Raw genomic sequence first — 143,461 nt, 5'->3', positions numbered from 1 at the left:
CTGTTGCAGAAGAAAACATTCTTTTGCACTTATGCAAATTATATTGTCATAAGTTAAGAATACTCACAAATAGATTCTAAATTCTGGAGAAAACAGGTAGGGAAACAAATATGCTCTTAATTTTGTTTACTCAATTGGAGAATGTTTTACTCAATTGCTAAAAGCTGTAAATAGCTCAAAATAAGTTTCCTGAACTCTGAAAAACAAAACAAAGGATCAGTAATATTTTAAGCAAAGTCAAAAAGATGACTTCAGTCTCATATTAGTTCACTCCATGCAGTTATCTTCTGTTCTGCTTGATATTCCTGAACATTTCAGGTCTCCACAAGAGTCCTGAAAGTTTTTTCTTTATGCTAATGACAAAATTTCCAAAGTTATCAGAAACCTGCATTTAAGAGCACCTGTCAATATCCTATAGCAGATTATAAATCACCTTTCAAAGAGGATTTAAACAAGACAACAAATGTCTGTGGATGACCAAGAAGTCTTAGAATAACATATTCATGCAAATACAGCCCAAGGAAAATGAAACACCATTTCACATTTGGCAATGCTTTCTCTTTTTTCCTGAGATAGAGTTTTGTTCTTGTTGCCCAGACTGGAGTGCAATGCTGCAATCTCTGCTCACCGAAACCTTCACCTCCTGGGTTCAAGTGATTCTCCAGCCTCAGCCTCCTGAGTAGCTGGGATTACAGGTGCTTGCCACAACACCTGGCTATTTTTTTTGTATTTTTAGTAGAGACGGGGTTTTACCATATTGGCCAAGCTGATCTCTAACTCCTGACATCAGGTGATCCACCCTCCTTGGCCTCCCAAAATGCTGGGATTACAGATGGGAGCCACTGCATCTGACCTGACAATGCTTTCTGACAATTCTTCCTGTATGGTTTTTATACCAAGTAAGCCAAATGTCATTTATGTACTTTAGGGGATGTAGTATCTAAAAGACATGTATGTAAGAAAAATACATAATTTATAATTTAATTTTTACAAGTTTGTCAGATATCAAATCCCAGGTTATCATAAGTCACTCATTAACCAAAGTGATAACTCAAAAATTGTAAAAAGGCAAAAACTTTTACTCATTAATAGAGGGATGACTTCACTTTCCAAATAATATATTTTTTCCCTTTCCTGTTGCTCCAGTTTATTCAAAAGGGAAGACAAAAATCTTTCATTTTTAAAATAATACATGAAAATCTTGTTCACAGGGAAAAGCTAAATCTCACCTTCACATTAGCGCATTATTTATATCAAACCTAATTCTTTTTTTTTTTTTTTAAGACAGAGTCTTGCTCTGTTGCCCAGGCTGGAGTACAGTGGCACAATCTTGGCTCACTGCAACCTCTGCCTCCCGTGTTCAAGCAATTCCCTGCCTCAGCCTCCTGAGTAGCTGAGGTTACAGGCACACACCACCATGCCCAGATGAATTTTGTATTTTTAGTAGAGACGGGGTTTCACCATCTTGGCCAGGCTGGTCTTGAACTCCTGACCTCGTGATCCACCTGCCTCGGCCTCCCAAAGTGCTAGGATTATAGGCATGAACCACTGTGCCTGGCCTATCAAACCTAATTCTTAATAAAAACTTATTGAACCTCTTTCATGACAAGAAACTGAAGCACTACAAAGAGGTGTTGAAACTTGGAGTGAATGACAGTATGTTTGAGTAATGCTTCATCTACTCAAAGGTAAACGATCAAATCTCTTCCAGACTATTATCTAGAGGGGGATCCAAGATGGCTGATTAGGAGCAGCTCAGGATGGCAGCTCTCAGCAAAAACATAGAGGGTGAGTGGACGCTGCATTTCCAGACGGATTTTTATTGCCCACAGACCAGGAGATTCCCAGGCAGAGGAACCCCACGGGTCACCAGCATGGCTGGTTTGGCCCCCACAGCTGTTTTGGCCTGTGTGGCTGTTTTCACCAGCGCAAATGTTTTCCCAGTGCCCCAGCGTGGGGGTTCTCCTTACTAAATACATGAGTCTGGGCACCATTTTAGCTGGTGATTGGAGCTCTGGGAAGGCAAAGTTGCCCATTCATCTGATTAAAAATGGGACTGGAATAGGGAGCCAGGCCAGGAGATTTCCAGGCAGAAAAGTACCATGAATCTCAGCGCCGCTGTTTCAGCCAGCGCAGTGGGTTACCACATGGGAAATCACACAGATCCCAGCACCTTTTCAACAGGCAACTGGAACACCTGGGAGACAGTCAACCATTAACTAAAAATATATATATATATTTTTTAAGGGGCTCTGAGGCAGGGAGCCAGGTGATCAGGCTCGGCTAATCCCACCCCCACAAAAAAGAAAGCAATTGGAAATGCTCTGGATTGTCTCACAGCAAGCACAGTTGAACACGGGAAGGTCCAGCTCTGTGGTGGAGGGGCGTCCGCCATTACTGAGGCAGTTCACCACTATGGAGGTAGTTTGCCATTCCTGAGGCAGTCCACCTTTGCTAAGGCAGTCCGCCATTATAGAGAGAGTCCACCATTATAGAGGCAGTTCTAACTATACCCATATAAACAGGACCCATATAAGCAGGGAAGTTCACATGGCAGCTGAGTGGAGCCCACAGCAGCTCAGCAAAGCCTCTGCAGGCAGACAGTGGCGAGGCTACCTCCTCGCTGGGTAGGGAAGCCCTGAAAAAAGCCAGCAGCACAACAGAAACTCATAAATAAAGCCCTAAATCCTTGGGACAGAGCACCAGGGGAAAAAAAAGCAGGGGGGTTTATGAGTAATGCTGCAGCAGACTTAAATATACCTGCTCAGCAGCTCTGAATGAACAGTGGCGCTCACAGCTCAGCACTTGAGCTCCTATAAAGAACAGACTGTCTCCTCAAGCAGCTCCCTGACCCCTGTATATCCAAAGAGTCACCTCATAAAAAAGAGCTCAGACTGACATCTGGCAAGTATCCTTCTGGGACAAAGATAGCAGAAAAAGAAACTGGCAGCAATCCTTACTGTTCTGCAGCCACTGCAGGTGACCCCCAGGCAAGCATGTCCTGGAGTGGACCTCAGCAGTTCTCCAGCAGAGGGGCCAGATTGTTAGAAGGAAAACTAAGAAACAGAAAGAAATAACGTCATTATCAACAAATGGGACGTCCACTTAGAGACCCAATCAGAACGTCAACAACTACAAAGATGACAGATGGATAAATCCACAAATATGGAAAGAAACCAGCACAAAAAGGAAAAAACACCCAAAACCAGAATGCCTCTCCTCCTACAAAGGATCACAACTCCTCACCAGCAAGGGAACAAGGCTGGATGAGGAGAATGCGTATGATGAATTGACAGAATCAGGCTTCAGAAGGTGGGTAATAAGAAAGTTCTGTGAGCTAAAAGAACATGTTCTAACCCAATGCAAAGAAACTAAGAACCTTGAAAAAAGATTTGACAAAATGCTAATGAGAATAAACAACTTAGAGAGGAATATAAGTCAATTGATGGAGCTGAAAAACACCACAAGAGAACTTCATGAAGCATACACAAGTTTCAACAGCTGAATTGACCAAGCAGAAAAAGGATATATGAGGTTGAAGATCAACTCAATGAAATAGAATGAGAAGGCAAGATTAGAGAAAAAAGGGTAAAAAGGAATGAACAAAGTCTCCAAGAAATATGGGACTATGTGAAGAGACCTAATCTATGTTTGATAGGTGTACCTGAATGTGACAGAGAGAATGAATCCAAGCTGGAAAATACTCTTCAGGATATTGTCCAGGAAAACTTCCCCAACCTAGCAAGGCAGGCCAATATTCAAGTCCAGGAAATACAGAGAACACCACAAAGATACTCCTCAAGAAGAGCAATCGCAAGGTACATAATTGTCAGATTCACCAGGGTTGAAATGAACGAGAAAATGCTAAAGACAGCCAGAGAGAAAGGTGGGGTATCCCACAAAGGGAAGCCCATCAGACTCACAGCATATCTCTCAGCAGAAACCCTACAAGCCAGAAGAGAGTGGGGTCCAATATTCAACATCCTTAAAGAAAAGAACTTTCGACCCAGAATTTCATATCCAGCCAAACTAAGCTTCATAAGTGAAGGAAAAATAAAATCCTTTGTGAACAATAAAGTACTCAGAGATTTCATCACCACCAGGCCTGCTTTACAAGAGCTCCTGAAAGAGGCACTAAACATAGAAAAGCACAACTAGTACCAACCACTCCAATAACATACCAAAGGGTAAAGAGCATGAACACAATGAAGAAACTACATCACTAACGGGCAAAACAGCCAGCTAGCATCAAAATGGCAGGATCAAATTCACATATAACAATATTAACCCTAAATGTAAATGGGCTAAATGCCCCAATCAAAAGACACAGACTGGCAAATTGGATAAAAAGCCAAAACCCATTTGTGTGTTGTATCCAGGAAACCCATCTCACATGCAAGGATACACAAAGGCTCAAAATAAAGGGATGGAGGAAGATTTACCAAGCAAATGGAGAGAAAAAAAAAAGCAGGAGTTGCAATTCTCGTCTCTGATAAAATAGACTTTAAACCAACAAAGATCAAAAGAGACAAAGAAGGACATTACATAATGGTAAAAGGATCAATGCAACAAGAAGAGCTAATGATCCTAAATATACATGCATCCAATACAGTGGCACCCAGATACTTAAGGCAAGTTCTTTTTTTGTTTGTTTGTTTGTTTGTTTTTGAGACAGAGTTTTGCTCTTGTTACCCAGGCTGGAGTGCAATGGCGTGATCTTGGCTCACCACAACCTCCGCCTCCTGGGTTCAGGCAATTCTCCTGCCTCAGCCTCCTGAGTAGCTGGGATTACAGGCACATGCCACCATGCCCAGCTAATTTTTTGTATTTTTAGTAGAGATGGGGTTTCACCATGTTGACCAGGATGGTCTCGATCTCTTGACCTCGTGATCCACCTGCCTTGGCCTCCCAAAGGGCTGGGATTACAGGCTTGAGCCACTGTGCCCGGCCCCAGGTTCTGAATGACTTACAAAGAGACTTAGACCCCCACACAATAATAGTGGGAGACTTTAACACCCCATTGTCAATATTAGACAGATCAACAAGGATATTCAGGACTTGAACTCAGACCTGGACCAAGCAAACCTAATAGACATTTACAGAACACTCCACCCCAAATCCACAGAACATACATTCTTCTCAGCACCACATCACACCTATTCTAAAATTGATCACATAATTGGAAGTAAATTACTCCTCAGCAAATGCAAAAGAAGAGAAATCCTAACAAACAGTCTCTCTGATTACAGTGCAATCAAGTTAGAACTCAGAATTCAGAATTTTTTTTTTTTTGAGACGGAGTTTCACTGTTGTTACCCAGACTGGAGTGTAATGGCACAATCTCGGCTCACTGCAACCTCCAGCTCCTGGGTTCAAGCAATTCTCCCGCCTCAGCCTCCCGAGTAGCTGGGACTACAGGCGTGCACCACCATGCCCAGCAAATTTTTGTATTTTTAGTACTGACAGGGTTTCGCCTTGTCGACCAAGATGGTCTTGATCTCTTGACCTCATGAACCACGCGCCTCAGCCTCCCAAAATGCTGGGATTATAGGCGTGAGCCACCACGCCCAGCCAGAATTCGGAAATCAACTCAGAATGGCACAGCTTCATGGAAACTGAACAACTGGCTCTTGAATGTTGACTGGATAAACAATGAAATGAAGGCAGAAATGAAGATGTTCTTTAAAACCAATGAGAATGAAAACACAACATACCAGAATCTCTGGGACACATTAAAAGCAGTCTCTAGAGGAAAATATATAGCAATAAATGCCCACATGAGATGCAAGTAGAGATCTAAAATCGACACTGTATTGTCAAAATTGAAAGAGCTAGAGGAGCAAGATAAAAAAAAAAAAAAAACTCAAAACCTAGCAGAAGACAAGAAATAACCAAGATCAGAGCAGAACTGAAGGAGATAGAGACACAAAAAAACCCTTCAAAAAATCAATAAATGCAGGAGTTGGTTTTTCAAAAACATCAACAAAATAGACAGACCACTAGCCAGATTAATAAAAAAAGGAAAGAGAGTAATCAAATAGATGCAATAAAAAACGATAAAGGGGAAATCACCACAGATTCCACAGAAATACAAAACATCATCAGAGATTATTACAAACAACTCTATGCACATAAACTAGTAAACCTGGAAGAAATGGATAAATTTCTGGACACTTGCATCCTCTCAAGCCGAAGCCAAAAGGAAGTCAAAACCCTGAAGAGACCAATAACAAGGTCTGAAGTTGAGGCAGCAATTAAGAGCCTACCACACAAAAAATGTCCAGGTCCAGATGGATTCACAGCTGAATTCTACCAGACATACAAAGAGGAGCTGGTACCATTCCTTCTGAAACTATTCCAAACTATTCAAAAAGAGGGAATCCTTCTCAAATCATTTTATGAGACCAACATCATCCTGATACCAAAACCTGGCAGAGACTCACCAAGAAAAGAAAACTTCAGGCCAATATCCATGATGAACATAGATGCAAAAATCTTCAATAAAATACTGGCAAAATGATTGTAACAGCACATAAAAAGCTTATCTACCGTGATCCAGTAGGATTCATCCCAGGGATGCAAGGCTGGTTCAACATATGCAAGTCTATAAACGTAATTCACCACATAAACAGAACCAAAGACAAAAACCACATGATTATCTCAATTGATGCAGAGAAGGCCTTTGACAAAATTCAATAGCCCTTTATGCTAAAACCCTCAAGAAACACCACTCCTATTCAATATAGTACTGGAAGTTCTAGCCAGAGCAATCAGGCAAGAAAAAGAAATAAAGGGTATTCAAATAGGAAAGGTGGAAGCCAAATTGTCTCTATTTGCAGACGACATGATAGTATACCTACAAGACCCCATCGCCTCAGCCCAAAAACTCCTGAAACTGATAAGCAACTTCAGCAAAGTCTCAGGATATAAAATCAATGTGCAAAAATCACAAGCATTCCTCTACACCAATAACAGACTTAAAGAAAGCCAAATCAAGAACGAACTGCCATTCACAACTGCTACAAAAAGAATAAAATACCTAGGAATACAACTTACAAGGATCGTAAGGGACCTCCTCAAGGAAAACTATAAAACACTGCTCAACGAAATAAGAGAGGACACAAACAGATGGAGAAACATTCCATGTTTATGGTTAGGAAGAATTAATATCGTGAAAATGGCTATATTGCCCAAAGTAATTTACAGAATCAATGCTATCCCCATCAAGCTACCATTGACTTTCTTCACAGAACTGGAAAAAACCACCATGAACTTCATATGGAACCAAAAGAGAGCCCGCATAGCCAAGTCAATTCTAAGCAAAAAGAACACAGCGGGGGGCATCACACTACCGGATTTCAAACTATACTACAAGGCTACAGTATTCAAAACAGCATGGTACTGATACCAAAACAGAGATATAGACCAATGGAACAGAACAGAGGCATCGGAGGCAACACAGCATATCTACAACCATACAATCTTTGATAAACCTGACAAAAACAAGCAATGGGGAAAGGATTTCCTGTTTAATAAATGGTGTTGGGAAAACTGGCTAGCCATGTGCAGAAAGCAGAAACTGGACCCCTTCCTGACACCTTACACTAAAATTAACTCCAGATGGATTAAAGACTTAAACATAAGACCTGGCACCATAAAAATCCTAGAAGAAAATCTAGGCAAAACCATCCAGGACATAGGAGTAGGCAAGGACTTCATGACCAAAACGCCAAAAGCATTGGCAACAAAAGCCAAAATAGACAAATGGGACCTAATGAAACTCCACAGCTTCTGCACAGCAAAAGAAACAGTCACTAGAGTGAATCAGCAACCAAAAGAATGGGAAAAAATTTTTGCAGTTTACCCATCTGACAAAGGGCTGATACCCAGAATTTACAAAGAACTCAAACAGATTTACAGGAAGAAAACAAACAAGCCCATTCAAAAATGGGCAAAGGATATGAACAGACACTTTACAAAAGACACATATGAGGCCAACAATCATATGAAAAAATGCTCATCATCACTGGTCATTAGAGAGATGCAAATCAAAACCACATTGAGATACAATCTCACGCCAGTTAGAATGGCGATCATTAAAAAATCTGGAGACAACAGATGCTGGAGAGGATGTGGAGAAAAAGGAACACTTTTACACTGTTGGTGGGAGTGTAAATTAGTTCAACCATTGTGGAAGACAGTGTGGCGATTCCTCAAGGCCTTAGAAATAGAAATTCCATTTGACCCAGCAATCCCATTACTGGGTATATATCCAAAGGACTATAAATCATTCTACTATAATGACACATGCACACAAATGTTCATTGCAGCACTGTTTACGATAGCAAAGACCTGGAACCAACCCAAATGCCTATCAATGATAGACTGGATTGGGAAAATGTGGCACATATACACCATGGAATATTATGCAGCAATCAGAAATGATGAGTTTGTGTCGTTTGTAGGGATATGGATGAATCTGGAGAACATCATTCTCAGCAAACTGACACAAGAACAGAAAATGAAATACCACATATTCTCACTCATAGGAGGGTGATGAAAAATGAGAACACATGGACACAGGGAGGGGAGTACTAAACACTGGGGTCTATTGGGGGGAAAAGGGGAGGGCCAGCGGGGGGGGGAACTGGGGAGGGATAGCCTGGGGAAAATGACAAATGTGGGTGAAGGGGAGAAAGGAAGCAAAACACACTGCCATGTGTGTACCTATGCAACTGTCTTGCACGTTCTGCACATGTACCCCAAAACCTAAAATGCAATAAAAAATTTTAAAAAAAGAAAAAAAAAGAAACTAGCTATTGATGGACCATATCTCAAAATAATAAAAGCTATTTATGACAAACCAGCAGCCAATATCATACTAAATGGGCAAAAACTGGAAGCATTCTCTTTGAAATCTGGCACTAGACAAGGATGCCCTCTCTCACCATTCCTATTCAATATAGTATTGGAAGTTCTAGCCAGAGCAATCAGGCAACAACAACAACAAAAAAAGAAATAAAGTGTATTTAAACAGGAAAAGAGGAAGTCTCTATTTGCAGATTACATGATTATATATCTAGAAGACCCCACTGTCTCAGCCCAAAATCTCCTGAAACTGATGAGCAACTTCAGCAAAGTCTCAGGACACAAAATCAATGCGCAAAAATCACAAGCATTCCTATACACCAATAACAGACTGAAAGAGAGCCAAATCAAGAACGAACTGCCATTCACAATTGCTAAAAAGAAAATAAAATACCTAGGAATACAACTAACAAGGAACGTAAAGGACCTCTTCAAGGAGAACTACAAACTACTGCTCAATGAAATAAGAGAGGACACAAACAGATGGAGAAACATTCCATGTTTATGGTTAGGAAGAATCAATATCGTGAAAATGGCCATACTGCCCAAAGTAATTTACAGATTCAATGCTATCCCCATCAAACTACCAGTGACCTTCCTCACAGAACTGGAAAAAACTGCCTTAAACTTCATATGGAAGCAAAAGAGAGCTCTCATAGCCAAGTCAATTCTAAGCAATAAGAACAAAGCGAGAGGCATCACACTACCATACTTCAAACTATACTACAAGGCTACAGTAATCAAAACAGCATGGTACTGGTACTAAAACAGAGACATAGACCAATGGAGCAGAACAGAGGCATCGGAGGCTACACAACATACCTACTACCATACAATCTTTGATAAACCTGACAAAAACAAGCAATGGGAAAAGGAGTCCCTGTTTAGTAAATGGTGTTGGGAAAACTGGCATGTGCAGAAAGCAGAAACTGGATCCCCTTCCTGACACTTTACACTGAAATTAACTCCAGATGGATTAAAGACTTAAACATAACACCTAACACCATAAAAACCCTAGAAGAAAATCTAGGAAAGCCATTCAGGACATAGGCGTAGGCAAGGACTTCATGACTAAAACACCAAAAGCACTGGCAACAATGGCCAAAATAGACAAATGGGACCTAATCAAACTTCACAGCTTCTGCACAGCAAAAGAAACAGTCATTAGAGTGAATCAGCAACCAACAGAGTGGGAAAAAACTTTTGCAGTCTACCCATCTGCCAAAGGGCTGATATCCAAAATCTACAAAGAACTAAAACAGATTTACAAGAGAGAAACAAGCAAGCCCATTCAAAAGTGGGCAAAGGATATGAACAGACACTTTACAAAAGAAGACATATATGAGGCCAACAAACATATGAAAAAGTCCTCATCATCACTGGTCATTAGAGAAATGCAAATCAAAACCACATTGAGATACCATCTCACGCCAGTTAGAATGGCGATCATTAAAAAATCTGGAGACAACAGATGCTGGAGAGGATGTGGTGAAATAGGAACACTTTTACACTGTTGGTGGGAATGTCAATTAGTTCAACCATTGTGGAAGACAGTGTGGCGATTCCTCAAGGACCTAGAAATAGAAATTCCATTTGACCCAGCAACCCCATTACCAGATATATATCCAAAGGATTATAAATCGTTCTACTATAAGGACACATGCACAAGAATATTCACTGCAGCACTGTTTACAATAGCCAAGACCTGGAACCAACCCAAATGCCCATCAATGATAGACTAGACAAAGAAAATGTGGCACATATACACCATGGAATACTATGCGGTCATAAAAAACGATGAGTTTGTGTCCTTTGCAGGGACATGGATGAACCTGGAAAACATAATCCTCAGCAAACTGACACAAGAACAAAGAATTACACACCGTATGTTCTCACTCATAAGCGGGTGTTGAACAATGAGAACAAATGGACACAGGGAGGGGAGCATCACACACTGGGGTCTGTTAGGGCAAATAGAGGAGGGACAGAGAGGGGTGGGCAGTTGGGGAGGGATAGCATGGGGGATAAATGCCAGATATAGGTGATGGGGAGGAAGGCAGCAAATCACACCGCCATGTTGTACCAATGCAACAATCTTGCATGTTTTTCACATGTACCCCAAAACCTAAACTTCAATAAAAGAAAAGGAAAAAAAATTTTCTCTAAAAGTTCTACTACTAATAATGTCTAGTTTGTGGAGTTTATCAAAAATGAAGAGTAAAGCATTACATTCTCATCCACCTTAGAACAGAAGAGAACTTCTTCAACCTAATAAAGGGCATCTCAAAAAACCCTACATCGAACATCATATCTAATGATAAAAAAATCAAATGTTTTTCTCTTAATGTCAGAAACAAGACAGGCATTTCCACTGTCACCAGAATTTATAATTATATCGAAGAACTGAAGGTTCCATCTTGTAAAATGAGGTCAATCATTCAATAAATAATCTTGGAAATGAAGAAATAAAACATTCTCTTCATAGATGACATGATTTGTACTTGGAAAATACCAAAGACTCTTCAAAAAACTAATGAAACTGGTGAGTTAGCAAAGTTTTAGGATGCAAGGTCAATATACAAAAATTAATTATAGTTCTCTATACTATACTATAAAATTCTGTTCTATAAAATTAATTTTAGCTTTATATACTATAAAATTTTATTTCCAATGGTTCATAATTAGTATGTTCATAATTAGTATGAACAATTGGAAATCAAATTTTAACATGAAGCACTATTTACAATAGCACCAAAATATGAAATGCTTAAGTATAAATCTACCAAAACATGTACAAAATCTGTATGCTGAAAACTGCAAAACATTATCAGAAAATATCACAGATAACAGATAGATATACTTGTTCATGGATTGGTAAACTCAATATTGTTAAGATGTCAGTTCTCGCCAATCAATATCTGAGCAAAATTTTTGTAGAAATTTATCAGCTGATTCCAAAATTAGATGGAAAGACAATACATTAAGACTAGCCAAAAGAATTTTGAGAAAGAAGAATAATAATAGCAATGTTGAAGAATTCACAATACCCAATTTCAATAGTACAGTAATTAAGATGGTGTACTGCTGATAAAATCAGAGACAGTCCAGATGTAGACCTGAAAATTTTAATATAATGAAATGGAGAAAGAATAGTTTTTTTTTTACAAATACTGCTGGGATAATTGTAAATCCATATTTTTAAAAAGCTAATCTTAATTCATATATCACACCATATAGAAAGTAATTTGACACTGTCTCATAGACATATACTTACAATACAGCACAGCAATCTAGGTAATTACCCAAACAAATGGAAGATTGTGAAACACAAAAGACTATATACTGTATTATTTCACTAATACTAAATTCTGGAATAGGTAAAACCATAGTGACTGAAACTAGATAGATGGTTGCCTAGAACTGGGAATTGGAGGAAGACACTCACTGCAAAGGGCCATGAGGAACTTTTGGCAATGATCTATATCTTGATCATGGTCATGGATACATGACTGTGTGTAAATTCCAAAGCTTACTAAACGTTACACTTAAAATAGGTAAACTTTATTTCATGTAAATTATTCCTCAATCAAACTAGGGAAAAGTGAATTGGCTAAATTATTCCTCAACCTTCCTTGAATTAAGTTTGACTTACTTGAGTCATTTTTTGACTGAGTCATCCATGTCCACCCTTCTTCGTACAGTACTGTTTCCTGTATCATCAGTTGTTGTTCAGCCTTTATTAAGAGTGCACCACTATTTTCTCCAGAATTTTCTTCCATGCCTCTAACACCCATTCTACAAGTTTTGATGTAAATGTTCAAGCAATGATGATCATATTACTTTTGCTGCTTACCTGAGTATAAGATGCTTTCTCACTTCAGATATATTAAAATGTGAAAAAAAAATGTACATCTTAGAATGGAAATGTGATAGAAGAAAACAAGGTTTAAATACTGGTGAAATGAACCTTTTAATTATTATGTAATAATCTTTTTATCTTCAGTAATGCTTTTTGGTTGTCAGTGTTACCTGATATAAATATAACTAACATGACATTCTTTTAATTTTGCTGGTATATCTTTTCCCCACCTTTTTACTTTGAGAGATCAACCTTCCCTTTACAATTAAGGGGCTCTAGAGAGCTAGTGCTGGTGTTGAGCAGTGTCTATGATGTCTGGTGGAGGTGATATTTGACAGAGCAGTAATAGTACCTTTAAGATAAGACTTGTTTATGAGTAAACAAGATACACCTCCGGGGATCCCCAGAAATACTTGAGAAACATTGCAGGAGTGGCTGATGTCATCTGCAAGCATATGGAGCAAAAGCCACTGACATCTGACTATTAATGTAATAATGATTCCTGTCTCTGTCCTCAGTTGACTTTATTTAGAATACATATACAACATATAAAATGTACTTCAAAGCCAGAAAAAATTCTATTAATACCTTAGCCTGGATTATCACAAATCATCAAATCTGTATGTTCTACTTCACTGCAAATAACACATATTACCTTTGGAATATTTATAACACTAAACGTTACACTTAAAATAGGTAACTGTTTCCTGTATCACTCAACAGGAAGGATATCCTGTATCCTTATAACACTAAAAGTAAAATGAGAGAAATGTAAGATAACCCTTCTAAAATATAATTAAATGATTGGGCAATAGGCAGACTGAAAAAAAAAAGGTCTCTAAATTTGGCAAGAAAGAAGTCACTGATGGGCCCAGGAAAGACAGTTATAGTAAAGTACAAGGACTAGGAGCCATATTAAAGGGAACTGAGTGAAAATCAATTACTCTCAATAGTATGTTTGAGGAATTTGGGGTCAAAAGGTAGTTGCATGTTTCTTTTGAATCAGTCCATATCCAAAAATCTAAGGCTTAGGCCTTCCCAACTAAATTGCCTCATGCTGATTTCTTTCTGTATATCACTTTAAATTTTTACCTTGTCATCTCTTTTTAGATTGTTTTCACAATCTGATAAAAGGTCAAGAGAGTCCTCTGGCACAACATGGTCCAGATACTCACTTTCACACCCACTGACCATGTGGCCTTAACTGCTCTGACCATCCATTTTCCCTGTCCTGCCTCCTGCCACGTCTCCAGCAACCTCAACACCCCACTCTGAGTTCTTCCAGGAACATCATTCAGGCTATTCACTCACTCATTCATTTTTTCAATCAGTGAATATAATTGAGTACCTGCCGTGAACTTGAGGTTGGAAAAACAGCAGTGAACACTGTATAACATTATCTCTGTTTCTCCTGACAGCCTTGCTCAAGCAGTTCCTTGTGTCTGGAGTGCTCTTTTCTGGCTAACTCCCCCCAACCCTCAGGTACCATCTCTCCCAGGAAGGACACCTGCCCACCACAATCCCCAGGATACGGCCAGTAACCAAAGGCAGAGCTATAGAAGCTTAACCACAGGCCTGTAAGCAAGAAATAACTGCTAGTTTAAGCTGCTGAGAGTTGGGGGCTATTTGTCAGCAAAAGCTGACCAATACAAACAGGCAAGTTCTAGCTTCAAGCTTCAGGACTGGGACATTGTAAATCAACACTTAGTGTTTTTAGCCAGCGGCCAATGCTAAGCAGATGTTCTCAGAAGAGACGACATCTGAGATTGAGAGAGACCTGGGTGTGACTCTGCTTTGTCATGCAGGGGTAGTAAAAAGCCTAGTGATTAAAAAACACATTCTCTGGAATCAAGTTGCTTGGGTGCAAATCCCAGTGCTGCCACTTATAAGCCATGTAACCTGGTACTAGTTTCTTAACTTTTGGGCCTCAGTTTCCTCATCTGTGAAATGGAAATGATTCAAGTACCAGCCTCACGGGGGCATTAAGTTGATTCAGTGAGCTAATATATGTGATGTGCTATGAGTTGCTACTTTTCAGTCATTGTGGGTGAGCTTGGCTTGACAACTTTACTTCCAGAACCTTGTCATGTATCCAGCGCACTTTGTGTTCTTTGGATTATTAGAAACTCTAGCTGGCATGTTGTAGCTTTCTAGCACCAAAATCTTCTTGTGCTGTCTCCATAGCAACTGCAAGCATAGACTCTGGAGTTGGACACACTCAAGTTCTAATCTGGTGACCTTGGGCAACTGATTTAACTCTCTTTGTTCATCTGTAAAATGATAGCAGTAATTTCACATGCCTCTGAGGGTATGGTGAAAATCAAATGAAAATAGTGTGTTTTTTACAGAAGCACTTATCACAGCCCCTGGCTCACAGATGGTGTTATTGGCTCTTCTTGGAAAGAGGTGACCTATTGGAGAGCCGTCTGCTTTTGGGCATAAGCTTGCAGGGAGGGTGTGACCAGAGCAATCCACTCTTGCCAGTAGGACCCTTTGAGTCTTTTCCCCCAAGGTTGGCAAGAGCCAGGCACAGAGAATCAGCAGAGCCCACCTAGTAGTACCTCCTTCTCCTCTACCTCCTAGCTGTCTGGCTTGATTCAGAAAACTTATGAGGGCCCCCTTCTTGTGAAGAAGCTCCTACTTGGAACCCATCTCTACAATGGCCCCATCTGCCAGCACCATGATCCAATCAGCCTGGGGCAGGATGTGGAGTGAGTGGGTCACAAGAGTCTGTGTCTGGGCAGGGAAGGGTTAGAAGTTAATACACATGTGGCCACGTTCCATGGCTCATGCCTGTAATCCCAGCACTTTGGGAGGCCAAGGCAGGTGGATCACTTGAGGCCAGGAGTTCAAGACCAGCTAGGTCACCATGGCTAAACCCTGTATCTACTAAAAATACTAAAATAAGCTTGATATGGTGGCACACACCTGTAGTCACAGCTACTTGGGAAACTGAGGCCTGAGAATCACTTGAAACTGGGAGGTGGAGATTGCAGTGAGCTGAAATTGTATTTCATCCTAGATGATGGAGCCAGACTCCATCAAAAAGAAAGGAAGGAAGGGAGGGAGGGAGGGAGGAGACAGGGAGAGAGAGAAAGAGGGAGAGAGAGAGGAAGGGAAAGAGGAATGAAGGGAAGGGGAAGGAAAGTAAGAAAAGAAAAGTTATACACCATGTGCTTGGCCAGCCTCCTGGAGCAGGGGGTAGGGGTGGGAGTATTGTCCCTGGACTCAGAGTGGGGAGAGCTCCTCTTCTTGTGCTCCTGCTACCTTTCTTGAAAATAGCATTTCCAAATAGAGAAGCAGAAGGGACTCCTTCAGCCTACCTCAAGAAGACAAGGAGTCCATCTGACCCAGGCCAGTCAGCCAAGGCAGAGCTGTAGTAGTTAAACCACAGATGCATAAGCAAGAAACAGCTGTTGTTGTAAGCTGATGAAATCTGAGGGGTTGTTTGTTATGTAGCATCATCACAGCAAAAGCTGACCAATAAAGAGAAAAAAATTGGACTCAAGTGGAAGGGGGCAGTGAGAGAAACTTGGGTTAGGACTGGATGCTAAGAGCATCCTCTGCCTTTGCCCTGTGCCCTCTGACACGTGTTCCCAAACATATTGTTTCCTGGAGTAGCCCACCAGGCCCAATGACCTGGTTAAAGATGTGCTGAGTGATGTGGGCATCCACACCCACCAGGGGGTCATCCAGCAGGTACACAGCTGCCTTTCTGTACACAGCCCGGGTGAGGCTCAGCTGCTGCTTCGGGCCCCTGAGAGATTCATGGCCTGTGGCCACAAAAGGAACAGTGTCCTGAGTCTGCATCTACAGGGTGAAAATGGGGAGCCCAGGCAGGAGCAGGTTGGGGCACATCTGCCCATCAGGGTGAGGTGTCGCTCCCCATGTCTGTCCCCTGGGCACATGCCCAGCTTCAAAGGCACTCACTCCCAAGCCAGCATCCCCTCCATCCTTACCAGCCTCACTTCTCCCCTTCCCAGAATGCTTCCTGGAGGAATTACCTGCACTTCCCAAGCTACTCTGTCCCCTACTCGCTCTCTGTATCCATTTGAGTCCAACTTCTGTTCCCTTTCTCCACTGAGACCACCTTTAATGAGGACACCATTCATTTCCTTATTTGATGATCCAGTGGTAACTTTTCAGTCCTACTTATTTTTATTTTAAATTTTAATTGATTTATTTTAGTTTTTATTGATATGTAATAGTTGTATATTTTGAGATCTGTAGAGCAGTGATCCCCAATCTTTTTGGCACCAGGGATTCATTTTGTAGAAGACAATTTCTCCATGGACCTGGGGGCAGGGGCTTGGTTTCAGGATGATTCAAGCACATTACATTTATTGTGCACTTCACTTCTATTATTATTATTATTATTTATTGAGATGGAGTTTTGCTCTTGTCACTCAGACTGGAGTGGAATGGCATAATCTTGGCTTACTGAAACCTCTGCCTGCTGGGTTCAAGCAATTCTCCTGCCTCAGCCTCCCGAGTAGCTGGGATGACAGGTACCTGCCACCACACCTGGCTGATATTTTGTATTTTCAGTAGAGATCGTGTTTCACCACGTTGGCCAGGCTGGTCTCAAACTCCTGACCTCAGGTTATCTGCCCACCTCAACCTCTCAAAGTGCTGGGATGATAGGCATGAGCCATTGTGTCTGGCCTGCTTCTATTAGTATTACATTGTAAAATATAATGAAATAAATGTGGAATCAGTGAGAGCGTCAACTAGTTTTGCTGAAACTAGACGGTCCCTTTAGGGACAATGGGAGACTGTGATAGATCATCGGGCATTAGATTTTCATCAGAAGCATGCAGCTGCAGGGCATGGTGGCTCATGCCTGTAATCCCAGCACTTTGGGAGGCCAAAATGGGGGGATCACGAGGTCAGGAGTTTGATACCAGCCTGGCCAACGTGGTGAAACCCTGTCTCTACTAAAATAATACAAAACTTAGCCATGCATGGTGGTATGTGTCTGTAATCCCAGCCACTCAGGAGACTGAGGCAGGAGAATGGCTTCAACCTGAAAAGTGGAGATTGCAGTGAGCCAAAAATGCACCACTCTACTCCAGTCTGGGAAAGAGTGAGACTGCACCTCAAAATGAAGAAGAAGAAGAAGAAGAAGAAGAAGAAGAAGAAGAAGAAGAAGAAGAAGAAGAAGAAGAAGAAGAAGAAGAGAAGAAGAAGAAGAAGAAGAAGAAGAAGAAGAAGAAGAAGAAGAAGAAGAAGAAGAAGAAGAAGAAGAAGAAGGAGCCTGCAGCCGAGATCCCTTGCATGTGCTTTTTACAGTAGGGTTTGCACTCCTATGAGACTAACACTGCCACTGAACTAGAGGTGGAGCTTAAGTGGTGATGCAAACAATAAGGAGTGGCTGTAAACACAGATGAAGCCTCACACGCCTGCCTGCTGCTCGCCTGCTGTGCTGCCTGTACAGTTCCTAACAGGCCTCAGACTAGTACTGATTTGTGGCTGGGGGTGGGGGGACCCCTGATGTAGACAGTATGTAATGATCATATCAGGGTAACTGAGATAGTCATTACCTCAAATACCTATCTTTTGTATTGAGTACACAACAATCCTTGTCTTCTAGCTATCTTGAAATTTACAAATAGATGCTCATTCACTATGGTTTCCCTTGTGTACTATTGATTACTATCACTTATTCTTTCTATCTAGGCCTTCTTGTCTTTCATGTATTCTTTTTTTAAATTATTTTTATTTATTTTTGAGACAGTCTCGCTCTTTCATCCATGCTGGAGTGCAGTCGCATGATCTCGACTCACCACAATCTCAACTTCCTGGGTTCAATCTCCTGCCTCAGCCTCCCGTGTAGCTGGGATTACTGATGCGCTACCATGCCTGGCTAATTTTTGTATTCTTAGTAGAGATGGAGTTTCACCATGTTGGCCAGGCTGGTCTCGAACTCCTGACTTCAAGCAATCTACCTGCCTCAGCCTCCAAAAGTGCTGGGACTACAGGCATGAGCCACCACACCTGGCCATTCATTTATTCTTTTTTTTTTCTTTGTAATCTAGACTCAGATGACACATTCATTCATTCTTACATTAATTCATTCCACTAATAACTACTGCCTGGTTATCACATCCCCGTCAGAGTTCTAGGCTTTGGGGAAACAGTAATGCCTAGAAATAGAAATAAACAAAGAATAAACAGCAATGCCTAGAAATAGAAAGAAACAAAGTTTCTGCTATCTGAATGGATCCATCATTCTAATGAAGGGGAGAAAGACAGGCAATCCACAAACAAATCAGTAACACAGACAGCACATCAGGTGGAAAGCACTATGAAGAATAAAATCTAAAGCAGGTGCAGCCAGGTGCGGTGGCTCACGCCTGTAATCTCAGCATCTTGGGAGGCTGAGGTGAGTGGATCACTTGAGGTTAGGAGTTCGAGATCAGCCTGGCCAACATGGTGAAACCCCATTTTTACTAAAAGTACAAAAATGGTGGCACCTTCCTGTAATCCTAGCTACTCAGAAGGCTGAGGTGGGAGGATTGCTTGAACTTGGGAGGCAGAGGTTGCAGTGAGCTGAGATTGTGCAACTGCACTCCAGCCTGGGGAACACAGCAAGACTCTGTCTCAAGAAAAAAAGAAAAGGAAAAATAAAAGGAGAGGAAAGGAAAGGAAAGAAGAAAGAAAATGAAATGAAAGGAAAGGAAAGCAAAATCAGATGTGGGTGTAAGGCGCACTAGCATGAGCAGGGTTGAGGTGGTGGTGGTGGATAAGGTAATCAGGGAAGGCTTCTCTGTGAATGTTATAGAAGTGAGGGATGAGCCCTGGGAACTCCTGGGGAGAGATTTCCAACAGTGGGAACAGCAGGTGCAAAGGTCCTGGGGACAGAGTGTGCTGCGGGGGATCAGGAATCATCACAGAGACTCTGGAGGCTGGAGTGAAGCCAGGAGATGATGATGAGAGATGGGGATGATGGGTACCAGAGCAAGGTGACAGAGACCCTGCCAGAAATCATCACGACTTGGGCTTTGACTCTGAGGGAAATGGGGAGATGGCCTGAGGTCAGGAGTTCGAGATGAGCCTGGCCAACATGGTGAAACACTGTCTCTACTAAAAATATAAAAATTAGCCATTTGTGGTGGCATGCACCTGTAATCCCAGCTACTCAGGAGGCTGAGGTGGGAGAATTTCTTGAATGTGGGAGGGGGAGGTTGCAGTGAACCAAGATTGCACCACTGCACTCCAGCCTGTGCAACAGTGAGACTCCATCTCAAACACACACACACACACACAACTGCACAAGTGGAGGGCTGGATTTGGCCTGGGAGTCACAGTTTGTGAGCTACTGCCCAAACCATAGCTCCAGATGCATATATCCTGTGTCTTGGACATCTCTGTCCAGACCCTTTGGTGAGGCCCAGAGAGTGGAAGCAATTAGATCAAAGTCACCCAGCAAGGCAGGGCAGAGTAAGACAGGAGTCTAGTCATCTCACTCTCAGTTGTCAGAGAGACCCTCACAGCCAATTCCTACCACAACTCCTTGCCCCTCTCTTTGTGTCCATTTCTATTTATTGATTAATGATTATTTATTGAGCACCTAGTATGTGCTTGACCCTAAGCTAAGCACTTCTTCTCCTCCACTTCCCTGACTGCTTCCTGCATTTCTCCATCATACCATCCATGATGAGTCAGGGACCAAAATGACCCCCAACTGCAGTGCCTCCCTGACCCAAAGACCCCGAGACTTTCACCTGCTCCCCAATTGAAGTGTGGACTCCCGCAGGAAAGCTGTCCACATCTGGCCACAGGGCACAGGTCTCTAGGACTCTCTCCACCCAGGCTGGGTCCAACTACTGCCTGAGGCACACTTTCTCCACCACAGAGATGTTCTGCACCCAGGCCTCCTGGAGCATGTAGGCCACCGAACACTAAAACACAACTTACTTTGGTCACAGAAGGATGATGGGGACAGAGGTATGATAGGTTTTGAGGAGCAGTGGGAGCTGGGCTCTCAGTGGGTGGGTGGTGGAGAGAATGAATGAAAGTGAGCTTGGCTGGGATGGAGAGAGGTGGAAAGGCAGTGAGGAAGGGGGACTGTCAGCATGATGGGGACATCCCAGCAGACAGGCAGGGGGTGGCCTTACTTTAATGCTCATAAACCCCTCCACCTTTGACAGCTCCCCAAAGAGGACGAACAGCAGGGAGGACTTGTGTGTTCCCACTGGACCAACTACAGCCAGGAAACAGCCCTGGGGCATGGTGAGGTTTATTCTTTCAATACAAGAAAGAAGACAGGACCTTGGTTAGGGCCCAGCATCCATCTTTGAGGAAGGGTGAGCCTCAGATGGAGCCGAGCTTTCCTGCTCTGGGAGTCTAAGAGCACCTGTGGGGCTGTTCTTTTCCCAGTCCTTGTCTGGCTATCTGAGCAACCATCCTGTGCACATTTGTGCATGTGCACACTCATGCACACACACAAAGCGTGCACACATGCATGCACATTCGCATACTCATACAAGCATGCTAGCATGCACAGCAACACAAAGTGGGCACACATCCACTCAAAAAAGCGCACGTGCATACCCAAGCAATCCATGCTCACACGCATACCTCTGTGCACACACTCACACCATGCACACACATGCATGCACGTCCACCCACATACACACAGAGTTGGCTGCCGTGTGAGGGTTTCACCAGCCTGGCCTCCTACCTTGGCTCTGCAATAAGTAGGCTCTTTCCTACCCTGCCTGCCCCTGCTCTTGGTCCTGCCCCACTCCTGTCCATGTCCCACAGCCCATCCTCTACCCCGTGACCAGAGGGATTTGTTAAAACCCAAGTCGGCAGTGGCTCACGCCTGTAACCCCAGTACTTTGGTAGGCTGTGGTGGGCGGATCACCTGAGGTTGGGGGTGCAGGACCAGCCTGATCAATATGGAGAAACTTCGTCTCTACTATAAATACAAAAATTAGTTGGGTGTGGTGGCGGATGCCTGTAGTCCCAGCTACTTGGAAGGCTGAAGCAGGAGAATTGCTTGAACCGGGAGGTGGAGGTTCCAGTGAGCTGAGATCACACCACTTCACTCCAGCCTGGCAACAGAGCAAGACTCCATCTCAAAAAACAAACAAACAAACAAAAAACCCAAGTCAGCTCTTAACACTTCCCAGCTAAACACGTCAGCACTCCCATTTCACTCAGGGTCAAAGGTAAAGCCCTGATGATCATGAACGATGTCCCGGCTCCTTCCGCTCTGTGCCTCAGCTGCTCTTTCTTGGCCACGCTGACCTCCTTGCTGTTTCTTGAACACAAAAGGTCAGTGGTTCTCAACTGGGGATGACTGCATCCCCCAAGAGTCATTTGGCAAGATCTAGAGATATTTTTGGGTGTCACAACTGGTAGGGGGTGCTGCTGGCATCTAGTGGGTAGAGACTGGGGGTCCACTAAATATCCCACAATGCACAGGACAGAACCCAACGATGACGTTTCAGCCCAAAATATCAACCATGCTGAGGTTGGAAAACCCAAGTCCAGGCATACTCCTGACCCAGGACCTTTGCATATGCCATTCCCACTGCCTAGAAGGCTCTTCTCCCATGCCAGGCATGGTGGCTCATGCCTGTAATCCCAACACTTTGGGAGATGAGGCAGGTGGATCACTTGAGATTGGGAGTTGGAGACGAGCACAGCCAACATAGTGAAACCCCGTCTCTACTAAAAATACAAAAGTGAGCTGGGTGTGGTGGTGTGCACCTGTAATCCCAGCTACTCAGGAGGCTGAGGCAAGAGAATCGCTTGAAACCAGGAGGTGGAAGTTGCAGTGAGCCGAGATCGTGCCATTGCACTCCAGCCTGGGAGACAGAGCAAGACTGTTTTCAAAAAAGAACTCTTCTCCCAGACACCTGCACAGCTCACTGTCTTTCCTTATGATCTCAGCTTGAATGCCAAGCCTTCCCTCACTAGGCATGCCATCGTGCTCTGTCCCCCTGCCCTAGATTCCTGTTTAGGCCTCACCTCTATTAGCATATCACCCCAAGAGAGCTGGGCCCTTGTCTGTTTCTTTCACCCAATCCCCCGTACCTAGAACAGAGCATGGCCCCATAGCTAGTGCTCCATCAATGAAGTGAGTGAATGACAACGAATACAAATACTGCCCAGGACATTTTCTCTCCCTTCTTGTGGAGTTTCAGGGCTGGCTGAGATTTTAGGCCACAAAGACCAAGCCACGGAGTTGGGGGCTATAGATAATAATGATCTGGGACTGATATATGTCCAACAGAATTTAGCAAAGCTGACGAGGCTGAACCATGGAGCTCCTCAGCCAGCCTCACCCTGGCAACATCTTGGCCAGCCTGGGAGCAGAGGGGTGTCTCCTCCTGATGTGGGACACTCAGATGCCTTTGTCCCCATCTGCAGGAGGTGCAGGTCTATGTTGTACAGGTCCCCACCTGCAGGAGGTACAGGAGCATCCTGGGAACCTTCCTGGCAGAGCCCTGGCCCAACCTAACCCACCCTCACAACCCAGGCTGGAAACCTGCACCAACCCTCAGGTGGAAGTCGGCAGGAGCCCCATGCAGCTTCTCCCTAAAAACATGAGGCTGGTTTCCATGGGTGTCATTCTGCACCTGTGGAAGCAGGGAGGGCTTTCCTGGAACCAGGCAAAGGTGGCACCGTGTATCATGATGCTATCATTCCTGGCAGCTGTGGGGCACAAGAGGCCAGTTACAGGAGACTCCTGACCTGGCCAGCCTCTGCATTGGAGAGGCCAGAGGCAGAAGCTGCAGCAGGAAATCTCTCCCACTGAACAAACCGTCCTGCTACTCGCTGGGGTCTTGTTCTTTCCATGTCCGATGGCTAACAATCCAGCGGAAGGCAAACCATGGCCCAGAGACCAAATCCTGCATACTGCCTACTCTTATCAATAAAGTTTTATTGGAACACAGCCAAATCCATTCGTTTCTATATTTCATGTTTTGAGCAGTTGTGACAGAAACTGTCTGGCCCACTAGCCAAAAATATACACAACCCGGTCATTTATGAAAAGGTTAATGAATTTCTGATATAAATTATCCTCTAATCCCAGTCTTCCCAGAGAGTGAAGGGGGCGTTATTAATTTCACTGTGGCCGGGCGCAGTGTCTCATGCCTGTAATCCCAGCACTTTGGGAAGCCGAGGTGGGTGGATCACATGAGGTCAGGAGTTTCAGACCAGTCTGGCCAACATGGCAAAACCCCATCTCTACCAAAAAGTATGAAAAGTAGCATGGGAGCAATAGGCTATACCATATAACTTATGTGTGGAGTGGGCTACACTATATAGGATTTAAAAGGACACTCTACGGTGTTCGGACAAGAATGAAATCACCAAGGACAAATTTCTCAGCAAGAATTCATATCATTAGGAGATGCTTGAGTGTATTTTAAATGGTTAAAGCCTAGGCGGAAAAAAAAAAGAAAAAAGAAACTCAACTCCTGTTATGGTTTAATAACAAAGCTTAATAGAGTTAACATATTTCATCTAATCTAAGAGGCTAATGATTAACAGACATTATTTTATGCACCATCACAAATAGGTTGCCAATTAAACTGACTTTCTGAATAACAACAAAAATATGAATTTACTTCTATTAATGCCAGTAAAGTAAAATGAAAATGAATTATGGTTTTGACATGTTAAAGCAAAACAGGAGGAAGCCGTTAGCCTGAGGTCTTGCAAAGCACACGGAAACCGAATTGGAGGCATTAAAACTGACTTCAAAACATTAGCAAACTGACCAGTCAATGACAATAAGCCCAGCCGCCAGTTGGCTGTATGACTAGGGACGCTGAGGGAACCATCCCCACACAGGCGGTCGCCTAGCTGGAGCCAAGGAGAAGCCTCACTTAGCTGCCATCACTAAGAGCTCGAAGCCCCAAGCCCTGTTTTCCATTCTGGTGCTTCAGGTGTGATTCATGAATCATTCGTTTGCTTAAATAAACTATTTTGCCTAAAATTCTTTTTTTAAAAAATATATTTAACATGTTTGATATTTTATACTAGAATATCACAGCAAATAAATGTTTAACATACACCAAAAGCACTTAAATGAGTTTCCTTTGGATATCCACTTTTAAAAACACGAACAACTTTTTAAAAGACAGAATTTACAAAGAGATAACTGTACTGAATCGAATTAAGAATTTACTAATTGCTGGGGATACTTCAGTGAGTTTGCACATGTGTATTCTTAATACATCTTACGCTAAACCATACTGCAGATAACAAAAAAAAAAAAAAAAAAAATACGTACACTTCTCTTCCAGAGTAATTCCAAAATCTGCAGGTAAGACAAAATGGGATGCGCATATAATACTGATATACAGTTCTTCAGAAAAGGCTGGTTTCAGCTGTTTCCAGGTTGACATAGATGATGGAGACAGTCTCTAAAATGTTAATCAAAAAAATATATGCAGTTGCCAGCTACTACATATACCTACAGAAAATAAAGATGGTGAGTCAAACAAAACATACAAAGTCGGTAACTTCTCACCCTCCAGATATTTTGAACATATGAAAAAAATTTAAACAGATAGGATATCACTGTGATCTTAAAAAAAGAACTCTCTAGTAACATGGTATTACGGAATAGTAAAACTGATTTGCTAAAAACCAAAGTGATAAACAGTTTTCTTGATATCCTCAGACTCGTAACTAAAATCCAAATAATTCTACCAGCTACATTTAATCCAAGTGCTGACTTTTTAAATGTCAATACTGTCAAACCTCTTTTAATAGTATTTTAAAATATACATAACTTTTTTACATTACTTAAGAGTTAATCTCATTTCTTGAAATGTGGGCTTTGGGCTAACTTGCAGAACACTGAGGAAACATAAAAAACAATAAGTCGGCAATTTTCTTATTTATTTATTTTTTTTAGTTTTTAAAATTTTTTCTTCAATTTTCTTATTTTCTAAGTACTTATACTATTAAATAAAATGACTTGAGACCAGGCACAGGATTATTGGCTCACACCTATAATCCCAGCACTTTAGAAGGCTGAGGTGGGTGGATCAACTGAGTGAGATCAGGAGTTCGAGACCAGCCTGGTCAACATGGTAAAACCCTGTCTCTACTAAAAATAGAAAAATTAGCCAGGCGTGGTGGTGTGTGCCTGTAATCCCTGCTACCTGGGAGGCTGAGGCAGGAGAATCGCTTGAGCCTGGGAGGAAGAAGTTGAAGTGAGCTGAGATCATGCCACTGCATTCCAGTCTGGACAACAGAGACCCTGTCTCAAAAAAAGAAAAAGAGAAAAAAAAAAAAGACTGAAAAATGTTTTTTGGGGTGGAAGAATCAAGTAGATGATTCTCATTTGGGGGTTATAATGAAAAAAGGACTAAAAATCTATTTCATTAAGGGGTATCACACTGTTTTGAGTCAATAAATATCTGACGGGTTGCAGTTTTGTAGTCAACTGAAATTCCTGAAAAAGATAAAAAATTAAAGGTAATGTCTCTTGATATAGAAACTACATGACATATTTTTAAAATGACATTTCATAATAGCTACATTTTTCATTAATTTCAAGACCCTGTAACGTACAGAAGAGAGGCAGTGACTCAGAGATGTTTAGTTTCAACTTCTGGTTCAGTGAAATAAAAATCCAAATGCCTGGAATTAAATATATGACTTGCTACTCGCCAAAGATCCACAATATATTCACGCCAGAATGACCAAGATTAACTCTCCCAAGCATTCCTAACTCTTTGGTTTTTATGATGTAGAGAAACATCAACAATGTAAGAAACATATTATTTCTGCCCTTTGGCAGGTTGTATACGTGACGCTGGTAGATCAGCTCATAATGGGGAGGGTTGATGGCACTCTGGTAAATGCAAAAAACATTCTCATTCGTGACATCTGGCTTATTTGGTGTCTGAACAAAGTACTGAGAAGTAAAAGTTTTTCCGTCGGGATACTTAGGATGTGGAGGTAATCTGGAATCAAGGTAGGTGCAAAATACATGCATGATGATAGCAGAATCCCTGGGCAGGTCTGTATCCCATTTTCGTCCTTTGAAGTCGCCATCTCTGTTCCATCGAAATGAACTCATACAACCTCCCTGAGAAAGTTCTTTGTTCCTTTCAAACAAGTATTCCTGATTAGGTGTAAGGTCTATTGCCTAAAATTCTTCTAACCCCTAAATCCTAACGCCTAACCGGTAACTCCCACCTCTAACCCTAACCCCTAGCCCTAATCCTCACCGTAAGCCGTAAACATACGTTAGTTTCAGCGTTTGCACTGATATGTCAGTGTTGACGATTCAAACTGCTGTATCAGCCTGGCCGCATGAGCAGTGCGGATTTTATAGTAACATTGTGGACTGAGGCCTTGCATTAGCATCACAGCTGTTTTCTACATGAGCACTGCGGGTGTTGTATTCGCATTTCGGATGTCATATCTGCCTTAGGAACACTCTATTTGTGTTCTGAGGCTGCGGTGTGAACCTTGCACTGCAGCCGCGTGGCCGTGGCTTGGGAGAACCTCGGCACACAGGATTCAGAGGGGCTTTTGGTGTCCAGGTTTCCACACCATCTTCCTACTAGTCTCTGACCCTAAGCAGTCAGGCTGCAAACAAGAAGTATTTTACTCACTGTGGACACGGCCCAGAGTTGTCCCAAAGTGAGGCTGTGCCCGCTAGGTTCCTCGCAGTGCCCCCCAGGTCTGCAATGAGGACAATAAAACACTGCAGACCCGCCATCTGAAAAGGCGGGTTCGGGCGCCCCCTGCTGGCGGCCGGGGGCCCTCTTGCTCCCGGTGATGTGCCCCTGCCCTCTTCTGGCGACTAGGGCCACTGCGAGGCCCTCTCACAGTAAGACCCAAGTCCCAGGTTCTGTGCTGAAAAGGACGCAGTTCCACCCTCGAAGTGACCCCAGGTCTATACGAAGGAGAAGGCAACTCTGCAGACCGCTGTGACGCGACAAAGGGCGGCGCTGTGACGCGATGCATAGTTTCTTAAAACAAAAATAGGTATCTGAAAAGGCGGGCTTGGGTGCCCCCTCCTGGTGGCAGACCACTGCAGGGGCCTCTTGCTCAAATTGTAGTGGCAACATGCCCCCTGCTGGCATCAAGGGCAATGCAGCGTCCATTTGCTCACTGGTGAAGAGACTGTGCAGATGTACATAATGTGCACCTATATGTACATGCGTATGTATTGTACATTTGTACATAATGTGCACCTATATGTACACGTGTACATACTGTCCATATGTAAACATAATGTAAACATTATGTAAACGTGTACATATTGTACATCTCTACATAATGTGCACATTATGTACACGTGTATATACAGTACACATGTACATAATGTGTACATTATGTATACGTGAACATATTGTACATCCATATATAATGTACATAATGTGCACACATATGTACACGTGTATATATAGTACACATGTACATAATGTGTACATTATGTACACGTTTACATATTGCAATACCAAAATAAATTACATGTACATAAGGTGCACAATTTTTACATTTACTGTGATATTATGTATTATATATATTATTGTGATTACATATATATCATTGTGATATCATAATAAATGTACATATCATACACATTATGTACATACAAATGTACATATTGTACAGACTATGTACATTTACTGTACATATGTATTGTGTACACATATGTGCATCACAGTAAATGTACATATGGTACATATTATATACATTTATTGTAATATCCAAATAAATGTACACATTATGAGTATATTCTAGGATATTATTTTTAGTATATTAGATAAAAATTACTTCTAATATTAAAGTGGGTATACAGCCATGTGTGCATATTTTGTGATATTATTCATCATGTCCTAAGGAGGTATTACTCTCATTGTGAAAGCAAGTGTACACTCTGTGATTGTTCCATATCACAGGCAGTGTACAACGCTTCTGTGATGTAGTTGCTAATATCCTGGGGAGAGACGATGATTATACCCTGAATATCGCAGGAAGTGTACACCACCACTGTAATATTGTTTCTAATATCCAAAAACCAAGAGGGTATTACTCCAAATATCTCAGGAAGCACACAAACCCGCCGTGATATTGTTCCTAATAACTAGGGGATTACAGATGATATTACTCACGATATGACTGGGGGTGTACACCCGTCCTGTGATATTATTGTTCCCAATATCAAGGGAAGGAGAGGATAATGTTACTGCCCATATAGAAATACTCTCAAAATGGCAAGAGCTGTACACCACGCTCTGATATGGTCACTAATGTCCACACAAAAACAATTGTATTGAATTAAACATTGCAAGGGGTAAAACCCCTGTGTGATTTCAATTCTAATGTCAAGTGGTGTGAGGATGACATTTTTGTCAATATCGCAGAGGTGTAAGTAGAAGTAGTGTTATTGTGCCCAATAAAAAAAAAAAAAGACAGAATAACATTATTATCTCCCTATGATATGGTTCCCAGTATCATATTCCACCACATTTTCAAAATAGCCAGTCCCTAGCAGCCAGGGTGGGCCGGGGGGCTGCTACGGGCCCTCTGGTGGGGGCTGCGGGCAAGGGTGCTTTGCATATGTACATAGTTTTCAAAGATTTCTACATGTATACATAATTTACATAATGTGCACATATATGAATACATTTACATATAGTACAAATGTACATCGTGTGTACATTATGTACATGTGTACATATAGTGTTATCACAATAAATGTATATGTACATAATATGTCCACAATACATATGTACATAATGTGTACAATATGTACATTTTTATGATATTGTGTATTACATATATTATGATTATATATGTTATTATGATTATATATATATCACTGATATTTCAATAAATGTACATAGTGTACACATTATGTACCTATGCATTGTGTACACATTATATAAATATAATGGTACATCTTTTACAGATTATGTACATTTATTCTACATATGAATTGTGTACACATATGTGCATCATCGTAAATGTACATATTGTACATGTTATATACATTTATTGCAATATACCAATACATGTACACATTATGAGTACATTCTGGGATATTATTTTTAGTATATTAGATAAAAATTACTCCTATTATCAAAGTGGGTATACACCCATGGGTGTACATATTGTACTTATTATGTACACATGTACAGATGGTACATATCTACATGTGTACATATATGTACACGTGTACTTATTGTACATATCTACATACTGTGCACATATATGGTACATCTCTACATAATCACATTATGAACATGTGTACATATTGTACATTATGTACATAAAGTGCACACATATGTATTCGTGTAGATATTGTACATCTGTACCTAATGTGTACATTATGGTACATGTGCACATATTGTAATATCACAATACATGTATATGTACATGATGTGTACAACAGGTACATTTATTGTGATATATATTACATATATATTGTGATAATATATGTTATTGTGATTGTATATATATTGTGATTTACAATAAATGTACCTACTGTACACATTCTGTACATATAAATGTACATATTGTACAGATTATGTACATTCATTGTACATGTGTATTATGTACACATATGTACATCACAGTAAATGTATATATGGTACATATTATATACATTTATTGTAATATCCCAATAAATGTACAAATTATGAGTATATTCTGGGATATTGTTTTTAGTATATTAGATAAAAATTACTTCTAATATCAAAGTGGGTGTACACCCATGTGTGTACAGTTTGTAATATTATCCATTATGTCCTAAGTAGATATTACTCTCATTGTGAAAGCAAGTGTACACTCTGTGGTTGTTCCATATCACAGGCAGTGTACAACGCTTCTGTGATGTAGTTCCTAATATCCTGGGGAGAGACGATGATTATACCCTGAATATCGCAGGAAGTGTACCCCACCACTGTAATATTGTTTCTAATATCCAAAAACGGAGAGGATATTACTCCAAATATCTCAGGAAGCACACAAACCCGCAGTGATATTGTTCCTTATATCTAGGGAATGAGAGATGATATTATGGTGTGGCTGGGGCTGTACACCTATCCTGTGATATTCTTACTAATATCCAGGGAAAGAGAGGATGATGTTACTGCCCATATGGTAATACTCTCAATATGGCAAGAGGTGTACATCAAGCTCTCATATGGTAACTAATGTCCACAGAAAAAAATAATTATATTGAATTAAATATTGCAAGGGGTGAAACCCCCCTGTGATTGCAATTCTAATGTGTATAGGGTTGAGGATAATATTTTTGTCAATATCGCAGAGGTGTAAGTAGAACTAGTGTTATTGTATATGTACATGATGTACAAATTAAAAAAAAAAAAAAAAAAAAACAGGCCGGGCGCTGTGGCTCAAGCGTGTAATCCCAGCACTTTGGGAGGCCGAGGCGGGTGGATCACAAGGTCAAGAGATCGAGACCATCCTGGTCAACACGGTGAAACCCTGTCTCTACTAAAAATAAAAAAACATTAGCTGGGCATGGTGGCGCGTGCCTGTAATTCTCCTGCTACTCGGGAGGCTGAGGCAGGAGAATTGTCTGAACCCAGGAGATGGAGGTTGCGGTGGGCCGAGGTCGCGCCATTGCACTCCAGCCCTGGTAACAAGAGCGAAACTCCGTCTCAAAAACAAAAACAAAAACCAGAATAACATTATCTTCTTCCTATGATATGGTTCCCAGTAACATATTACTCCAATTTTTCTAAATAGCTGATTCGTAGCAGCCGGGGCGGGGGGAAGGGGCCGGGGTGCTGCTACTTGCCCTGCAGCGGGGGCTGTAGGGGGCTGTAGACATAGCCCCCTAGCCAGAAATTTCGTAGTATACTTCTAATATACAGTGGGGGCCGCGGGGATATTACTCGCCCTCTGGTGGGGGCTGTGTGTACAGCCCCCCTAGTTTCATAATATCCAGGGGGGTCCGGGTGGATACCCTCTCTGACAGGGTTGTGGGCACAGTCCCTTAGCCAGAGGGTTCGTAATATCCACAGGGGGCTGGAGGGATATTACTCACCCTCTGGCAGCAGCTTCCTCTGCGTGTATACTTTAAAGAGATATGTCGCCTAATATCTAATGTTGCGTGGGTGTGGTTGTATATTTTAAAGAGATATTACTCCTAATACCTTAGTTATTGTAGAGTATGTTTCAACACTTATCTTGTTTGTGATATTCAGCACATGTCATTACTCGTAATATCAAAGTATGTGTAAAGTATTTGTGTACACCCTGTGATATTATTCATAGTATCTTAGGGAGAGCTACTACGAGTCACAGGTATGGCCACTCCTCTGTGATATGGTTCATAATATTCAGGTGGAACCCGGGTGATGTTACTCACCCTATGGCGGGTGATTGATGTGGGTGTACATTTTAAGGATATTACTCCGAATATTACCGTCGGGTTGATATGGGTGTATATTTTAAAGAGATACTACTCTGAATGTTGTAGCCAGTGTAGAGTATGTTTGAACACTTTGTGATATTATTTGTAATATCTTAGGGAGATATATTACTTGTAATATCAAAGAGGGAGAAACAAGGCTGCTCCTGAGGCCCCTTCACCCATGCGCTCATCCCAGTCTCCTACCTCTCATCTTTAGGGTGCACCCAGGCTCCTCAGGGAACTTCAGGTGAGTAGAGGGGCCAGGCCCGAGGATTTCTCAGTCAAGCAAAGCAGATGAGTAAATGAATCATTGTAATTTTGTATTGAAAATCTGTAATAGGTACACACAATGTGTCCATGAAGTGCCAGAGAGGAAAAGACAAACCCTGCCTGGAGAAGCGGGGGATGCTGAGCAGGGAGTTGACATTTAAGTAAGTTTTGATGAATGCTCAGGGTAGAAAAGAAAACAAGAATTCTAGGGTAAAGAAATCACGTTAAACACACAAGGACACATGGGAGAACATCATTTTTGAGAAATCTGTGAGTGGGTGGCTATTCAAGGGTCCTGAATGTAGGTTAGGAGGAAACAGAAGATGAAGAGGGAAAATGAATTCTGATGGCAAATGTCTCTGTAGGAAGGCCTGTGGGGTTTGGTCTTCTCTTGCAGACAATGTGGAGACCTTGGACATTTTTCATGATCAGAGCTGTTTTGGAATGACCTTCCTCAGAATACTCTGACAAGCATTGTCTGTATCAAGACCGTCTGTGCACATGTATTTCTTCCTAATTTGTAAAATCTTGCAAGTCAAGGCTGCATCTATCTTAGTTTTCCTTTCCTGTAACTTTTCAATATATTTTTTATAGTTACATTAGGTTGGACTGAATTGAAACCACAAAATACTATCAAATGATAGAACATAATATATTTATATTAAAGACATATTTAAGACAAATAAAATATTACTTTACATATTCTACTATGGAAATTAAACAAGGATGTATTCATTCTAATACCTCATAGAACATCATACTTAGGCATTCAAAAATGACCTGAATCTGAAGGTGTGTTTTTATGTGATAATTTTATGTGTCAACTTAACTGGGCCATGAGACGCTCAGATGGCTGTTAAAGCATGATTTCTGGGTGTGTCTATGAGGATGTTTCTGGAGGAGATGAGCGTTTGAATCAGTGGACTGAGTGAAGATCATGGGCTGGCCTCGTCCAATCCTCCGCAGGCCAGAAGAGAGCAAAAGGTGGAGGAAGATTGAATTCCCTCTCTGCCCGAAAATGGGGCTGGAACACCAGTTTTCTCTTGCCCTTGACTTTCCGGCTTTCGGGCTTTTTCGAATGAAGCCATGGGCTTTCCTGGATCTTCACCTTGCAGATGCCAGGCTGTGGGACTTTACAGCTTTCACAGTTACTTGAACCAGTACCTCACAGTAAATCTCACTGGAGCTCTTTCTCCAGTCTTCAGAAAGAAGGCTCTCTGTTAGGCACAAGAGCAAGCTGTCTGCGCCTTGCTGTTTGAGCTGGAAAGGGCCTTATGAGAGACAGTCTGTGTTACAGAGTTCACATTCTATGTTCGAGAACAGGCCATGTGTCTTCTTCCCTGTTACCCTAACCCCCCCAACCTCCAATTCAAGTCTGAGGTTGTGGGAGTCTGGGTGGGGTCACACTGGTGTTGGGGAGGGGTGTGAGATCACTGCACTCTCCTCGGGTAATCGATGCCAGCCAGCCAGGGCCACAGCAGCTGCAGAGGAAGCGCCTTGCCTGAGGAGCCATGCTTTTCATCATCTGGTTTCTAGGGATCTCCAAACTCTGCACCTTCCAAATGGGCTGCGTTATCAGGCATTTTTCAACTTTCGTTGTCCAGTAATCTTCATTTCATCTCAGACTTCACAGCAGAAAATGGTCTGCAGAGATTGTCCTGTGAATCTCAATTCTTGGGTCAAACCTAACGTAAGATCCAATTTCTAATCAGTCTGGCAACTGATCACTTTCTCCCAAGACTAACCTGCCTCCTACATTCCTCTGTTCTGGCCAACTCTCTGCCACCAGGAACTCTGGTTATGTCTCCTGCAGAACCACAGAGCAAGAAAGAGCTGAAAGCTGGATCTACAGCAGAAGACAATTGAAAGGCAGTGTGGTCACAGTGTTCTTTATATGGATGGCATGTGGTTGGGGCATGCATTTATACAGTGAGTCAGCTGATTTTGGAAGACTCTTCCATGGGAAAAGACTGCTGGAGAAGCAGCAACAGGACTAACCAGTACAACTTTTTATATGGCAATCATATCTTAAAAAGACTGAGATTTGTGACAAAAATAGAGAAAGAAAGCAAAAAAGAAAGATAAAAGAAAAGAACACACCCCTGAGGTGAATTCCGGGCACCAGCAGTGGCTGTGGTGGATGGGCTCAGACCAATCCTCAACAGGAGGTGCTGCGGCAGACCCCATAGCTGCCCCGATAGGTAATGGCTGTGGGAAGCTGGCCTGATCCTAGAGTTTCCAGTGCCCTCACAGTTTGTTTACACAGGACACCCCTAACACACCAGTCTCATCAAAAGAGGGAGGTTCTTGAAGAGCACCCAGGTCCCTCAAGGCCACCCAGGCCCAGGAGTCAGTCTGGACCTGTCGTTTCCTGTTTGTTCCCCCCAGCTCCTCCGGGGCCTGCCTCCAACACCAGCTGCATGCGACCTTTGAGGTCTCAGGGCTTCCACATCCTCAGCTGTGAAGTTGTCTCTTGTCTTTCTTTCCCTTGGTGTTGGACACTTTCAAATACTGTTGCATTCAGAACTCAACTTGCAACTCTCCTGTAGGGACACCTTCAGGGATACTGGCTGGTAGCTGCACCCCTGAGCCTTCTTGCTGGGATGCTTCTTCTAGTCCTTTCTTGGGATTTTTACCCTTGACCTCTGTTTTTTGTTCACTAAATGGTTCACTGAAGTGCAGTCCTGGAGAGATTTTTCAGCTTTCACTTACATCTCAGTTGCCTTTTAGAAGAAATATCTGGAAATGATCAAGAAAGCACACTTGTCATAAATCAGCAACTTTTTGAATAGATTTTTTTTCTTTTAAATAGACTTTTTTAGAACAGTAAAATTGTGGGGCCAGGCGCGGTGGCTCACGCCTGTAATCCCAGCACTTTGGGAGGCCAAGGTGGGTGGATCACAAGGTCAATAGATCGAGACCATCACTGTCAACATGGTGAAACCCCGTCTCTACTAAAAATACAAAAAATTAGCTGGGCACGGTGGCGCATGCCTATAATCCCAGCTACTCAGGAGGCTGAGGCAGGAGAATTGCCTGAACCAAGGAGGCGGAGGTTGTGGTGAGCTGAGATCACGTCATTGCACTCCAGCCTGGGTAACAAGAGCGAAACTCCATCTCAAAAAAAAAAAAAAGTAAAATTAAGTGGAGAGTTGAAATTAATTGAGCTCCTGTTACCTCCTCCCCTCACACAGCTTCCCCACCATCCACGTCCCCCACAAAGCACAGCATTTATGACAATCGATGAGGCCTGGCAGACATCCTTGTCACCCAGAGCCCATCATTTACATTGGGGTTCACTTTGCGTGTTAATTCTATAGGTTTGAACAAGTATAATGATGTCTATCCACCATTACAGCATCATGTAGAGTGGCTTCACGGCCCTAAAAATCCTCTGTGTTCCACCTGTTCATCTCTCCCTCCCAGCTAACCCCTGACAACCACTGGTCCTTTTACTGATTCCATAATTTAGCCTGTTCCAGAATCACACAAGTAAGTACGCTTTTCAGGTTTACTTCTTTCCCTTAAGAACATGCGTTTAAGCTTCCTTCATGCCTTGTCATGACTTCACAGCTCATCTCTGCTCAGCTGTGAATAATATTCCACCGTCTGATGCATCAGTTTATCCTTTCAGCTACTGAAGGGTGTCTTGGTTGTTTTCAAGTTTTGGCAGTTACAAATAAAGCTGCTATAAACATCTGTGTGCAGATTTTTGTAGGGATGTATGTCTTCTGTTTATTTGGGTACATACCAGGGAGCGTGATTGCTGGACTTTATGGTAAAATGTTTAGTTTTATAAGAAACTGCCAAATTGTCTTCCAAAGTGGCTACACTGTTTTGCATTCCCACTTTGAAATGGATGAGAGTTCCTGTTGCTCCATATCCTTGTCAGCATTTGGTACTGTCAGGGTCTGGATTTCAGCCCCTCTAATAAGGGTGTGGCAGTGTCTTGCTGACATTTTAATTTGCATTTCCCTGGTAACATATCATGTTTTTTATATGCTTATTTATCATCTTTATGAATTTTAATTCAGTTTCCAACATTCTTAGAGAAAAACAGATGATTTTCAGCCAAAGTTTTCTGGCAAATTAAAGATATAACATACATCTGTTCCTATGGAAAGTGATATCACCTCTGAAACATTGATAATACCCAAGGAGAAGGAGTTTCCATGAAGGACATAGCTCAGCAAGCTCTAAGTATTCTAGCTTTGGCCAATGGTAAGAGGCTCCTTTAGGTTAAAGGCAGAATATGGTTATTAAAATCATAGGGAAAAGGAATATTTTCCAGTCTCTTCATAGATAAATTAGAATCTATAATAAAAAGTGTTCCATTTTAACAAAATATTATCTCACAAGTAGAAATACATGAAATATGTATGTATAGATTATATATACATCACACACACACACACACACACACACGGGGGGGGAGAGAGAGAGAAAGAGAGAGAGAGAGAGAGAGCAAAGAAAATACAGTTCCAAATTCATTCAAACAGGTTCCGTACTGTCCTTCAATTCTCGTGTTAGATTCTGGGTTGGAAGGATTTTGCGTATTGTCTAATCTGAAGCCTAATGATCCAAACAGATTGAATGTTAAGCCAGTAAGAATTTCCTATTGCTTTTTATAGGATGTTTACTGATTTGAAAACAATGTTTATTAAGAGAAAGAAGTTAAGTGCCACCATGTCAACTTCAAATATGAAATGAAGTATATTTTCTTGCCAATAGACACAAAAACATGTAGCTTTTTTCTTTTTCCACAGACTTTATAGAGCAGATCTATTATTTCTGTGGAAACCCCTGGTGTGCCTGTTGATGGAATAAATGGTGAGCTTGGAGTACCTGGCTGCAGGCCATCCACAGCTTCCCGGGGCTCTGGGTGCACTCAGGTCCTGTAACCCCCAACAGACGCCTTCTGCTCCTCAGGCTCTGCTTGGCACACTGTGTTCCAACTCGCGTCCTATAAAGCTCGCCTTTTCTTTTCTTTTTTTTTTTTTGAGACAGAGTTTCGCTCTTGTTACCCAGGTGCAATGGCGCAATTGTGCAATGGCACAATCTCGGCTCACCGCAACCTCTGCCTCCTGGGTTCAGGCAATTCTCCTGCCTCAGCCTCCTGAGTAGCTGGGATTATGCACCACCATGCCCAGCTAATTTTTTGTATTTTTAGTAGAGACAGGGTTTCACCATGTTGACCAGGATAGTCTCGATCTCTTGATCTCATGATCCACCCGCCTCAGCCTCCCAAAGTGCTGGGATTACAAGCATGAGCCACCGTGCCTGTCCAAAGCTCACCTTTTCTTAATTCCTCTGGTGCCTTCTGTCCCTTTCCTCTTCACATGTGTTGATAGTTCCTTGCACATGAGTGTTAGCTTTTATTTCTCCAACAGTTAAAAGACGGCCCAGGTTTCCCAGCCGTCCTGCGTGAGGCAGGTGTTGCATCTATGCTGCCTTGGAATCAGATGACCTGGGCTCAAATTCAGCCACTCACAAGAACTGTGGAAGCACTTACATTTTTCCAGCTCTTCAGGCTTCAATATACCCAGTAGTGGAGTGGCCATAATTTAGGAGATGACATGGCCTTGGTTCCTGCTCCATGCTGGACATGGTCTTGGCTGCAGGGATGGCAGAGAGGAAGGTGGAGGTCACCTGAAAGGCCAGGCCATGCAGGTCCTGTGGACCACATTAGGAGCAGGGGCTTTTGTATGATGGTGACAGGATTTAATTGCTGGGCTTTGAGCAAGGAAATACTGTGATGGTATTTATCTCTCACAGAGGGCTCAGGCTGCAGTGTGGAGAGTGAGGTGGGGAGGCAGTGGGAGCCAGGTAGCATGGGGCTGCCATGCTCCAGTGTAAGGGACAATAATGCTTGGGCCCAGTGTAGTGACGGGGTGACCCACACCTGTTGGGTTTGGAATGTGTGTTGAGTGTAGAGGCAGCGAGGCTCGTCGGATGCAGAGGTGTGGGTTTAAAGAAAATTCCTAAGTCTGGGCCATGAGCAGCCCAGTAAATGCAGCATCGCTTTCTACAGTCACAGATAGAGCAGGGAGAGAAGTCAAAAGTTCTGTTTTGAACCAGACTTCCACGTGGAGATGTCCTACAAGAAGTTGGATATGTAAGCCCAGAGAACGGGGCTGAGTATATAAATCTGTGAATCCACCATCATCATGACTCCTGGGACAGCATGACATGGCCTGGGGAGGGAGAAAGGAGAGGCAGGACTGTACACCGGAGCTTCCCAAAACATACAGGCCAGAAGAGAAGGGCCCAGCTGTGCAGCAAGGAGACAGAAGAAAAGTCAGACAGGCTGCGCGTTGGAAGCCAACTGAAAACTGTTCACAGACACGTATTTCAAACGTTGGTTACTAAAAGATTAGCAAAAGTGTCCAAGTGAGACCTCATCTCTACAAAAAAAAAAAAGCCAAGCAAGGTAGTGCATGCCTGTAGTCCCAGCTACTCAGAAGGCCAAGATGGGAGGACTGCTCGAGCCCGGAAGATTGAGGCTGCAGTGAGCTATGATTATACCACCGCACTGCAGCCCGGGTAACAGAGCAAGACCCTGTCTCAAAATAAAAAAAGACAATGCAAGGACAAAGCCTTCTTAATCTGCTATTTCATCTACTGCTAAGCAAAGAAGAAGATAGTTCAGTGCAAGAGAAACTTTGAAGCCAGAAAATAGGAGGAAAATTGGAGAATAAGAGGAGGGCCAGGTAATTTAGAATATATTTTAAGTTTTACAGCAGAAACAGATAAAAACCTGAGAAAGGCAAGTACGAGTTTAAATGACAAAATCGAAAGCACATTGTTTTCAAGATACCTAAGATAATGACACAAGAATGCAAATGACTTCATTTCTACAATTACATGAAGCAACCCAATGGGTGTGAATGTCTGCATATTATACATCTGTCCCCTCTGAAGTTCTGTCCTCATTTCTCCACCCTCCTCCAGAGTCTCTATTTATTTTCCTCTAGAGATTGGCATTCAAGGCCCACAGTTCTGAATCAGAAAAGTTGCTGTAATTAGGGTGTATGTGTATTCACGGTAATAATAGTGAGTACTAATATTAATCTCTCCTTCATCCCTCTTCCTTTCATTTTCTGACTTCTGCCCCCAGGGCCCCCATCCCACTCATGTGTGCATATGCATGTGCATGTGCACGTGCACACACACACACACACACACACACACAGACACGTACACACAAGCACTCTTAGGACATCCACAAGAGGATGGGCACTCATGCAGAGCAGCCTTGCCGCCCCCAGAGCAGATGGCCAGCCACACATCAACACCGGAAAAGCTCTTATCCTTCTGAAATGGAGACTCCCTGTTGTGGACTTAACAGAATATCGACATGTGAACACCACAGTTCACACAAATTCTCTCAAAAGTGTCTCTACAGATGGAGGTCCACAACGCCACACTCATCTGTAGAACCCTGAGGTATTTGGACTGTATGATCAGCTGAACTGTGTCCTGCTAAAGTCCTACGTTGAAGCTGTGACCCTCAATATGGCTGTCTTTGGAGACAGGGCCTTCAAAGAGTTGATGAAGATTGGGTGAGACAGAAGGGAAGGTCCTGATTCAATGAAACTGGTGTCACCAGGAGAAGGTGAAGGGATGTCAGGAAATTATGTGCAGAGGGATGACCACGTGAGGGCATGGGAGGACGTCAGGGATGTGAGCTCAGATGGAGGACCACATGAGGGCTCAGGAGGACATCAAGAATGTGAGTACAGAGGGAGGACCCCATGAGGGCTCGGGAGGATGTCAGAAATGTGAGTGCAAAGGGAGGACCACGTGAGGGCTCAGGAAGACGTCAGGGATGTGAGTACAGAGGGAGGACAATGTGAGAGCTTGGGAGGACATCAGGAATGAAAGTGCAGAAGGAGGACCATGTGAGGGCTCAGGAGGAAATCAGGGATGTGAGTGCAGAGGGAGGACCATGTGAGGGCTCAGGAGGAAATCAGGGATGTGAGTGTAGAGGGAGGATCATGTGAGGGCTCGGGAAGAAATCAGGGATGGGAGTACAGATGGAGGACAATGTGAGAGCTCGGGAGGACGTCAGGGATGTGAGTACAGAGAAAGAACCATGTGAGGGCTTGGGAGGACATCAGGGATGTGAGTGCAGAGGGGGAACCACGTGAGAGTTTGGAAAAATGTCAGGGATATGAGTACAGAGGGGAGACAATGTGAGGGCCTGGGAGGATGTCAGGAATTTGAGTGCAGAGGGAGGACCATGTGAGGACCTGGGAGGATGTCAGGGATGTGAGTGCAGAGGGAGGACCATGTGAGGGCTTGGGAGGATGTCAGGGATGTGAGTGCAGAGGGGGGACCATGTGAGGGCCTGGGTGGACGTCAGGGTTGTGAGTGCAGAGCGGGGACCACGTGGGGGCCTGGGAGGACATCAGGAATATGAGCACAGAGGGAGGATAATGTGAGGGCCTGGGAGGATGTCAGGGATGTGAGTAAAGAGGGGGAACCACGTGAGAGCTCGGGAGGATGTCAGAAATGTGAGTACAGAGGGGGGACCACATGAGGGCCTGGGAGGACTTCAGGGATGTGAGTACAGAGAAGAGACCATGTAAGGACTCGGGAGGACGTCAGGGATGTGAGTGCAGAGGGGGTACCACGGGAGGGCTCGGGAGGGTGTCAGGGATGTGAGTGCAGAGCGGGGACCACGTGAGGGCTCGGGAGGACATCAGGAATGTGAGCACAGAGGGAGGATAATGTGAGGGCCTGGGAGGACGTCAGGGATGTGAGTGCAGAGTGGGGATCACATGAGGGCCTGGGAGGACATCAGGGATGTGAGTAGAGAGAGGGGACCATGTGAGGGCTCAAGAGGATGTCAGGGATATGAGTGCAGAGGGAGGACCACGTGAGGACCTGGGAGGATGTCAGGGATGTGAGTGCAGAGGGGGGACCACGTGAGGACCTGGGAGGACGTCAGGGATGTGACTGCAGAGCAGGGACCACGTGAGGGCTCGGGAGGACATCAGGAATGTGAGTGCAGAAGGAGGACCATGTGAGGACCTGGGAGGACGTCAGGGATGTGAGTACAGAAGGAGGACCCTGTGAGGGCTCGGGAGGACATGTGAGTGCAGAGAGGGGACCAGATGAGAGCTCTGGAGGACGTCAGGGATGTGAGTACAGAGAGGGGATGATGTGATGGCCTGGGAAGATGTCAGGGATGTGAGTGCAGAGGGGCGACCATGTGAGGGCCTGGGAGGACATCAGGGACGTGAGTACAGAGCGGGGACCACATGAGGGCCTGGGACGATGTCAGTAAAGTGAATACAGTCAGGGAATACAGGGGGGACTGTGTGAGGGCTCGGGAGGACCTCAAGGATGTGAGTACAGAGGGAGGACCACATGAGAGCTCGGGAGGACCCCAGGGATGTGAGTACAGAAGGCACCATGTGAGGGCCAGGGAGGACATCAGGGATGTGAGTGCAGAGAGAGGACCATGTGAGGGCCTTGGAGGACGTCAAGGATGTGAGTGCAGAGGGAAGACCACGTGAGAGCTCGGGAGGACATCAGGGATATGAGCGCAGAGGGAGGACCACGTCAGGGATGTGAGTACAGAGGGAGGACCACGTGAGGGCCTGGGAGGAGGTCAGGGATGAAAGTGCAGAAGGGGGACCATGTGAGGGCCTGGGAGGACATCAGGGATGTGAGTACAGAGGGAGGACCATGTGAAGGCCTGGGAGGACATCAGGGATGTGAGTACAGAGGGGGGACCACGTGAGGGCCTGGGAGGACTTCAGGGATGTGAGTACAGAGGGAAGACCATGTAAGGGCTCGGGAGGACGTCAGGGATGTGAGTGCAGAGGGGGGACCACATGAGTGCCTGGGAGGACATAAGGGATGTGAGTACAGACGGTTGACCATGTGAGGGCTCGGGAGAAAGTCAGGGATGTGAGTGCAGAGAGGGGACCACGAGAGGGCTTGGGGGGACCACGAGAGGGCTCGAGTGGACATCACAGATGTGAATGCAGAGGGAGGATCATGTGAGGGCCTGGGAGGACATCAGGGATGTGAGTGCAGAGGGAGGACTACGTGAGGGCCTGGGGGGGATCTCAGGGATGTGAGTGCAGAGGGAGGCCCATGTGAGGGCTCGGGAGGACGTCAGGGATATGAGTGCAGAGGGAGGCCCATGTGAGAGCCTGGGAGGACGTCAGGGATGAAAGTGCAGAGGGAGGACTATGCGAGGGCTTGGGAGGATGTCAGGGATGTGAGTGCAGAGTGGGGACCGTGTGAGGGCCTGGGAGGACGTCAGGGATATGAGTGCAGAGGGAGGACAATGTGAGGGCTCAGGAGGACATCAGGGATGTGAGTGCAAGGGGGATCACGTGAGGGCTCAGAAGGACGTCAGGGATGTGAGTACAGAGGGGGGCCACATGAGGGCCTGGGAGGACGTTAGGGATGTGAGTGCAGAGGGAGAACCACGTGAGGGCTCTGGAGGATGTCAGGGATGGAAGTGCAGAGGGAGGACAATGTGAGGGCCTGGGAGGATGTCAGGGATGTGAGTGCAGAGGGAGGACCATGTGAGGGCACGAGAAAGATGTCTGCAAGCCAGGGAGAGTCCTCAGGAGGACCAGGGCTGCCACAACTTGCTCTGGCACTGCCACCCTCCAGGACACTGTGAGGCACATTCCTGTTGGTGGAGCTGCCCAGGCCATGGTGCAGCATTAGGGGCCTCTGGGTGACAGGCTGCAGAGCAGCAATGCCTATGGTAGTCTCCACGTAAACTCTCTAAAGGCAGTTTGCTCTCCGTCCTCACTTTTCCTGCCTTATCTTTCAAGAGGCTTCCTTTACCTTCATTTCTGCGGGCTTATTTCTAAATACAAAGAAGGAATGCAGGCAAGGGAGTACCAAGCCATCTTTTTATAAGATAAAAAGGGCACATTTTTCCTCCTTCCTGAGCAACTCATACATCAAATATGTACACAAAACCTGTAAATGGTAGAGGATGCAGACTTTTTTAAAGCACAAAACCTACTCTCGAAGAGTACAGCTGCTGAGTGCTAACAAACTTTTGGTCTCTAGGACTGCTAAAAGTAGAGTTGTTATACCCTAAAACTAAAAATAAAACACATCAATTATCAAACATGCTTGATGACCTTCATTTGCATATGGTCATGATAAGCCCCATGGGAGGTGTAAGAACGCTTGGCGGTTAACCCTGCCCACGAAGAACTCATGATAGTGGTGTTCACAGCATGCCGCGTGCTGCTCACGTTGTGGTTCATAAGGCATTTTCTCACATGCTACCTCAACTCTTCTGCAGGGCAGGTACTGCCTTTCTATTTCTTAGGTGTGAAATCTGAGGGTCTCAAAGAGTCAAGCACTTGCCAAAGTCACACAGCATGCAAGGACAAATGAGAGGGAGATGTCCCCAACCTGGTACAGGCTGACAGATGTGAGCCTGTGAGTGCCACCTACCCTCAGGTCTGCCATAGGAGTCAGATGAGTGAGAGGCACATGAGAGGCCATCCTCCTGGGGTTGAGGAGAGAGGCCACTCTCCTTTGGGGTGGTCCTGAAAGACGTCTCTGTACATGGCAGACAGAGAGGAGAAGGAGACCTTCTCAGAGTAGAGGGGCACAGGCTGTCACCAGGAGCTGGCCACAAGGCTCACCAGAGCTGTGGCAGAGGCTGTGCAGATGGTGCTTTAGGGCTGGAACCCGGTTTCATACAAACAACAGGGAGAAAACAGTTTTGAGCTGGAGAGGTGCATGGCCAGATGAGCTGCACAGTTGGGTGGTGGGACAAAGACCCCGGTGGTCAGAAAGCGCTGTAAGGGGACACTGAGGAAAGGGGAAGTCTCAGAGCTGTTCATGCTGTGACCACAAAGAAGGGATGGCTGGGCCAGGCTCCCCCTTAGCGGATCTCTTAGCAGTTGTGCAGGTGTCATCATCAGTTAATTGAAGAGCTCTCAGGTAAAAAGACACAGAATAGTTCCCATGCCATTGGTGCCAGAGTGGGATTTTATCTCAAAGAAGGCCAGTGCCCTATAGCTGCAAAATGTTGCTCCCTTCGCCGCTGCTTCTACATTTAAAAATTCTATCAGTGCTGGCCGGGCGCGGTGGCTCAAGCCTGTAATCCCAGCACTTTGGGAGGCTGAGGCGGGTGGATCACGAGTTCAAGAGATCGAGACCATCCTGGTCAATATGGTGAAACCCCGTCTCTACTAAAAATATAAAAAATTATCTGGGCATGGTGGCATGTACCTGTAATCCCAGCTACTCCGGGGGCTGAGGCAGGAGAATTGCCTGAACCCAGGAGGCGGAGGTTTCGGTGAGCCGAGATCGTGCCATTGCACTCCAGCCTGGGTAACAAGAGGGAAACTCCGTCTCAAAAAAAAAAAAAATCCTATCAGTGCTAATGGAGCTCACAAATGCCTCATGTAGGGGAAAACACACTGCATAAATAGGGATAGCAATTTATAGGACCGATTGAACTCAAAGTCACTGAGATTACATCCTGCAGAAAGAGGCTGGCGTACAATCCAAAAACTGGCCAAGTCAGGTGGCGAGGCAGCCAGCTAGCTCAGTGGATAGGGTGTAAGTGTAGGAATAGGCAGGTCATGGGTTCCAATCTCAGGTTAGGGTTGAGGTTCAGGAGAGGGTGTGCTTTTGTTTGATAATTTGCATGCTAATTTGCATGCATGCATGCTCATTCACATATTTGCAAATGAGGGTGGGATTTAGGATCAGGGCAAAGAGGAGGGGGCTCTGGTGGTATTTTTTCATGCTCATTTGCATATTCCACGGGGCGTGGTCCCAGAGGGTGGGGAGGGATTATGATGTCATTACAAGTGGCTGCCAGGGAGAATGACATCATTTGAGATGGCATGAAGTTTGACATCACGCAAGAGAGGGTGGCGAGGGTTGATGACACCATGAGAAGGGGTGGCACCAGGGGACGGCTCACTCCAGCCAGCCATCACGGGGCGGTAGAGAATAGTTGTGACAAGGTGGGGAAGCGGAGGAGGGGGACAGAGGAAGCGGGGTGAAAAAACAGAAAGCTAGAAACCCAAAAGCCTCCAGGTCCGGTCTCCCCAGGAGGTCCCCCGTCCAAGCCTCAGTCAAGCTCGAAGCTGCTTAGCTTTCTGGTCATGGCGCCCTCAGCTTGCTATGGCCCACAGGTCCTTACAAATCAAACCCCAGGGAGAAGTTCCCAGCTGTTGCCACAATGCTGGTGGGTGGGGTCCTGGAAGCTAAGCAGGGTTGGGCCTGGTGGGGTCTTAGATGGGAGACCCCTTGGATAGATGGTGGGCTGGAGGCTTTTACCTTTTCACCTTCTTCAAGCTTTCCCCGGCTTGTTCCAAAGCTTCCCAACTGCCTCCTGACTCTCTATATCCCCTTTCCCTCTTGGCTACTCCCCTGCCAAGGCCTGGGACCTCCTTGTATGGGTTTATCTTGGCAGACCCCAGGCTCCATAGCAGGTCTGGAGCAACACAGCCCAGAAGGTAAACAGGGTTGGGCCTGGCTGGGGCTTGGATTGGAGACTGCCTGGTAAGACCGGGGGCTGAAGGCTTTTGCTTTTTTGGCTTTTTCAAGCGTTCCCCCGCTTGTCCCAATGCTTCCCAACAGCCCCCTGACTCTCTGTCCCATCTTTCCCATTGCCTATGCCTCCGCTGCAGCAGAGACTTCCCTGAGTGGGTTTGCCTCAGCAGCCCCTGTGTGCCACAGTAGGCTTTAGGCGCCACAGCCTGGAAGGTAAGCAGAGTCGAGCCTGGCTAGGGCTTGAAAAGGGGCCAGACTGGGGATACAGGGGACTGGAGACTTTCAGCTTCCTGCTCTCTTTTTGCTTTCTCTTGCTGTTACAACACTTTTCAACAACACCCTGACTCTCTCCTCACTTTCCCAACCGCCAGTGCTCCTGCCTCCACCTGGGATATCCCTGTGGGGGTCTGTCTTGGCAGACCTTTGCTTTCATAGCAGCCTGAGGGTGCCCCTGTCCAGAAGCTAAGCAGGGTAGGACCTGGCTGGGGCTTGGATAGGGGAACTCCTGGAAAGTCCCTGGGCTGGAGGCTTTTGGCTTTTCTCTCCCTTCCCACTTTCCCCCACTTGTAGTAACACTTTCCAACCACACCCTGACTCTCTGCCTCCCCCTTTCCCGCATGCATGTGTCCCCGCCATAGCCCTGGACCTCCTGGTGGGGGTCTGTCCCAGCAGCACCCAGTAGCCATAGCAGTCTGAGGGCACCCCAGCCTGGAAGCAAAGCAGTGTCAGGTTTGGGTAAAGCTTGCCTTGAGGACCGCCTGGAAAGTCTGGTGGCTCCAGGTGTTTGGCTTCCTGCTCTCTTACTGTTTTCCCTTGTTTTTCAAAATGCTTCACTGGGGCCCCTGACTCTGGTTTTCCCTTTTTCATCTGGCTGCTCCTTTTCTGCGGTCCAGGGCCTCTGGATGCCATAGCAGCCTAAGGGTGCCCTGGTTCAGAAGCTAAGCAGGGTCGGCCTGTCTGGGGTTTGTATGGGGTCCACCTGGAAAGACAGCAACTGGAGGCTTTTGGCTTCCTGCTCCCTTTCCACTTTCCGCCGCTTGTTGCAACCCTATCCAAAACCCCCTGATTCTCTGGCTCCCCTTTTCCTCTGGCTTGTGCCTCAACTACAGCCTGGTACCTTCTTGCTTTCCCACTTCTTACAAGGCTTTCTAACTGACACCTGACTCACTGGCTATTTCCCAATCGCCTGCGCCCCCGTCATGGCTGGAAACCTTCCAGTGTGGGGTCAGTTCAGGCAACCCCAGGGTGCCATAGCAGCCTGATGGTGCCCCAGCTCAGAAACTAAGCAGGAAGAGGCCTGGCTGAGAATTGGATGGTGACAGCCTGAGAAGACCAGGTACTGGAGGCTTTTGGCTTCCTGCTTTCTGTTGGCTTTCTTCCACTTGTCAAAATGCTTCCCACTGCCCTCTGACTCTGGCCCCCACATTCCCACCTGCCTGTGCCTCCTCCCCAAAGAACTGGGACTTCCCTGTGCATGTCTGCCTGGGCAGCCCTCTGGCTGGGACTTGGATGGGAGACCACCAGGGGCTGGAGACTTTTGGCTTCCCAATCCTTTCCTGCTTTCTTCTGCTTGTCACAATGCTTTCAACAGGACTTAGACTCTCAGGCCTTCCATTTCCCTCCCACCTGCGCCACTGCATGACCTGGGATCTTTCTGTGAGGATCAGAGGTGATAGCTCCTGGGTGCCATAGCAGTCTGAGGACCACCCACCACTGAAGCTAAGCAAGTTCAGAGCTGGTTGGGATTTGGATGGGAGACCCCCTGGAGGAACCGGGGGCTGATAGCTTTTATCTGCTTGTCACAACACTTCCCAACTGCCTCCTACCTCTCTGGTCACCGCAATCTGTGATTTCCCCGTGGGAATTCATCCCAGCAGCCCACAGGCGCCGTAGCCCAGAAGCTCAGCAAGGTCTGGCCTGGCCGAAGCTTGGATGGGGTACCACCTGCGGAGACCAAGGGTTGGAAGCTTTTTAGTTACTGCTCCCTTCCTGTGTTCCCTGTTGTTGAAATGCTTCCAAACTACCCCCGGATTCTCTGGCCCTCCTTTCCTGCCCATCTGCACCCACACTATGGTCCAGTACCTCCCCGTGGCAATCCATCCCAGCAGCCTCCCAGCACCATAGTAGCCTGAAAGAGCCCCAGCCCTGAAGCTAAGCAGAGTCGGTTCTGTCTAATTTTTGGATTGGGGACCGCCATGGGGCTGTAATATTTTGGCTTCCCACCCTTTTCCCGCTTTCCACCGCATGTTGCAATGCTTCCCATCCCCTTTTTTATTTTCTGGCCCTCCCTTTCCCGCTCCCCTGCTCCCCCTACTCGGCTCAAAACCTCCCCATGAAAGTAGAATGCAGCAGCTTTCAGGTGCCATAGCAGGCTAAGGGGTGCTCCAGCGCAGAAGCTAAGCCGAGTGGGACCTGGCTTGGGGTTGAATCGGGGATTGCCTGGGAAGACCGGGGGTCAAGGTTATGTTACTTCCTGCTGTCCTTCTGCTTTTCCCCGCTTATCAGAACGCTTCCCAACTGCCCCCTGATTCTCTAACTTCCCATTGGCCGCCCGCCTGTGTACCCGCCACGCCTGGGACTTCCCCGTGTAGGTCTGTCCTCGCAGTCACCAGGCACCACAGCATCCAGAGGGCACCCCAGCCCGGGAGCAGGGTCAGGGATGGGTGGAAACTGAATGGGAAAGCACCTGGAAAGACCAGGGGCTGCCCGGAGGCTATGCTGCTGCGAGGAGCCGGCTCGGGGTGGGCGCAGGGTGAGCAGGGTGCCGCTGGCTGCTGGGGTCTGCAGGTCACCGAGCCCCCGGGAGAGGGGACTGCTGAGGCGGCACCTGCCTGTGTTTACGGGGCAGCGAGCGCGTCGGCCCCCGCGAACTCCCGGCAGCGCTCAGGAAAGGCCGTTGCGCCCCGCGCGGGAAACAGAGCGGTTGACCATGGTTGCAACTGGCAGTTTGAGCAGTAAGAACCCGGCCAACATTTCAGAATTGCTGGACCGTGCCTATCACCCAGAGAGCCTGCTAAGTGATTTTGACTACTGGGATTATGTTGTTCCTGAACCCAACCTCAACGAGGTAATATTTGAGGAATCGACTTGCCAGAATTTGGTTAAAATGCTGGAGAACTGTCTGTCCGAATCAAAGCAAACCAAACTTGGTTGCTCAAATGTCCTTGTCCCAGAGAAACTGACCCAAAGAATTGCTCAAGATGCCCTACGGCTTTCCTCCACGGAGCCCTGTGGCTTGCAAGGTTGTGTTATCCACGTGAACTTGGAAATTGAATATGTATGTAAAAAGCTGGATAGGATTGTGTGTGATTCTAGTGTGGTGCCTACTTTTGAGCTTACACTTGTGTTTAAGCAGGAGAACTAACTGCTCATGGACTAGATTCAGGGATTTCTTTAGTAGAGGTTGCTTCTCCTCTGGTTTCAGGAGAACTCTGATCCTCAGCTCAGGATTTCGACTTGTTAAGAAAAAACTTTACTCACTGATTGGAACAACAGTCTTTGAAGGGTCCTAAAAAGGGAACATTTATAAAGGTTATTTCATGATTGGGTAGTGAAACTATTCAGCTAGTCAACTAAAGTCATCTGTAGTTTGCCCCACCTACCCTCAGTAAGAAACCCCAAATGTAGTCCATTTTCTTTTTGTGTTTCACATTCATAGCAACTGCAGCTAACAGGCTGATTTTCTGGCCTTTGGAGAAATGATCCAAAATAGTGTACATTTTCTGCATATATCACATTTTTGTAGAGAATTGAATGAGATGGAATAGGTAAGCAAAAGTAGAAGTCCATTTGAGTTGTACAGTTGATTCCACAATTTCGTTTCAGGTAGGTTTGCTAATAGACTGCATAAACCAGATTTGCCTAGTTTGATTTTCATATGGCTTTTTTTTTTTCCTGTAAGTTTTCAGAGTGATTCTTTAAATCACAGAATCTTACTAAGTGACACTAGCCTATCAAAACTTCCGGAAGCCTACACAACCAGTTCCTGACTCAAACTTGAATGGTTCTTAGACAGGAAGGTAGGATTAAGTAGGTGAGTCTAATTAAAGCTTAACCCTAGGTAAGAGTGAATGAGAAATATTACAGGTATAATAGAACTGCTTCACTGTTTCTTGGTGAGTTCCTCACACTAATGTTTTAAAAAGGCAACAAAAGCTTGTGCTGCCATTTCAGTAACCACAGTGTTGTTTTGGATGCTTTTATAAGCTCAGTTTCCCTTGTTCTTAAGTGTTAAATATTGTTTTTAAACTAGAAAAATGCAAAATATTGAACCGATATTTTTGTGTGTAGTTGATTACTCTTCCATTGAGTGAATGATGAATGCCTGTGAGGGCAGCAAATTAGTTCTGAGATTTAGTCCCTCTCTTATTTAGTAATCTGTCTTCTTTTCAGTATTACATATGCTTAATCTCGGATGAACCATTTCACCATGTCAGTGTTATCTCATCTCTGGGCTTCTCTGGGAATTGAGGTATCTCTCCTTAACCCCAATTTTCAAGGGCAGTAGCTGTATACTACCACTTTGAATTATCGAAACGGATCAGTTTACAAAGTCTGCATTGGCTATGGAGATATGGTTTATGGTACAGCCTAGAGAATGAAACTCACAGCCCAGATAACCATGCATATACCCGGATTTCTTCCACCTTGGATACCTGTCACTAGGGAATAATAAAGGCCTTATTTTTTGTCTTAAAAAAAAAAAAAAAAGACCAGGGGCTGAAAGCTTTTGGCTTCCTGCTTTCTTACCACTCGACCGCTTGACGCAAAAATTCCCAACCACTCCCTGTAACTCTAGCCCCCATTTTGATGCCCACCTGCTCTCATCGGGTCCTAGAATTTCTTCATGGTGGTCCATCCTGGCAGCCCTTCCTCCTTATAGCAGCCTGAAGGCACCCAAGCCTGGAAGCTAATCAGAGGCGGGCCTGGCTGGGTATTGAACAGGGGACCACATGGGAAGACCAGGGCCTGGAGGCTTTTGACTTCCTGCTCCCTTCCCACTTTCCCCCGTCATCTCAAAACTTTCCATCCACCACCTGACTCTGTGAATACCTTTTCCCACCCACCTGCACCTTGCTGCTTCTGGGGATATTTCCATTGGAATTCTTCCTTCCCAACTGTGTCCTGAGCCTCTGGCTCTTCATTTCCCTTAAGCCTGGGCTCCCACTACAACCCGGGACCTCTCTGTGTAAGTCCTCCCTGGTAGCTTTCGGGTGATATAGCAGCCTGGGGGTACCCCAGTTAGGAAGCTGAGCTGTGTCAGGACTGGCTGGGGCTTGTATGGGAGACCCCGTGGGGAGACTGGTTCTGGAGGCTTTTGGCTTCTGTCTCCCTTCCCGCCTTTCCCTGCTTGACACAATGCTACCAAACTTCTTACTCTCTGGCCCTACATCTGTCACCTGACAGTGCCCCACCATGGCTTAGAACCTACCCAGGGGGTTGTGTTCCAGCAACAGATGCTACCCCCAAGCATCATAGCAGCCTGAGGGTGCCCCAGCCTGAAAGCTAAGCAGGGTGAGGTTTTCATGGGGCTTGCATGGGGGACCAATGTAAGACATCAAGGGCTGGAGGCTTTTGGCTTCCCGATCTCCCTGCTTTCCCCACTTGTTGCAACACTTTACAATGACCTCAACTCTCTGGACCCCTTTCCTGCAGGTCTGTGACCCGTCTGTGGCCCTGGGCTTTCCCATAACGGTTCGTCCTGGTAGACCCCGGGTGCCATAGTTGCCTGAAGGCGCCCCAGCCCGGGAGCTAAGCAGGGTCAGGCCTGGCTAAGGCTTAGATGAGGGACTGCCTGGAAGAACAGGGGGCTGAAAGCTTTTGGCTTCTTGCTCTCTTCCCACTTTCCCCCGATTGTGGCAATGCCTCCCAACCGCCCCCTGACTCACTGGCTATCCCTTTTCTGCCCGCCTGTGTTTTCGCTGTGGCCTGAGACTTCACTGAAGGGGTCTATCTCTGAAGCCACCAAATGCCATTGCTTCTTGAGGGCACCCCCGCTCACCTAAGCAGGGTTGGGACTGGCTGGGGTTGGATGGCAAAAAGCCTGAGGAGATAAGGGCCTGGAAGATGTCGGCTTCCTACTCTTTTCCAAGTTCTGCTTGTCATAAAGCTTCCCAATAGACCCCTGACTCTCTGGTCCCTTCTTTCTCATCCCAGTGCAACCATGCTGCAGCTCGGGACCTCCCCGTGGGGTCATTTTCAACAGGTACGGGGCACCATAACAGCCTGAGGGCTTCCCAGTACAGAAGCTTAGCAGGGTCAGGCCTTGCTGCACCTTGCACAAAGGACCTCCTGGAGAGAACGGGGGCTGGAGGCTTTCGGCTTCCGGCTCTTTTTCCACTTTCCCCGCTGCCGAAATTCTTACCAACAGCCCCCTTACATTCTGGCCTTCTGTTCCCTGCCTGGATTCGGCCCACCACGGTTCTGGACCTCCCCTTGGGGCTCCGTGTAGGCAGCCCACGAACACCATAGCAGTCTGAGAGTCAGGGGGTGGTGAGAACTGTGTGACAACGGGGAAAGCAGGAAAAGAAAAGGAAGCCAAAAGCCTCCAGGCCTGGTCTTTCCACCAAGTTCTCCATCCAAGCACAGCCAGGCCCAACCCTGCTTAGCTTTCAGGCTGGGAAGCCCTCAGGCTGCTATGGTGACTGGGGGCTGCCAGAACGGACTCACAGAGGGAAGTCCTAGGCCGAGGCGGGGGCACAGGCGAGCAGGAAAGGGGGTGTAAGAGAGTCAGAGGGCAGCTGGGAAGAGTTGCCAAAAGCCTGGGAAGGTGGGAAGTGAGCAGGAGGCTAAAAGCCTCCAGCCACCGCATTCCCCAGGCGGTCCCTTATCTAAGCCCCAGCCATGCTCTCGCCTTCTCAACTTCAGTGCTGGGGTGCCCTCAGGCTGCTATGCTGACTGGGGTCAGATGAAACGGACCCACACAGGGAGGTCCTCCTCCATGTTGGAGGTGCAGGTTAGCGGGAAATGGGGTCCAGAGAGGGGCGGATGTTAAGAAGTGTTGCGACAAGTGGCGGAAAATAGGAAAACAGCTGGAAGCCAAAAGCCTTTAGGCCCAGTCTCCCCAGGCAGTCCCCCATCCAAGGCTCAGTCAAGCCCGACACTGTAGCTTCCGGCCGGTCGAGGCGCTCTCAGACAGCTATGGCCCACGGAACCTTCCAGGAGAAACTCCCACAAAAAGATCCTGGGCAGCAGCGAGAACCCCGGCAGGCGGGAGCCCAGAGGCTAAGCAGAGTCAAGCCTGGTTGGGCTTGGAAGACAGACTGCCTGGAATGTCTGGAGCCTGGATGCTTCTGTCTTTTCGCTTCCTTCCAGCTTTCCCCCACTTGTCCCAACACTTCCCAATCACCCGACTCTCTCTATCCTCTCTTTCGCACTTTTCTGTGCCCCTGCCACAGCCCAGGACTTCCCAATGTGGGTTTGTCTCGGTAGCCCTCAGGCACCAGAGCAGCTCTAGGGTACCACACCCAGAAGCTAAGCCAGGTCGGGCCTGGCTGAGGCTTGAAAAGGGGCCTGCGTAGGGATACAGGGGACTGGAGGGTTTTGGCTTCCCGCTTCCTTACACTTTTCCCTCGCTTTTTGAAGCGCTTCCCTGGCGCCCCTGACTCTCTGAGTTTCCTTTTCTCATCTAACTGCTCCTATATCACAATCCGGGGTCTCTACTTGGAAGTCCACTTCAGAAGGCAATGGTGGCCACAGCAGCCTGATAGCGCCCCCGGCAGAAATTAAACAGAATTAGGTCTGGATGGGGCTTGGATGAGAGATCGCCTGGGGAGACTGGGGACTTGAGGCTTTTTGCTTTCCCCTGCCTTCCTGTGCCCCTCCACCCCGCCCCCGCTTGTAGCTATGCTTCTCAACAGCACCCCCCCCACCCCCCGACTCTCTGGCTCCCGCTTTTTCCCTCCCCCTTTATTGTTCCCATCACTACCAGGGACCTCTTTGTGTGGATCTGTCCTCACAGCTTCTGGGTGCCATAACAGCCTGAGGGTGCTCCAGCCCAGGATGGGGGATTGCCTGGATAAATCGAGGGCTGGAGGCTTTTGCCTTTTTGCCTTCGTCAAGAGTTCCCTTGCTTGTCCTAACCCTTCCCACATGCCCCCTGACTCTGTCACCACTGTCCCTCTTATTTACACTCCCGCTGCCGAGGGCCGGGACCTCCCCATGTGGGATTGTTTTGGCAGTCCCTGAGAGCTATAGCAGCCCTAGGGTGATGCAGCCCTAGGGTGATGCAGCCCTAGGGTGATGCAGCCCTAGGGTGATGCAGCCCTAGGGTGATACAGCCCAGTAAAGCTAAGCAGGGTCAGGCCTAGCTGAGGCTTAGATGGGAGACTGCCTGGAAGGACCAGTGGCTGGAGGCTTTTGCGTTTTTGCCTTCTTCAAGCTTTCTCCTGCTTGTCCCAACTCTTCCCAACCACCCCCTGACTGTCTGCCGCCTCTTTCCTGCTTACCTATGTCCCCTCCACGGCCCAGGTCTCCCTCTGTGGGTTTGCCTCAGCAGCCCTCAGGCGCCATAGGAGCCCTGCCACTGCAGCCTGGAAGCAAAGCAGGGCTGAGCCTGGCTGGAACTTGAAAAGAGGCCTGCCTAGGGATACAGGGGACTGGAGGCTTTTGGCTTACCACTTTCTTCCTGCTTTCCCCTGCTGTCTCAACACTTTTCAACCACACCCTGACTCTGTCTCCTGTTTCTTGCTCGCTTGCACTCCTGCCGCAGCCTGGAACCTCCCTGTGAAGGTCCTTCTTGGCAGACCTTTGGCACCATAGCAGCCTGAGGGTGTCCCAGTTTGGAAGATAAGCAGGGTGGGCCTTGATGGGAGCTTGGATAGGGGACTCTGGGGAGTTCCTCGGCTGTAGGCTTTTGGCTCCTTTCCTGATTTCTCTCACTTGTCACAATGCTTTCAATTACCCCCTGACTCTTTGGAACCCCTTTGTCCTGCATGCCTGCCACCCTGGACCTTCTGCTGGGGGTCTGACCGGGCAGCTGCAGCCCTGGACCTCCTGCTGGGGGTCTGATCCAGCAGCCCTAAGTCATCATAGCAGCCTGAGGAAGCATAGCAATGTCAGGTTTGGATAAAGCCTAAAATGAGGACCACCTGGAAAATCCAGAGGCTGGAGGTGTTTAGCTCTCTCCTCCCTTACCCTTTTTCCTGGCTTTTGGAATCGCTTCCCTGGCGCCCCTGACTCTCTAGTTTCCCCCTACTCCCCCTTTTTTTAAATTTTACTTTAGGTGTATACTATATCCAGCATTTCTCCCCATGTTATCCCTCTCCACCCTCCCCACCCCCCACTGTCCCTCCCCTACCCCTGCCCCACAGCTGCCCCCAGTGTGTGATACTCCTCTCCCTGAGTCCATGTGTTCTCATTGTTCAACACCCACCTATGAGTGAGAACATGCAGTGTTTGGTTTGGGGAAAGCGGGGTTTTCACTTTGACTGCTCCTTTGCTGGGATCCAGGGCCTCCACTTGGTATCCGTTTTGGCAGCCAACGGTGGCCATAGCAGCCTGATAGTGTCCCAGCTGGTAATTAAACAGGATCAGGCCTGACAGGGACTTGGATGGGAGACCTTGCAGGGAGAGTAGGGGATGAAGGCTTCTGGCTTTCCACTCCATTCACGCTTTTCCCCAGTTGTAGCAATGCTTCCTAACAGCCCCTAACTCTCCAGCTGATCCTTTTTTGCTTTCCCTTTTTTGTCCCTATGGCTGCCCTGGAACTACTTGTGTGGGGCCAGCCCGGCAGCCCTTGGGGCTGTAGCAGCCTGAGGGTGCCTCAGTTTTGAAAGTAAGCAGGGTTGGGCCTTTCTGGGGCTTGTATGAGGTCCGTTTGGGGAGACAGGGTGCTTGAGGCTTTTGTTTTCTTGCTCCCTTTCCACTTTCCACTGCTTGTTGCAATGCTTTCCAACTGACCCCTCCCTCCCTGACTCTCTGGCCCCAGGTTTCTGCCAACTTGTTCCCCAATAGCAGCCCAGGACCTTCTTGTTGGGGTCTGCCTGGCATCCCTTGGGTGTTGTAGCAGCCTGAGGGCACCTCTGGCTGGACAGTAAGCAGGGTCAGACCTGGTTGGGGCTTGGATGGTAGACCGCCTGTGGAAACTGGGGGCTGCAAGCTTTTGGCTTCCAGCTCCCTTCCCACTTGTCACTGCTAGACACAATGCTTCCTAACTGCCCACTGACTTTCTGTCCCACATTTTCTTGCCCACCTGCACCCCAACCACAGCTTGGGGCCTTTTTATAGGGGTCTGCCCAGCAGCCCCCAGGCACCATAGCAGCCTGAGGGCACCCCTGCTCCAAAGCTAAGCAGGGTCAAGCCTGGCAGTTTCTTGAATGAAAGACCACTTGGGAAGGCCAGGGACTAGAGGGTTTTGGCTTCCTGCTCCCTTCCTGCTTTCCCCCACTTGTCAATGCTTTCCAAGACCCCCTGAGTTTCTGGCCCCCATTTCTAGCCCACATGCATCCCCGCCATGGACAGGGACCTCCCCGTGGACATCTGTCTTGGCAGCACCCTGGCGCCATAGCAACCTGAGGGCACCCCAGTCCAGAAGATAAGCAGGCTCAGGCCTGACTGGGGCTTAGATAGGGGACCACCTGGGGAGACTGGGAGCTGGAGGCTTTTGGCAACCTCTTTCTTCTGCTTTTCCCCACTTTTCCCAACGCTTTACAATGACCCCTTGACTCACTGGCCCCCTTTCCACTGGCCTGCACTCCCACGGCAGCCTGGGATGTTCTTGTGGGGGTTCACCTGGCAGGCCTTGGATGCCATAGCACCCTAAGGGGGCCCCAGCATGGAAGCTAAGCAGGGTGGAGCCTGGCTGGTGCTTGGATGGAGAGCTGCCTGGGGAGACTGGGGGCTGGAGGTTTTTTCCTTCCCTCTCCTTTTTTGCTTTTCCTTGCTTGTTGCAACACTTCCCAACCGACTCCTGACTCAAACCCCCTCTTTCCTGTCAGCCTGCAAGCCTGTCTTAGCCTGGGACCTTCCTGTAACAGTAGCAGCTTGAGGGTGCCCCAGTCCACGAGCTAAGCAGGGTTGGGCCTGGCTGGAGCTTGGATTGAGGACCCTCTGGGGGAACAGGGGGCTGGAGGCTTTTGGCTTCGTGCTCCATTCCCACATTCACCCTATTGTTGTAAGGCTTCCCAACAACACCTTGACTCTCTGGCCAGCCATTTTTTGCCTGCCTGAGCCCTTGTTTTGGCCTGGGACCTCCCTGAAGGGGTCTGTCTCTGAAGTAACCAAGCACCATCACAGCCTGAGTGGCCCCAACCTGGAAGCTAAGCAGGATTAAGCCTGACTGGGGCTGGGATGGGAGACCACTTGGGGAAACCAGAGGCTATAGGCTTTTGGCTTCCCAATCCTTTCCTGCTTTCTTCTGCTTGTGGCAACGGTTTTGACTGGCCTTTGACTCTCAGGTCCCCCATTGCCTGCCCACCTCTGCCACTCCACAGCCCCGACCTTTCCTTGGGGATCTCTTGTGGCAGCTCCCAGGTGGCACAGCAGACTGAGGGCCACCCATTCCTAAACCTAAACAGGTTTGGGCCTGGCTGAGGCTTGGATGAAAGACCACCTGGAGGAAAAAAAGGCTGGAAACTTTTGGCTTCCCTCTCTTTTCCCATGTTCTTCTGCTTGTCACAGCACTTCCCAACCTCCTCCTCACTCTCTGGTCCCCCCTTTTTTACTAGCCTGTGCTTATGCTGCAATCTGTGACCTCCCTGTGGGGTTCGTGCCAGCAGCCCCCAGTGCCATAGCAGCCTCAGGGCACCCCAGCCCGGAAGCAAAGCAGGGGTGGCCCTGGCCAAAGCTTGGATGGGGGACAGCCTTGAGAGACTGAGGCCTGGAGGCTTTTAGGTTCCTGCTCCCTTCCTGCTTTCCCCCGCTTGTCACAATGCTTCCAAACCACCTTGACTCCCTAGCTCTCCCTTTCCCCCATGGCTGCGCTCACACCATGGACCAGTACCTCCCTGTGGTGGTCCATTCAGTGCCATAGCAGCCTGAATGCGCCCCTTCCTGGAAGCTAAGCACAATCAGTTCTGTCTAAAACTTGGATTGGGGACTGCATGGGGAGACTGAAGGCTGTAGTATTTTGGCTTCCTACTCTTTTCCTGCTTTCTGCCATATGTTGCAATGCTCTCCAACTGCCTCCTTATCTTTTGGCCATCCTTTCCCCACTCCCCTACTCCCCAATTTCCACAGGGGCCTCCCGTGGAAGTCTAATGCAGCAGGTTTCAGACGCCATAGCAGCCTAAGGGTGCCCCAACATGGAAGCTAACCTGGGTCAGGCCTAGCTTGGGGTCAAATGGGGGATCACCTGGGAAGACTGGGGGCTGGAGGTTTTTTACTTTCTGTTGCCCTCCCGCTTTCCCCCATAGCAAACACAGGTCTCAGTGGATCAAAAAATCTACATGAGGAAAGGAGGCTGAAATAATGTGGGACACCGGGGAGGGGGGACTGTAACAAACTTCAAGGTATTCACTTCAAAAGTTTTTTAATACTGTGATGGGCAAACCAAACACAGAAACAGGAAGCCCAGTTCAGTCACCAGCAGCCAATGTGGGATATTTGATGTACATGCTACAGGGCAAACTGCATAGGATGAATGATCTGGTCTCCACCAACCTGCTCTTCGAGTCCAGACACTCCTGCCCACGACCCTACACTCTATTGACATGACCCACATTTACAGTACTCTCCTGGCACCTTTGCTTGTTTAGTATTTTTTTACCCCTTTTTTTTAAACTCAACAAATATGTTTTTTCATTTGTTCTCCTTTTTTTGAGACAGAGTCCACTTCTGTCACATGGGGTTTAAAGTACACTGGAGTGATTATGACTCATTGCAGCTTCCATCGTTTGGGCTCGAGTGATCTTCCCACCTCAGCCTCCCAAGTATTTGAGATTACAGGCATATACCACCATACCCAGCTCAGTTTATTATTATTATTATTATTTTTGAGACAGAGTCTCACTCTATCACCGAGGCTGGAGTGCAGTGGTGCAATGTATGCTCATTGCAACCTCTGCCTGCTGGGTTCAAGCAATTCTCCTGCCTCAGCCTCCCAAGTAGCTGGGATTACAGGTGTGCACCATCAAGCCCAGGTAATTTTTGTATTTTTAGTAGAGACAGGGTTTTACCATGTTGTCCAGGATGGTCTCAATCTCTTGACCTCATGATCTGCCTGCCTTGCCCTTGCAAAATTCTGGGATTACAGATGTAAGCCACCATGCCTGGACAACCTTTTTTCTTTATAAGCTACCCAGCCTCATGTGTTTTCTTATAGCAATGCAAAATGGACTAATATAGGAATTGTACACCAGCACTTTCCAGACTGTGACGAGCACAATGACAGAAGTACAGAGTGGGGCAGAAATGCTCCCAAGGGGGTTCTTGCGCATCACAGAGAGTGAGGTGAGACGTCTCAGCTGAGGCTAAAGATGAACAAGATGAGAGTGAAAGAGTGATGATGAGGGTAGGGGAGTGTTTCCTGAAGAAGGACGAAGAAAGTCCTGCAAGGAAACTGACATTCCATGTGGCTGGAGGGTGGTGCAGGATAAAACTGGGAAGGTGAGCCCAGGCCAGCTCTCACCAGGCCCCATGGCCAAATTAGCTTGGACTCTATCTTAAAGGCAATACACAGTCACCAACAGGTCTTAGTCAAGGACCATTTTGACCCAAATTTGCCTTTTAGAAAAAAAGAAAATGTGACAGAGCAGAATGGCCTAAGAGGTGACTCTCAGGCTCTCTGCAGGGAGCTGTGCACACCCTGCTGTAGATGATTTCTTGGGCTTCGTGTCTGTCTCTGAGTAAAACTGAGCTTCCTGAAGGCAGGGGTCAGCCTTGTCCACTGTGCTACTCCGCAGCAGCTCCTAAAATTCTGCCTGCACTGGGACTGTGCTCATGAAGTCTCTATGGAGTGAGAAAGAAACCCCAGCTTCCTCTTCTGTGAAATGAGGAGTGAAGAAGCCTCTGTGCGGGTGGTCAGAGGAGTCAGTGAGTCAGAGCGTGTCAAAGCATTCAGCATTGCACCTGATACGTGGCAGGAACGCTGGATGCGACACTCCCAACCCAGCGCTACCTGGCTGCGAGGCCATACAGGTCCAGCAGGGGTTTGCAGAGCCTCTTCTGTGCCCGTGAGAACGTGGTCTCAGCCCAGGACAGCATCTGGTGGGCCACCTGGAGAGGGAGGGGACAGTGAGAGCTGTCTCGGTTGTCCTCAACTGCCAGCCACTCACCATCCTTGCTCTCACTCACCAGCTCCAGGGCGCCTTTCATGGCCCCCAGGGCCACCCTGATGGGCCTGGGATCCCCGTTGCCTGGCATCCCGGGCACCCAGATCTGCAGCCGCCACATGGCCTCCTCTGCCCGCTCCCACCACACCTCCTTCAGGGGCTGCATAGGAATGAAATAGACAAAAGGTCTCGGTGCCAGCAGCACCCTGGGGCTGTGTGCTCTGGTTTCTGGGCACAGATGGACCCAAAGGGCTCGGCGTTCCTGGCACTGTGGCCTCTGCCCAGAGAGAGAACGGTAACCCCTTCCCTGTGTCCCAGTCCAGGCCCTCTCACCTCCACATGGCCCAGCAGGCACCCCTGGCAGCCGTACGCAGTCAGCAGGAGGCTGTGGTTGGCAGCCTGCAAGGTCAGGCGTCCCAGGGGCTGGAAGGGCTGCCTGCCATCCCAGAACAGGACCTCTACCTCTGCTGACTGCCCATGGGCACATGCCCACAGCACCACACTCTCTTCTCTGCCCCCTCGAGCCAGAGGGGACCTGCTGGGGCACGCTGATGTTTCCAGCTGCCTACTCCTCCTCCACAACTTTCCATAGCTCCCTACTGCCCCAGGCCAAGACTCAAAGCCCTAGGACTTGAGAACCTGGAGCTGCACCACCTCAGTCAACCTACTGAGCCACCTGAAGCCCCCTCTTCTGTACCCTTCCCAGCAGCCTCACCTGACATGGCTGTCAGTGAGGAATGCCATGCAGTCCTGATAGGGTTTCCTGAGCCTTTTATTGAGACAGGGTCTCACTGTCACTGAGGCAGGAGTGCAGTGGCACCATCACAGCTTGCTCCCAGCAGCTGGGACACAGGAGCCCACCAGGCTTTAAGTAGAGATGGGAGTCTCACTATGTTGCCCAGGTTGGTCTTGAACCCCTGAGCTCAAGTGATCCTCCTGTCTTGGCCTCCCAAAGTGCTGGTATTATAGGTGCGAGCCCCTGGGCCCAGTTCTGACTTCTGAAATCTTAATGCCCAAACCCTTCTCCTTTCTTGAGCCAATGGGGGCCATGACCCAGTGTGCCGAGCTGGGACCCAGCCACCACTCACTTTCCTCATGGGACACAGAAGGCTGGGGACAGCTTGGGTGCATTGGCTCAAGCCTGTAATCCCAGCACTTTGGGAGGCCAAGGCGGGCAGATCACGAGGTCAGGAGTTTGAGACCAGCCTGGCCAATATGGTGAAACCCCGTCTCTACTAAAAATACAAAAATTACCTGGGCATGGCGGCAGGTGCCTGTAGTCCCAGCTACTTGGGAGGTTGAGGCAGAAGAATCACTTGAACCCGGGAGGCGGAGGTTGCAGTGAGCTGAGATTGGGCCACTGCATTCTCCAGTGTGGGTGACAGAGCAAGATTCAGTTTTTTGTTTTTGTTTTTTTTTTTTAAAAAGCCCACTGTACTCGGGTGGCTGAGGTAGAAAGATCACTTGAGGCCAGGAGTTTGAGGCTGCAGTGAGCTATGATTGCATCTCTGTATGTAGTCCAGCTTGGGAGACACAGTAAGACCCTGTCTGACAAGAAAGAAAGAAAGAAAGAAAGAAAGAAAGAAAGAAAGAAAGAAAGAAAGAAAGAAAGAAAGAAAGAAAGAAAGAAAGAAAGAAAGAAAGAAAGAAAGAGAGAGAGAGAGAGAGAGAGAGAGAGAGAGAGAGAGAGAGAGAGAAAGAAAGAAAGAAGAAAGAAAGAAAGAAAGAAAGAGAGAGAGAGAAAGAAAGAAAGAAAGAAAGAAAAGAGAGAGAGAGAGAGGGAAAGAAAGAGAGAGAGAGAGAGAAAAAAAGAGAGAGAGAAAGAAAGGAGAAGAGAAGAGAAGAGAAAAAGAAAGAAAGAAAGAAAAAGACCGTAGCACAGGCTCATGGGTTTAGATGTGCCTGCCAGGGGCATTAAATCTTAGCAAGTGTTTCAGTGAGACTGCTTATGATGCCAGTGTCCATGAGTGACCCCCAGCAGTGGCCTCCAAACTGAATTGTTCCTGAGATTAGATCTTGGCTGTGTTCTTAGTCAGCAGCCTTCCTTGATTCCTATTTAATTCTCAAGCCTTTTGGTCATTCTGTGAGCTCTCATTATTCTTTCTCTTTAAATTAACCAGAGTGAGCTTTTGAATTTTGCAATCAAGAGCCATAGTGGCTACAAATGCTTTCAGCAAATTTAAGGAGAATGAGCTTGTTGGGAGACAATTCTCCTTGGGTCTTTTGTGTTTATGCATGTCTTGCAAGCTGAGGCCCTGACTTTTCAAGGGTTTTTGTATAAGTGAACAATCTTGGAAAATAGACATAGTGCTTCCTTCCCGAGCGAACAGCAGGTTTGCTTACTACCCATTATGAAAGATTCGGGTTTCCTAAGCTCAGAATTTCTCTTAGTAATGCAAACCTCTGCACATATAGGTATCCATTGGCACTCATCTGTGTCACTCAGGAGGCTGAAGCAAGGGAAGCTGATGCAAATAGGCCAAAGTTGATGTGCCACAGTAATCAAGGCCTTTGTCTCTGACCCGGAGCCTCGTGTTTTCTGGAAGGACCCATGCAACTACAGCTGGTTCACATGGTAGCTTGCAGGGAGGGTAACATTTCAGATCCTTCACAGTTCTCGATAGCGTTGCCCCCTTGTGACTAGATTCCCGGGGCCAGGTCTACTCTCTCTTCTCCAGCCCAGCAACTTGCCTCCACCAAACTAAGACGCCCAAAGGAAGGGACCCTATTGCCCTCTACTCTCAGACTTGAATGGAGGATTATATCATTTTTGACTATCAGACTGGGATCTCTTTGAGGTCAGCAACTTCATCTCAACAGACCGAGGACTTTCCAGAGCTGAATCTGCCCATTGCCCATCTGCACATTTCTCTCTGTGCCAATATACTCCACTTCAAATCCAGGATAGGAAAGAATTTTCCTGTTCCTGAAGCTCCATGATTTTACTCCCTCCCCCAGCCCAGCCCCCCACACATACACAATATACAGGAGCCATACCCACCTTGTGCCCAAGTCCTACTTCCTACTGGACTTGGCACCATTCCCTTGTGTTCCTTGGCTCTAAGGCAATGAAATGGAAATAGGATAAGTAGGGAGCATGGGGTGAAGAAGGATAAGGATACAACACGGGGAGGAGGAGAAAATAAAACAATACAAACAAACCCAGTGCTTTCAGTGATTCCTGCAGGCCAGGTAAAGCCCAGTACTGTACTACTATCACTGACTGAGGGTCAGAGAGATATCATGCTGAAAGTCAGATAACTTTTATATTTAAGTGGTGGAGCTGGAATTTAAACCCAGTTAATTGGGGCCGAAGCCACCTTCTACTCCCCTTTAATGCCTTCCTAAGTGGTAAGGTAAGAGACACCTGAGTTGTTAGTGCTTGGGAGGCTCTGGAAAAGGAAATTATTCCTGGGCAGAGCCTCATGGGCAGGTGAGGTTCTAGTTCCACCCCTTATGATCCAATAGAGGTCTTAGAGACCAGACCAAGTTCTATGGGTTCTGGGCACCCTCTCACATCCCAGTCCCTGATCAGGGAAAGCAGGCAGCACAGCCTTGGGAAGAATGGATAAGCACGGTGAGTGGGGCTGGAGGGAGGGTAGGGCTGGAGGACAGAACCTCTTGACCCTAGCTAGGACAATCCAGCCCACCACCATGAAGTCCAACTTTTTCTCAGCTACAAGCCCTCTCTTTCCTCCTTTCTAAATACTCTTTTCTTTTTTGAAGACAGAGTCTGACTCTGTCATCCAGACTGGAATGCAGTGGTGCGTTCTCAGCTCACTGCAGCCTCTGCCTCCCAGGTTCAAGCGATTCTCCTGCCTCAGCCTCCCAGGTAGCTGGGGCCACAGGGGCATGCCACAATGCCTGGCTACATTTTGTATTTTTAGTAGAGACGAGGTTTCATTATGTTGGCTGGGCTAGTCTCAAACTACTGACCTCAAGTGATCCACTGCGTTGGCCTCCCAAAGTCCTGGGATTACAGACGTGAGCCACTGTGCTTGGCCTCTTTTTGTTTTTTGTTTTTAGAGACAGGGTCTTGCTTTGTCACCCAGGCTGGAGTACAGTGGTGTTATCATAGCTCGCTGCAGCCTCAACCTGCCAGGCTCAAGTGACCCCCCTGCCCCCCATGCCTTGGCCTCCCAAAGTGCTGGGATTACAGGTGTGAGCCACCACATCCAGCTACAGAATAGTGTTAATATCTGCTTTGTTATCTCCACCTGCTCCTGTTCAGAACTTTGTCTTCTCTGACCTGGACCCTCCTGTCTTGTCAGACGGAACACCCTAAAACACAGCTTGGAACACGTCCCTCTATAAGAATGTCCAGTGGCTCCTCGCTACTGAGGGGCAAAGTCCAAATTCGAAAGCACACCACTTAATGTCCAGTCCTTCCTTTTCAACCCCGTTTCCTCCTCCCCTTACCTCCTGAAACATCTCTGGAACCCTTTTCTAGCTGGGTGCTAGTCCTGGCCTTTCACAACCAGAAGGCTAGAACACCAATTATGAGCATTCCCTTTGCCCTTTAAATAGGATGGACTGGGATCAATAGGAATGTTTCTTGACTTTTCCAGAGCAAACGCCACAAGTTATGTCTTCCCTGCCCTCCTCCTCTCTTTCCTTTACAAACCAGCTATCCAGATGCAACAGACACAGGATGCATGAAGCCCAGTGAATGTTTGCTGAATGGGCAGGGGACACCTTCCAGGGGAGACCAGCTTAGTTTCCATGTCGGCCCAGGAACTTCCTTCCTGCTGGGGCTACTGCTTGGAGTTGTGGAATCTGTGCCCTGAACAAAGGGACCAGCAAGAGAGGACAGTGGTGGCTGAAGTCAAGCCTGGAAGGAGGAAGAGACACCTTTTCCTAATTGGTTCACCCTAAGGACAGCCTTTCCCAATCGGTCTGCCCGTAGAGGGTCCTTTTTTTCCATATTCCTGACTATAAGGGGCGCCTTTTCTCATCATACAGAGGTGCTGTAAGCCCACCTGCCCTCCCACTCCACCAGTGGAGATGCAGAGCTTCCTTAAGGCAAGACCCACTTGGAGGAAGGAAATCTCATTCAGAAAATAAAATATTCTATAAATAACCACCTATTGGCCAGGCACGGTGGCTCACACCTGTAATCCCAGCACTTTGGGAGGCTGACACAGGTGGATCACAAGGTCAAGAGATCAAGACCATCCTGGTCAACATGGTGAAACCCTGTCTCTACTAAAAATACAAAAATTAGCTGGGTGTGGTGGCGCACGCCTGTAGTCCCAGCTACGTGGGAGGCTGAGGCAGGAGAATTGTTTGAACCCAGGAGGCAGAAGTTGCAGTGAGCCAAGACTGCGCCATTGCACTCCAGCCTGGGCAACAAGAGTGAAACTCTGTCTCAAAAAAGTAAAATAAAATAAAACAAAATAAATTTAAAAAACGAAAATAAAAAATAAAAAGAAATAACCACTTATTAAAATGGGATCAGTAAGCCCTGGGAAATGGCTTGTGGCTGTGATCCCAGCACTTTAGGAGACCTAAGCAGAAGAAATGCTTGAAGCCAGAAGTATCAGCCTGGGCAAAATGGTGAGACCCTGCCTCAAAAAATTTTTTTTGGCCAGGTGCAGTGGCTCATGCCTGTAATCCCAGCACTTTGGGAAGCCGAGGTGGGTGGATCACAAGGTCAGGAGTTCAAGACCAGCTTGGCCAACATGATGAAACCCTGTCTCTACTAAAAATACAAATAAAAAATAAAATAGCTGGGTATGGTGGCATGTGCCTGTAATCCCAGCTACTCGGGAGGCTGAGGCAGGAGAATTGCTTGAACTGGGACGGGGAGGCAGAGGTTCTGGAGAACCAAGATGGCACCACTGCATTCCAGCCTGGGCTACAGAGCAAGACTCCATCTCAAAATAATAGTAATAATAATAATTATTATTATTACAGTAGAGATGGAGTCCCACTCTGTCACCTAGGCTGGAGTGAGGTGGTGTGATCATGGCTCACTGTAGCCTCGACTTCCCCAGCTCAGCTTCCTCCCATCTCAGTCTCCCAAGTCCAAGTAGCTGGGACCACAGGTGTATGCCACCACGCCCGGCTTTTTTTTTTTTTTTGTAGAGAGAGGGTCTCACCTTGTTGCCCACACTGGTCTCGAATTCTTTGAGATCAAGCCAGCGGCCTGCCTCGACCTCCCAAAGTGCTGAGATTACAGGTATGAGCCATCATGCTCCGACTTACAAACATTTTTTGAAAAATTATCCTGGGCCACGTGTGGTGGCTCACGCCTGAAATCCCAGCACTTTGGGAGGCCGAAGCGGGCGGATCACCTGAGGTCAGGAGTTTGAGACCAGCCTGGCCAACATGGTGAAACTCCGTTTCTACTAAAAATGCAGTGGTGGACGCCTGTAATCCCAGCTAGTTGAGAGGCTGAGGCAGGAGAATCGCTTGAACCTGTGAGGCGGAGGTTGCAGTGAGCCGAGATGGCGCCACTGCACTCCAGCCCGGGCGACCAAGAGAGACCCTGTCTCCATTGAAAAAATATCGTGGACCCTTTCTCGGCGACAGCAGGACAGCCCTGACCTCCTCCTGGCCCACAGGTGTGAAGACTCCGTTGTGGAAGAAGGAACCGGAGGAGGCCAGGGCCGGGGAGGCGGAGCAGGAGGAAGCGAAGGAGGGGTCGGAGGACAAAGACTACCAGAGGCCGCCGGAGGATAGCGCGGCGGAGGGCGAGGGCAGCGAACGGCGCTCGGTATCCTACAGTCCGCTGCGCCAGGAGTCCAGCACCCAGGAGGTGGCGCTGTTGCGGCGCGCGGACCCTGGCTTCTGGAGCTGGCTCAGCCCCTTCGCGCTGCTGGGCGTCCTGACTGCTCCCACGGACAGGTGACTGCGCGCTCCTCGGCCGGAGCACTAGGCACGCGGTGCCCGGGCCCTAGGGAGGAGAGGCGGCCCCAGGCAATGAGTGCTTGGTCCCCGCCGGCAGGAAGCGGAGCCTCCCGGAAGAGCTGTGCGTGCTGGAGATCCGGCGACGACCGCCGCGCCGCGGGGTCTGTGAGCGGTGCGAGATCCTTTTCTGCAAGAAATGCAGCAGTCTGCACAGCCATCCAGCCTATGTGGCGCACTGCGTTCTGGATCACCCGGATCTGGGTAAGGCAGGGGCCGCTGGGGCCTATTGAGCACCCCCACTCCCAGTTTTGTGCTCTCCATCCTTTCCGGCCCAGATCCCCCACCAACCTCTCCCGGGACGCGGAGCCCTCTCCCGCGCATTCCACAGAAACGCCCTTTCTCAGCTGCCGCCCAGAGCGCTCCTGTCAAGCAAGAAGGCCCACTGTTGTTGCTTGGTTCCCACCTGCCACCTAGCGCCCCCAGTGCATAGCCCAGCATAGCCTAGAGCCCACTGTGAACAGCGCCCACCCAGGGTTCCCCAACCCCACGCAGCACCAGCGCCACCGCACACCTGACTCTGCCGCTCACACAGCCTCACCTTCACCTCTTTGGTATTTCAGATCCTTCTGGCCCGGTGGGCAGAGGCAAGAGAAAATAACCTCCAGGTTCCCTCATCCTTCTGACAAACCTGCCTCTTTCCCTGAAACCATTCAATAAAACCTCTGATCAAATTATCAGTGCTTTGAGGTGGGACACGGTGGCTCTGGTTGGGGATGGTCCTCCTCAGGTTCAAGCCAGAGGTAAAATCGTGGGCAGGGAGCCTCTTCCCTCGCCTCCCCAGAATGGTACAAGCATTTGTATCCAAAGGCAGTCAAAGGGCCTTCTGCCCGATGCGCAGAGAAGAAAATGAAGGGGCAGGGCCAACAATGGCCCTGAGGAGCGGAGCCCTGAATCCTTGCCAGACAGTTCTCCCCTCCCCTGGATGCCCTGGCTTCCTAAGGTCAGTGCTGTGCAGATGAGGCACTGGCAGGTGTGGAGGGGTGGGAGAAACCTGGAAAACCAGATGCTAAAATAAATGCTGGCATGGGTGGAAGCAGAAGACACGGAGGCTGGGGAGCCCGTTCCTTCTCCAGGAATCCCAGCTATTCTTGGCCAGATGGCAGGAGCTTTGGGAAAGCCGCATGTGTGGCCTGGAGAATGCCGCCATTGTGAGCACAAAGCCAACCCCAGCCTGCAAGGCTGCCTGTTGGACTGCATCCCCACCGCCTGCAGCATTGCAGACCCCCAGGAAGGCCCCTTGACCTCTCCCTGCTGTGCATGGTTCCCCATCTGGTCTGGGGGGCAAGGACATTTTGTTTTGAGGAGAGGCAGGCCCCCTCTCTCTGTCACAGTTCCACATGCTGCGCGCGCGCGCGCGCGCACACACACACACACACACACACACACACACACACAGAGCTAGCTGGCCCTAGCTTGGATGGAAGAGCATGGCCCTGGCCTCCTCTGCGCCCATGCTCACCTGCTATCCCTGCAAAGGCTGGAGGAACTGCTCCAAGGAAGGCTGCTTCCTGCCTCTCGGCCCACCAGCTGAAGACACCTCTTTATTCTAGCCCAGGACAAAAAGCCAGGGACCCACAGGGACCTGCATCAGTCCCCTTCCCTCTCTGGGTCCTGACCCCACGAAGGGCCTCTGAGGTTGGAGACACCTGTGCCCTCACCCCCATGCATGCTTTTTGGGGGTGAGGCCTCTGACTAAACACGACACTGTTTTCCGTGAACTAAGCCAGGAGGTCCTGGGGAGAACCGCGCAGTCTTGCAAAATGGTATCTCTAATCTCCCTGTTGAGTTTCACATCCCCTGCTTGGATCCTGGGGCCGTCGCCTCTTGAATAGAACTGTACCTTTAGCAGAAGAAATAAAATCCTCAAGGCCTGGGAAAGACAGAGGTCCTTGGAGTAAAGGGCCAAGGGATCTGGGACCCTTTTTTGCTTTCCCTAAGATTGATCCCACCCCCGATCTCCATCTGGTGGAAACAAAGACAATGCTGCATTCTTCAAGGAACAAAGGCAGGCAAACTTCCAGATGGAGGCTTTGCTGACGGGTCTTCTACAGAGGGACTCAGAGAGACAGGTTCTGCCCCAGGGGTGGGGAGCACAATTTCGCCCTGAGAGCACCACCAGTTCCTGAGGTGAGGAGGTGCCTTCAGAACAGGGTGCTTCCCGAGTTAGCATGCCAGCAGCCCATCCAGGGCAGCTCAGTGGCCCAGCGGCCCGAGGTGGTCGCCCACAGTTTGGCCTGGTCGACGTGCCAGTATTGGTCGTCTCGGAAGAAGATGATGGAGCCATCGGGCCTCGGCAGAGCGCCGCTGACCTCCTCAGGGATGCCGCCCCAGTCCTGCAGACTTCGGGGGTAGTAGGGTTCCACTTGCAGCCCCCCTCGGGCCAGCACGTAGTACCGGGCACCCTTGAAGAGGATGAGGCGGCGCAGAGGAGGGAAGAAGAGGGCGGCGTCGGGATGGCGGGGCAGGCCCCCTGCCCGGCACAGCTGTGGGAGACCCCACACTGGCTTGGGGCCCCGGAACCTCCAGCACTGACCCCCTGTGGACCATTGGGAGAGCCAGGGTGAGTTGGAGGCTGTCACTCATTGGCCTTCCACCCCACCTCTGTCCCCCATACCTCTGTTTCCCCCTTAAGCTAGAGCCCACAATGGTTAGTATTCCTATCAATCAAAATGCATTGTACTACTAGTTATAAATAGCAAGGTGGTAGTAGGGACTACCGTTATTGTCTAGACTTCCAGCAGGTGTCAGCAGAGGGCAGATGGACATCTCTACTGCCATCACTACTAATGATTCTATGAGGGCAAGAATTTTTGTTTCGTTCACTGCTATATCTCTAACATATCCAACCATGTCTAGTGCATACAAGGCACTCAATATTGGTTGAATGAGTGAACAAATGAATGAATACTATTTACCTATTTCCAAGCATCTAGTCATATATTGTACTCTCCAGGCAATATTCTCTTTTCATATTCCTTCCCCAGCAAATCTGAAGTATTGGATTCCCCATTCGAGAAATGCACATTCATAAGTTGAGTGACACGTCCAACCCCACACGGCTAGGATTCGAATGAAGATTCAGCTCTTTCTGCTGAATTGCAGAAATCAAGAGCAGTCCTCTGCTTCCCTCTAGACTCCTCTCTGACACGCTCCCTGGGACCTCGACACTCGATGCTCCCTAATCCATCATGGAAAGGTGCCTTCTGATGGAGTCTTCCCCAGGGTCATAGGTTCTAAGTGGAATAGAGACTCCACCATGGACCTGTGAGAGTTTTCCCCTCTTTTGTCCCCTCTCTAGGGCACAGTTTTCCCAGCTGCCACAGAGCCAGTACCTTTGAAGAAGTAGAAATCTCCATCCTCCAATGACACTGCCGCAGCCTCAATGTTGGGGGGCAGCCCAGCCCACCTTTCCTGTAGTGGACGGGGCTCTGAGACATTGCCATCAGCTGCCACTTCCCAGAAGTGGCTCCCTTTAAAAATGTACACTTGCTGTTGCCTGTCTGCCCAGAGACAAGAGAGAGTTGAGGAGTGACCATCAGCCTCCTGCTGTCTTTCCAGGGAAGATGCTGTCCTAGAAGCCAGTTTCCCAAATGGACAAGCACAGGATATGGTGTGCACAGTTGGGTCAGTTGGGAAAGTGGGCAGGAAGAAGCAGTGTTTTGCTTAGTGTGGGGCTGTGACCTGCAGCGTGCTTGTGATTTGGGATTTCTGGCTTTTACGGTTCATCCCCCTACCTTGTACTCCAGCTCTGGAGGCTCTAGGAGATGTGGGAAAGGAGGGAAGAAAGAAGTAAGGCACCAGTGGGAACTTCTTACCTACAGTGATGGCATCGAAGGAAGAGTGGCAGTACTTAGGGCCCTGGGTTTCAGGGTGCCTTCCTTGGGGACTGTGGGGGTCCCAGGCCTCAAAGTCAGTGAACAGCTTTCCTGGGAGCTGGACAGCCACTGAGCCCCCTAGGGGCTTCCCTTTGTGAGTAAGAAGATAAGAGAGAGAACACACATAGGGTAGAGGGTATGCTGTGCATACAAGACCTTCCCTTGGTTACTTTCATGATTATCTAATATGAGGGGCAAGGAAGCAGAGTGGGAGTAGGGGGTTAAGAGTTGTTTTTGGGCAGGCGCGGTGGCTCACACCTGTAATCCCACTACTTTGGGAGGCCAAATATATCAATTGACGTTATATCAATTGATGTTAGGAGTTTGAGACCAGCCTGGCTAATGGTGAAATCCTGTTTCTACTAAAAATACAAAACTTAACCAGGCACGGTGGTGCACACCTGTAGTCCCAGCTACTTGGGAGGCTGAGGCAGGAGAATTGCTTGAATCTGGGAGGTGGAGGTTTGAATCTGGGAGGTGGAGGTTGCAGTGGGCCGAGATCATGCCACTGCACTCCATCCTGGGTGACACAGCGAGAGTCCATCACAAAAAGAAAAAAAAAAAGTTGTTCCTGGTTGTTGGTGCTAACCATCAAAATAAACCCAAGAATTTTCCCTTCTACCCAACATCCTGGGACAGAGGGACCTCCTGAGATAAAATTGGAGTGGGGGAATAAGCAAGGGTTTGGAACAAAGAGGGGCAGGAAGTCCTTTTCCCTGATTCCTGGGCAACACAGGTGTTGTGAGGGCAGAGTCCAGAGACCCAGGCTGTGATAACTATAGCAATTAGAATAATTACATCATGGCCAGGCGCAGCGGCTCATGCCTGTAATCCCAGCACTTTGGGGGGCTGAGGTGGGCGGATCACAAGGTCAAGAGATCAAGACCATCCTGGCCAACATGATGAAACCCCCTCTCTACTATAAATACAAAAATTAGCTGGGCATGGTGGCATGCACCTGTAGTTCCAGCCACTCGGGAGGCTGAGGCAGGAGAGTTTCTTAAAACTGGGAGGTGGAGGTCCCAGTGAGCCGAGATCCCACCACTGCACTCCAGCCTGGCGCCTGGTGACAGAGCAAGACTCTGTCTCAAAAAAAAAAAAGAAAAGAAAAGAAGAATTATGTCACTATCCTTCACTTATGAGAGAGTAAAGCAGAGTCCAACAAGCTTATTATTTGGTGCCATCACCTGAACCCCAGTCTGCAATTTCCTAGCTGCGTGACCCTAAGCAAGTTACCTAACCTCTCTCATCTGTGGACAGAAAGATGCATACTTCATGGGTCAAATGCCTGGCCCATGGTAGGTACTCATGAAATAGTAGCTGTTACCATTACAGGGCACAAGTTTCTCAGGCTACAAAGCACACTCATACCCGGTAGCAAAACAGCTCTGTGAGGTAAGCAGGGCCTCAGTTGTTATGCTCTTGGGCTCACAGAGGGAAAATGCCCGAGAGCATCTGCTAATCAGAGATGGAAGGTGACTTGAACCCAGGCCTCCTGGCTCTGCCCATGGCACTCTGAGGGAGACAGTCCTGGGCTGAGACAGGTCCCAGCACAGCAGCACTGGCCCACCCCGAGGAAGAAGACCTGGTCTGAGCCCAACACCAGGCAGAGGTGGGCAGGCTTTGTGGGCAGGGGGTATCAGCATCATGGTGAGAGAACGGCTGGGGGAGGGCTACTGCCTGGGGCAGGAATGAAGACTTTGGGGATGGGGAAGAGGTAGACCCCAGGGTTTGGTCTGGGTGATGGGGGCGGGGACACGATGTGAGCGGGAGCTGAGGGGGCTGGGAGTTGGACAGAATTGGAACGCAAGGAGTGGGGTTGGGAACTGTGCACAAAAATTGGCTGGGATTGATGGAGAGTTAAGGGCCACGGACTCCGGGGAGCAAAAGTCCGAGGTTTTTCAGATTTGAGAGGGGGCATGGGGCTTTAGAATTGAGATGAATCCGCGACAGGGTGGCCAGATTCCTGCACTTAGAATGGGAAATCCTATTTGAGGAGCCGGTGTCGAAGGACAGGAGGCCCGGGGGTGGGGAGGAGGTCAGGTAGGACCAAGAGCAGGGCATGTCCAGGGGTCTCACCATACAGGCTCTGCACAGCCAGCACGTCGTCCCAGCTGAGCAGCGTGTCGCGGCCCAGCCTCTTGTAGTAGGGCGCCATGAGTGCACGCGGTGCGGGCGAGTGGGTGAGGCCAAGTGTGTGGCCGATTTCGTGCGCCAGTACGACGAACAGGTTTCGCCCGCGGCGGCGGCTCAGGGACCAGCGCTCGTCTTGGTCAAAGTGCGCTTCGCCGCGGCGGGGCAGAAAGGCGTGCGCCAGGGCGCCCCCTGCAGGCGGGGCAGAACGTCAGGGGGAGTCACGGCCCGAAATGCCCCCAGGTACCTGCGGCCCAGTGCAAATACCACTGGGGTGTATGTGGCTTTCTGCTGCATAATTTCCCTTCTAAAATCTGGCAGAAGCTAACATGTGCAGAGGTGAACAGATGACTAAGAGGCACTGTGGTGGAGATATAGCATCGGACCACCATTGATGTCATTCCTACTTTTACAATCTACTAGCTGTGTGACCTTCAGCATTTAGCTTAATCTCTCTATGTCTTAACTTCCTGATTTGCAAATGGGAATGATGATGGTGAGCTTCCTCACAGAAATTGTTCTGAATTGTGTGTGTGTGTGTGTGTGTGTGTGTGTGTGTATACGTACATGTGTATTACAAATGATCCAGCCAGGTGCGGTGGCTTATACCTATAATCCCAGCACATTGGGAGGCTGATGTGGGAGGATCACTTGAGCCCAGGAGTTCAAGACCAGCCTGGGCAACAAAGTGAGACGTCGTTTCCACTAAAAACCAAGAACATAACTAGGTATGGTGGCATGGCATGCACCTGTAGCCCCAGCTACTTGGGAGGCTGAGGTGGAAAGATCTCTTGAGCCCCAGGAGGTTAAGGCTGCAGTGAGCTGTGATTATGCCACTGCGCTCCAGCCTGGGTGACAGAGTGAGACCCTGTCTCCAAACAAACAAACAAAACACAACAAAACAAAAACCGAAATAATAATAAAAAAAACGATGCTTGGAACAGTGCCTAACACATCACAAGGGTTACATAAGAATTACTTTCAAAAAGATCTAGGGGTAGGTAGAGTAGTTACCCCTGGAGGGTGGCACGATGGGACCTTCTCTTCTGTTTCTTGATTTAGGTGCTGGGAGTGTTCAGTGTATGAAAGTTCATCAGGCCAAATTTGAGATGGTTCACTTCTATATGTGTATATACTTTCTTTAATAAAAAGTATGTACATATATACATATACTTTTCATAAATATGTGCATGTATGTAAATATACATCTACTTTTTATTAAAGTATACATACATATAGAAGTGAATATATTTATGATTGTGTTCTTGCCCTCCTCTGCCAGGGCACCTCTGGGGGCCTCTCTCTGCTTATAATAGAAATGAACAGAGGGAGTTGGGCCGGATCAGTGATTTTCAAGCTTTTAATGTGCCCCAGATGGAGCTTATTAGATGTGCAGTTTCCAGGGTTCCAGCCCTAATGATTCACCTTCTACAGGGACAGGTGACCCTGACACAGGAGTCAGAAAACTGCACTATGATAATGTTTGCATAGAGGCTCATTGAGGGTCCCTCCAGCTTTGCCTTCTTGGATCCCAGGCCAACTGGGACTGACAAAGATGGGGAGGCTGGACTAAAAGGAGAGCATCCTGGGGCCGTGGAGAGTCAGCTGTGTGTAGGAGGAATACATGCCTATTTTGAATATACCTCCAGCTGTTTCAAGCACTGTTCACTCTGTTCAGCTCTCACTGGGAGACGGATGGGCAGGTTTGGGAGGGGAGAAGACCACTACTCAAAAAGCCAAAGTATGTCCCAAATTAGAGAGCTCCTTGGGGATCCTAATATCCTCACTCCTGGTGCAGTGCTGTCTTAACTAGGTATGGATAGAACCATCTCATGTAGATCACGTGGATGAAGTCAGTTACATATAAGAGCATGTGTACACTACATGTGGATTCTTGCAAAGCTACATTTCTCCTGGTCCTGACCCAGGTTCCGGCAGCAGGGCCTGGATGTGGGCTTTGCTGTAGGTGGGCTTGACTGAAAGCAGAAGGGTGTGAGGGAGGGCTTAAGTTCCCAGGCCATACAAGAGCTTAAGTCCCCAGCTTGAAGGGGTCTGATCAGCTTTCCTTTCTTCATTAGGAGAGGAAATGTGCAGATAGACTATCTTCAGCTTCTGAAGGCCAGCATTGGACAGAAGGGGAGGAGAGTGGTTTAAATTGCAGCCAGAGCCTTCAGGTGGGGGACAAACAGAACTATCTATGGCGTAGGTATATGAAGCACTTCCCTGTCATGCCTCTTGCCCTGTGGCAGGGACTATGATAGCTGGGGGTGGGGGAGCAGCATGGGCAGTGGATGTTTTTTAAGGTTCTGGAGTGAATATCCACTCTGGAGAACACCAGAAGCACAGACCTGTCTAGAGGCAGAGGATAGATGATGAGACCTCGGGAGATTCTGCCAGAATGCATAATACTCTGTAATTTGCAGAGAGATGCAGAGCTTCATCTGACTGTCCCTTTGGATATGTAGCACATAATAGGGCAGGGACCACTGTTCCCATTTTAGGATGAGGAGACTGAGGGTTCTTTGCAGGGCGATGGGGCTCAGCTAAGGCTACAGGGATTGAATGCTTCATTACCACCCCCAAACTGCCTCTCCAAGTTGGGTTCCCCTCCTGCTTTGTGGGAAGGAGGCTTTGTGTTAGCACCTGGGCCATCAAAGGCGTTGCCCAGCCCGTCGTTGTGATCCCCTTGGAAGAAGGTGAGGCGGATGTCAGCGGGGCCTGTGGCTGGGGCCTCCCAGAACTCGAGCGCTGAGACGTTGCTCCACAACTGGAAGGCGGCGCGCACCGCGCCCCGAACTGCCGGCTCCGGCAGGCGCTCAGGCCAGTTCACCAGGCGGTAGGAGAGGTGCTGCTTGTACCATTTGTTACCTGCCACCCAGAAAGCCCACATCAGTCACACCTGCTGCAGAGCCTGAGTCTGGTCCCCAGAGCCCCAGTATGATGGGGGGGTGTAGGGCCTCCCCCAGCAGCCCTTGGTCTTATGGGGATGACACAGTCTTTGCCCTGGGCAGATCCACCTTTGCCTCGGGCGATACTGCCTGGCTGAAGGCAGACTAAGAGGACTCCCCTTACCCTGGACAGTCCCCAGTACAGCGGCTTGGACTGCGGAGGTCCCATGTGTTGGAGAGGATACAGCCTCTGCCCAGGAGAAGCCTCAGGTCTGAAGGAGTCTGTCTGAACCCTTGGTCTAGGGTCTTATTCTTCCCCACAGCCTGGGCTGAGTCTGAAAACAGCTCTGTGCCTGTGGCTACCAGCAAATCCCAGCCCCTGCCTACAGTGTCAGAGAAGAGGAGAGATGGGGCCACAGAGGCCACAGCTGTGACTTTCTCCCAGCCCCCACCATCCCTCTTCAGCCCTCACACCCTCCTGCCACCTCCTGCCCTTTCCAGGGCCTGGAGCCCACGGCCAACCAACAACCACAAGACTCATTTGAGGTTCTTTCCTGCCCCTCTCCTCCTTGCTTCCTCAGGGACTTTGGAGAGCTCTGAGGTGAAAACAAGTAAGAACAAAGGGTGTGTTTTGTCACTGACTGAGAGAAATGTTTCCATCTCTGCTGAGTTAAGGCTTTCTCTCCCTTTGCCCCAAATTGCAACTCCTCCCAGAGGGCTGAGACTCTGGCCTCTTGCCTCAGCCCCCGTTAGCTGAGTCTGGGGCATTTGCAGCTCCGTGTGCACCCAGCAGTAGCGTGGCTGGAAGGGCCAGATCCCAAGTTTCTCCTTGGCTATTTCTGAGCCTGGCAAACTCAGGGGCTGGGATTGTAACCTCGAGTGGAAGACTCACGGCTTGGAGGCGGTACCCCAGGGCCAAGGGTGTGGTAACTGAGACCTGAGACTCCTGGACAAGGGGCCTGCCCAGGGTCCCAGAATGAGTGAGTAACTGAGGCAGACCCTGACACCTAATCCAGGGCTCTTCCATTGTTCCACGTAGACAGGCAGGCACATTTGCCAGGACTCCAGGCTTATAAATCTGCCTGAACATCACTCCTTCCGGTCAAAGCACGAGCTGAGATTCTCCAGATGGAAGGAAGGGTCTTGGAGAAAGTGGAGCTGGACTCCCTTCTCCTCCACACTAGTGCAAGTGGGGGAGGGGCTCATCCCTCCTCCCACCCTTGAGCCAAGCTCCATTCAAGGCGATGCCGGCTCCCTGGGCCTATTTGGCCTGGCAGCCACCCAACCTCTGCCTCCCAGCCAGTGATCAACCCTTAAAGAGGGGAGAGGGAATGACTCTAAGGAAGGGAGGGAGAGACGGAAGGCAGAGGGAAGGCCTGGGGTCCAGAGGTGTGGCTGAGGGTTTGTGATGTGCCAGTCACACTTCCGCTGGGATCACTGTGAGTCTTCACTGGGCACCAGACTGGCAGGCACTGGGCTCTTTCACACCCTGCTGTGGGAGATGGACTCCCAGGCTCTTTCTTTCCCCTCACAAACCTTTAATCCATTAGCATAGTGTGAAATGGCTCCTGCCTCTTTGCTGCTAGACAGGCCCCTCACTTCACAGGCAGAAGAGGGGGAGGGTGAGCAGTTCTCTCATTCTAGATTGCCAGTGAAGGTGACAGGTCTCAGAATAAAATCCTGTAGGAAACTCTGAGTGTGTGCATGTGTGTGTTTGGGGGAAAGATAGGGAGGATGAATAGGAATGGGAATTGAGAGAAAATGACAGTTTTCCTGAGAGAGGAGCAAGGTAGGGGGTGTCGCTGGAGTGCCTGCCAGAAAGGAAGGACCTGGCCGGTGGCCAGCAGCCTAAGCCCTTGCTCCTGTCTCCCTCCAGATTTGCTTCCTTGGAGAAAATTAGCCACTTCAGGTCCTGAAAGGGCTGGTTTTCATAGTGACCCCCAGGTCCTAGTAGCACCTGGCATTGTACCCCAACACCCTTTCTCCAAAGTTCATAAAGGAAGAGTGAAGGAAAAAGATGGGAAGGGGGAGGAAAGCTAAAAGCTCTGCCTGGGCAGAACCCTGGAGTTCCAACTCCCAGCAGGCAACTAACACTGTGGGAAGAATATGGGTTAGAATCTCAGTACCTCTACTTACAAACTTACATAACAAATTATGGAATCTCTCCAAGCCTCAGTTTCCTTATGTGCAAAATGGGGTTGAAAAGACTTTCCCTACGGTAAGATGTGAGGCTTAAATGAGACTGCAACATGAAGCTACTGGGCATGTCATACCTACTCAATAAATATGCATTCCCCTCTTCCTTCCTTTTCCACCCCAGATACACCCTGGTGCCCCCCACCTCCGCCAGCTCAGTGAAGGAACAGGAAGCCTGCAGGCATAGAAGTACCTGAAATGAGATTGCCAGATAAGTTTCTTTCTTTCTTTTTTTTTTTTTTTGAGACAAGAGTCTCCCTCTGTCACCCAGGCTGGAGTGCAGTGGCACAATCTCAGCTCACTGCAACCTCCACCTCCCAGGTTCAAGGAATTCTCCTGCCTTAGCCTCCAGAGTAGCTGGGATTACAGGTGCGTGTCACCATGCCAGGCTAATTTTTCTTTTCTTTTTTTTTTTTTGTATTTTTAGTAGAGATGGGGTTTCACCATGTTGGCCTGGCTAGTCTCAAACTCCTGACCTCAGGTGATCTGCCCGCCTCAGCCTCCCAAAACGCTGGGATTAAAGATGTGAGCCATTTTTAACCTTAACTATTTGTTGTTCATCTGAAATCCAAATTTAACTAGGCATCCTGTATTTTATCTGGCAACTGAATAATACTATCCTCTATCAAAAAGAGATGCTCTGGTGGGTGTGGTGGCTCACATGTGTAAGAAGATGTGGTATAGCCAGAAGGAAGCAGCCCCAGAGCTCAGGTCCAAATGCAGCTGCTGGACTGTTTCTGGGGCTGCCCCACTTTCCACTGCTTTCTCACAAGCCCCTTCCACTTGGTAATCAGGAACCATCTCTCCTTTGCAACCTGGAAGGGCCTATGTCTCGGATGAAGGAACAGAGCTTCAGTGAGCAAAGTGACTTGGTCCAGGCCACACAAAGACTTGAACCCAGGGCCTCTGGCTCCAGGGATGCTACTCTCTGTTCTACCAGTGCCTCTTGAACTCACACATCTCTGTTCTTCTACTTCACTCTTCCTCTCCATTGCCCAGAAACACTGTGGGACATAGAACATGTTGACACCAAGGGCATCTTGACTCTGAAGCCGGACCCCATTGCTGACTCCTTGTTTTACCAGGAAAGCAGGCAGTCAGTACTGAGGACCCAGAGTGGCTGGGCACATAGGTGAAGCAGAATTGGGTTGGCAAACACCTGGAAACAGCTGCCCTCCAACAGTAGAGGGGAACTGCCGGTAAGTTCCTTATGAATTAGCTAAGAAATGAGAACAAACTATATCCCTTCCATCCTGTTCCTAATGAATACTATCAGTAAAAGTAGTCAACACCAATTAAAACTGGCAATGGCCCAAAGTGTTCGCAGTAAAATTAATGATAGATGAAAACCTGGTTAAAACCCCCCATTTTGTTAGAAATCTTGAAAGCTTCAAAAATTGAGCAGAGAAAATTAGACTTAGTAAAAACAATCAGGTGGTTAATATTACATATAGTAAAGCTTGTTATTTATGGAAAAACTGACAAAAGAATCAAATCTTCATAAATCTTAGACCTGTACCATTTAACCCTGGAATATTAAATTTGGCAAAAAGAAGGAGGAGGAGAAAACAAAGAAACAAAATAAAGCTGCAAAAGGAAAATCATGACAGTAGAAACTGCGATGTGTCAACTGTGCTATGATGAAATGTTCAGAGAGGCAAATCTATTGAGACAGAAGTGGATTAATGGTTGCCAGAGGCTAGGGGAAGGGCAGAAGGGCGAATGACTGCTAATGGGCATGGGGTTTCTTTTCAGGGTGATAAATGATGAACTGTTCTGGCATTAGATTGTGGTAATGGTTGCACAATTCTTCAAATATCCTCAAAACCACTGAATTGTATACTTTAAATGGGTAAATTGTATGGCATGTAAACTATATCTCAATAAAGTGGTTACAAATATGCTATGGACAAAGTAAATCAATGGATCACATCTTTGTTGAACAACTGTTATAAAAAAATGAATTCTGATGAAAATAACTTCAGTAAATATAAATGAAAAATGTTAGCAATAGTTTAACTGCACTGCCTTGAAAACTGATCAAGGAATTACGTGGGTTTTGTGGGGTTTGATCTGGAAAAATACTTGTTCAATGAAAATTCATCATTGTAGATGTCATTCTGGTTTAAATGTCCGTATTCTCAATCATGGTCCTCGAGCCAAGAGGTCCTATTCACCCACTCCTCCCCTGCCCTAGGGAAGAGAGGTTACTGACAAACTCTAGTCCCAGGCTCAGCTGTTTTCCTAGCCATTGGCTTTAAGACATTGGGAAATCTTAGCCTAGCTGGATTTTAACAGTGCTCACCTTGCTTTGCAAAGCGTTTCTTACGCCTCCTTTGGGTCTGGTGTCCAGCAAACAGGTCACTGATCCTCTCAGTCCAGGCCTCATAACTGTCAGTATCTGCAACCCCGCAGCGGGGACGAGTCATCTGGCGCAGGGTGGTGCGGTCCAGCACACCGCTGACAGGTAGCTGGGACACCCACTGAAATGCTCTGCCAGGAGGAAAGGACCACAAGGGGAGGGTGAGGGCAGGGAGGTCTGCCTCCCTGTGGCGTGGCCAGCCAGGCTTCCAGGAGGAGGGAGGAAATGGTCAGAGCTTGGCATCCTAGCACCCCTACCCTAAGTCCTCCACATCCCTCCATCCCTACCTGATGGCATTGCTGAATCGAGTGGAGGTGGGAGCTTTGGGGACCTGTTCATTGAAGTATCCATATTTCTCCAAGAATGCCTGCAGGAGAGAGGAATATCAGCCTTTTCCGTAACATCCTTTTCCCTCCCATGGTCCCCAAGGGCCCATGGCACATACATCCTGCCCAGTCTCACCTCTTGTCTCCTGCCCAAGAGGGTCTATAAACTATAGCAGAATGAGTCCTGGGATTAAAGTCAAAAGGATCTGGACTCAATTCCAGGCCACCATTGTCTAGCTGATGATCTCAGGCAAGTCTTTCAATATTTCTGAACCTTTGCTTCCTGATGCCTAAAACTGGGCCAGTAGTACGTGCCCTGCAGTACCTACTGGGCCAGCAGTACCTGCCCATATCTTATGGCATTGGTAGGAATCTAGCAGGACATGCTAGACAGTAGAGTAACAGGCTCTGGAGTCAGGCACACCTAGTTTTGAATTCCAACAAGTAAGATACTTCTCCAAACCACAGGTTTCTCAACTGTAAAGTGGGCTTAATACTAGTACTTACCTTACGGGGGTTTTGTGTGTGTGAGGACTAATCACAAGCACTTAGCACAGTGCCTGTCACATAGTAGACAGCAGCTATTATAATATGCATTATGTATATATACCCCATTCATATGCATCCTGAAACAACTACACTCTCTAGAATATCTTCTGGTCTTGATTAGGAGCTGATCAGGTGCTAGCTCTGCCATGGCTGGGTTGTGAAATGTCTAATTCTGTCATCTTAAAAAAACAGTTATCTTCCCCACAAATGTATATATATATATATATTTGTTTTGCTTTTTTTGAGATGGAATTTTGCTTTTGTTGCCCAGGCTAGAGTGCAGTGGTACAAACACGGCTCACTGCAACCTCCGCCTGCCAGGTTCAAGCAATTGTCTTGCCTCAGTCTCCTGAATAGCTGAAATTACAGGTGCGTACCACCACACCTGCCTAACTTTGTGTTTTTAGTAGAGACGGGGTTTCACCATGGTGTCCAGGCTGGTCTCGAACTCCTGACCTCAGGTGATCCACCTGCCTTGGCCTCCCAAAGTGCTGGGATTAGAGGCATGAACCACTGCACCTGGCCCAAATGTAGATATATTAGAGATCCTAGAACAACAAATGCACTTACCACTAACTTTATAATTGATATAAAAACTTGACCCTCTAAAGATGTGTTTTTTGAATTAGAAAGCTTCTTTTATTCATTCATTTGTTAATTTATGCAATGTACTAGGTACCCTGCTAGGTACAATAAAATATAAGACATCCCTAGGCTGGGCATGGTGGCTCATGTCTATAATCCCAGCACTTTGGGAGGCCAAGACGGGCACATCACCTGAGGTCAGGAGTTTGAGACCAGCTTGGCCAAAATGGCAAAACTCCATCTCTACTAAAAATAAAAAACTTAGCTGGGTGTGGTGGCACGCACCTGTTGTCCCAGCTACTCAGGAGGCTGAGGCATGAGAATTGTTTGAACCTGGAAGGCAGAGGTTAGAGTGAGCTGAGATTATGCCACTGCACTCCAGCCTGGGTGACAGAGAGAGAACCTGTCTCAAAAAAAAAAAAGATAACAAATAAATAAAGGAGATAAATTGGTACAATGAAGAAAAGAAACCAAGTGATATGATTGAGAATAATTTAGAGAAACTTCACATCAGAAGGTCAGGAAGGAGTCGTCGAGTCTCTGAGGAACTGATATGTAATCTGAGCCCTAAAGAATGAGAAGTTCACCATGCAATGAAGTGGGAAAGGGTGTTCCAGGCAGAGGAAACAACAAATTCAAAAGCCCTAGTCTAGGAATGACAGTGACATGTTTAAGGAACAGAAGGAAGGCTGGAGCACAGTAAGTGTGAAGAAACAGAGTGTGAGATGAAGTCAGAGAGAGAGGCAGGGCTGTCAGCCAGGACAAGAAGTGTAGGTTTGTTTTAGTCCTGCTGATGGATTAATTGTGGGGAATGAAAGAGAGGAATCAGGGACGCTCCTAAGTTTTTGGCTTGGAAGGTGATCCCATTTAATGTATGAGGAAGCTCACAGGAGGTACAGATGGGGGTGCGTGGGAATAAGATTACCGTGGATATTTATTATTTATTTATTTATTTATTTATTTGTTGTTGTTGTTGTTAATCAATGAGAGCTTGTAACGTTGCTCAGGTTGGCCTTGAACTCATGGCCTCGCCTCCTCAAGTGCCAGGACATCTGGCCGGAGCCACTGCGGACCCCGACCATGGAGATTTCAAAGTGTCACTGGCTGTATGATCCTAGAGCTCAAAGAAGCAGCCAGAATATTTCAGCATGTGGGTGATATAAAGCTGTGAACCAGGATGAGCTCCTCTGGGAAACTGGTATAATTGGAGAACATCTCAGGGTCCAGGTGCCTTTGACTCTGCCTGCCCTAACACACCTGGAAGCTGCTCTGTCAGTAATCAAGTTATTTGTGGCCAGTGAAGAGAAAAGTGTGACTCGCAATTCTCACCTACCACCAGTTCTACCCTTTGGGCAGATGATGCACTTGGCTCCCTGCTTGCCCTTCTCACTGATAAAGTTACCTAAATGTCACCTTGAATAAAAGAAGAATGTTACCTCAGCTGCATAATTCTTCTACACAGAGAATTCTTCTACCTACATAGTCTCAATTTTTACCCTTCCTTGTTACGTTACCTATACAGAAACAATTTTGTCTTCTCTTACTCTCATTTTTCTTTGCTGTTATTTCTTATTTCTTTTTCCCCTTTTTGATGTTTTAGAGATGGGGTCTCACTATGCTGCCCTGGCTGGAGTACAGTGGCTATTCATCGCACACCACAGCCTCAAACTCCTGGACTCAAGTGATCCTCCTATAGCCTCTTGAGTGGCTGGGACTGCAGGTGCCTGCCACCATGCCCACCATGCTGTATTTATTTATTTATTTATTTATTTATTTATTTATTTATTGAGACAGAGTCTTGCACTGTTACCCTGGCTGGAGTGCAATGGCACTATTTCAGCTCATTGCCACCTCTGCCTCCAGGGGTTCATGCAATTCTCCCACCTCAGCCTCCTGAGTAGCTGGGATTACAGGTGCACACCACCACACGTGGCTAATTTTTTATATTTTTAGTAGTGATGGGGTTTCACTAAGTTGGCCACACTGGTCTCAAATTCCTGACTTTGTGATCCTCCTGCCTCGGCCTCCCAAAGTGCTGGGATTACAGGCATGAGCCACCGTGCCCAGCTATACTGTATTTCTTAACTCAAAGTAATGCCAATCATAGCTACTGTCTCAAGGAAAATGCACAAGTTGGAAATGAAGCTAGATACTAAGACCCAGGATCAGCAAACCCTTAAATCTTTGCAAGTATCCAGCTTCCCCTTATGGATTTCATTCACATTCATTTTCAGCAACCTCCATGTCCTCTTCTCAATAAAGTAACTTTTCATACAGACTCCTTATTCTAGATAACTTTTCTAGTCCATTTCATTTTTTTCTGCATTAATTCATTAGTATTTCAGAACTATTGTTTCCTTTTTTCCCTTTGCAAATGTACACTATTTTTGGATGAATGGATTAAAAATGTCCTAGCAGCTTAATTTGGCAAGTTATTTCCTGCTCGAAATCATGTGACATCATGGGATAGCCACCAGGTTTGGGGATGAAAATCTGTTCCCAGCCCTGACTCTGTCAGATGGCTAGGGACAAATTATTTAATCTCTCTGAACCTCTCTTTCTTTATCCACAAAGTGAGAATAAAATCAATTTATTCTTAATCTTATTCAGGGTTCTCAGAAGGATTAAGTAAAACAATGTACATTTAGTATAGTGTTAGGTACGTTGTAAATGCTCAACAAATAGTTTAACTCATTTATTTACCTTAGAGTGAAAATTAACAATAGACTTTTGGAATGCAATCCATCTGTAAAAAGGGAAGTGCTTTGAACATGGCAGTTACACCTCTGTTCCTCAATTTAGGTGCTTCTATCTCTGACTTGCCTGACCTCAGCTGGATGGCTTGTTCTCTTCCTTGTCTCCTCCTTTCCCTTGGGGAGGATGGACAGGGGACTTTCTGAAGGAAGCCAGGGAATTAATATCTCCTTAGAGGCAGTTTTGCTAGGTGACTGACTTGGGACAGACCAGGTCACAGGTCAGCATGGCTGGCACTCCCTTGTGCCTCTCTCCACAAACACACCCAGCCCTTATCAGGGAGTTGGCTCTGATTCTGGAACTCTGAAGCCTTGGACAGAGCGGGAGGGAGGGGAAATTGACTGGCGGCGTCTCCTGTTTCCTGGCTGGGCTGCTGTGCCTGGTACTCTGGCAGGCAAGGTGGGGTGGAGGGCAGAATGGGGGTGGGGGTGAGAGCCTTTTTCAGGGGTCCCTCAGAGGGGAAGTCCTGGGCCTTTCTTCCTAACTCGCCTCTGGGACCCTGTAGGTTGCAAGGCAGAGTTAAAGTCCCATTAAGCAGAATGAGCACAAGGCCAGGACATCAGCCAAGCAGAGGCACTGAAAGAATCAGAAAAATAAATTTTTAGAACTTGACATTTTATGTTTTTATAAAAGCACTGAAGTAGCCGGGCGAGGTCGCTCACGCCTGTAATCCCAGCACTTTCAGAGGCCAAGGCAGGTGGATCTGAAACGCTGTCTCTACTAAAAATACAAAAACTAGCTGGGCATGGTGGTGGGTGCTTGTAATCCCAGCTACCCGGGAGGCTGAGGCAGGAGAATCACTTGGACCTGGGAGGTGGAGGTTGCAGTGAGCTGAGATCCTACCATAGCACTCCACCCTGAGCAATAAGAGTAACACTCCATCTCAAAAAAAAAAAAAAAAAAGGCACTGAAGTATTATAACAGGGATTATCAGGATCTATGGGCTCCCTTATACTTTTATGCCTAACATGAATATATTCAAAAATTTTAAAAAACGCATACAGGAAAGGGATCCCTAATGCTGTCAGGGCTAAGTGTTCTCTGGAGTGGAGGCAGATCCACATCTCCGGGTGAGGAGGTGGTGTGGTTGAAACTCCGTCTGCTTCTGGAGGTGTCCCTAACCCTCTTCTGTGAGGCATTTTTCATGCCTCAGTTTCCCCCAGCAAAGGTGAGAGAAATGGTCTACTCTGCATGGGAGAAGGAGCAGGGGTGAGGGGTCAGGGTGGAGGAGTATCAGCATGACAAAGGGATCCCAAGAGAAGACACGAGACGGGGAGGGGAGGTGGAGCTCCAGTTATCATCCCAGCTTGAACATGAGACCTCTAGGGGGTCATTTTCCTTCTAGGCTTCCATTTTCCTGGGGCTTTGTCAGTTCTCTTAGGGACTCTCTGAGTTCCACCTGGGATCATCCCTGCCCCACTTCATGAAGGGAGGGACTAGACTGCTCCTCCTGGCCTTGAAGTTCAAGGACCAGGTTATCTCTCTTCCCTATTTTCCACCCGTCCTTTCTCTCAGAGAGCCCAAGGCTTGAGCTGAATGGAGAGGAAGCTGGAGGGCTGTGCCCCTTAAGTGACTCACCCTACTCTGGCCTAAAAGCTTGTGCCAACATGCCTCACCCCCTTGGTTAGGGCTGGGACCACTTTCCCAGGGAAGTCACCTCTGAAAGTCCCTGGGAGTGGCTATGGAGTCTGTATAAAATGGAACTAGTTCTCCCAGGACCCAGCCAGCTGGGTGGAATCACAGTGCTAGGGATTCTAGGCCTGCACCGGTCCTGACTTGTCCTGGGAGTGTGCATACAGCCTAGCCTATTTAGTGCCTGAGGGAAGGGAAATTGTGGCCATTTCTGTGCAGGGCAGGACCAACGATGAGGTGTAGCAAAATGAACCCAAGGCCTGAGTCAGAAACTCTGCATCATTGGACTAGCAGGGCAAGGGCCCTGGACTGAGAGTCTTGAGTTTTATTCGTGGTGTTATGGCTAACTGTGTGTCCTTAGGTAAATCCTTCACCTCTCTGGCTTCAGTTTCCTCTCTATATATGAGGAGTTTGGATTATTAGAGCTCTAATATATATTCCAGCTCTATCCATTACTCTAGCCCTATGTCTGCAACTGACTAGCTGTGTAAATTAAGACAAAGTTACTTAACCTCTCTGTGTCTCAGTGTATAAAATGGGAGAAAGAATAGTGCTTTACTTTTCTCACAGGAGGACCATCAACATCTAACAAGATGCTTTGGGAAAGCTTTATGACAGTTGTCCCATTAACAATGCTATTTTTACCTCTATGGTCATGGAGCTTTATTGCTGGAAAGGACATTTGGTAGATGAATGTGTAGGACTCACCTTCTTAGACATCCTCCACATCACAGAATTTCAGCAGCAGACATGAAGAATTTAAAGATTGCCAAATACATACAGAAACTGTCACTGCACCTATGATATACTCCATCTCATGTGACATTTTATTATTATTTTAGCTCCTATAGTGACTTTGAGATTGTGCTTATTATTCAAGTGTATCTTTGGCATTATTAGCCAAGTCAAGATGCAAAGGATGGCCCGGTATAGTGGCTCACGCCTGTAATCCTAGCACTTTGAGAGGCTGGGGCAGGAAGAGCTCTTGAGGCCAGGAATTCAAGACCAGCCTGGGCTGGTGAGATCCTGTCTCTGGGCTAGTAAGATCCTGTCTCAAAAAAAAAAAAAAAGCTCATGCCTGTAATCCCAGCACTTTGGGAGGCTGAGGTGGGCGGATCACGAGGTCAAGAGATTGAGACCATCCTGGCCAACATGGTAAAACCGCGTTCCCTACTAAAAATACAAAAATCAGCTGGGTGGGGTGGTGCGTGCCTGTAGTCCCAGCTACTCGGGAGGCTGAGGCAGGAGAATCGCTTGAGCCTGGGAGGTAGAGGTTGCAGTGAGCTGAGATCACGCCATTGCACTCCAGCCTGGCAACAGAGCGAGACTCCATCTCAAGAAAACAAAAACAAATGAAAAAAAGATGAACGATAGCTGGTATTCTGCCTTGACGTGTTCTGTATATTAAAAAATGTTTTCTGCTAGTCAGAAGCACAATAAGCCCTAGACAACTGTAGAGCTTTTTAAAGATGTCACACCTTCTTTGAACCTCACAATCTCCTTGCAAGAATATAGCAGGACAGGTGTTGTTATTCCCATTTTAAAGATGAAGAAATTAAGTTTCATGGGAGTGTAGTGTCTTACTAAAGCGACCTAGTGTGTGACAGAACCAGTACTTGAGTCTGAATCCTGTGATATCTACCCTAGGATGCTTTATTTTACATTTAAACAAGAGACTAAGAGGCTTTAAAACTAAAGGGGCAAGGGCTAAGCTGCTCTCTCTACTGGGGAGCTGACTTTCAACTAAGAAAAAGTCAAACTTGCTGTTAAAAGAAAAAAGGAAAAGGTCAAACTGGGATTTCTCCTGTCTGCTCTACAAGAAAGCCCAGGTTAGAACAGAAAAGAGGTTGCTTAGGTGGTGGGCTCCGACTTTCAAATAGGGCTAGGATCCTTTCTTCCATCACACCCAAAACAGGTCGTCTAACAGGCCACAGGCATTCGACAGGACTGAAGCATGTTCCTGAATAAAGACAAACATCTGCCGCCAGAATGCTCTGGTTTCATCCTCTGGCTCCTGGGGGCTAGTAAAGACCTCAGGACAGTGGGGTCAGCTCAGCTCCTTTCCTTTACTTTTGGGCAAAGACTTCCCCCTCCCTCTGTCTGATTCCCTTTCTTTTCTCCTTCTTTCCTTTGTCCTTAGTCTTTTTTTTTGAGTCAGAGTCTCGCTCTGTCACCCAGGCTGGAGTGCAGTGGCGCAATAATCAGCTCACTGCAACCTCCGCCTCCTGGGCTCAAGCAATTCTTCTGCCTCAGTCCATGAGTAGTTGGGATTACAGGCATGCACCATGATGCCCAGCTAATTTTGTATTTTTAGTAGAGACGGGTCTTTGCCATGTTGGCCAGGTTGGTCTCAAACCCCTGACCTCAAGTGATCCACCCAACTTGGCTTCCCAAAGTGTTGGGATTACAGGTGTGAGCCACTGCACCCAGCCCCTTTGTCCTTAGTCTAATAGTCACAAAGTTCTGTCTGGGTGTAACCTAGATTCCTCTTGTTATAATCCCTGCTCCTTCCTCTCTCTCTCTCTCTCTCTCTCTCTCTCTCTCTCTCTCTCTCTCTCTCTCTCTCTCTCGACAGGGTCTTGCTCTGTCACCGTGGCTGGAGTGCAGTGGTGTGATCACAGCTCACTGCAAACCTCAACCTCCTGAGCTCAAGTGATCCTCATACCTTAGCCTCCCGAGTAGCTGGGACTGCAGGCATGTGCCACCATGCCTGGCTAATTTTTAAACTTTTGTAAAGATGGAGTCTCTCTATGATGCCAAGGCTTATCTTGAACTCCTGGGCTCAAGTGGTCCTTCTACCCCAAAGTGTTGGGGTTACAGCCATCATGAGCCACTGTGGCCAGCCCTCCTTTCATTTTCTGTCCTTAAGGAAGATGGAAAACACCAGCCAGTCAGTCTCCATCCAGACCGCATCTTGTACTCTTTCTCTAATGCCAAATAACTAAACTATATGGACTCATGGTTCTCACTAGACTTGTGGGGCTAAGTTTAGGGCACAAAATAATGCCTTGATCAAGGGTGGGTTTAGGGAGATGTGCGACCATCTCTTTCTGCTATGGTCATGCTTCCACTACCCCAAATCCTGGTAGATTTCTTCATTTCCAAATTGGCTAGACAAGTGCTTTTACACCAACTGTGGTCCTCTAGGACCCTTCAGAGCCTCTTTTGCACTTCTCTTCACCCTGTACCCATGAGTCACTGAGCTGAGTTCTTGGGAACGGCTTCCACACCCAGGCTTCTGGGTTTCTGACTCACAAAAAGTCAAATGAATGGCTCTGGGGTATGAGAAACAGACACTGCATCTGGGGGTGGATACTCCACAGAAGCTTCAGTGTCTCCCTGGAGAAATAAACTCTCCAGCTCCTTGTACTGGCACACTAGGAGTAGCTGTTCAGATATAGCTAGACCACCCAGTGGAAGGCAGGTCCTGAAACTACTGCCTGGCTGTTCTAAAGAAGGTCCAAGCAAAGCAAATGATAGAGAATCTGTGTCACCCAAGCATAGGACAGTGTCTGGTTTGGAACCGGAGTGGGGGACAGGGTGATGATGTCATCCATTAACTCTCAATCTTGCAACTCAGCAGTGCATGTTCTTCCTACTTCCCAGTGCTGTGAGCAGCTCTAGTTTTCCTAAGTGGGTAACAATGAACTTGTTTGTCCACAACACAGCTTTGTAAGCCATTAGTCTCCTCCCTGGCAAAGCCCACTCTGGAAAGGCCTCAACTTTGTTACATTATGTGCACACAGGGAACACATAGAGCATGTACACAGGGTACAGGGATACACACAGAGACTTGAGAACACAGGCACATCCAGACAGACAGACATGGACACAGAGGCAGATGATATATGCTCACACACAGGCACACACTTATATAGAGGCACAAGCATACAGACACACCAAAGCCAAACAGTGTTAGAGCTAGAGAGAATCTTAGAAGTCATTTAAGAAATTCAGCCCCCTTATTTTACAGAGGAAACTGCAGCCAAGTAAAGGAACTACCTATGATCACAAAGCTGTTTTGTATTAGGTCTTTCTTTCCTGTGCCCTTTCGGTTTAATGTGTTCTTTCTTCAGATTCTTAAAGTGGAAGATTAAACCATTGACCTAAAACTTCTTTCTTAGTATAGGCATTTAAAGCACAAATATTTATTTGAAATGTTGTATTTTCATTATTATTCAGTTTCATTGCCCTGGTGATTTCTGAACCAACTCATGGGTAATTTAGGAATGTGTTGTTTAATTTCCAAATATCTGGGGCTTGGCTAGATGTCTTATTGTTACTGATTTTTAAATTAGTTCTGTTTTGTTAAGAAAATGTAATTTGCAACATTTAAAGTTTTTGTTTGTTTGTTTGAGATAGAGTCTCACCCTGTTGCCCAGGCTGGAGTGCAGCAGTGCGATCTTGGCTCACTGCAACTTCTACCTCCTGGGTTCAAGCAAGTCTCCTGCTTCAGCCTCCTGGGTAGCTGAGATTACAGGTGTTTGCCACTATGTCCAGCTAATTTTTACTATTTGTATTAGAGATGAAGTTTCACCATGTTGGTCAGGCTGATCTCCAGCTCCTGACCTCAAATGATCCTTCTGCTTTGGCCTCCCAAAATGCTGAGATTATAGGTATGAGCCACCGCACCCAGCCTTTTGCAAAATTTAAAGGTTTGAAATGAGTTGAGACTTATTTTATGGCCTAGCCTATGGTCTCAGTTGGTAAATTATTGATATGCACTTGAGAAGAATGTGTATCTGGAGTTCTCCGGTGCAGTTTTCTATCAACATCAATTAGGTCAAGGTTTACTGTATTGTTCAAGTCTGCTACATCCTTACTGATTTTTTTTTTTGTCTATTTGTTCTATTCATTATTGGGAGAGTGGTGTTAAAGTTTTCAAGTATCCAGTTTCAAAAGGCCACATACAATATGATTCCATTTATATGAAATGTCCAGGATATGCAAATATATATACACAGAAATTAGTCTGTAGAAGCTGGGCATGGTGACTCAAGTCTGTGATCTCAGCATTGTGGGAGCCCAAGGCAGGCAGATCACTTGAGATCAGGAGTTCAAAACCACTCTGGCAACATAGTGAAACCCCATCTCTCACTTCCCACTTGACACATCCCATTTCCTACTTCACACCTGACATTTCTGATTCACAAATGTATTAATTTTTTTTTAATTTGTAGAGACAGGGTCTCTCTATGTTGCCCAGGCTGGTCTCAAACTCCTTGGCTCAAGCAATCCTCTAGCCTCGGCCTCCCAAAGTGCTGGGATTACAGGCATGAGTCAACATGCCCAGCCACAAATGTATTAATCTTACAGTAGTAGAATTCCATTTACCTACCCCCGCTTCCCTTGTGCCATTGTCATACTGTTACTTTTACATGTGTTTTAAAGTCCAATACATGTAAAAGCAGTGGTTATAACAGTGGCACACCACCTGGCCAAGGGAAGTGAGGGTGGGTAAATAAAATTCTACCATTATAGAATAGTAGAATCCCAGCCAGTAATCCCAGGACTTTGGAAGGCTGAGGCAGGAGGATTGCTTAAGTCCAGGAGTTCGAGACCAGCCTGGGCAACATGGGGAGACCTCATCTCTACAAAAACATTTTTAAATTAATTGGGCCTGGTGGTACATGTCTGTAGTTCCATCTACTCAGGAGGCTGAGGTAGGAGGATCACTTGAGCCCGGGAGATTGAGGCTGCAGTGAGCCATGATTGCAACACTGCACTCCAGCCTGGGTGACAAAAAGAGATCCTGTCTCAAAAAATAAAAATAAAGTCCAACTTAAAATGTTATTATTTTGCTTTAAGTAGCCAGTTGTCTTTTACAGAAATTATGACAAGGGAAAAAAAGTGTTTTATGTTTACTCATTTCCAAGTTTTGTTTGAGTAGGTCTGACTCTAGTTCATGGTCCTTACACCTAAAGCATGGCAATGCTGGTGTTTCAGATAGATGCCTAGGGTTTTCAAGAGATTTTTCCATTTTGGCTGGCCCAGACTGCCAATATCTTCCAGAACTGCTCAACTTCTCCAGTCTTTTTTCCTGCTCTCAATCACATAGCAGCTGTTCTCTGATAAGCGCCGCACATTCTCACCTTACACATGCTAGCACAGTCCCAGGCAAGGACTTGCAGTGAACTCCATACAGACTTATGGGAACTTCCTTCACTATAGCTCCTCCTCTGTGATGCACCACTTCATGGATTCTAGCTACTTCAACAGCCCTGAACTCTGAGCTTCGTCACCTCAGCACAGCAGGACTGCTGTGTTCTGCTTGAGGTCTAGCTCCCTGCACTGCAGTCAGGAATTGTCTCCAAGCAAAGAACTGGGGTAATTGTGGGGCTCACTTTCTGGGTTTTCCTTCTGTGGATGGTTGTTCCCTAAATGACACAGCAGTATCTCCCATTCCCACATTCTTCTCACAATGTGACCTTAACACTCCTCCCAGCAATTGTGGGGTCTATGTTCCCTCCTTGAACCTGGGAGTGGGCTGTGACTGCTCTAGCCAATGGAGTGCAGCAGAAGCAATAGTAGGTCATAAAAAGGATGTAGTTCCTCTCTCTTCTCCCCTCTCTCAACACTCATGCCCAGGACCGAGCCACCATGTTATAAGGAAGCCCCACCTAGCCCACATGAACAGACCGTGTGGATAGGCCCACGTGAAAAAGAACTGAGGCCACCAGCCAACAGCCAGTATCGACTGCCAGATATCTAAAGGAACTTCAGATGATTCCAGCCCCAGACACTGTAGAATGGAGACAAGCTGTGTCTCCCTGAAGTGCCCTATTTGAAATTTCGACTGACAGTATCTGTCAACTTAATAAATGGTTGTTTTACTTCACTAAGTTTTGGGGGTAATTTGTTATATAGTCATAGTAACTAAAATACTGTCTTTAGGAATTGCGGCTCTGTGCTGTCTGTTGTCCAATGCTAAAAATAGTTGCCTTACATATTTTGTCCTGTATTGTTGTGGTGGGGGAGCTAGTCTTCAAGCCCAGACTTTAAGCTGAAGCTCTGCTCTCTAAAGTAATGATAAAGGTAATAACAGCATTGAGAGCAACTTCCTATTATAGACTGCTTTCTATGTACTATGAACTGTGCTAGGCATTTTACATATGTTATTTCAATGAAACCATACAACAATCTTGTTAAATAGGCATTGTTAACTCCCATTGTATGGAGAAGAAAACTGAGCTTCATAGAGGTTAAATGAATTATCCATGGTTTACATATGGGTTTGTCTGGCACTGAAGCTCATGCAATTAACCATATATAGAAACACATATATATGGTTTCTATATACACATACACACCTCTATACAGATTCTCAACTGTGTGTGTATATATGCAATATATATATACATACACACACCCATTACATTTCCAGAGTTTTGGTTTGTTTTTTTTGAGACAGAGTTTTGCTCTTGTCACCCAGGCTCGAGTGCAATAGTGCAATCTTGGCTCACAACAACCTCTGCCTCCCAGGTTCGAGCAATTGTCCTGCCTCAGCTTCCCAAGTAGCTGGGATTACAGGCATGTGCCAACACACCCAGCTAATTTTTATATTTTTAGTAGAGATGGGGTTTCACCATGTTGGCCAGGCTGGTCTCAAACTCCTGACTTCAGGTGATCCGCCTGCCTCGGTCTCCCAAAGTGCTGGGATAATAGATGTGAGTCACCTCGCCCGGCCCATTTCCAGAGTTTTTATGCTTTAAAAATATTTTCTTGTTCTCAGAGCTAAAAATCCCCTGCCCCCAATTTATGTTCAATAGACTGAAAGAAACTCAATCTGCTAGATATTAAGTTTCCCAAGCATACCCCAAGATGAAATTCTCTCCATCTGGGGCCCCCACAGGCATGGGCAGCAGAGATATGCCTCTGTTCCCTTGCCAAGGATTGCCTGGGACCCGAACTTGCAGGGAGGTGGAGTGGGACTTTTAACAAGACTTGGCTTGGCAGACAGAAGCCTTCTCCTGGGGCTGCAAGGACTCTGTACTTGATGTTGTAATAGTCTCAATAGGGAGAAACAAAGTGCTTCTCCAATTGTGCAGAGAAAGCAGAGAGCACAGAGGGGTGGAAGGCATCAAGAGATGATCCATGTTGAAGCAGGGTCATTTCCAAATATTCCCCAGCAGTGATGGGAGGTGGCTCATGGAAGGATGAGGCATTCAGACAGGGCCCTCTTCATTCTGCAGTTTCCCCAAATTCAGCTTGCCTTTCTAGGGAAAGGGAGTAGAGAGGATATTGAGAAGCTCTCAATGGGCAGTTTGAGGGCAGGAAAGAAGCTCTTAGAGAAGCAAGAGTTTCAGGGCAGAGCACTGGGCTCAGTAATTCAGAACCTGTTCATATTTCAGCCCAGTGCAGTGGCTCATGCCTGTAATCCCAGCTTCTGGAAGCCGAGGAAGGCAGATCACTTTAGGTCCGGAGTTCGAGAGCAGCCTGGCCAACATGGTGAAAACCTGTCTCTACTAAAAAGGTAAAAATTAGCCGGGTGTCATGGCGGGTGCCTGTAATCCCAGCTACTCGGGAGGCTGAGGCAGGAGAATCACTTGAACCCGGGAGACGGAGGTTGCAGTGAATCGAGACCGAGCCATTGCACTCCAGCCTGGATGACAGAGACTCTTTCTCAATAAACAAATAAATAAAAATAAAAAATAAAGAAAGAAAAAAAAGAAAAGAAAAAAAGAAACCTGTTCATATCCCTTCTTAAAATAGCAGAGACCCTGGTCATATTCTTGAGAAGAAGTAAGAACACAAGCAGACATGCTTCTTTGGGGAGGAAAGAAATGATACTGTTGTGTTATTACAATCACTTTTATGTAGAAAATAGACGCCCCATATCGATCCCCACCCCTACCTCACAAAAAATTCCCCTTGCGCAACCTACAGCAAACAGTTGGGTCCAAAGTAAGAAAATGGAAAGGGAGCTCTTTAAGGTTCACCTTCCTGCACCCTTCTCTCAAGTTAAGCCCCTTTTAAAGCTCATTAGAAGCAACTCTTGAGAGTATACTACTTTTGCCCATTTTACAGACGAAGAAACTCGTTCTGAGCAGTTTGAATGGCTTGCCCAAGCTGATCAGCAGCAGCCCCTGGCCAGGAAGCCAGAGCAGCGCTCTGTCCCGAGTCCCTGCCAGCCAGCCGTTCCCTCTCTACAGCACCAAACTGAGGCTTCCATCGGTTCGGGAGCATCCGACGAATGAACGTCATTCTCCCCAGCCTAAGTGTATGAAGGAGAGAGGCACCGTGCCAAACTGGGGTAGGAGGTTCCCTCTGGGTTCTCGCCGTCTGTTTAGTCTTGTCTCGGTACCCGCCCCAGCTCATCAATGCGGATCCGCGTGCCTGCGTGGTTCCAGCCTGGCACAGGGAAAAAACTGCCCGGCTTTTTGTGTGCAAGTGCAAAGGGGTCGGAGGACAGGGGGAGGGTAACGGGCATTGTCCGCTCATAGGGGACTGCCCGGTGGCCGGACTGCAAAGTTCTGGCAGGTCTCAAGCACGCGCACTGCTCTCCGCCAGGTACACACCCCGTACCTCCGCCTCCTTGCGCAGCTCCTGGCCTCCGCGCTCCGCGGGCTGGGCGTCCAGACCGCCCCACAGCAGCAGCAGAGGCAGGGCGCGCAGCAGGAGGCCGACACGCGCGACCATCTCTCTGCCTCCGGTGTGGCCGGCTCGGGAGCTACTGCGCGCAGGGAGTCAACCAGCCTTCAGCCGGGCCCGGGACCCCGGGGATGTGCCGGCTCTGCGCTGCCACCGCGCGGAGAGGGATTGTCCCGGGGGCTCGCGGGTGCCCCAGCTCCGCGCGGTGGGCCGCTTCTCTGCTGCGCTTCGCCGGGAGCCGGCCAGAGGTCGTCCAGCTCCGGCAGTGCCTGCCCTCGGGTCCGCAGGTCCCAGGGACAGAGGGCGGGAGGGAAAAAGGAAGGGCTGGCGGAGGGGGCGGAGACCCGGCACTCCCGCCCCACCCACCCGGCTCCGCCGCTGGAACGCGCGGCGGTCCCTGAGCTTCCGTTCTCTGCACAGCCTCGCCCTGCGCCCGCCGCCGCCCTACGGATTGATCCTCTCGCCGGTCACCTCCAGTTGACCCAATCTGTCCAGGGAGGGTGAGGGAAGAAAGATCTTCTTCTGGCAAGCGTGGCTACCTACTTAAGACTTCGATGAAGAGAGGTCCTGGCCTACCTGAGGGTCGTTGATTGTTTCAGCTGGGTGGGGAGTGAGACTCCCTCACACAGGATCGGGGTGTGAGAGAAGGAGCCCTGGGCTGGGATCAGAACTGGATTTGAGTTCCAGATTTGCCCCTTTGGTAGCCCTTTGAGTACTGCCTCAGCCACCTGCTGGCTGTGTGGCCTTGGACCAGTCACTTACCATCTCTGAACCCACTTTTCACTAAATGGGATACTAAGAATACCGATATCCTGTGACTGCTGGGGAGATTTAATGAGATAATAATGCCTGTAAATTACTGAGCAGGGTCCATGGCGTCACGCAGTGTGAACTTAATAAGAGGTAGGCTGGGCTGGGCGCGGTAGCTCACGCCTGTAATCCCAGCACTTACGGGAGGCTGAGGTGGGTGGATCACGAAGTCAAGAGATTGAGACCATCCTGGCCAACTTGGTGAACTCCGTGTTTACTCAAAAATTAGCTGGGCGTCGTGGTGCCAGCCCGTAGTCCCAGCTACTTGGGAAGTCCCAGGAGAATCGCTTGCACCAGGGAGGCGGGGTTGCAGTTAGCCAAGATCGGGCCACTGCACTCCAGCCTGGCAACAGAGCCAGACTCAGTCTTAAAATAATAATAAGTGGTAGGTTGCAGCTGTGTGATCTTTGGCAAAGGATTTAACTACTTCCAGCACCAGCTTCCTCACCGATAAAATGACAGCATACGATATTTAGTGCCCAGCGTTGCATGAGGACGAAAAGAGAAAATGAATGTATAGAGCCTGATTTTATATATCCCATAAGGATGGAGTGAAACGGTTTATGTGAAAGCCTTTGCTGAACCCATACTGAGCAAAAAGTAAACTGCTTTTATTACCTGTCTGTGTAACTGAGAGCTGGTTGCTGTCTCACTTCTAGACTCAATTCACTACTTCGTAAACTGCAAGTGGCAAATGATACTGAGCTCTGGAGGTCATTGTGGAATTAGATGAGTTAATGTGTGTAAAAATAATCTGGAATCCATAAAGTGCTGAACAAAAATAATGCTGTGTTCCAGCCCTAAGGCTCAGGGCCTCAGTATCACACAATGTTTTTGTACTATTTAGAAAAATACAACACTTTTGTGGAGGAATTGGAAAAAGTTCTTTTAATAGACATTTTATGTATATATGTCTGTATGTCTGTATGTATGTATTTTTAATACAGAGTCTTGCTCTGTTGCCCAAGCTGGAGTGCAGTAGCATGATCACAGCTCACTGTAGCCTTGACCTTCAAGGCTCAAGCAATCCTCCCATCTCAGCCTCCTGAGTAGCTGGAATTGCAGGCACGTGTCACCATGCCCAGGTAATTTTTTAATGTTTTATAGAAGAAGGAATGGAGAGATTCTGCTGAGGGAAAGAACTGGCAAAGCTAGATCTGACTCCAGCTTGGACCACAGTGTCCTTACCAGCTGATGATCATCAGAGCTCCCTGCCAAAAGCAGGGCTATCTAGCCTGTCAAAATCCATCTATTGGTAAAAGTCACCATATGTCATTCTATACCTGTAACCACAAACACTTAGACACACACACACATACTCTCTCTCTCTCTTTCTCTACCTCTCTTGCTTTCTCTCTCTCTTTCTCAGGTTGCAAGATGAAACAGAGGATGCCCAATTAATCTTGAATTTCAGATTAATCATGAATAATTTTTTAGTATAAGTGTCCCAAATATTGCATGGCACCCAGTTACTTTTTAAAATATTCATTAATCTGAAATTCAAGTTGAACTGGAGTCCTGAATTTTTATGTGCTAAATCTGGTAATCTTATCTCACTCTCCTTCAGAATCTCCCTCCCCAAGGTACATTGCAGGGTTTTGCTTGAATCAGCAGCCATGTTACCATCTGTTGTTTTTTGGGGTATGTGAGTCGGGTACCGGGTCTTGCTGTGTTGCCCAAGCTGGTCTCAAACTCCTGGGCTCCAGTGATCCTCCTGAGCATCTGGGACTATAGGAGTGCACCACCATGCCCACTTCACAGAAGGAAGAACCTTCCTACTAGTTGCCTGGCAAGATTGGAAGCTCTCTAAGAACAAGGGGCAGGCCAGCCCCGTGTCCACTATCTCTGGGGCACCAACCCAGGCAGTGATGCTCCTTACAAATGAGCACAGGGCATCCTCAGAGCAGGGGGCATAGATGGCAGAGAGATCCATCCTCAATTCCAGAGACACTGCGGCTCCCTGACAGGGATGTATCTGCACATCCTTTTTCCTGTTGGTCTGCCCAGAGAAGAGCCTTTTTTAGATGAGTATGCCCAGGATGGATACTCCTTTTTCATTGGTTGGTTGGAAGATGAACAGGGCCTGATTCCAGTTAGTCTCCCTCAAAGGAATGCCTGTTTCTTTTTATTTTATCCTTTAGAGACAGGGTCTTGCTCTGTCTCTCAGGCTGGAGTGCAGTGGCATAATCAGGGCTCACTGCACCCTTGATCTCTCAGGCTCAAGCCATCTCCCACCTCAGCCTCCAGAGTAGCTGAGACTACAGGACACACCACCACGCCCAGCCAGGAATGCCTGTTTCTAAAATGTCTATTCCGGCTGGGAATGCCTGCTCTAAAATGTCTATTCTGACCGGGCATGGTGGCTCATGTTTGTAATCCCAACTCTTTGGGAGGCCAAGATGGGAGGATCACTGGAGCCCAGGAATTCAAGACCAGCTTGGCCAACACAGTGAGACACACTATGTCTGTGTCACATCCCAGAGGTTCTCCATGTCAGCTTCACTGGGACGAGAGAGGAATAGAAACCATGGTTCTCTAGAGGGCTAAATGTCTGGAAGGAGCTAGGCTTGGCTACTTGGAAAGCTGACCCTGCCTCTCTCTATACCCCAGCCTAGCTCTGGTCCCTGAACCCCTCAAACTAGTACCACTGTGCATTTGAAAGTCGACTTTCTCTGTTTTCCTTTTGTGTTCTCAGTTGGATTCTTATTATTATTATTATTTCTGAGACAGAGTCTTGCTCTGTTACCAGGCGCCAGGCTGGAGTGCAGTGGCGTGATCTTGGCTCACTGCAACCTCTGCCTCCCGGGTTCAGGCAATTCTCTTGCCTCAGCCTCCCGAGTAGCTGGACTACAGGCACGTGCCACCACGCTCAGCTAATTCCTATATTTTAGTCGAGATGGGATTTCACCATGTTGGCCAGGATGGTCTCGATCTCTTGACCTCGCGATCCACCTGCCTCAGCCTCCAAAGTGCTGAGATTACAGGTGTGAGCCACTGTAGTTGAATTATTTTATCCCACCCTTTCTTCTCCCTATGCCATCTCTGCATATGGTCACCTTGAAGTGCCATCCAGACTTGAAACTGCCTGCAAGAATTTATGCAGAACAAAGATTTCTCCCCCCATATGCTCACCCTGGGCTTCAACCCTGCCTTTGCATAGGATGTCTCTGTTTCCCAGGAAGATAACATACTTCCATTTGAACTTGAGTGGCAGGAGGTTCTGGTTCCCTTCATCCTCTGAAGATTACTCATAAATCCCAGAGCACCAAATGCTGTGATCTTCAAAATCCAGGGGCCTGTGAAGCCCCACAAGTGACTTGCTGTATGTTTTCAGTGTCTAGTACACATCCTGAGCCAAAATTACTTTGAATGGAGTGGGAAGGGTGGGCAGCAGCTTGCTGTGAGGATGCTGGGAGGATGGGAGGGGGTCCAAGGAGAAAAGGAAGATGAAAGCAGGGCAGTTCATTGAAAAGAGACTGAGTTCATAGCAAGGGTATCTGGAGAGTGACTGGAGAATGGCTTTGGATCAAGGATTCTCAAACCATTACCCAAAGATTACCCATATCCAAAATAATACTGTGGTGGCAAGTCCCTTTGTTAATCCGATACCATTATTTCCTCCTCTGTTGGGAATGGGTATGAGGAGTTGGAACAAGTGATAATGATTAATACTAGTTGAGAAATTAACATGGGCCACATATGTGCTATGTGCTTTACATAAATCATGTAACTGACTCTTTGCAACTTCCTTATGAGAAAGCTACTATTATAAGCATCCTACTTTTAAAGATGAGGAAACTGAGGCACAGAGAGATTGTATCATTTGTCCAGAGTCACAATTTTTTTTTTTTTTTTTGAGATGGAGTCTCACTCTGTCACCAGGCTGGAGTACAGTGGCATGATCTTGGCTTACTGCAACCTCCGCCTCCTGGGTTCAAGAGATTCTCCTGCCTCAGCCTCCTGACTAGCTGGGATTATGGGGGCTGCCACCATGTCCAGCTAATTTTTGTATTTTTAGTAAAGACAGGATCTCACCATGTTGGCCAGGATGGTCTTTATCTCTTGACATGATCTGCCTGCCTCGGCCTCCTAAAGTGCTGGGATTACAGGCATGAGCCACTGCGCCCGGCCCAGAACCAAAAATCTTATAATGGGATTGATTTGTAATTCAACCTGAATGCTATAACTCCAGATTTTGGGCCTATAAATACTACACTGTCCTGCCTCAAGTCAAATTTACAAAATGTGATTCTTAGATCACCTGCATTGAATCACCCAAAAAATTCAGATTCCAGAGCCCTACTCCAGACCTACTGGATCACTAATTACTAAACACCAACTTCCAGGAGGAAGATAGGTTTTCTCAGGGTCTGTTTCTTTCCTTCTCTCCCTGTTTTGGCTGAGCAGATTCCTGACCCAGCTTGGCTGGGAGTTCTCTTCACACCTCTTCTTCAAAGAGAGCTGCTTCTCCTCCCTACTTCTCTCTGCAGTGGGGCTTGGCTTAGATCCACAGTACCTCCCAGCCTTCCCAGAGTGGACAGGATTCTGTGGAACTCATGCCAGGGCCCCAGCATGTTGCCTGCCCAGGGGAGTGTCTGGCAGCTGCTGCTTCCCGGCCATTCCTCCTGCTCTGACAGAAGGCAACAGCAGGACCCCTTGACTCAGGCAGGATGTGTCAACCTGCACAAGGTTCCTCTGGGCCTCAGTTTCTCTCTTCATTATATGAGGAAAAATCAGCTTTGTCTCTGCCTCTTCCTCCTCCCCAGGAAGTATGTGGAACATGAAGTAGTTTTTCTCAGGAAGAATTCTGGACTCCGGAGATACTCAAGAGAAGGCCAGCCTCAAAAACACATAAGCAGAGGAATAATTAGCAGAATGAGGACATGAGTTAGGTTGGGAGAGCTGAAGAGGACGCTTTCCTGAGTTGTGAGGACTTTTGCTGTGATCATTTAAATTCATTTTTGACCATAGCCTCTGCATTGTTTGCTGTGATTCAGTTCCAGAAGTCCTGACTCTAGCAACCATCTCTGCCTCTGGAAGGGAAATATCCTCTCTCTGGCACATGGGGATATGGTCTCAGCAGTCTGGGTCACATTCACAGGCATACCTCACTGTCTGCCCACCTGTACATATACACACATGCTCATATAGGACTGGAAAAAGTAAGACATTTGAAGCAAGGTAGACCTGGGGTTGAATCTCAACTTTTTCACTTTTGCAAGTCAACTAACTTCTCTGAGTTTCTGCTATCATAAAATGGGAGGGAAATAATTCCTGCCTTTTCTGCTATCCCATGTACAATAGGGAACAAGCTAGACAATTAGAAAGTGTTAAATCCAGCTGGATGCACTGGTTCACGCTTGTAATCCCAGCACTTTGGGAAGCCAAGGTGGGCAGATCACTTGAGATCAGGAGTTCAAGACCGGCCTGACCAACATGGTGAAACCCCGTCTCTACTAAAAATACAAAAATCAGGCCAGGTGCAGTGGCTCACACATTTAAACCCAACACTTTGGGAGGTTGAGGCGGGTGGATCACTTAAGGTCAGGAGTTCGAGACCAGCCTGACCAGTATGGTGAAACCTCATCTCTACTAAAAAAAAAAAAAATACAAAAATTAGCCAGGCATTGTGGTGGGCGCCTATAATCCCAGTGACTCGGGAGGTTGAGGCAGAATTGCTTGAACCCGGGAGGTGGAGGTTGCAATGAGCCGAGATTATACCATTGCCTTCCACCCTGGGCGATAGAGCAAAACTGTCTTTTAAAAAAAAAATTAGCTGGGTGTGGTGGCAGGAGCCTGTAATCCCAGCTACTCAGGAAGCTGAGGCAGGAGAATTGCTTGAACCTGAGAGATGGAGGTTGCAGTGAGTCAAGATTGTGCCACTGCACTCCAGGCTGGGCAACAGAGTAGACTCCATCTTTAAAAAAAAAAAAAAGAAAGTGTTAAATCCTACAAAGTGCTGGATATTAGGTGCACAGACCCAAGGGCACATTTATGTATTCTATGCAACAGGTTCACACTGGAGCACACTCACATCCAAATGACATATACAAACCTGTCCCAGGACAGTCACAAGAGCACCTCCTCTTCTGGCAATGAGCTCTGTCTCAGAGCAGCCCCATCTTCTCTAACTCTCATGATGGTCTAGCAGGGCGTCAGCCTCTTCTGATTTGTTTTTTACTCACACCAGGACCCAGGGGACTTGCAAGGAGCACAGTATAAGCCTGGCCAATCTGGCACTTTGCCCCACTTCCCTTCCACATAAAGGCTGTCTAACCACCAGGCATCTGGACTGAAAGGCTGGGCCAGGACCTGCTCAGCATCTGCTGCTTTGCTTAAAAGACCTGCTAACAGGAAAGTGTCTGGTTCCTTTCCACCCCAAACAGGAAGCGCCTGCCAGTGTTGGGAGGATGGGATAGCCTGGTCATTTATAAGGAGCCTCCCCCTACTGCACTGGAGCCTCAGAGTAATCATCCTGGCAGGGCTGCTCTCTAGGAAAGCCACGGGAAAAGGGCTTCAGGGAAACCTTCAATGGGCTGGGGGTAGGGTGGTGACAACAGCTACACACTGCCTGTGGCACTTGGCACCAGGTGGCTGTCATTCTTTCAACAAACACTCACTGAACACTTACTCTGTGACCGTGGGAGACATAGGGAAGTCCTAGATAAGGCCTTTGATCTTGAGGAGTTTAAAGACAAGACAGAAAGAAAAGTTATGTTTTATTTCTTCCCATTTATTTATTCATCTATTGCATACTATTGTTTTTCCCTTCTTAAAAATCCCTACTGTTGGTCTGGGTGTAGTGGCTCACACCTGTAATCCCAGCACTTTGGGAGGCCGAGGCCGCTGGATCACCAGGAGTTCGAGACCAGCCTGGCCAACATGGTAAAAATACAAAATTAGCCAGGTGCGGTGGCACATGCCTGTAATCCCAGCTACTTGGGAGGCTGAGGCAGGAGAATCTCTTGAGCCTGGAAGATCGTGCCACTGCACTGTCTGGGTGACAGAGACTCTGTCTAATAAAAAAATGCCTACTGTTTCAGGCATTGTGCTGGGTACTGGACGTTCACAAAGGAATTATGCAACCCAACTAGAGAGCAAACAGGCAAGGCAATGCAAGCCTTGAATTGTGCGGTACAACTGTGAGTTCCAGAGGATTTCAAAAAAGGCAAAAAATCATCATGGTCTGGTTTTTACTTTGGTCAGAGCAATAACATTTCCCTGCCCTCTAGAGTCTATGCTTTAAACAGCAGGCAGAGTAATCCTGGTAAAACAGGTCAGATCTTGCTGGGTCTCTCTGCTCAAATGGCTCCCTCTAATGGTTTCCCCCTCACTCTAAGTGAATCCTTACAATGTCCTTATAAGGTCCTACACTAGTGGTAGGAGGGTTGGGGAAGCCAAGCAGGAGATGGAGGCAACTCAGAAATGATCAATAGCAAGATGACTATAAGCTGTAGGTGGGGGGACAAAGGCAGGAGGCAGGTTACGAGGGCCAAGAAGCCAGGGTCACCAATGGAAACTGGAGCTCTGAGACCTCCCTGACGCAGAGAGTAGAAGGAGAGATAACCCTCCTCTCTCCTTTCTTCCTCTCTTCTTCCACCTAATTTCCCACCAGGTCTCCCACTGGCCAATTGAAGCTGAAAGATACCGCCTGAGGGACTTTCTGAAACTGAAACAAGGCAACCCTGCAGGGGTCAGCTCCCCTGTGAGGACAGCAAGAATCGATCCAGGGCCAATAGGCCCAGTACCAAGACTTTCTCAGAGACATTCTGCTAAAGCTGATGTGTAAAACGTACCTGCTGTCTTCCTTAAATATGCAGACTGAGGCCAGCAAAGTGGATATAAAGGGAGCAGGATCTTGCAGCATGAAGCATGCCTGGGTAATGGCAGGGTGCAGTGGCTCACACCTGTAATCCCAGCACTTTGGGAGGCCCAGGTGGGCGGATCACCTGAGGTCAGGAGTTCCAGACCAGCCTGACCAACATGGTGAAACCCCGTCTCTACTAAAAATATAAAAATTAGCTGAGTGTGGTGGCCCACACCTGTAGTCCCAGCTACTTGGGGGGTTAAGGCACAAGAATCGCTTGAACCCAGGAGGTGGAAAGCTGAGATTACGTACTACACTCCAGCCTGGGCAACAGAGTGAGGCTCCTTCTCCCAAAGACAAACACTAAAACCAACAAACAAAAAATGCCTAGGTGAAGATGAAAGTTTGTTGCAGATAACCATTCTCAGTGGAATCACTCCCAAGCAAAGGCCTGAAAGGCAGGAGGGCACAGGACTCAATCTCTGAGTAAGTCTGTAGCAGAGAAGGACCCTTGGAAAGAAGCCCCACAGCAATACGGATCTGGGAGGAGTTCTTTGTTTCAAGTGTGGGAGACCAAGGACATTGGGAAAAGAACACTGAGCATTGTCCAAAGGCCTGGGCATGTGTTCTCATTAGCTGTGTGAACTTGCTCAAGAATTTCACCTCCCTGAGCTGTGGAGTCCTAATCGACCAAATGTGGATAGCAGCATTACCTGTTTCATAGGTCCATTCTAGAAATAACGGATACAGAAAATGTTAATTTGATTAAATTCCTCAGAAGTACCCCATTATTTTAAATTTAATGTTCAAACCCGCCTGTAAGGCACAAATGGCTCCTTGGAATGTGGCTTCTGCCTACTTCCTTCACTCCATTTATTACAACTCCTCACTCTTGCAACTCCACAGACCAGCCAGACTGAACCACTTGCAATTCCAAGAACTTTGCTGTCTCCTAGTCTTTGCAAATTTTTCTGCCTGGAGCATAATGTCCCTGGTATATCCTCCCTACCTAATTCCTTCCTGTACTTTCTTCAGAGTTCAGTTTAGGGGGTACCTCCTGCAGTTTAGGGGGTACCTCCTACAAGTCTTCCTTGATACCCCCCACCCTTCATGTGAGCAAGGGGCTCTTCTGTGTTTTCAGAGCACACTCTGCATCCTCCAATCCCAGCACATCCCGCAGTTGATGAAATCATTGATTCATCACTGTGATGAAATCACAGGTTCGGCAGGACAAGATGGAGTTAGTATGGGTCCTGATGTGCGGGTGGCAGCATGTCAACAGACTCTGCAGCCTCCAAGACTATGTACAGACTTTTTTCAGGGCAAATGATGTGAGGGTTGGTACATTAGTGGGGAAGACAAATATGAAAAATACTATGAAGATAACAAGAAACTTTTTGGGACATGGTGAGCTGGAGGCTATTCTCCTTAGCAAACTAACAGGAACAGAAAACCAAATACTGCATGTTCTCATTTATAAGTGGGAGCTAAATGATAAGAATTTATGTGTACAAAGAAGGAAACAAGAGACACTGTAGTCTCCTTGAGTAGGAAGGATGGGAGGAGGGAAAGGAGCAGAAAAGATAACTATTGAGTACTGGGTTTAATACTTGGGTAATGAAATCATATGTACGACAAACCCCTGTGACACGTGTATCTGTATAACAAACCTTCACATGTACCCCCAAACCTAACATAAAAGTTAAAAAAAAAAAAAGAAATCACAGGTTCACATTGTCCCTGTTATGAGACTGTAGTGCCTGGAAGACAGAGGCTCTCCTTCCATTTTCTCTCTCTCCAAAGCCTTCCAGAGCCTGTCACATAGTAAACCTCCAGAAATGGCAGTTGAAGGAGGAGTGAGTGAACAAAGGGTGGTACAAACTTAAGGAGTTGATGAGTAACACTTTTGGCATTTCCTTCTTTCAAAATAATTCTCAAAATAAATAAATAAATAAGAACAACTCTCTAGGTCCCTCCAGGGATCTTCTAGGATGACCTCTTCCTCTCCCCTCCATAACCCAATTCTCTTGTGTTGTACATGGCCATCTCCTCTGCTGGACTGCCTTCCTCAATATGTTAAACGGTTTAATGGTTTTTAGTCATGAAAGAATTTTTATTCCTTTAGTCTGGCTTGTTTGAACTTGCCTAGAGCATTCTGTGACCCTCTCTATCTAGAGTTGAGGGTACAATCACTGCTGGTATAATGGGGAGAGATGACCTCCTGTCTTTTTTCTGATCTGAAGGCATTAACTCTGAACTTACTTTTCACCTCCATTGCAACCTGCTCCTCCTTTTGTTCCCTATCACAGTCAATGACACTACCACCAGGGCCCCATGTCTATGCAGGAAACCCAGAATCTCTCCAGACCTCTTCTCTCTCCACTACTTCCTCCCACCCAGGTGATCACCAGCTCTTGTCTAGTCTACCCCAGAGTATATCTGGGATCACTTCACTTACCTCTGTCTCTACAGCTACTACCTAAGTCCAGGGCACTATCATCTCTCACCAAAATTATAGCACTGGCCATCTAATTGATCTCTGCTTTTAAGCGCCTCTCATCTCTATGCATTTTTCATTTGGCAGCCAGAAAATACAATCTGATAAGACTCCTCTCTTATAAAATCCTCTGGTGAGTGGTTCTCATTTCCTTCAAGATAAAGTGCAAATTCTAATGCACTTAACAAGGTCCCAGCTATTTAGCTCCCTCCTTTTCGGGCATCATTTCCTTCTACTCTCCCCTTGAAGAACTACTTCTTCCACAACTAGTCTGCAAAGTACTTTGCTCACTTCTTCACTCAGTCAACTTCTGCACATCACCTAGGGTTTGGCTCAGATACCATGCCCTCCCAGAAAACGTCTTTGCTGACTCTCTGAGCTTTGCCAGCCGGTTTCCTGCTACAGAGCCCAAGGGGCCTTGGGTCCATCCCTCTGGGCCGTGCAGTATTCTGGTTAAACTCACATGCAATGGCGTCGCGTTACCAAGCCTCAAATTCCACCTTGATCGTTTACTAGCTGTACGACCCAAATCAAGTGAGTTCTGTCTTCTCATCTGCAACATGGGGAAAATATTTCATCAGTCTGTTGTGAGAATTAAATGAGATGATGTAAGGTGCCTGACAATTAAGAGTCAGCTATTATTACAGTGCTGAAAATAAAAACTCGATCCCCCCGCCCTGCCACATTATCAGGGTCAAGTTTGTGTACGATTTCGTCTTAATCCACCCTTTTGTTCCAGCATCCTCTTGTCTTGGCGAGACAGTTAACAACAAACCGGGAGGCGACCGGGTACGCGAGCTGGTCACGACTGCCGGTCCCCTAGCTCCCCGACTCCGAACGCCCCCAGGTGGCCCAAGCACTCTGCAGCAGAAGCGAGCCAGCTAGGACGTACCATTTGAAATTGTAGGGGCAGAAAGGCCTTGCATAAACAAATAGTCTGTGTTCATAAGGTCCCTCCTCTTTCGTTTCCTAACCTCAAATTCCATCACACCCAATAAAGTGAGAAATAGGATTGTAAATAAAACGGAGCGAGTAGGTTCCGCTTCCTCCCCGGTCGTGAGAATGGCATTGGTACTTTCTCTCCTCAGTTCCCTCTCAATAATGGTACGGCTAGCGGAGGGGGGAACAGAGTGGCCACGGAAGGCCTCAGGGCTTGGAGGCTAGTACCAGTGCAGAAACACCCCTTCTGCTGCGGCGCTGTGGTACCATCCGCTGTCCGCTGATTGGCTGCCGAGGCCCCGCAGTCCGCCTCAGCCCGCCGCGCCACCCCCAGTACATCTCCGGCCGCCGCGCCGCCTGGCTCTCGTATTCCTTGTTCTCGGCGGGCTGTGGGGCCTTCGCGCCGCGGCCGTTAGTCATGTCGGGTAGGTGACTCCTTCAGCGAGCAGCGGCAGCGGCGAGAAGGGCCTGGCGGGGTTGGGCTGTCTTCCCGCCCACCGGAGGGCCCTGAGGGGAAGCCTCCGGCCCTGAGGGAGGCTTGGGGTTGGGGGGGAGGGCGGCCGCGGCCGCCGCCATGTTGGACTGGAGGCACGCACGCTCCCAACGCTCTCCGGCTGCAAATCACGGCGGGAGCGCCTCGGGCCTCTCGTCTTTTGACCCTGTCCTTGGAACCTGAGGAGACTTGCCGTTCCCGGGGGAGGGTGTGTGTGAGTCGGGGGGCGGAGGCCGTCTACGCCATCGTAGGGGCGGGGGGAGCTGAGATGAGAGCATCAGCCTGAGAGAAGCGGTGCTTCTGGTTCTCCGCTCCGCCTCGGATCTTTCAGCGAGGCCTCGGGCCAGTCATCTCGCCGCCTCGTACCTCAGTTTTCCCATCCGTGAAGTGGAGCTGGGCCTGCCTGACTCACCCATTCATCAGGTGGGGGCCTTGACACTCTGGGAGCCCTTTCAAAGGACGTTGCCTTACACGAAATCGTACTTACCGTTATTCACTCTGCAGTAACCACCCGGATTTGAGCTGGGGTGTTTGCATAGTAATTCAGCTTCCTCTTTACTCTCCTGCCATTCGTCTTCCCCTCTAATTTATCTCCTGAAAGAGCTTGAAAGTGAGCCTTGTCCATTATTGATAAGCTTCTGTAGGTGTCTGTGGCATTTCCCTTAAAACAGGCAGACCAAAGGCAAGGCAGTCTCCCTCCTCACCCACCACGAAGCAGTTAACTTGGCAGAGGCCACCCGTTGTGTGGAAGAGAAAGAGAGGCATTGGTCTCTTCAGGACAGCCAGTTTGAATCCTGCTAAACCAGAATAAAATGTGTAGCACATGGATGTCCTCTTGATTTAGCAGACCTAGCTGATCACACAAGGTCTTCTATTGTCAGGCTGCATCATGGGCTGCAAAGACCCAGGTATCTATCCACTTGCTACATCCTGAGAGTTAGAGATCACTTTTCTGCTGGAGATACAGAACATTGCCTGAGAAGCCATGTGGTTGAGGTGAAACATATGCCTTTTGCAGTCTTACATTTTTAGTAAGGGCAGACCTGCCTAGTGTTATAAAACCAAACAAAAAAACCCAGGTACCCAGTCTTGCAGGATAGAAATGTGTGACTAAAAGGAAGCATTGATCTGAGGAGACTACAGATTAGTGGGAATGATTGGATAGGAGCATGGTATACATTACTTAGATTAATGTTGATATTTCAGGAGCCAGGATATTGGTTTGTTTTTGATGGGTGCCCATCTACTTTATGTAAGATGCTATAAACTACACTTCCTTCAGTTTCTGGTTAATCCTTGCTCAAACAATGAATAATTTCTTATTCCAAAATAGACATTGATACATTACAGGACACCTTCACAAGGGTGTATTATCTACCCCTGGTTTAAACAGAAATTAAAACCCAAGTTTTAATGGATTCAGCGCTCATTAAAAACTTTTAGCCTGTCTTGATCTTTAACATAATTATTAGTATAAAGCAGTGGCTTCTGTGAAAGTTGAAAATTTTAGTGGTTTGCTGTTTGTAAAATACAGGCTTTTTTGTGTATCACATTAGCATATAAGCTGGCTTAATGATTAATACTGATCTTCAAGTTACTAAGACACCAGGTATTTGTTATTTTGTAATCTGAGTTTTTTAAAAATACCGAAATTGGCTTTTCGTTGTGTAAAAAGGACTACTTATTAGATGCTTGTTTTTAAATTAACAATTAAAGCTAGACTCTTTAAATTCTTAGGCTTGGTATACTATTTATATGTTTTGTAATAAGTGTATAAAAGTAATACCTTTCGCTTTGTATAAAAATAATGCTTTGACTTCTGCTTTGATGAATGTTTATTAAAATCACCGAAACGACTAATGCCATTAATAATTTTAGTTAAGTCCTTTAAGCATTCCAGACTACACCTGTAAACTTAATATATCAAATTGACTCAACCACTCCAAAAAACTAAAACATAAGCACTTAAGTAATCAATAAATCAAAATTGTAGAAATTATAAGTCAGACATTCAAATACTGTTTACAAATGTGAATTATCTAACACCTTACAAATTCATATTACAAATATAATAACAATTATACACACAAAAATGACAAAGTCAGGATAACTGCTCATTCTGGCAGTATGGCAGACCATGATTAACTTGAAAATCTATCTACAAAGCTTCCAAAAAAATGCAAAAACTAAGGGCAAACCCCCACTGCCAAAAATGAAGTAGAAGCCAGCATGGTAGGCAAAGAGCTAACTTGTCAGATACCCTAGAGAGGAAGGTGTAAACTTCTTAGAGACCTAGGTTTTATTGCTCAAGTAACTACGTAAGGATTGGAGATGAAACATGCAGACCATTAATGCTAGGTAAAGAGAACTGAGACTCTTAACATAAATTTTAGACTTACGTGTTACGGAGTTTCAAGGACTGTATGTTCCGTGAAGGAATGAACTGGAAAAAACCTTAGTACCAACATAAGAGATGACAAGGTAGCATGGACATTTAGTCTCCAGGGAATCTTAAGACAAATTAATGTAAAAATGGTTTATGGGCTTTTAATACCCTTGGTGTACCTGTTAAAAATGTGAAAAATTCTTTTCTGGAGGAAATTTCACAGTTTAGATCACAAGGAATCTCAGATAAAGCAAGCCTTGCAAAAGATATGTTCACAGTAAAAAAAAATCACAGAGCTTTAGGAAACATTTCATCTAAATGAGAGTCACTGACAAACTGGATTAAAGCCTCTAACAGATTATCCGAGAAAACATTTTTCTGTTTAAAATTGTTAAAAAAAAAAAAAAAAAAGAAGAAATCAACCCTAAGATCAAGGTGTTGACTGGGCGCAGTGGCTCACACCTGTAATCTCAGCACTTTGGGAGGCCTACGCTGGGGGATCACCTGAGGTCAGGAATTAGAGACCAGCCTGGCCAACATGGTAAAACCCTGTCTCTACTGAAAATTAGCAGGGCAAGGTGATGGGCACCTGTAATCCCAGCTACTTGGGAGGCTGAGGCACAAGAATCCCTTGACTCTGGGAGGCAGAGGTTGCAGTGAGCTGAGATCATGCCACTGCATTCCAGCCTTGGCTACAGAGCAAGACTCTCAAAAAAACAAAAAAAGATCAAGATGTTAATAAAACAAGCCACATTGATTTGAAAAATAATCAAAATGTTTAGAATTAGAAAAAGTGAATATATTGGATAGCAGAAGAAAGAATTACAGATATGATGGATGTGATTTATCTTTCAGATGTGGAAGATAGATGTGACCTTCCAGAATTCAGTTCAGGGGGATAAGATATGAAAACGAAAGATTCAGGCATGGTGGTTCACGCCTATAATCCCAGCACTTAGAGAGGCTGAGGTGGATGAATTGTTTGAGAACATCCTGAACAACATGATAAAATCCCATTTCTACAAAAAATACCAAAAAAAAAAATAAAAATCAGCTGGGAGTGATGGTGTGTGTGTGTAATCCCAGCTACTCGTGAGGTTGAGGTGGGAGGATTGCTTGAGCCCAGGAGGTCAAGGATGCAGTGAACTGTGATCGAGCCACAGCACTCCAGCCTTGGTGACAGAGTAAGACCCTGTCTCAAAAAAAAAAAAAAAAGAAAAAGATAAGAAATGTGGGAAATAGGTAAGAAGTCCTGTCATACATCTAATAAGAAATTGAGGAGAAAATGGAGGAAGACTCAGTAGTTAAGAATTTCCTAAAGAGATGTAGATTTTGAATTGAGCACTAGATTTAAACATGAAACAAAAAAGTAAATTCATACGTAGATACATCGATGTTGATGTGAAAATGCAGGTTATAAAATAACAATAACCTACTAGGGAAAATAGGCAGCAGTGGTATGATTGATAGCAAAACTAAATACTTTAAGAAGCTGGAAAATGATGAAATGATCCTTAGAGTTTAGAGAGAAAATAACCATTGACCTTGAATTTTCTTTTTTTTTTTTTTTTTTAAGAGTAGCTGGGACTGACAACAGGTATACATTGCCTTGCTCAGCTAATTAATTTTTTTTTGTAGAGATAGGGTCTTTCTGTGTTGCTCAGGCTGGTCTTGAACTCGAGCTCAAGCAATTTGCAAACACCAACCAAAAGGTTTTTTTTTTTTTAAGTTATGTTACTAGCCAAAATAAAGTTCGGATATAATGTTGAAAGGAAATTCATCAGGAAGATAAGCCTATACTTTTATGTGCCTAATAATAGCCTCAGAATACAGAAAAGCCGGGTGCAGTGGTTTATGCCTATAATCCCAGCACTTTGGGAGGCCGAGGTGGGCAGATCACCTCTTGAGGTCAGGAGTACAAGACCAGCCTGGCCAACATGGTGAAAATAAAAAAAAGTAGCCAGGCAAGGTGGCGGGCACCTATAATCCCAGCTACTCAGGAGGCACTGAGGCAAGAGAGTTGTTTAAAACTGGGAAAGGTAGGTTTCAGTGAGCCAAAATCACACCACTGCACTCCATCCTGGACAATAGAGTGAGACTCTGTCTGGAAAAAAAGTATATATGTATTTATAAAACAAAAATGACAATTATAAGAACTTGACAAGGCTATATGGGAAGTTAAAAAAAAAAAAAACTTTGTGTAATAGATTAGGCAAACAGTAAGAATATGTCCAAACAGACTAGACCAAACATTAGTAAGATATGAGTGATGCAACTAAGCATAATATTATAGACTGATAGAATTCACTTGAAATTTAGAAAATTAGAAAATGATTCTTTTCAGGCATTCAGGGGACATATGCCAAGGGGGAGAAGCAAAACAGCAAATCCAAACAAATACCAAGAATAATAAAATGCATTTTCTGGCTGCAGTGGAGTATTAGGAAAAAACAAAAGAGAATCAAAACTATACACTTGGAAATTCAAAAGCACTTTTTTTTTTTTTTTTGACACGGAGTCTTGCTCTGTCGCCAGGCTGGAGTGCAGTGGCGCAATCCAGGCTCACTGCATCCTCCGCCTCCTGGGTTCAAGTGATTTTTCTCACCTCACTCTCCTGACTGGCTGGGACCACAGGTGCATGCCACCACGCCTGGCTAATTTTTTTTTATTTTTAGTAGAGATGGAGTTTCACCATGTTGGCTAGGATGGTCTCAATCTCTTGACCTCATGATCCACCCGCCTTGGCCTCCCAAAGTGTTGGGATTACAGGTGTGAGCCACCGCTCCCGGCCCAAAAGCACTTCTAAATGATTAGTAGGTCCAGAGGAAAAGCACAAGTGTCAAATAATCACAATGAACAGTTGTTTGGGATGCCTTAATTTATAAACTGGTTGTCTCTGATTAATATAAAGCATCTGCACTTTATCACTCAAGGGTTTATACTAAGGGCCAGATTTACTAATCAATATGCTTATTTCTATGTCATCTTGGAGTTTTTAAGCTAGCTAGCTAAAGAAGTTAGATTTATAAGTTCAGAGGGCTGAAATGACTAGGTTAAAATTAAGGGCCTTACTGTTAGGTTTGAGATAGGGTTACAGACCTTATGTGCTATATTTAACAAAATTTTTGCCTGAACCTGAAGAAAATATTATCATATACTTTGTCACTGGGAGAAACTACAGCTTCAGGATATAGTTTAACCTAAAGCTTCATGCTTCCCCAACTATCTTATTTTACTCATTGTTTACCTCTCGTAACAGTTTTCATCCTTTGATTTGGGAGAATCTGATTTCCTGTCATTTCATAGAGGCATCTGATCTCTTAATGGTCTAATTACATTGTATATTCTTTTCCTATTTTTCTTATTTGGTTGTTAGCTACATTCTAGCTATCCTATTATCATGGGCCTGGCAGTGATATATAATTTTTTCTTTTTCATTTCAGCTAGTTTTATGCCCTCAATATTCATAGAAGTAGTAGTTTGTGTCAAGATTTCATTTAATATTCTTTTTTTTTCTGAGACAGGGTCTCGCTCTGTCGCTAAAGCTGGAGCGCAGTGATACAATCATGACTGAACTGCAACCTTGACCTCCTGGGCTCAAGCAGTACTCCTGCCTTGGCCTCCCAAAATGCTGGGATTACAGGGATGAGCCACTACACCTGGCCTTCATTTACCTTCTTAAAATTAAGCATTAAAAAAAAATCTTGTTCAGTCTGATTGGAGATGTTTACTGCAGAAAAGTAACAAATTTGGTATTACCCACTTATATTCAGTGGCAATATTTTCATATTATAGCTTTATATTAATTGGATGAAAAAGTTTGTTACAGGGACATATTGTATAATTAAATTTTAAAAAGAGAAAGTTACTGAGACCCTGTCTCTAAAAATTAAAAATAGCTGGGTGTGGTGCTGCACACCTGTAGCCCTAGCTATGCAGGACGTTGAGGCAGGAGAATGGCTCAAATCCAGAAGTGAGCTCTGATGGCACTACTGCAATCCAGCATGGGTGACAGGAAGGTTTCATCTCTTAAAAGAGAGAAAAAGAAAGTTACTAATTTCATTAGGTTTTAGATGGGTTTTGGAACGATTTGACAACAGTTATTTTTGTTTCAAATTGGGTGAGGTTGGGCCTAATGGCCAGCAGTTTGTGAATTAGAGCCATTTTTTGCAGTTGCGAAAGTGTTTTGTATAAAATTGCTCTTATGCATCACATACTTAGGTCATTCATTTGACTCCGAGTAAAGCCTAAAGGATAGATAAATAGAACCTCTTCAGCAATTTTTGATATGATTGACATTTTGAAGGATTGAGAAAGCTCATAGCTCAAATTCTTTTTTTTTTTTTTTAAACATGTTCCCACCTCCACCCCCCAATTTTTTTTTTTTTTTTTTTGAGACAGAGTCTCATTCAGTCGTCCAGGCTGGAGTGCAGTGGCATAATCACAGCTCACTGCAGCCTTGACTGCCCCTGGATCAGGTGATCCACCTCAGCCTCTCGAGTAGCTGGGACTGTAGGCACATGCTACCATGCCTGGCTAATTTTTGTATTTTTTGTAGAGATTAGGTTTTGCCGTGTTGGCCCGGCTGCTTTCAAGCCATTTGCCTGCCTCAGCCTCCCATAGTGCTAGGATTACAGGTGTGAGCCACTGTACCGGGTCCCTTGGTAGTTTTTTTTTAGTTGCTAAATTGAAGCTAGAAGCAGGTATTGCTGATTTGATATGCCAGTTGGCTGAGCCCCTGATAGTTTGGTAAAATCAGAATAGAACAACTAACTTAGCTGCTTTTTTTTTTTTTTTTTTTTTTTTTTAAGCAAGTCTTTAGAAATCTTTTTGTTGGTGCTGACAGCCACAGCAGTCCAATACAGTGGAATGGTATATATCTTGGGTGGTAAGGATATACAAGTAGATGTAATCCTGGGATGTCACAGTGTATGTCTTTCCCCTTTTTGGACTTGATTCATTTAACATGTCTTTTTGTATATAATGATAATACTGCTTAAGCTTTTGAGTCTGTTTAAAGAATGGATTTTCACTGATTTACGTTTGTCCACTGGGTTCTTGTGACCCTCAGCACACATGTAGAATAGTAGTTTCCTAATATGTAGTTACTGTAAAAAGTAAATACTGTTTGTACAGATTTCTCCTTTCATAGTATTTAATAAGAGTTTTTCTTTCTGCAGTTTTTTACATTTTTCTTGCCATATTTCTTCTATATAAGCTAAAGCCAGCATTTGAAGGAAGTGTAATTTTAAATAAGATTTAAAATTATTTTTATGTGTTCTAGATTCTGGAAGTTACGGTCAGTCTGGGGGTGAGCAGCAAAGGTAAAGTATACATGTATTTTAATAATATGAAAGGGTAGAACTGAGATGAATTTTGTCAGACTTCTCTTGAGACTTGATGTCTGGATGTTATAGTTAGTTAAATATTAGCTTGTCACAGAATAAAAAGAGTCAGCTTGTGTAAATAGGTGCTATAAAACATTTATTCCTTTTCTTTTTTTCTTCTTTATGTTTTGAGACAGAGTCTTGCTGGGTACCCAGGTTGGAGTGCAGTGGCTATTTGTAGGCAAATCATAGTGTACTATAGCCTTGAATTCCTGGGCTTAAGTGATCCTCCTGTCTCAGTCTCCCAAGTAGCTGTATTCTCCACTACAGCCATGTGCCACTGCACTGGGCTTCTTCCTTAAGTCTGTTTGCATCAATGAATATACCTCCTAGAGATTAAAACAAGTCTCCTTGGTATTGTAAAGTTTACGTTTTCTTTAGGAAATCTCTTAGAAAAAACAATTATTAAAGGAATTTAATGCCAGTTACTATGGCTCATGCCTCTGGTCCCAGCACTTTGGGAGGCCAAGGTGCGAGGTGGGAGGACTGCCTGAGGCCAGGAGTTAGAAACCATCTTGGACTATATAGCCAGTCCTTGTCTCTACAAAAATTTTTAAAAAAATTATCCAGACATGGTGGTGTGTATTTGTAGTCCTAGCTACTTGGGAGGCTGAGGCGGGAGGATCACTTGAAGAGTTCAGTGTTGTTACAGCGAGTTATGATATTGCCACTACATTCCAGCCTGGGTGACAGAGCGAGACCCTGTCTCAAAAAAAAAAAAAAAACCAAAAACGCAGTTGAACTCTTATTTTTTAGAAGAAGCATTTTATGATAGTATATAATATGCTAATATGTTTTTTTAGAACACATTTTTTTGAAGTACCATAAAAGAAATATTTAGCATTTTTTAGCGTCCTTACCATGCTCACAATAAAAAGAAAATTCTATTTTTATGTGAATGTATATGTGCAGTAGGCTTCTCTTACCAGAAATACAGCCTTCTACTTGTATGATAAATGTTTTACAGCTCAGTGTGAGGTATTCAGAATAGCATCTCAGATATCTTATCAAATTTTAAGCTTCCTGAAAACAAAAAGTGCTAACTTCCTAGTAGGCATCTAGCAGAATGTTTATTTGATGAAATATGTTTTCAAAAGTTAAAGAATCTTGTTAGCATTTGATAGCTTTAAAATAATAAGTTTTTTTGCAAATGTTTTCGTTTTCCTTGGATATTCGAAAGTCAGAGTATAGATTCATAAAGTTTGTTTCTGACTTGTTAGAGCTTATATACTATTAAATTAAAATTCAAATCCCAGAGGATACATTTATTTAGTCAGTCAACAAATATTTATTGAGCTGTGTGCTAAGCCCTGCTACAGCACTGAGGAGATATAGTGTAATTTCATTGTGTGATTGTACTCTGGAGATATACATGTCTCTAATTACTGAGGCATTTAAACTGGACTTCTAGGGCCACCCTGTTTATCTTTAAGGAAATTAAAGACATTTAACTAAGGCAAATGGTAGGAAAAAATTCATCTGTCAAGATATAACTGAGTAGGGTGTTCATTTATTTCTTTAACAGTCCTTCGTCATCACCTTTCAATTTATACTCTAGAGACAGGCAGATTGAAGATTTCTCAGCAAAGAAGCTTGTATTTCAGTTGAAAATTGAAAATGAAGGCAAGGTCTTCATTTAAACTTCTAAATTTTAGCACATTTCTTTCAAGTACTACATTTTTCTTTTGCAGTTATTCTTCCTATGGAAATCAAGGCAACCAAGGCTATGGACAAACACCACAAGTAGGTTGAAATATAAATTGTATTCTTCATAAGTAGTTATTTTTATCTTAAGTAGGTGATGAAACTTGAGTATTTACCTAACTTTCAGAGCTATTCTGGTTATGGGCAGACAACTGATTCCTCTTATGGACCGAACTACAGCGGTTACTCCAGTTATGGACAAAGTCAGTCAGGTTGGACTAGTTTGTTAAATTTGTTGTTTCAGAGATTGAAAAATCAGAGCCTTCACTAAATAATATACCCATCTAATCTTTAGGTTATTCACAGTCCTATGGTGGTTATGAGAATCAAAAGCAGAGCTCATATGGCCAGCAGTCATATAATAACCAGGGACAGCAGCAAAACATGGAATCATCAGGAAGGTAAGGAAACAGTAAAGTACTGATATTGTTTTGGGCAGTGGAAATAACACTAAATATTAAAGAGATTTAGCCAACAAAATCTTAACTTTAAACTATTTTTTTTTTCCTAACTCTATATTAAGGAAAATGTGGAAATAGCATTGTCATTTGATTTTTGTGATGTATTTGTAAAATCATTGTTTAGCTGTAAATTGATGTACTTAAAAATGAGAAAATTTTGAACCTCTGCTTTATACCTGAGATTAAATAAAAACCTGCCTTTATATGAGACTTCTCAATATCTACTTTTTAATTTCTATTTTATTTTTGAACCATTTGAATATATTATGTTTTCAGGAACAAAAATATTTTTTAAAAGGGTCAAAACTTTCACAATATATCAGATACCCTAAAAATGTGTTTTATTTGTTGATATATGTAGGTTAATATTTATTGATAAATTTCAGATTTTATAAAGTTTTTTTTTACCTTTCAGATTTGAAGAGCCTGTACTTAATTTTATGCTCTTTACTTAATAAAAGTAAGTTACTTTTTTTTTTTTTGAGACGGAGTTTCGCTTGTTACCCAGGCTGGAGTGCAGTGGCACAATCTTGGCTCACTGCAACCTCTGCCTCTTGGGTTCAGGCAGTTCTCCTGCCTCAGCCTCCTGAGTAGCTGGGGTTACAGGCACGTGCCACCATGTCCAGCTAATTTTTTATATTTTTAGTAGAGACGGGGTTTCACCATGTTGACCAGGATGGTCTCGATCTCTTGACCTTGTGATTCACCTGCCTCGGCCTCCCAAAGTGCTGGCATTACAGGCTTGAACCACCGCGCCTGGCCTAAAAGCAAGTTACTTTTTAAAAATTGTGCTTTACACTTTCTGAAATGTTTTTGCATTCTCTAATGTAATTGATCTTCAGATACCACTATGAAAATGTCAGTAATTATTCCCATTTTAGAGAGGTAAAGAAATTATTCCATCTGTCAAGTGACATGGCTAAAAACTGAGGCCTCTAGTGTTTTCTCTCTACAGTGAAGACATTTATTCTAAGTAAAAATTAAAAGCATTGAGGAAAGATTTGTGAGGTCAAATTACCAAGCTTACAGATAAGAGTGTTCTGAAAAGTAGAAAGTAGTGTACAAATGTTGGGATAAAGTACTAGGGTTTGGACTGTGGGTATGTTGTGCTTTCGATAGGAAGTTAGGGAACATACTAATCTTTTATTAGATTGTTCTGATCCTCTAGTGAAGAATAAGATGTAACTATTATGAGATCTTTTTTGTCCCCTTGCCCCCGCCACCCAGCCCATTGTTTTAAATAAGTAAACATATTGGAACTCATATCCATTTAAGTGTTCCCTTTTAACATTCCCACCTTGAGAATGTCTAATTAATACAGTCCTATTGCTCCGAATTTTTCTTTTGAATTGCTAGAATAAGCAGTCTCATGACCTAATAGACTTTTCAAATTAAAACAAAATGGCATTACAAAGCAAGTTCCTTTAATATTTTCTAAAATTTACTATTACTGAAGATGTTTAGAATACTGTACTATATAGGCTCTAAAGATAATTGTAAAAGAGATCTAAAAATATTTTAAGAGATGACACTTGTTAAAATTAAGAAATAAAGAGCCTTTCAATGTAACTTTTAAAAGGACTCAGCTCTTGTGGCATGTTTATTAAAGAGTCAGACATATTACTGTATTTTGTAGCATCTTTTACTTTGTTTTTTTTTTTTTTAATTCAAGGAGATAGTGGAAAACCATAGTAATTTTTTCCTTTTCTACAGTTTTCAAAGATAAATATTTTCTTTTCATATGTGGCACCTCTTCATTGTTGGCAGGATTGTCTTTTGAAGGGGATTTCAGGAGATTGCAGATAACTAATTACCATGAGAAGGTAGTCATAAATATGGTTAATGTCTAACTGGCAGGACTCTTAGATCAGTTTCAGTCAACTTGCTACAGCAAATGTAATCTTCCTATGAAGTCTCTCAAGTTCTCCATTTCTGTTTAGCCAAGGTGGAAGAGCACCTTCCTATGACCAGTCAGACTATGGTCAACAAGATTCATATGACCAGCAGTCAGGCTATGATCAACATCAAGGCTCATATGATGAGCAGTCAAATTATGATCAGCAGCATGATTCCTATAATCAAAACCAGCAGTCCTATCATTCACAAAGGGAAAATTACAGCCACCACACACAAGGTAAGATTTACTGACCTCTATTATTATTATTTTTTTCCCCCTCACAGAATTATTTGTATGAATTTCGTATTAAAAGAACCGCATAGGATTTCAACTGTTTGTAAAAATTTAGGATGACCTTGAATATAGGTTCTCTCTCATGATGATCAGAATTAGTTTATCAGATTTCTACTTCTGAACTTAGAGACCCCCAAATGGACATGAGTTTTTGATGGCTGATTATATGAATTTCCTTTTTTGTCTCAGTGAACTCTGATCATTTTACAATACTGCTGATACCAGCAGTTGAATGAGTAAGTCAATGAGTAAAAGTGGAAGCAGATTCACTAAATATATTCTCTCAGTTTGAAGATTCAGTTATTCCTCGTCCATGCTTGAGTTACATTTAAGTGTTTCTGAAATGAAGAAAGTTAACTTTGAAGATTGGGGTTGTGCTTTTCATCTAAGTTATTAAGGTTTTTGTAGCTAAGGTTGTATTTTAATTCATACTGTTCCACATTACTGTTTTGCTGTGTCACTTCAGCAGAATGGAATTCGACACGAATACAATTCTCAAAAACATTTAATTCCAAATGATTTTACTGTGACTTTCATTTGAGTTCTTTATGCATGTGCTATTTTTTATAAGGATATGTGTGACCTAAAGAGCCACTTGAGGTTGTTATTTGAATACTTATAAATGACAGTTGTTATTTGTGTGTAATATTTTCTTTTTTGTAGATGACCGTCGTGATGTGAGTAGGTATGGAGAAGATAATAGAGGATATGGCGGGTCACAGGGAGGAGGTAGAGGGCGTGGGGGATATGACAAGGATGGAAGAGGTCCTATGACAGGATCAAGGTAAGTATGTAGATAAAGATGCCTACATTTCTTTTTTTTTTTTTTTTTTTTCGGTGTTACTTGGCTAGATCAATTCCAGCATCTAATTTAGTTAAGAGACTTAAAAAAGGGATTATGTGTTTGAGAAAAGGGCAGAAATTAAAAATGTGTTTTCAGTCTTAAGATCTCACATAAATGACCTTAGAATAGGCTATGTTAGCAGTTAGTTTATGTGGTACATGTTAAACACCAGTAGAGAAACAACTGTGGTTGTGGTTAAACCATTTGACTTTCCTACCAGAGCCAGAATCTGAACGACTCTGGGAAATCCAATGTTTGTATGTGCAAATAAAAGGTAAGTTAATTCTAGATTGAAGGGCAGAAATGTTATTTCTTAATTTCAAATCTCCTTGGGAAGGGAAAGTATTAGGGGGCAGTAATGGAGTAGAAAGGTGGGGATGGCAAATAAGAGAAAGATTTAATGTAATGAAACTGTTTTGTCTCTCTTTATAAGTAAATAATTATTGGAATAATTAGTGTATCATCATATAGCAATATGTATTTTGTCTAGACTAAGTTGTGTAAAGGAATGCCTTTTTAATTTAGCTTTTCTTTTCTTCATGCTAGTGTTACCAGGTTTTTGTATTTATTTACTTATAGCATATGTTATGAAGCTAGTTTTAAATTGCTTTTAGATATATCTGTAAGTTTACTACTTTGACACTAAAAACAAAAATAAAAAAGTAGTTGACATCTGTCCTCAGAAGTTTGCAGGTTGCGTATTTGTGTGTACATATATAGGCTAAAAGGTAATTTACATTCCTTGGGAATTGAAATGGTCAGTGACCTGTTACTGAGACTTATCAGTTATATATCAGCACCAGTTAATTCTTTTGCTCCTTAGGGACTGTCTGTCCCCTCAAGTGACCTAAGAAACAACCAGTTGCCCACAGACTGTTAGTTCTTCAAGTGAGCCAAGATTTGATTTCACTGACTTGTATTTCTCTATTTTTAGTGTACAGTGCTTTGATTTTATGGAAAAACTAAATTCTAGACACGTTTGAAAATTTTTATAAGACTTGGACATTAAATATGTTGATTGATAGCCAAAGTCAGTTTGCCAAAGTAAGACAGATAGATTCTATGCCTCTTCATTGTCAAAGAGAGCAGTATGCCATCATGTAGACATAAATGGACAATGTAAAGTGACATGGTGCTTCCTATACCTAATAATAGCCTCCCTGCTATCCCAAACAAGATAACCAACAGGTATTTTTAATTTTCCAGTTAATAATGTTCTGGATAGTTGGCTGCCTTGAAATGCTATGTTTTATAGTGCATCATAGCTTTAGTTTTCTTCATAAGGAAGTTACATCCTAATTGATTATCTGTTAAACTATCACTGTATCTAAGAATGGAGGAAGATAGGGAATGGGTAGGGAAGTCATTTTAAATATATTTTCAACTGTGACTCATCTTGTATCTAGAGGGTTGAAAGGACTTTGAATGCTCCTTCTGATAAAGGAGGGAAGGAGTACCTTAACCAACCCTGGGGTCCAAATAAGTACTTTTATAAACTCTCGGCAACTTACTTTGTACAATTTGTGCCCCAGATAGGATTTAAGTTTTTTATTTTTCTTTAATACCCCTTCATACAAAATCATATGCAAAAGTCCAATATGTAGTTGGTCAAAATATTACTGATTTGATTTCAGTGGGGGAAAAGATTGAGTAAGGAAGGGATCTGCAGTCTTGCCTTAGACTCTATCATTTATTGAGATGTTCATGAAAGGCCTTTTGTAGAAATACATATGGATGTCAATTACTCTATATTGAGTTGGCAAACTATGTGAAAGGCCAGATAGTAAATGTTCTGGTTTTTGTTAGACCATATGGTTTCTCTTATAACTATTCACCTCTGCCCGTGGAGCACCAGAGCAACCATAAATAGTATGTAAATGAATAAACAGGGTTGTGTTCCAGTAAAGCTTCATTTATGGATACTGAAATTTGAAGTTCATTTTTTTTTTTTTTTTTTTTTTTTGGTGACAGAATCTCACTGTGTCGCCCAGGCTGGAGTGCGATGGTGGGATCTTGGCCCACTGCAGCCTCTGCCTCCTGGGTTCAAGTGATTTTCCTGCTTCAGCCTCCCAAGTAGCTGGGACTGTGGGCACATGCCACCATGCCTGGCTAATTTTTTTTTTTTTTTTTTTGTAGAGACGGGGTTTCACTGTGTTAGCCAGAATGGTCTCAATCTCCTGACCTCGTGATCTGTCTGCCCAGCCCTCCCTAAGTGCTAGGATTGCAGGCATGAGTTACCACACCCAGCTGAAGTTCATATAATTTTTATGTGTCATAACATCTTGTTTAAAGATGTGCTTTTTAGCTTATTTATTGGAATAAAGTGTTTTGAATTTGAATATAAATGACCTGTTTTAGGATTTTTTTTTTCCACACAGTTTTGCATTTAAGTACCAAAATACACAAACATTTTTCATTAGTCTTCATCAACACTCCCATTTGTGTTTTCAGTCATCTTAAAAATAGCAATTTTGGGGGGGACTGTTTGAAGAATATCTGGTATTAGTTGGATTTATATTAAAAGAAGAATGGGGCATAGGCCGGGTATGGTGTCTCACACCTGTAATCCCAGCACTTTGGGAGGCCGAGGCGAGTGGATCACCTGAGGTCAGTAAAAATACAAAAACTTAGCCAGGCGTGGTGGCAGGTGCCTGTAATCCCAGCCGCTCTGGAGGCTGAGGACGGAGAATCACTTGAACCCGGGAGGTGGAGGTTGCCGTGAGCCGATACCGCACATTGCATTGCAGCATGAGCACCAAGAGTGAAACTCCATCTCAAAAAAAAAAGAAGGAGCATAACTTATGGATGAGGATGTGAGGTAAAGGATGGGATATTCTTAGACTTACAGATTGTGTGATTGCCTGGCTAGAGGAAGAATTCAGATCAAAAAGAAGCCATCAGCTTTCCAAGTGTGAAAGAGAGATAAGTGAAGATTATAGGGGACTACAGGAAACTTAATCTTTTTGAAAAAGCAACTGTAGCAAAAAAAACCACAATTTCTTACTGTCATCTAAAATTGACATGGACAGCTTAGTGGACTAGAAGCTTGGGGTACAAATTCTCCCAGTGATTTTTTAGTTTTAGCATTGTGATTAATGCCTTGTAAAATTACCAGAACTTAATAAATAATAGCTTTTCATTATTAGCATGCCATCAAATTTAGTAGCTGTTTCAGGCTTTAATGGGTCAAGCCTAAAATTATCCAGATTTTTGAGGATCTTTTCCCTCTTAAAAGAGTGTTCAGTTAGCTCCCATAGAACTATGCATGTATACAGGGGCACATGGGTCTAAAAAATAAAAACTGCATATGTTCTGGTGACAGTCTAGCATAGCATTGCCCAATAGAAATATAATGTAGGTCACAAATGTGACCCGTATAGTAAATTTTCTAAAGCCACATTAAAAAGAAAACACAAATGAGAAAATATATTTTACTTAACCCAATATATTCAAAATATTTAATCATACAATCAGTATAAAAAGTTTCTTTTTGTTGGTCATGATGGCTGGTGCCTGTAATCCTAGCTACTTTTGAGGCTGAGGCAAGAGGATTGCTTGAGGCCAAGAGTTTGAGCCTAGATGAAGCAACATAGTAAGACCTCATTTCTTAAAAATTAAAAAAATTAGCTGGGCACTGTGACATATACCTGTAGTCCCAGCTAATTGGGAAGCTGAGGCAAGAGGATTGCTTGAGTCCAGGAGTTCAAGGCTGCAGTGAGCTGATTGTGCCTGTGAATAGCCACTGCACTCCAGTCTGGCCAGTAGTGAGACGGTCAGATTCTATTTCCTTCCCTCCCCTGTCCCATACCACTTCAAATGTTGGGGGGAGGGGTGGAAGGTTGGGGGCAGTGGTGTGGGGTTTGTAATTCTAGCACTTTGGGAGGCCAAGGCGGGCAGATCACAAGGTCAAGAGATTGAGACTATCCTGGCCAACATTATGAAACCCTGTCTCTACTAAAAAATACAAAAATTAGCTGGGCGTGGTGGTATGGGCCTGTATTCCCAGCTACTTCAGAGGCTGAGGCAAGAGAATTGGTTGAACCCAGGAGGCGGAGGTTGCAGTGAGCCGAGATTGCACCACTGCACTCCAACCTGGCAACAGTGAGACTCTGTCTCAAAAAAAAAAAAAAAAAAGGTAGTGTACATTTCTTTATTCATACTAAAATTTAGAAATCCATTTTGTATTTTGCATTTAGAACATGTCTCAATTTAGACTAGCTGCATTTCCAGTGCTCAACAGGCCACATGTAAGTAGTGGATACTGTTGGACAGTGCAGCTCTAGAATGACAGATTCTTGGCTTCCTAAGATGTTCATAAATGCTGAATCCAGAAAGCATTTTTGCCATGCATGTAAGACATAGGAGGAAATAAAATGCAAATACAGCTGTTAATGAGAATAATATTTCAATCCATTGAGTCACTTAAATGTGGAATTAATGTTGGTCTTCTCCTCACACTCAAAACATTGTATTCTGGATTTAGTAGTCTGAAAACTCAAGCACAGGGTTTTTAAGCTAATCTTTCTCCATTTTTAGCTAAGCCCTTTTCTCTCTAGTTAGTAAAATTTTCTAAGAATAGAGATTCCTGCATTGTCCTTTTACTTCTTGGCAGTTTTAGTCCATAAATAGACATATTTAGATTTTTTTTTTTATTAAAAGATTGGGAGTAGAGATTCTGTCAAAGAACTTTTTCTCTCTTGAGAAGCATCTGAAATGGAATCTGTTGTCTCCTATAAATATGTACTGCTGTAACAGTGAAAGAACCCTCAGAATATGCCCTCATGTAGGCTGCTCATTGTGGTTTTGAACTTGGGAGAACTTGGTTTTGAACTGTATTTGGGTCAAGAATATGCAACTGGGCAAGTGCAGTGGCTCTCGCCTGTAATCCAAGCACTTTGAGAGGCTGAGGCAGGTGAATTACCTGAGGTCAGGAGTTCGAGACCAGTCTGGTCAACATTGGTGAACCTCATCTCTACTGAACATACAAAAATTAGCTGGGCATGGTGGTGGGCACCTGTAAGCCCAGCTACTCCAGAGGCTGAGGTGAGAGAATCGCTTGAACCTGGGAGTTGGAGGTTGCAGTGAGCCAAGATCACACCATTGCACTCCAGCCTGAGCAAAGAGAGGGAAACTCTGTCTCCAAAAAAAAAGAAAATGTACCTAGGTGGGGGCTGTGGCATGTACCTGTAGACCCAGCTACTTAGGAGGCTGAGGTGGGAGGATCACTGGTGCTCAGGAGTTTGTGACCAGATTGGGTGAAATAGCAAGACACGGTCTCAAAACAACTAAAAAAAAGCAGCTAGTTTTCTTATGCAGGGGGTACTCTGCCAATAAAGTTGAGTATGCTTATATTAAGTCTCTGTTAAATATCTCTGCTACTTCAGGAATATTTTATGTGTACATGTTTTCTGCTTTTTCTGGGAATTAAAGCAAATTTGTTGTGTCAATATCTTGACTCATAGATGTTCAAGTACTTTCATGTCTTAATTTGCCTTAGTATGTAGAAAAGGGACTTGTAACGCTAATGCAGATTTTAAAGAAAGATTGTTAACTTCAGGCACATTTTCTGTTAATATCTAACAGTACTTCTTGAAGGTTATTTTCTGTATTTAATAAATTTCCTCAAAAAGGATAATTTTCTAATAAGGATAGAGAAAATGATTGAAATGTTTGAACTTGAAAGAAGGCTTTGCATAAAATTATAGATATCTAGATAAATGCCTAAACCAAATGTCTAGACATTTCAGACTTAAATGTGCATATGAATTATTTGGGGGTGTTATTAAATGCAGATTCTTATTCAGTAGATCTAGGGTGAGGCCTGAGATCCTGCTTTCCCAAGAAGCTTCCAGGCTATGTTTATGCTTGTATTCCATCATGTTTTGGGTAGTAAGGATACAGAGCCTTATTTTGTTAAGGAGATTGAAGCCTATGAAGAATTACTGACATGTCCACATTTTCAAGATTGATTAATGATAATTGAGACAATACCCTGAGTCTTTTGGTTTGAAGACTAGTTCTTTTTCCAATGTATTATATTAATTCCAAATTTATGGCCATGTGTTGAAATCTTTAGCTGCCTTTTTTTTTTTTTGAGACGGAATCTCGCTCTGTCATCCAGGCTGGAGTGCAGTGGCATGATCTTGGCTCACTGCAACCTCCAGCTCCCATGTTCCAGCGATTCTCCTGCCTCAGCCTCCCAAGTAGCTGGGATTACAGGTGGTGTGCACCACCACGCCTGGCTACTTTTTTCTATTTTTAGCAGAGACGGGGTTTCACTGTGTTGGCCAGGCTGGTCTTGAACTCCTGACCTCGTGATCCGCCTGCCTTGGCCTCCCAAAGTGCTGGGATTACAGGTGTAAGCCACCGCACCCAGCGCAGCTGCTTTATTTTAAAAGGAAATGCTCTGTAAAGATGACATTAAAATGTATTATATGGAAGAATAGGAAATCATAAACCTATTCAAATGTTATTTGTTTTATATCCGTTTATTGTTGCCAGGAGTATGTCCTTATTCTGTTGTTCAAAGTTATATTGCTGGCCAGAATGGAAATCACAGGAACTAGCTGATGTATGAAATCGCCTGTTTTCCATCCATTGTGGCCAGATTTGGTATTCCCTTAAGATGACAACAAAGTAATTAAGAGGCATCTCTTCTAGCACTTATTTGTGAAATTAACAACCCTCAATTTCCTATTTTAAAAGTCATCTTTATCCTTGGGACTTCAGCCTACTGACATAAGAATGTGGGCATAATATTTTCACTAGTTCTTTTCTCGCCTTGCTTTTCAGAGTTACAAAACCTCTGAGATACCTTGGTTTCTAATAATATTTTCAGCAGTTTAATCCCAACTCTGTTGGCTTCCCTTTCTTAAAGAGTTAAGTATCAATATACATGTCATTTAGAAGTATAGGGAAGGCTTCGATACTACCTCTTGTAAAGTAGGGGGTCTTAGAAATTCAGTGGCAAACTGTATAGGAAGGGCCTGAGTTTCATATTGTCTGTATTGCCTTGAAATAGCTTTAGTCTCCTGCTTAAAAAGACATCCTGGAAATCACGTAAAAAGTAACAATAAATTAAAATGCATGTGTCTGTACCTAAGACAGTTGTAAGTGGAAATATTTTTACCGCAAAGTATAATAGAATGGATTTATTAAGAAGGGAGAAGTTTTTCCATAGAGTGTTTTATCTCAGTGGCTTAGAAAAGCCGTCTGTAGGGTAGGGTAATCACTAAAGCTGAGGGTCTTCCCCCTCCCCCAAAAGATATCCATAAAGTAGAGATTTCTAAGCAGTGAGAGACTTCAGTATATTAGATTAGCTTCTTCGGTTATCATAGAATAAGACCATTAGTAGTAGATCTGATATCACCATCTGAAAACTTTGAGTGTTTTTGTTGCCATATCAGCATATGAATCTTAAAGGATTACAGAATTCAGTTAAGAGAAAGAAGCTTTTATTGGATGAGTATTTAAAGATTTTCTGATAAGAGAGACCTTAGATTTCTTACATAAAGCTATGCTCTCAAGGACCACTGACTTAACCTGGCAGTAGTAATTTGCCAGATAAAAGTTGATGTCCTGGTGTGGTGGCTTATACCTATAATCCCAGCACTTTGGAGGCTGAGATGGGCGGATTATTTGAGGCCAGGAGCTTGAGACCAACTTGGCCAACATGGTGAAACCTCATCTCTACTAAAAACACAGAAATTAGCTGGGTATGGAAACGCATACCTGTAATCCTGGCTACTTGGGAGGCTGAGGCAGGAGAATCACTTGAACCTGGGAGGTGGAGTTTGCAGTGAGCTGAGATCTTGCCACTGTAATCCAGCCTGGGTGACAGAGTGAGACTCTTGCAAAAAAAAAAAAAAAAAAGTCCTCTGGGCAACTGCATAATTGGACTATGTTGCCTTGTGTATGTAATGTGCACTAATGATGTGTATACACAGCAAATGGAAGCATGAACCTCTGTAGTGCTGATGTGAAGAGATGTAGTATAGTGGGTGTAAGGATGGTGATTTTTAAGTGACGCTCTTTTTAGTCTTCTGTCAGGGTTTTGAATGATTTGAAATTTTGAAACTACTTACATTTAGTCTTTTATGTATATTTGTATCTCACTTTTAAAATTCATCTCATAAAATCTACTATTTGGTATCACAGCAGAACCTAATACTCAAGTTTTTAACCTCTCCCATTCTACCATCAAAATCTTAACCTTGCTTTATATTCTTCTATTCTTTTTTCTTTTTCTCATAGTTAGAAAGTACTCTTTGGGGAAAAAACACTTGCTCTAGTTTAGTATTCTTTATGCTGTACCTCCAGCATTAAGTTATGGTTTAATAGTATCCCTTTGGCTTGGGGTTGGGAAGATTTAAAAATAAGAGTATATTAGCTGTGTAATAAGCTTGAAAAGACATCTTGTGGAAATAGATCCTTGGGAAAACACTTGGATGGAAACAACATTTAGAACTCTATGAAATGGAATTTACTGAAAACTTAGAGGTGCTACTGTTTTCCTAAGCACTCTACTTGTGACAGTTAAGTGTAGATTGAGCCCAGGGCTCAGCACATTAGAGACTTAAGGAAGAAATCATTTCTTCAATTTTTCCTCTGCAGTGGTGGTGACCGCGGTGGCTTCAAAAATTTTGGTGGTAAGTGCTGAGTATCCCAAAATGTTTCAGTGGAAATGCTATATAAATCTAAAAGCCACCAATATCCCGCAGATGTATTCAAAAGTCATTTCTTATTCTGTTGAGGCTGGTGTGTGTTGTGTGCTTTTAAAAAAAATTTATATATATATGTATATATATATATACACACATATATATCAAAGTAAACATTAAAGAGCCAAAGTTGATCTCAAACAGTCCAATGGGTTTCTACACAGTGAATTTGCATGAAAGAGTCTGTGGTGACCAATGAATGAGACCTTCACTGGATTTTGACAGTTTGTTTTTATAAAGGTAGCTGACATGGTGTTTTAAAATTATTAGGGTTGTCCAATCAGCCTTCACAACCGTAGCTTAACAGAAGTGATACTAGCATGATGCTAAAGTGGCAGGTGCTGTGTAGGACAAGTTAAAGGAAATGTTGACATTCATCTTGATTTCTAGACTTTAAATAAAACATAATTTATATATTTACTTTGTAAATCTGTGATGGTTGACTTTCAAGGATTTTGAAAGTGTTGACTTTTCATGCTTTGGTTTATTACTATTTTGTTGTTGTTGTTAATGATTTCAAATGAATTGCCTTAAATAGCTTTTATTTTTCTTTTCTTTTTCCTTAGGTCACAGGGATTATGGACCCAGAACAGATGCTGGTAAGGTTTATGGTGGTTTGTCACTTTGCCATTAAGAAAATGTTAGTTTTCCATTTTTTGAAGGGAAAAGTGTGTGTTTGGAGGGCTTAGTACAGGAGAAAGATTTAATTTGGGGTACTTTATTTTTAAAGAAATATCAGAAAAATTCAAGGAGATTGGATAGGAAAGTTTGCTGGGGAAAATTGCTGTTTGTGCTTTGTTATATTTCTTCTTCCATGAAGAAATACTTGAATTTTTACTGCTAGTTAGTATTAACTATTTAAAATTATTATAAATAAAATTTAATGAAATTATATCATTGTGGAATTAGAAGTAGAAAAATTGTTTAAGAAAGAAAATCCTACGTTGGATTGGTAGTCTGCTTAAGTAGGCTGACTTAGTGAATTCAAGAAACCTGAATTCATACATGAGAGAATTGTCTTATTTTGGGTAAAGGTCACTGATTTTATGTGGCTTTTTATTTAAATGATATTCAAGGCTACAGCCTTTACCTGTAGAGCCTGTTGAAAGTTTTATTTGAGAGGTTAAAAATCTATTTGAGCCAAAAATTTGAAGTCAAAACTTTTGTTTTTGTTAAGATTCCAAAGTATTCTATACAGATGGCAATTTCTGAATTATCCCTTGATGGACTGAATTTTTGTACATCTTTCTTACTTTGTTGTACTAATCCAAAAGTAAGCATGTAAGGTAAGGTGGGTGTACAAGGTGCTTCTGCCCTCTGGTATATACAAAGCTTATTGCAATGAATGGAAACAGCAGTTCTGCTTGGTGGCTTGCTTGGAAGTTCAAAAGTATCAGATTTGGAAAATTTTCTACTAGAGAATCTTTAAAAAAGTTGATTAACCATAAAGAATTAGAGTTCTCCAGAGAAATGAATGCTAATTTAAACTAACTCCATCTATCTCTTCATGACCTTTGGCCCTATGTCAGAATCTGAACTGTGAGATTTGTAGGATCATCCTGAATTGGTATATAGGTATTTCACATAGTGTGAACTTGATCCACTTTACATGAAGTTTAGTTATAAGAATTGATCTAACAAGTAATTACTGTGCGTACTTTGTGTGTTTATATATGATTATTATATTGGTCCTTTCCTTTTGGTCATAGAAACAATTGAATATTGGACAAATTACTGTTTTTGAGTACTGAACAGAATTTCATAAAAGCAAGGAATATGTAAAAATAACCACCACTTTTTTCTCTTAGATTCAGAGTCTGATAATTCAGATAACAACACAATCTTTGTGCAAGGACTTGGGGAAGGTGTCTCTACAGATCAGGTTGGAGAGTTCTTTAAACAAATAGGAATTATCAAGGTGAGTACAAATATATTGAAAATCTCATAATATTCTGGTTATGATACATAGACTATGTAGTAAAATTTTATAGTATGCTCATTTATGTCTGTAGACCTTTGCTAAATTGTTGAGTATATGAAGATTTTATTATTTTATTCCTTGCTTCTGTTTACCTTTCCACAGTCTACCTATGCTTTTAGCTTCCATTGTAGGACTCTAAAATTAGCTCTGTTTCATTCCTAAAATTGTGAGAAATAAAGAAGTTGCTGAGAACATTTTATAGACTGAAATATATGCAAACTCCAGTTGTTACAGCTCTTGGGAGGGGTTATTTTATGTTTATACTAGAGATAACATGTTATCTTATAATTGCTCATTGTTCACGAAAGTGTCTTGTGCACTATTAACTTCATGCATATATTTTTCATCTCTTCAACTAGAAAGTAGCTTTAGCAGTGTTTAGATAGTAGCAGTTGCTTGGAATCCGTTTGCATCTGCACTTTTTTGGTGTTATGGAATTACTCACTGTTTTCTTTCTTTGGGAGTTATAATTTGTTAAGGAATTAATTACATACAAAATATGGAAAAAAATTCAGAGGTTGTTGTTGTTTTGTTTTTGTTGTTGTTGTTGTTGTTGTTGTCGTCGTCATCTTGAGACACAGGGTCTTGCTCCATTGCACCCAGGTTGGAGTGCCACTGCATGATCATGGATCACTGCAGCCTCAATCTCTTGGGCTCAAGCAATCTTCCCACTTCAGCTTCCTGAGTAGTTGGAACCACTAGTGCATGTCTTCATGCCCAGCTAATTTTAAAAAAATGTTCATAGAGATGGGGTCTTCCTATTATTGCCCAGGCTGGTCTTAAGCTCCTGGGCTCAAGTGATCCTCCCACCTCAGTTTCCCACCACGTGCTGGGATTGTAAGCATGAGCCACCACATCTGGCCTAAATTTCACACAGTTTTGAAAAAGTAAAAATTCTTCTCTGTTTTATTCCCCTGTCCCAGCCAAATCCCAGTGTAATGTTTTAGAAGTTATATATTTACATGATGAATTATTTACATTTAATTTTCGTGGATTTAAAGAAATTATAAACTGGATGTGGTGGCCAATTCCTGTAATCATAGCACTTTGGGAAGCTGAGGCGGGAGGATCACTTAAGGACAGTGGTTTGAGACCAGCCTGGGCAATACAGCAAGACCCCATCTCTACAACAACAAAAAAGCTGGGCGTGGTGGCACTTGCTTGTAATCCCAGCTACTCGGGAGACTGAGGTGGGAGGATTACTTGATTCTAGGAATTTTAGGCTACAGTGAGCTTATGATGGTGCCACTGTATTCCAACCTGGGTGGCAGTGAAACCCTGTCTTAATTTTAAAAAAAGAAATTAAACATAGATAAAACAGTATACTATATCATTTTTCACTTAGTGTAGCTTGCAGGGTTATCCTTGTTCAAACCTACAGGTAACTTGATATTAGGTGCATAGTATTTTATAGTATGGATGTGTGAATTCCTTGAAAAAATAAATCTTGATATATCTAAATGATACATGATTACTTATCTTTAAATGCTAACACCAAGTTTTTTTGCTTTTCCTCAGACAAATAAGAAGACTGGAAAACCAATGATAAACCTTTATACAGACAAGGACACAGGGAAGCCAAAGGGGGAGGCAACAGTGTCATTCGATGACCCTCCTTCAGCTAAGGCAGCCATTGACTGGTTTGATGGTATGTCATTCATATAGTTTTAAACATGAAGTTTGGATAAATGTTTTCTAGTCTGGAGTTCAGAATATGCTCAGTGGTTATATTCATGCTTACTTTTGCAGATGTTAAGAATACAGGCCAGAATTTTTATGTACCTTTAGAAATGAGATGAGCTCTATCCAAGGACAGGTTGGTCTAGCATATTTCCTTATATCATGCCTTGTGCATGAGTCTAGCCTGGCACAGGTGTAGAGAGTTGACTTGGTTGACGGTACATTATTTTTTCTTTTAAAAAAAAAATTTAAGAGGTACAGGTGGCATTTTGTTATATGGATATATTGCATCGTGGGAAAGTCTGGGCTTTTCCTGTATCTATCACTTGAATAATGTACATTTTACTTATGAAGTGATTTCTCATCGCTGACTTTATATTTTGAAATTTAGGCCAGATGGCATTGCTTATGCCTATAGTCCCAGCACTTTGGGAATATGAGGCAGGAGGATCAGTTGAGTGCAGGAGTTGGAGACCAGCCTGGCCAACATAGTGAAAGCTTGCCTCCACCAAAAAAAAAAAAAAATTTTTTTTTTTTTTTTTAAATAACCTGGATATAGTGATATACACCTGTGGTTCCAGCTACTCAGGAGGCTGAGGTAAGAGGATTGCTTGAGACCAGGATGGCAAGGCTGCATTCCAGCCTGGACAACAGCAAGAACCTGTCTCAAGAAAAACCCCAGTAAATAAATAAAGTAAAATTCAGCTTAATTTCCCTTCAAATATAAAGTAAATACCTACTTAGAAGAAATAGACAATTTTTTGTGGAAAGGAGAAGAAATGAGCAAAATATCTATAGTCCTCTACTCAAGTGGCCACTATTTCTTAATAATTTTCCTTTTACTGTTTTAAAATGTGTTTTATAACATAATACTCCAAATAGAGTTTTGTCTTACCGTTTTTTCATTTAACATTTTAACATAATTTCCTCATGTTACAAATTTGTTTTTGTTGCACCCTAGTTTAAGTAACTAACACTTATTCCATGTTTACTGAGGTTTATGAGCTAAACATAACTTTAAGAGCTTTACATGCATTAACTCAGTTTAATCTTCATAGTAATCTTATGAGACATAACACCCTGTTACTCCCATTTTACAGACAGTGAAACTGATGCATAGAGAAGCTAAGTAATTTCCAAGATTACAGAGTAAGTGGCAGAGTCAGATTCAAACTCAGACATGCTGGATCTACTCTCTCCAAAGTACTTAACTATGCTGAATTGACAGACACTTGCAGCTCCTTCCAGTTACAAGATTATTGTACCTGTGTCTTCCAAAACATAATTGCGTTATATTACTTCTTTAAAGATGAGATTGTAGGCCAGGCGCAGTGGCTCACGCCTGTAATCCCATCACTTTGGGAGTCCAAGGCAGATGGATCACAAAGTCAGGAAGTTCAGGATTAGCCTGGCTAACATGGTGAAACCCCATCTCTACTAAAAATACAGAAATTAGCCGGGTTGTGGTAGTGGGCACCTGTAATCCCAGCTACTTGGGAGGTCGAGGCAGGAGGATTACATGAACCTGGCAAGTGGAGGTTGTAGTGAGCTGAGATCCTGTCACTGCACTTCAGCCTGGGTTGCACAGCAAGCCTCTGTCTCAAAAAAAAAAGATGAAATCTGTCCCCACTGTCCCCTATCTGTCCCCACTTCTGTATTCTTTACTTTTTTAGATTAATTTGTCAGGCTTCATCAACTTGCTGTTGAAGGCTAAGTCCATTTTTTCTTACTTTCTGTGTTCATAAGAATAAGAGAAATGACTTATGAAGCTATTTCTTTTGCGTATGGTATATTCAGAAATTATAGTGACTTTTGTCCATAGGTCATATGTACCTTTTAAACCTAACTCTATAGTTCAGATCTTACCAATTCTTATTTACTACTACTTTTTTTATAAGTTACCAATTCTTAATATACTACTTTGGAAATGGTAGGAAGATTTCAAATGGTACCACAGGCGTGTGGTAAAATATGAGTGTCTTTTTCACCTTTGACTTCCATTGATCTTGTTTCCCCTAGTAAGCACAGTGGGCAATGCATATAAGCATATGTGTAGATAAGTATGTACATGTTCTTGCACTTGCACACATACTCATTCCCTTAAATAAACAAGTGGCATCATACTTTACATATTCTACAGTTGGCTTTTTTCCCATGTAAAAATATTAGATATAGGTGGTTCCCCCCACCCATGGGAACAGGTAGACATGTGCACCTGACTTTTTTTTTTTTTTTTTTTTTGAGACTGTTGCCCAGGTTAGAGTGCAGTGGTGTGATCATGGCTCACTGTAGTAGCCTGGACTTCTCAGGCTTAGGTGATTCTACTACCTCAACCTCCTAAGTAGCTGGGATCTACAGATGCCACCACACCCAGTTAATTTTCTTGTATTTTTTGTAGAGATGGGGTTTCACTGTGTTGCCCACTTCTTTGGCCTCCAAAAGTGCTGTGATTACAAGTGTGAGTCATCACACCCAGCTTTTTTTTTTTAAATTATGTTTTTAATTTTTATTTTAAAGAGGATGCCACTCTTTCTTCCAGGCTGGAATATTGTGGCACAATGATAGCTCACTGCAGCCTTGAATTCCCAGGCTCAAGTAATCCTCCTGCCTCAGCATTCTGAGTAGCTAAGACTACAGGCGCATGTCACCATGCCCACCTAATTAGACATTTTTTTCAGAGACAGGGTCTCGCTATGTTCTCAGGCTTGTCCCAAGCTCTTGACCTCAAGCAAGGCTCCTGTCTCAAGCCTCCCAAAGTGCTGTGATTACAGATATAAGCCACTGTACCTGGCCTTTTTCCCCACCCCTGACTCCTTGCTGGTCCAGTCTGGTCTTAAGCTCCTACACTCAAGTGATCTCCCACCTCAGCCTCCTGAGTGCTGGGAGCTGGGACTACAGACACACACCACTGCACCCTGTTTGTTTTTATTTAAGCTTAGAGATAAATGACTATTCCCCAGTGACAGATAGGCTCTTTTCAGTAATGCCATTTTCAGCACTGTTACCTTGACTCTTTAGAATACTAGTGCATTTGAATTTCTGTGAAGACATGTCAGTTATCCCTCTGAAACTAAAAATTTCCAATACTGTTTAATGTTTTTGTTACATATTTTGTAGCATTGCTTCAAAACTGATTTCTTTTTTCTTAGGAAAAGAATTCCATGGCAACATCATTAAAGTGTCCTTTGCCACTAGAAGACCTGAATTCATGAGAGGAGGTGGAAGTGGAGGTGGGCGGCGAGGTAAGATCCTTGCTCTGCACAGTTCTGGATAGTATCCAAGGGTTTAAATTTGAGTTCATGTTCTGTTCTATTTGTGTGAACTTGCTACTACTTTTCTCTTACTAGGTCTTTTTCCCTCTATCTTAAAATAAGTTCGGGTACTGAATAGATGGGGTAAATGACATATTGTAATAGGTAAAAAAGTGGGAAATGGTTGTAGAAATCTCTCTGGAAAGCTGTATCGTGGTTTCTTGGTCACTTGGAAATTATGAGGCAAGAGACAGTTTTTTTTTGAGACAGAGTCTTGCTCTGTTGCCCAGGCTGGAGTGTAGTGGCATGATCTCAGCTCACCACAACCTCCGCCTCCCGGGTTCAAGCAGTTCTTCTGCCTCAGCCTCCTAAGTAGCTGAGATTATAGGCATGTGCCACCATGCCCAGCTAATTTTGTATTTTCAGTAGAGACGTGTTTTCTCCATTTTGGTCAGGCTGGTCTCTACCTCCTGACCTCAAGTGATCCGCCTGCCTTGGCCTCCCAAAGTGTTAGGATTACAGGTGTGAGCCACTGCACCTGGCACAGCTTCTTTATTTCTATTGGATTCATATTCTCGTATTTTGTGTGTCTGTTGGTGGATGGACGTTACTGTGGCCTTTGCTATTCATATTCTCTAATTTGGAATTTGTCTTCTCTTTTTTTTTTTTTTGAGACAGAGTTTTGCTCTTGTTACCCAGGCTGCAATGACACGATCTCGGCTCACCGCATCCTCCGCCTCCTGGGTTCAGGCAATTCTCCTGCCTCAGCCTCCTGAGTAGCTGGGATTACAGGCACACACCACCGTGCCCAGCTAATTTTTTGTATTTTTAGTAGAGACGGGGTTTCACCTTGTTGACCGGGATGGTCTCGATCTCTTGACCTCGTGATCCACCTGCCTCGGCCTCCCAGAGTGCTGGGATTTGTCTTCTCACCTAATCTTCATCATGGAGATTCTTAAACTAAGTAGCGTACAGGTTAGGCATCCTAAGTCTGAAAATCTGAAATTGGAAATGCTACAGAATAAAAAAAATTTTTTTTTTTAATTTGAGACAGAGTTTCGCTCTGTTGCCCAGGCTAGAGTGCAGTGGCATGATCTCGGCTCACTACAACCTCCAACTCCCTGGTTAAAGCACTTCTCCTGCCTCAGCCTCCCTAGTAGGTGGGATTACAGGTGCACGCCACCACACCCAGCTAATTTTTATATTTCCAGTAGAGACAGGTTTTCATCATATCGGCCAGGATGGTCTCTATCTCCTGACCTTGTGATCTGCCTGCCTTGGCCTCCCAAATTGCTAGGATTACAAGCATGAGCCACCATGCCCAGCCCAGAATCCAACAACCTTTTGAGCACTGACAAAATGATGCTTAAAGGAAATGGTCATTAGAGCATTTCAGGTTTGGGATTTTTTGATTTGGGCTGCTCAGCTCACAAGTATAAGGCAAATACTGCAAAATCTGAAAAATCTAAAATCAGAGTGTCCCAAGTATTTGGGGGGAAGGGATACTCAACCTGTATTGTAGAAAATGGACTTTGAGGCTGGGCACAGTGGCTCACACCTGTAATCCCAGCACTTTGGGAGCCTGAGGCAGGCAGATCATGAGGTGAGGAGATAGAGACCATTTATCCTGGCCAACATGTGAAACCCCATCTCTACTGAAAATACAAAAAAATTAGCTGGGTGTGGTGGCACACGCCTGTAGTCCCAGCTATTTGGGAGGCTGAGGCAGGAGAATTACTTGAACCCAGGAGGCAGAGATTATAGTGAGCTGAGATCACGCCACTGCACTGTAGCCTGGGCGACAGTGACACTCCATCTCAAAAAAAAAGTAAAGGGATTTTGAAGTTTTTTAATGTATTATTTGCACCGTATTGTGTGCCTAGGGTCTGTTTTCAAGTTTCTCTGTTTTCTGAGTACGAGACCCAAACCAAAGAGTTACAAAGTCCTGCTATAAGGGATTAATTTGCAGAGTCCTGCCTAAGCATTGATGGGTACCTACTCTTACATTATGTGATGCTTTTCTTCTGTTTTGTTAATGTCTGCTGCTAATTTTTCTCCCCTGGCCCCATCCCTCTAGGACGTGGAGGATATAGAGGTCGTGGAGGCTTTCAGGGGAGAGGCGGAGACCCCAAAAGTGGGGATTGGGTTTGTCCTAATCCGTAAGTATCTTGCTTACTTTGGTGAGAGTAGGGGTTGGGGTTGGGGTTGGAGGGTACAGAAGGGGGTTCTGAGTCCATTGGAAACTGTAGGAGAATTATTTTCCTCCTTTCTTAGGTCATGTGGAAATATGAACTTTGCTCGAAGGAATTCCTGCAATCAGTGCAATGAGCCTAGACCAGAGGACTCTCGTCCTTCAGGAGGAGGTAGGTCAGCCTTTTAATAGCATCTGCATTGTGCTTATCTTCTGACTAGCATTAAGCGGGCTTTACGTTCTTCTGCTGGCCTCATTGTTTGCATTTCTACTTTGCAGATTTCCGGGGGAGAGGCTACGGTGGAGAGAGGGGCTACAGAGGTCGTGGGGGCAGAGGTGGAGACCGAGGCGGCTATGGTGGAGACAGAAGTGGGGGTGGCTATGGTGGAGACAGAAGCAGTGGTGGTGGCTACAGCGGAGATAGAAGTGGGGGGGGCTATGGTGGAGACAGAAGTGGGGGTGGCTATGGTGGGGACAGAGGTGGTGGCTATGGTGGGGACAGAGGAGGCGGCTATGGAGGAGATCGAGGAGGTGGCTATGGAGGAGATCGAGGTGGCTATGGAGGAGACCGAGGAGGAGGCTATGGCGGAGACAGAGGCGGCTATGGAGGAGATCGAGGAGGTTATGGAGGAGATCGAGGAGGTTATGGAGGAGATCGAGGAGGTTATGGAGGAGACAGAAGCCGGGGGGGCTATGGAGGAGACCGTGGTGGTGGCAGTGGCTACGGTGGAGACCGAAGTGGAGGCTATGGAGGAGACAGGAGTGGTGGCGGCTATGGAGGAGACCGAGGTGGGGGCTATGGAGGAGACAGAGGTGGCTATGGAGGCAAAATGGGAGGAAGGTGAGTATTAGAATGCATTTATTAACCTTTTACCTCACTGCACCTGTATTTGGGGGTTTGAACCACATTTTTTCTTTTTTTTTTTTTTTAATTGAACATTTTAATTTTTTGGAACCTGAATTTCCCATTGGCAGTTCTCTCACGATGGAGAAGATAATTTAGTTTTCTGCTTAGCAATTTCTAAAATTTTGTTTTGGAGCTTTTTATTGTTTAACTTTAGTTTTTATTGTTTTTTAGAGACAATAAAAAATTTAATGATAGAGACAGGGTCTTGCTCTGTCACCCAGGCTAGAGTGCAGTGGTATGATCATAGCTCATTGTAACCTCAAACTCTTAGGCTCAAGCAATGCTTCTGTCTCAGTCTCCCACATAGCTGGGACTATAGGTGTGTGCCACCACATCTGGCCAATTTCAAATTTTTTATAGATATAGGGTCACACTTTGTTGCCCAGGCTAGTCTCAAACTCCTGGCCTCAAGTGGTCCTCCTGTCTTGGCCTCCCAAAGTGTTGGAATTACACGTGTGAGCCACAGCACCTGCTGGAAATTCTTTTCTTTTTTTTCTTCTGAGACGGAGTTTTGCTCTTGTTACCCAGGCTGGAGTACAATGGCGTGATCTCGGCTCACCTCAACCTCCACCTCCTGGGTTCAGGCAATTCTCCTGCCTCAGCCTCCTGAGTAGCTGGGATTGCAGGCACACGCCATCATGCCCAGCTAATTTTTTGTATTTTTAGTAGAGACAGGGTTTCACCATGTTGACCAGGATGGTCTCAATCTCTTGACCTCGTGATCCACCCACCTCAGCCTCCCAAAGTGCTGGGATTACAGGCTTGAGCCACTGCGCCTGGCCCCTGCTGGAAATTCTTATTCATAAGTCTTTGTAATTGTTTTGTTTTATCTGTGTGTGTATTATTTTTTTCTCATAGCTAAAGATAATTGAGATTGAGAGATAATAACTTGAAACTTTGTGTCAATCAGGAGTTCCTAATCTAAGTGAAGGAACACACCTTTCATTGGGTGGTTCTTTTTTAAATCATATGTACTACCCTGCAGTTGTTTTTCTAGAGATTCTGATAATAGCTTTTCCAGATGAAAACTACTGATGGGAATGCCTTGTGCACATGAATGGTGTAGACACATAAGAAGTTGAAGACCAATAGAAAGTAACTTCAATTATTATTATTCTAAGGACCTGTATGCCAGAGGCAGTATAAGGCAGTGAGAATTAGTATTGATTATGGTTAAGAGCATGGATTTGGGAAATTGTCTGGGTTTAAATTCCAACTCCACTTACTAGCTGTGTGATCTTAGGAAAGTTACTTAATCCTTTGGAGTGTCAGTACTCTTATCTGTAAAATGGGGCTAATAAAACATCCTTTTTAGATTTGTATTACATTGCATTGTACTAGTTGCTGGCCCATAGTAAACACTGTATAATTTTTATCTATTAGTAATTATTGGTAACTTAATTACCATCTGTTGAACACTTCTTACTGTGTGGCCAGTAATGTAAAGTGTTCTGTATTCTTTAGTTCTAGTCCTTCCATCATCCCCATGAAGTAGGTATACTTCCCATTTTACAGAGTCAGAGTCATTTAGTATAACTTTTCTAAGGTCACATAGTAAATAACAGATCCAGAATTCATACATGTAAGTGCTTGCTCATTCCACTATGCCACTCTTCTATTTAGAATGTAAGAGAGTGAAGCAAAGCTTCTTCTAGGAACTTTGTAAATCTTAAAGCTGATAAATTATACATTTAAGTATCTTCTAGGAGTATAGAAATAAATCGGGCATGATATCATTCTTTAGAAATTGAATGGCCAGACACAAGTGCTCTGAAGAAGTGTCTGATGCTCCCCCTTAGTAGAAAATTAGAATTTAGTCTGGCTCTTTATTTTTCATTCCTAGAAACGACTACAGAAATGATCAGCGCAACCGACCATACTGATGACTGTTTTGAATGTTCCTTTGTCTCTGACATGATCCATAGTGAAATTGCCAGAGTTTTGCCTGCTGCTTTCCTCGTGGCCTCTTCTTGGGTAGTGAAATTAAGTGACATTTGGATTTTTATTTGGGTGGGAGGGGTGGGACAGTTTTTCTTTTAGAAGTGTCCGTTGAGATTTCCCCTTTTAGTTTCCAACCTTCTCCCCAACCCTTGGAGCTAAATGCGTTGTAAAATATTGCCAAAATGAAAAGTGTTTTGTAATACTGCAATAAAGACTGCTTGTTTTTGTGGACTTTTGTACATATTAGTGCATTGTTCTGTCACACTCAGGACTCAGTTACATTAGACTCTTAACCCTAAAGAATTAGGAAATGAATTATACTTCAGTAAATTAAAATGTTACTTTTGACAATATTTATTGAGCTCCTGCTGTGTTTAGTGGTTCCCAAGAATGACTACAAGTTAGAATCACCTGAAGAGTTTGTTAAAATTAGATTACTAGGCTTCCCCCGGGTCTGCTGGATCAGAACTTGGTGAGGTATGGGGAATTTCGGCTGGCAATATTTGTTTATATCAAGCTTACCAGGAGATTTTGATACAGTTGTTTAGTATCAGTTTACAGTTGACAACCATTTATGTAGGGCAGTGTTGTAGATGCTGGGAATATGGAGCTCCAACAAAGAGAAAGGATTTACAAGCTCGGTTAAGATGGCAAGGTATATGTTTGTTTTTTGCTGTTTATTAGAGCACTATTTATTCTACTCTTAACTATGGGTAAGGCACAGGATCAGATTCTAGACACATTGCTGACCAAGTAAACAGAAAATGTAGTCGATAAGTGCTTCAGTAAAAAGTACAAGCTGCTTAGAGGGCTGATTTGAAGGATACCAAATTTAATCACATGGGAGTAGGAAAAGGCAAATGTCGAGGGAAGTCTAGGAGTTCATTAAGTACAGAAGCTGAGGTGAAAAAATAGTGTTCCCAGCAGGAAACAAATGAACAAATCAGAAGTTAAGAAAAGGAGTGGGGAGAAGGATCTGCACTTGAGAATTGTATGTAGTTCTTTGTGACTGAAGGAAAGAGTTCAAGGGTGGTCATGCAAAAGAAGACTGGGAGAGGTAAACAAGCTCTATGACAAGGTCCTTACATTTCACTTCTTACCTCCCTCCAAATAGTCATTAAAAGATGGTAAATAAATGGCTGTGGCATGATCTGATTTGAGTGGCATCAGATAGATGATGATTATGACTGCCTTGTGGGAAGGCTGGACTGGAGACAGCCGATGAGGGATTATATTGGTCTGAGGCACAGATAGTGACTAGGGGAATGGAGATAACTAGATTTGAAAAATGAGGAGGGAAACTTGATAGGACTTAATTGGATATCTGAAATAGTGAAGGAATAGTCTGTTTTCTGGCCTGCA

General features: G+C 45.2%; 3 protein-coding genes, 1 long non-coding RNA gene and 2 pseudogenes across 10 annotated transcripts; 3 read left to right on the top strand and 3 right to left on the bottom strand.

Annotated features, from left to right (window-relative positions):
- Positions 1 to 11,640: 11,640 nt before the first annotated feature.
- On the bottom strand, positions 11,641 to 27,604 carry LOC118153799 (uncharacterized). Its single transcript, XR_004743364.3, has 3 exons — positions 27,331 to 27,604; positions 24,987 to 25,119; positions 11,641 to 24,131 (listed from the first exon to the last, which is right to left on the bottom strand). It is a non-coding gene; the product is annotated as an uncharacterized LOC118153799 (long non-coding RNA).
- LOC144576522 (transmembrane protein 209 pseudogene) lies at positions 26,166 to 27,079 on the bottom strand (annotated as a pseudogene).
- Positions 27,605 to 48,497: 20,893 nt separating the features above from the next.
- Positions 48,498 to 61,783, top strand: LOC118153798 (DNA damage-inducible transcript 4-like protein pseudogene; annotated as a pseudogene). Its single transcript, XR_004743362.3, has one exon. The product of XR_004743362.3 is annotated as a DNA damage-inducible transcript 4-like protein pseudogene (transcript).
- Positions 61,784 to 63,623: 1,840 nt separating this feature from the next.
- On the top strand, positions 63,624 to 67,692 carry C5H17orf50 (chromosome 5 C17orf50 homolog). The gene is made up of 4 exons (XM_035300805.3): positions 63,624 to 63,683; positions 66,673 to 66,955; positions 67,056 to 67,219; positions 67,579 to 67,692. The coding sequence occupies exons 1-4, from the start codon at positions 63,671 to 63,673 to the stop codon at positions 67,614 to 67,616; spliced, it is 498 nt and encodes a 165-aa protein (XP_035156696.2). The 5' UTR covers positions 63,624 to 63,670; the 3' UTR covers positions 67,617 to 67,692.
- A 1,350-nt stretch (positions 67,693 to 69,042) lies between these two features.
- Positions 69,043 to 108,120, bottom strand: MMP28 (matrix metallopeptidase 28). 5 transcript variants are annotated; one of them, XM_035300803.3, is made up of 9 exons: positions 107,916 to 108,120; positions 107,487 to 107,576; positions 80,760 to 80,839; positions 80,416 to 80,603; positions 75,670 to 75,894; positions 72,973 to 73,218; positions 70,834 to 70,983; positions 70,351 to 70,518; positions 69,043 to 69,554 (listed from the first exon to the last, which is right to left on the bottom strand). In XM_035300803.3, the coding sequence occupies exons 1-9, from the start codon at positions 107,916 to 107,918 to the stop codon at positions 69,160 to 69,162; spliced, it is 1,545 nt and encodes a 514-aa protein (XP_035156694.1). In that variant the 5' UTR covers positions 107,919 to 108,120; the 3' UTR covers positions 69,043 to 69,159. The 5 variants fall into 5 exon arrangements, with proteins under 5 accessions (XP_035156694.1, XP_035156693.1, XP_003733004.2 ...); XM_035300802.3 differs by lacking the exon at positions 107,916 to 108,120 and having other exon boundaries at positions 107,487 to 107,868; XM_003732956.6 differs by lacking the exons at positions 107,487 to 107,576; positions 107,916 to 108,120 and adding an exon at positions 95,844 to 96,194.
- A 174-nt stretch (positions 108,121 to 108,294) lies between these two features.
- Positions 108,295 to 142,330, top strand: TAF15 (TATA-box binding protein associated factor 15). Of its 2 annotated transcripts, none has more exons than XM_008997060.5 (16): positions 108,295 to 108,387; positions 116,126 to 116,165; positions 117,920 to 117,971; positions 118,060 to 118,135; positions 118,228 to 118,333; positions 120,334 to 120,527; positions 121,248 to 121,368; positions 130,042 to 130,076; positions 130,715 to 130,747; positions 131,957 to 132,066; positions 133,648 to 133,777; positions 136,959 to 137,051; positions 139,138 to 139,219; positions 139,335 to 139,423; positions 139,531 to 140,092; positions 142,002 to 142,330. In XM_008997060.5, the coding sequence occupies exons 1-16, from the start codon at positions 108,381 to 108,383 to the stop codon at positions 142,039 to 142,041; spliced, it is 1,770 nt and encodes a 589-aa protein (XP_008995308.1). In that variant the 5' UTR covers positions 108,295 to 108,380; the 3' UTR covers positions 142,042 to 142,330. The 2 variants fall into 2 exon arrangements, with proteins under 2 accessions (XP_008995308.1, XP_002748387.1); XM_002748341.5 differs by having other exon boundaries at positions 118,060 to 118,144.
- Positions 142,331 to 143,461: the final 1,131 nt, after the last annotated feature.

This window comes from Callithrix jacchus, chromosome 5 (genome assembly GCF_049354715.1).
Source record: "Callithrix jacchus isolate 240 chromosome 5, calJac240_pri, whole genome shotgun sequence".
Classification (NCBI taxonomy): domain Eukaryota; kingdom Metazoa; phylum Chordata; class Mammalia; order Primates; family Cebidae; genus Callithrix; species Callithrix jacchus.
This window is presented reverse-complemented; position numbering and strand designations above follow the sequence as displayed.

Excerpts from the sequence above, each read along its gene's own strand:
- TAF15 (XM_002748341.5), top strand. Across the intron at positions 116,166-117,919 it reads TCTGGGGGTGAGCAGCAAAG|TTATTCTTCCTATGGAAATC; the intron begins GTAAAGTATACA and ends TTTCTTTTGCAG. Across the intron at positions 130,748-131,956 it reads TGGACCCAGAACAGATGCTG|ATTCAGAGTCTGATAATTCA; the intron begins GTAAGGTTTATG and ends TTTTTCTCTTAG.
- C5H17orf50 (XM_035300805.3), top strand. Across the intron at positions 66,956-67,055 it reads CTGACTGCTCCCACGGACAG|GAAGCGGAGCCTCCCGGAAG; the intron begins GTGACTGCGCGC and ends CCCCGCCGGCAG. Across the intron at positions 67,220-67,578 it reads TCTGGATCACCCGGATCTGG|ATCCTTCTGGCCCGGTGGGC; the intron begins GTAAGGCAGGGG and ends TTGGTATTTCAG.
- MMP28 (XM_003732956.6), bottom strand. The coding sequence starts at position 95,957 with ATGGTCGCGCGTGTCGGCCTCCTGCTGCGCGCCCTGCCTCTGCTGCTG. Across the intron at positions 75,895-80,415 it reads GAAACGCTTTGCAAAGCAAG|GTAACAAATGGTACAAGCAG; the intron begins GTGAGCACTGTT and ends TCTGGGTGGCAG. Across the intron at positions 70,984-72,972 it reads GGCTGTGCAGAGCCTGTATG|GGAAGCCCCTAGGGGGCTCA; the intron begins GTGAGACCCCTG and ends TTACTCACAAAG.